The sequence below is a fragment of the Dasypus novemcinctus genome, chromosome Y, assembly GCF_030445035.2.
Source record: "Dasypus novemcinctus isolate mDasNov1 chromosome Y, mDasNov1.1.hap2, whole genome shotgun sequence".
NCBI classification, from domain to species: Eukaryota; Metazoa; Chordata; class Mammalia; order Cingulata; family Dasypodidae; genus Dasypus; species Dasypus novemcinctus.
Genome location: NC_092216.1, coordinates 7,949,253 through 8,093,431, shown reverse-complemented (window position 1 = coordinate 8,093,431; position 144,179 = coordinate 7,949,253). Strand labels below are relative to the sequence as shown.

The window sequence follows — 144,179 nt, the reverse complement described above, 5'->3', positions numbered from 1 at the left end:
AAGCCAGTGTTCGTTTCTTAGTTTTTAACTTACTTGGCTTGCTAGTAATATTTGAAGGTTTGCTACCCCCACTTCCTTGATAAACTTTGTGTGACTTTGTGGAGGGAACTTTCAGAAATAGAATAACTTATAAGAGAAAAGTAATTTACTGCCAAAGTAAAATTGCAGAGAAAACCAGACTTTAGGGGAAAAAATATGGCTTCCCCTACCAAGAAAAAACAATAAAGTCAAGGATTTTATTGTAGACAATAGAAGAGGAATAATGAAAAATAAATAGAAACAGGGTGATAAATAGGTAAATCTGGTCACCCGACATCTAACTAGTAATTTTAGAGCTAACATAGCAAATATATGGGAAGAAATAAATACCAGACAATTTCCTAGAATTGAAGGACACTAGTTTCCAGATTGAAAACATCTACTAAGGGCTCACTATAAATAATTTTAAGAATTCCTTCTATCAAGGCATATATATTATTATGAGAGAGAACCTTAATTTTTCCCTAAGACTATAACAATAAACATTTGCTCAAATTCAAAGAAATTAGATTCAGTATAGCATCTGACTTCTGAGTGACCAAATATGATGCTTAAAAATGTAGAGCAATGTGTTCAAATTTCTGGGATAATTATCTACCCAGAATTCTGTACCTCATTAAAACTGTAAGTGTGAAGACAGAAAAAGTGGATATTTCCATATATACAAGGGTACTGAAAATTTATCTCCCTTGTACCTTAACCTAGGAAATTCCTGGATGAAGTAATCTGGATAAAAAAGGAGTAGATAAGGAATAGGAAGACAAGTAGTCAAGTAAAAGGAATCCAACCCATGATGATGCAGAAGGATATTCCTGCATGTAGAAAGTGTGGGGTGGTGAGATTGCCACTCTGTGGCGAGCCCAGTGTGCAACCAGGATAGCTTGAAGTTGGGGGACAGAAATGTTCAGAAGGAAGATGTCCACGAAAACAAAATGAAGACTTACTAGAATTGGGGAGGTAGAAAGCAATGAACAATGCATGGAAAGCAGATCCAATGTAAAAGTTTAAAAAATTGAAGTATATATTATAGAAATCTGTAAAATGAAAAATGAAAACACTTAATGAAAGAGTGGAAAAAGTATTCATAGTGGATTAATCTTTAATGGCCACAATCCTTTATTAATTTGTTTATACTTGCTTTTGGTCATGTGAATTTGTAGCTCCTCCCATCAAGTGGTAGGGCATATTTTCTAGCATGTAGATTCTGAGTTTGACCCTGTTGCTTGTTTTGGCCAAAGCACTGTTAGCATTAAGAGATGCAAGGAAAGGCTTAAAAAAGCAATTGCATGTTTCACTTTGCTTTTGCCCTCTGCCTTTGTCATGAGAACATGCCCAAGCTAGCCTGCTGAATGAGGAAGGGCAGAGCCAAGCCACCCCAGTCATCTTGGCCAAAATCATCTTAGATCAACCATCAGCCAGCTGGCTCCCAGGTATGTCAGCAAACCCAGCCAAAACGAGCCAAGCCCTGCCCAGATGAGCTGAGCCCTCACCTAAAGTTTTTTGGTTGTTAGGTAATGTTATTGTGGCAGTAGATAACTGATACAATATTTAAGATAAATTTAATGATACTAGTTATGTAAAAATATTTCAAACATAATGTTAACTGTCAAGTCATTTAATTGGAGTATGAGTGCCAAGAATTGAAGTTCACTACCAGAATGATAAACCCTGTGCTATCCTATCCAAATTGATAGTTCAAATCTAAAATCGAATATTCATGAAATCATATTTTCAGAATATTCTTCAGAAATGTTAGGGGTGAGGGGGACAATTACCATTTCTCATCAAAAACTTTCCTGAATTATTTAATATAATTAATTATGGGCATTGGATTGCTTAGTTTTTAAAAGTTAGTAAAGAAGGAAAAATATGGGTGAAAAAAAAAAAAAAGATATAGGCCTCTTAACTAGTTGGACGATTAAGTACCTATATTCTAGACGTCTAAATATACTCACAGGTAAGACTGAGGGAATATAGCACCTACTTTGCTGTGTTGAGAAAATCAGGCGGCACCTGGAGTAGGATGATATCTTGGGGTGCCATGATGACAATATTTGTGAAATGTAAGTGACTTCTGGATAGGATCACAATGGAGACACAAAGGGAAGAAAGGACAAAAGTAGCTTATATAAAAAGTACCAGGAATTGGGGGGTTAAGAGACTGGAGGTGAGTCAGCAGACAAGGTTATAAAAAGGAAACAGTGAAGAGAAGAAAAAAAGACCGGTCTCCCACAGCAAGGCAGGGAGCCAAAGACCTCAGCAGGGAGAGCTGGGAGCACCCCGTGGAAGTGGCGAGTGCTCTGCTAGCCCTGCGGAAATGCCAAGGCTGCTCCACTCATCCTCATTAACCCCCGAGTATTTGGAAATGCCTGCCACGTAAAACAAACCCCTATGAGAGCTGATTTAGGGAGGGAAGGCAGAGGACTTGTGTCTTGTCTGGGATAAGCAAGGTCCTTAAAGGAGAGAGCAACAGCCAGTCCCTAGGGTCATGGCCTGGGTGACGTGAAAGAGAAAAGGTCGGACAGGGGATGGCAGAGGACACCATCGCTGCCTCCCGCCTCCCACCGCAGGCCAGGCATCTCTGGGGACGTTGGAGAAGGGACAGTGGATTTCACAATATGGAGAGTCAAGGCTCCAGTAACTGTCCAGAAGGAGGGGGAGGAAGAGAAGGCTTCTGACAGCCTCTTCATGTTGAAAAACTCCGAGACTTGGGAAAATCCTGTATCTTGAGGAAGATTCTAGTTAGTAGGTAGCAGTCAGCATTTGAACCTAGATCTTTCTGCCTCCAGATCCCATGCTCTTAACGTGTCCTAAAGTTTTTATGGCTATCAGTCCTCTCCATTTCGACCAGTGACATAGAACTCCATGCAAGTCAGATAACACGGTTCCATACAGGGCCTGAGCAGTGAAGGCCAATCGTGCAAAATCCAAGGTTGGAAAAACACCCAAATTTAATTTGCAATCTTCTTAACAGTGCATGGGTTGCACATCCTCCATGAATAATATTCACTTCCAGAAAACCTATTTTTTGCTCTCCTTTTGTTCCCAAGAACCGAGGAGAAGAATTTATGATCGTATTCTCTGTCATGAGGCCGGAAGGCAAATACACTTCATTCTTAATTATGGGTTATATTGCAATAGTCAACCTAATGAAAGCTAAAGTTCAGATTCTCTTATAAATACAGCAATAGCTGAGCTGAAATTATAAGTATGTAAAACTTACTTAACTCACATTTTAAATTATAATCACAAAACTAATTTTTTTTTACTGCAGTGGACCATTATAAATTCTTATAAATATGGAAATATCTTAATAGAAATGTTAATTGCTGGTTACAGTGAACTGCCATGATTATTACAAGATCATGTTAATTAATTTTAATTGGGGCTTTTGCCACGTGGGTAGGTTCGTCTGCTCTTTGCAATTTAACATCAGCCGCGGAAGGGGAGGAGAGCTGAGTTCTGGTGCCCCTGAGGAGGACTTTGCTGTGCACATTATTCAAATGTTATTCTGGTTTTAATGATCAACATTCAATTTATTAGGGTTACACATTCAAAACCCTGCTTGGCCTGAAGCTTTTTAATTGAGGCTAAAAATGTTATTTTACTTCTAAAAAACCAGCAAATTTAAAAATTACCCTTAAAGAGGAGTTTGAATTGTGTCTTCATTAACAAATGCAATTATAGAATATTCATTAATTATTTTTAGATTCACTTACAAGTTTTATGTATATATAGAATTTCCTTCAAGTTTCTGATTGCCAAACTTACAAAGGCACTTAATGAATTCCTGTGACTTTCATAAATGCAGCGTGTATATATAAATGTCTGTACCCACCCACTCGCTCCACACAAACACACATATAGATAGTTCTTGGTTTCCTTCCAGTTCTTTGAATAGGCTAAGGTGATTTTACCCATGTATTTCACTTTATTATTTAATTTTTACATTTGTTGTCAGATACACATACATCACGGAATGTGATTTGATTTAACCCATTTATAAGCTAACGACTTAGCCTGTTTCTGTTTCATGGATGTTGTCAGAAGACATGAGCCTCCAGGGCCAGAGACAAAGAATTTTTTTTTTCCCACTCTAATCCACATTTTATTCCTCTATCCTAAGGACCCTGGGATGGTGATGTCCACTCCACCTCTAAATCGAGAGGGGGCTTAGATCCCACAGGGCTGATGGGTGGGATTCTCCTGCTTGCACTTGTAGATGCTCTTGGCTCCCTGGGGTGGTGGTTGGCCATCCTCACCTCCCTGTTAGCTGACCTGGGTAAGTCCAACAAACCAGAGAGTAGGTGTCCAACAGCATATTAAAATAATTATACAGCATGATGAACTGGGAATTATCCCTGATGTGCAATGCTGGTTAAACGTAAGAAAATCTATTACTTTTTTTGTTTTGTTTTGTTTTTTACTTAAAGTCTATTTTTTATTTAGTTTTTTATCTTTTTTAAAAAAAGATACGTAGATCACAAACTGTTACATTAAAAAGTATGAAGTTCCCATATACCCCACTCCCACCCCACCCCCTCTCCTCCCACATCAATGAGGCACATTCATTGCATTTGATGAATACGTTTTGGAGCACTGCTACACTGCATGGATTATTTTAAGGCTCCCAGCACAGCAGGGCACATGGACATTATGCCTCACTGGGTTCTCGTCCCCAAGTCCCTCAGGGCAATGCAGGGGTTCCAGATGAACAGTGCACCTGTTGTAGGGGTGCTTTGCCACCAAAGGGCACTGGGATTGGGGAAGCCTGGCTTTTATAGCAGGCCTCCTTTTTTTCCCAATGGAGACATTACCAGATGCTCAACATGCAAACCCAGTCCTGAGTATTGGACCAGGTAAGGAATGGTCCGCAAAAGCCTGTGGAGAGGGAAGCGGACTTGGCCCAGTGGATAGGGTGTCTGCCTACCATATGGGAGGTCTGCGGTTCAAACCCTGGGCCTCCTTGACCCGTGTGGAGCTGGCCCATGTGCAGCACTGATGCACACAAGGAGTGCCGTACCATGCAGGGGTGTCCCCCGCGTAGGGGAGCCCCACACGCAAGGAGTGCACCCTGTAAGGGGAGTCACCCACCACAAAACAGTGTGCAGCCTGCCCAGGAATGGCGCCGCACACACAGAGAGCTGACAGAACAAGATGACGCAACAAAAAGAAACACAGATTCCCATGCCGCTGATAAGGATAGAAGCAGTCACAGAAGAACACACAGCTGGGCACAGAGAACAGACAACTGGGACGGGGTGGGGTGAGGTGGGTAAGAAATAAATAAAATAAATCTTTATAAAAATTTTTTTTAAAAAGCCTGTGGGGATACTTGGGACCCAGGCTGATGATGTCTCCCAACAATATATACTCAGAAAAACATGTAAAACAGTGTGAACTGTTTGACAAATGCCGTAAAGACCATGTTAAAGAGATAGAAAAATCTAGATATTACAGAAGCTCCCTGTGGGTCGTTTCCTGAGGTCACCCCTCTCTCCACCTTGCTCGTGGCTTGTGGTCTGACTTTATGCCAGTCATGTCCTTGCTTTGCTTTACAGCTTTAACCACCACGTGTGTCTCCTTTAGCAGCAGTGTTTGGCTTACCTGGCTTGGAACTCTATAGACATGTGCTGGAGCATATGTACACGTTCTTTTGTAACTCTCTTCTTTTGGTCATTGGTAGCTTGGTCAGGTTCGTCTATGCTGTGTATCCCTGTAATGTGTTCACTTACATTGATGTAATAATAACCCATTGTATGAATATATCAAATTTTATGTTTCTATTGAGAGAGATTTGGGTAGTTTCTGACTGGAGATTGGGACTATTTAAAATAGAAAATTATGCTCCCTGGGTGTGCTTATCCTATTGACTTAACAACAACATAAGCAAAGACTGGTTAGAGGATGGAAGGAGGATGGAAGAGCAGCCACCCACAAAATTAAAAATTAAAAATTAAAAAAAAACAGAATGTAGACACTGAGGAAGGAATGGAAGAGATTCACTTGCCACTGTACATACAGGGCAAGGATGGTACAGTGATGGGTCCTTGATACTGATGACTAGGCTTCTGAGCCTATGTGCATAAAATTTCAACTAGCCTAGAGCTGCAGGGCGCCTAAGAGTTACCTCCTGAGAGCCTCTACGTTGCTCAAATGTGGCCACTCTCTAAGCCAAACTGAGCATGTAAATGCATTACCTTCCTGCCAGTGTGGGACATAGACCCCTGGGGATGAGCCTCCCTGGCACCAAGGAATTAATACCAATCACCAGCTTTTTTTTGTTTTGTTTTGTTTTGTTGGTGAAACATAAAAGTTTTTAATTTCACACCTCACAGAGCACAGTTGAATGCTTCATAACAACATAAACAAAAGTTAGGCCAAGCACTACAGATAAATTAGGAGGGGGAAAAATTGCTTCCCCGGCTGCGTATCCTTCGGGTTTGCGAGGGAATATATAACTAACAAACTGGTTGGCTAAGGCCACAGAAATATGTTTTCCGGTGTTTGGGCTACTGATGCCAGTCTCTTTTGACAAAGGTGTGTTAACACTGGATGCAACAAGCCAAAACTCTTTGCTAATGCCAATAATCAGGAGAAAGCGCGTTTAATTTCTTCCTTGATTTCTTTTTGGTAGTGTCATAAGCATGGACTCTTTCTTCCTGAGAAACGGGTCCATGCTCTTCTTGAGAAAAGGCGTAGCCATGAGGGATACTCTCTTGGAGGGAACTGCCTCGGAAGAGAGTCGGGGGCGTTTTTCTGCTAAGTCTCTTTAACAAGTGATCACGCTCATTCATCCTTTAACAGGGCAAAGGAGAGATTCCGTAGTGATGGAATTGCTCTGTACTTGACAGCATCAGTGTCAAAGTCCTGGTCGTGACATCTTACTAAGCTTAGCAGCTGGTGATGCAACTATAAAAAGATCAAACACTTTAAAAGGAGAGCCCCATATAGCCATTGCCTCTGTTCTCAATTTGCATAAACAGCGATTGTGCAGGTCAAGTTCAAAATCTCCATGCAAGCAGTTATACTATTGATAAATCTATATGTAGCTTCATTATCTTCAGAAGACTTCCTAAAATATTCTTCCCATCTGTTATGACCACAAATTATATAGACATTTAAGATCAGAACCTGTCTCTCTAAAGATTGTCTCATGTTAAACATCGTAACTTCTAATGGTGTACTGTAGTAGCCACAAACAACACATATTCTACTGAATCTTACACTTTTTTTGGATTGATGAGAGTTAAGTACTCTCCTCTTAGTTTGCTAGTTTAAAAATTGTGCAGGCCAAGAGAGTCACCTTACCTCTAAGTCTAACATGAGGAGGTTCTAAAGAATAGTTAAGATATCCTAAATATTCTGATTATACTTCTGGACCTACTTGGAAGAATTATCTTGACACCTTTTTTTCAACAGAAGCGGAGAAGAAAAGTAATTTCAAAATTTGGGGTTTTTATAGTGGCCTAGATGTAAATTTCTTTTTAAGTGATTGGATTTTATCTTGTCTGAAGACTAAAATAACAGGAAATAAGAGATCAAGGAATGAACTGACAACAGGATAACTTAGAAAAGTTTTATATAAACAGCTTGAAGAGCACAGATATTCATGGTTTTTAAATATCTTAAATGATATCTGACGACCAAATAAATGTCATCATTTGGAAGCATCACACTAAGGCAAGTCAGTCTGGAACATTAAGTTCTCAAGCTCAATTTGTCTTCTTAGGGACACTGGCTATATCATACGTAGAAACTTCCAGAAAAAAAAAATCACTTCTGAGACAACAGACTACTTCCATTAACCCTTCCACTTCAGTTTTTATTTATTCATTGTATTTAGCCTACCTGTCTTCTGGATGCCACTGTGGAAATTCCTATATTCATTCACATTTCAGCAACTATTCAACAATTACATGGCATATGCCTAACTCTGAGCAAAGAAAAGTGTATATAATTGAGATGACAGAAGCAAATACAAAAGTTATTACATTGTATAAATGCCTGCTAGAGCTTAATTTCATCTCAGGTTTCAGACAAGAACATGCTTAAGGTACTTGGCTTTTCAAGACTTCCAAAGCTACCCTTTATGGCCAGCCATCGCATAGAAACCACTTTGTGCCTAATTGAAGGGCTTTATGGGAGATTTTAAGTCTGTGTCCTATTTTCTTTGTAACTGAAGGACATGGTGATCTTATCATTAATATAAATCTAGTTTTTAAAAAAATTATTTTCTTCTTTACAATCATTATTCTCAGTGTGGTTTTCAACTGACTAGTCTACAAAGGATTTGTTTTCCAAGCTTAAGTCTGAGTGGCCTCTTGAATTTTTTCAAATATAAGGCAAACTTCATAAACTGACTTTCTTGTCATAACCATTATGAATTTCAAATAAATTATTTTTAAAAAATATAACACATTTATTTTCTGTTATGCTTATGTCCAGAATTTTTTAGGCAAGTCAATATTTTTCAAATGCCAATTATTAATATCTTAGTATGCAGTTTTATCCTTAACCACTTTGAACTAGAATTTTCCAGGACTTTAAAGGTTCTCACTGCTAGAACTGTTCAAGATGGATGCCCATGTAACAAGGATATCAAAGGGAATTTCCAAAAACTGGCCTGAATTTAATTTAGAAAACTTTTCTCTTCAAATGAGCATATTCCAGAATTTTATGCATCCAAGATTCAGTATTTTTGCTTGATTTGCACTGTGAGACCTCCTTGGAGAATAAAAAATAAGATGCCTTCTTTCTAAGAATCTTATAAATATAGAACTGAGGCTTTAGGGATTGACCCAATATGCTGGGGACATTTTCCTGAGCTAGAACTATAATCTGGAAAGTTAGTTTTTATCTAGATGAGAGGATTTATTTAAAGGGCTGACAACTCCCAGCTATTTATTTCTGTTTGTTTCGTAAACGATGCTGCTTCTTAAGTGGAATTGCAGATCTTTTGCTTTTGAAAATGCAGAGGGGCCAGAGACAAGCAAATGATGCTTATGCAATAACTGGTAGCTGGTCAGGGCACAGGAAGAGACCAAATCAGCAGTGAGTACCCCGGCTGAGGAAAAAGGAAATAAGAAAATGTCTGCTTCCCATATTTTGGGCATCAGAAAGGTTTGGAGGAACAAGAGAATGTCAGTGGTAAAAAATATATAGGAATACACAGGCACAGGAAAATTTCAACGGAATCACAATGTGGACTCAAATTCCAGCACATTACTAATATGGTAGAAACAATTGCTTACTAATTTTTCTTTTTGTCCCCTTCTTATTGTCAGGGATACTGTGCTCCTTCAGCAACATCCCTGCACGTTGCTCATTGGGAGGGTCCAGGGAAATTAGAGTAAGAGAGAGACGGAGAAAGAAAGAGACATATACAGAGAAAGAGAGAGACATACAGAGAAGGAAGAAGACACAGAGAGACCCACAGAGAAAGAGACAAAGAGGAGACACACAGAAAGAGAGACACAGAGAAAGAGAGATACACAGAGAAAGAGAGGAGACAGAGAGAGACACAGAGAAAGAGACACAGAGAAAGACAGATTTTATCTGGGAATGAAAGTCATCAAGAGAATCATGGTTTTAGGTCACCCTGAATGTATAACATATATTTGATGGGATATGCCCCTGTGATATTAGCTTTGATTATCGAAATAAGCCAGGACATCCCCAAAGTTGACTTGTAATCATTTAATTTAATTTAAAATTTCAATATGTTTTCTTTCAAAGATGACTAAAAGGAATGTTAAGAACAACTGACTATAATAAGTTAAAATATAAAAGCTGTTTATAGACCTGAGTCAAGTTTCTTACATATCCCCCCTCTATCTGTGGATGGCTTAAATGTGTGGGAAGTATTATTTTAATGACTAAGTAGCATATAAGGAATGTATTTAGAATATGCTGCTTTAGACAATTCCACATGAAATCTCTGAACTATTCCGAAAACAAATAGTTCCTTTGATCAATACAGTTCATCAAGCACCTAAGAGGTGTTAAGCCATGGGGATTAAAAAAAAAAAAGAATATCAGACCTACAATCTGACCACTGCAATCTTGGTCAAAAATTCTATTACCTATCTAGTGATCATCTATTTATCTTTTAATCGATCAACCTACCTACCTGTCTATGACATACCTATCAAGAGCACTATAGGGAAGCGGACTTGGCCCAACAGATATGGCGTCCACCTACCACATGGAAGGTCCACGGTTCAAACCCCAGGCCTCCTTGACCCGTGTAGAGCTGGCCCATGCGCAGTGCTGATGCGCATGCAAGGAGTGCCTTGCCACGCAGGGGTGTCCCCTGTGTAGGGGAGCCCCTGCGCAAGAAGTGTGCCCCATAAGGTGAGTCGCCCAGCGAAGAAGTGCAGCCTGCCCAGGAATGGCGCCGCACACGTGGAGAGCTGACACAAGATAACTCAACAAAGGGAGATAGAGATTCCCATTGCTGCTGATAAGGATAGAAGTGGTCACAGAAGAGCTTTTTCCATCTAGACAATGAGGAAAGTATATCTTAGACCAAGGGAATAACATCTGTAGAACTACCTAGGAACAGATATTGTAATGCTTGAGGAGTAGTCATATGTACTTTGGTAGTGATTGCAGCTAAGGAAGGGTTTGCTTTTTTGGTGCTATGTTATAAACTACCTCACAATTGAATGTTGTATTAAAGCAACAATTTAATTATCTCTGAGGAGTCTGTGAATTAACTGAGCTCTATTGGGCAGTACTCCTTTGTGTGATGCTGGCTGAATCTCAAGTCATCTGGGAGTGCTATTGGATTGGAACATTCAAGATAGCTTAGTCGCATTTTTGACATCTTGGCAGGGATGCCTAAAGGACTGGGCTCACCTGGGATACATCAGCGCTCCCCCCACTTCCTTAGTCTCAAGGTGTCTCCAGGTGACCTCTTCAGTAGGGAAGCTGGATTTCTTAAATTATGGCTCAGGAATGACAAAATCTCAACGATGAAAGCTGCCATGCCTTCTTAAGTCTTGGCCTGGGACCAGCACAGCATCACTTCTACCCCATTCTTTTGGCTGAAGGGGATCCCAGAGAGAGCCCAAATTCAAGGAAGTGGGTAGTTTCATTAGGGCATGAACACAAGAAGAAGTGTTTCATTGGGGACATCTTCAGAATCTATATGTCTCTGGAATCTTACAAAGAGTTGATAGTTTTGTCTTTGTTTGAGATGGTAGAGATTGATTTCCCATAAACAGACTCGTGATTTTGGGGACTGGCAAGTTTAAAAACTGCAGGACAGGCTGGTAGGTGGGAAACTCTGAAAAGCATTGATGTCATCTTGAGTCAGAATTTCTTCTGCTTGAGGAAACCTCGGTTTTCACTGTTAAAATTTTAACTGATTGGATGAAGCCCACCCACATTATCGTGTTAATCTCCTTTCCTTAAAGTCGATGCCTGTAGGTGTTAACCGCATTTACAAAACACCTTCACAGCAACACTTAAGCGTGTGTACAAATAACTGGATCGTATAGCCTGGTCACATTGATGCATACAACTAACCATCACACCATCTGTTCACCTCTCTCTGCAGATCCCAAAGTCTCGTCCCATTCCACCTTCAGGCTCAGGCTTAAAGCCCAGGATATTGTCATCTAAATAACATACAGGTGTCGATGAGTTTCCTGGGGTATGGAGGGAGCATCTTGACCTGAAGATATGCAAACCAAAGAGATGAGTTACCACTTCCAAACATAACATGTTTCAGATGAGACAGGAGAACCGCAATAGACACCTTTTAAAAGGGGAGGGTTAAGAAAAGTCACTGGCCCATAGCAATTCTTAAATTCAGCTGGGCACATTTCACCAAATGCACTAGCTATAGGGTAGGGAATGTGCACTGGTTAGGAACCAGTTATGCTCCCTGAGAATGGTTGTGGGGGACTATCCTGGGCATTATAGGATGGTTAGTGCCTCTACCCAGTAGATCCCAGTAGCAACTGCCCAATTATGAGAATAAAAAAATTCCTCCAGACATTGCTAAGTGACCCCTGGGAGCAAAATTGCCCTGGTTGAGAGCCAGATAGACAGGAGGATCATCATAAGACAGAGATTTTGGCAGGAAACACCCCAAACTCTGGCCTTTGTTAGCTCTGTGTTTTGGAAACATAGGAAATGTTTTTATACTCTCCTGCATGTATCTGGTTCTTCCTATCCAATTTTCAGACTATTTTGCTTGATTAAAATTCAGAATTTTAATGGAATTAAATTAGAAAAAGAAGTTTTTTTCATTGAAAGAACTTTTACACATAATCATTAAGTATGGGTTTGTTTACTTGATGTAAACAAAAATCTTAAAGTTTAAAAATGACTAAAACATGCAGGTACCAATTATGTGGAATTACACTTCTAGAGTATTAAGCGAACAGGTTGATGGAAAAAGCCCAGGAGTTCAAAAATTATTTCTAAACTTTGATAATGAGTGTGTCAAAGTTTTATGATCTAGTACTGCACTTTCTTTAATCGTCCAGAGGAAATAGGGCTGCCTTTTATCCTCCCAGTCAAGTCGAGGCTCCCTTTGATTTTAATCTGAGTGAAGATAATCAAGGCGCATCGATTAGAAAGAAAGCATCAACACAAGCCAATAATTCTGGAAGCCCAAGCCAGCATGTGATGCTGCTGCATGGCTCATAGCAACTTCTGTGAAGCTGGCTTTTCAATAGTAAAGGGGATAAAAGGCCTTGATTGTGCTCCTTCAGCAACATCCCTGCATGGGATGGGTCCAGGCTCTTTCAATTTATGAAGCCAGGTAAACTTTTCCAAGCCAGCATGAAGTATCTTCATATGTCAGAAGCCAGTGACATTCTGTGGAGGATTTTAGCAGACTGCCAGTACCAAGAATAGGAGGGTAAGGATGAGACCAAATTAAAAGGGCTTTTGCTAACCCAGCTGATATCCCTGCCAAGAGAAGCTAAGGGAAGCAAACATCCTGACCTTTGCTTCATGGACAGAGGTTCATGCTTTAGAAGCAATGGAACAAAATCATCAATATGAAAACACAAGGCAATGCCAAAAATCATATCATGATGTGATGGATACTACAGCTCCTGAAAGAACCATGTATTGCATGGTAAATCACAGTGAAGGAGTCGTGATCCATCTATTTATCCTCTGTAAGGAATGGAAGATCACACGAATTATGTTGGTGTTACAAGCACAAGTTTTTTTTAACAAATCAATTTTATTGTTACATATTAATACAGCATAAATCCATCTAAAGAGTACAATCAGTGGTATTCAGAATAATCACATATTTGTGCATTCATCATCCCAGTCATTCCCAGAGCACTTTTGTTATTCCAGTAATAATTTTTAAAAAACAACCAAAAACTCATCACCTCTCAATCTCTCTGTGCATCCCTTGCCATACATACTTGCTATCCTTTTTCCTTCTCTATAGTATATTTGTATTTATAGTTGTAAAAACAGTCTTATATATGCAGTATCCCCCCATATTTGTGTTTTACATGAGGCTTTACTATCTTAGACAGCCCCGTGTCACAGTTTTTAGCTTTCCTTCTAGTAAGATACGTGACCTTAGATTTGCCTTTTCAACCACTGTCATATCCATACAATAGCACTGCTCGTTATGAACACCATGATATGACAAGCACAATTTTGTTACATTTTGTGTCTTTTAACTTTTGGATGGAATTCATTCCATCTGGGCATCAGAGTAGGCTTTCCTAATCTGCACATCTCCACCCAATTCTTTACCAACACAATCATTCTTTGTCTCGATTCTCCAAGAGTATGATCCTTGTGTTCTCACTGACAGCGTTGTTTAATAATGTCTTTCTTGTTGGTCTCCATCAGTGTGCCAGCTTCCCAACAGGCTTCCTTTAACACAGTCAGTATTCCCACCAGTGCAGGACAATATCTTCTCTACACAATTTACTGAAGCAAATACATGCATTTAACATGGAGAAAGCATGGATTTCTGACTTGGACCTTCCTCCTACACCAAGAGAAATTGCAGTATTTTATTTCATAAGTTGAGAGAGCCTTGACAACCAGGAAGTGAACCGCTGCTTTTGTTGGAGACGGTAAGTACCAATGCAGTAGGTGGATTTACCCTTATGTCCTCGGTTGTTTGGGCGCAGTGCTCTAAACAGTATTGGACACTGAGCTCTCTGCTAAGGAATTTGGCCTTAACTTTCCTTCTTTAGTTCATGTAACACAGGAAATGTGCATTGGGTAAGGAGCTCCACATGCGAATGAAAGAGTTGATTTCTCTTGTCCAGCACATAAAGATTTGGCTCATTTACAGAGAAGGATATTATTCACACTATAGACAATTGATGAGAAAAAAATTATGCCCAGGACTTTGGCATCATAACATTGCTTTCTGTGAGTATACTTGAATAATTCGATTGGTGCTGCTGGTAATAATAATAATGATGGGTAATGCTAATATTAAATTAGAAAGAGGAACAGGGAGCGAAGGCAATGGTGGCAAAGAAGTTTTCATACTTTCAGTGAGATATAAAGTCAAAAAGGTGCTGAGATCATGCAAATGGATTTCCATGTCTTTGGGAGGGGAAGGAGACATGGGGGTGGGAGGCGAAGGTAATGACACCGCCTCAGGGGCCTTACTGGGTCCATTCTGTGCTCTCATGGAAGGACCTTGGGTGGGCTAACCAGCCACCAGCCCTGGGGGGAGCAGGAAGGATCCCATGCGTGTGAACATGGCCTCGAGTTGAGCTAAGAATAGGGGTGAAGTACTTTGCTAGCCCAGCTCTCAGGTTCCAGCACACTTCTCCTGTCCACACCTCCCAGTGAGTAGGAGCTGAGGTCCTCCACCTGCAGGCAAGAAGGCGGCGATGCAGTGGCGAGGGGAGGAAGAGGAGGATACCGACGTGGTGTTCGTTCAGAGAAGACGAGGAAGGAGAGTAATAGTGGACCTTTCTGCATAAGTGTTTCTAGGGGCGATGAGTGTGTGCCTTCATTTCTAACAATCACAAGAATCCTCTGAAACCTTTTCACATGATGACAGTGAGGCAGAGGGAGAAGTTCCATCGTTTCTGATGGTTCTCAGGTGGTGAGTTGTGGGAGGACAGTAACAGGGAGGGGGAAATTCTGGAAATTGAGCAGCTGAGATGTAAGGGTTAATTACAAGTATGACGAGACTTGTATTCCTGAGCTGACTAGACCTGGACATAATTATGACATAATTAAGTGTACTCTATCTCAATGAATTTTCACTAAAAATTCCATTAGGTCAGTGTTATGATTCTTAGTTTAGAAGTGAAGAGACTGAGGGTCAGCGAGGTAAGGAAATAGAATTGGTGACAAGAGCACCCGAGTAGTTAACGAAAATCACCATTTGAACACAGCTCTAACTCCAAACCTGTTTTCCTAACATTTCTATTCTCTTGTGTCCTATCTCTTAAATGAGATGCAAGTATTTGAGGAGGTCCCTATTTTTAGGATAAAATTCACTTTTTACGCCATGGTAATGATGAAGAAATAATCCAAGGACGTAGTGGGATGAATTTGATCACTGGCGTCCTTTCAGATACTAAAAAATAACATTGAGTGCCAAGCACAGAGCGCATGGAACCGCCTGGAATTGTTTTCACTTAGGTTCATTTGTGTTTGCCTTCTAAACCAAGCTTTCTAAATGCAAAGTCCACGTTCTCTATAAATTCATTTTCTTTGTTCCATTCACTTCTGAATCTAGCTGACCGGATCCACTATGTGCACAGTAAGTGCCTTCTAGAGAGAAATGAGTGCCTAACTGATAGCTAATCAGAAACTATTATCAATGCTTTTACCTTTATATATTTAGATATTCAAATTATATCTCAAAGAAGTTGTCAAAAAATTGAGGGAGCGGCGGTGGACTTGACCCAGTGGATAGGGCGTCCGTCTACCACATGGGAGGTCCGCGATTCAAACCCCGGGCCTCCTTGACCCATGTGGAGCTGGCCCATGTGCAATGCTGACACGTACAAGGAGTGCCCTGCCACACAGGGGTATCCCCACATAGGGGAGCCCCATGCGCAAGGAGTGCACCCCGTAAGGAGAGCCGCCCAGCGCCAAAGAAAGTGCAGCCTGCCCAAGAATGGCACCGCCCACACAGAGAGCTGACACAACAAGATGACGCAACAAAAAGAAACAGATTTTTGTGCTGCTGACAACAGAAGCAGTCACAGAAGAAAACAGAGCGAATGGACACAAAGAGCAGACAACTGGGGTGGGGGGAAAGGGGAGAGAAATAAATCTTTAAAAAAAAATGCTCTTTCCATGGGTAAATTCTTAAAAAAAAAAAAGAGGGAAATATCTTCATATGTTTAAAAAACTAAAATTATCTTAATTGTAAGAAGTAAATGTTGAAGAAAGAAGAAAGTGTTGTGTTATTGAAATACGTATTCTTTTCAAAGGTGAAACTTACCAGTGAGGAAATGCAAGGAGGTAGATAAGTCAGAAATGTTTAAGGAGATAAGCAAGTATTTGCATTGGTTTAGGGGTGGTTTAATGGGTTCATTGGGGTTCAAGATTGTAAGATTAGATTGGGGCAGATCGTGGAGTTAAGAAAATTATACTTCATGAAAACGGTTCTTGACCAGGCCTCTTTTACCCCCAAGGGGACACTTGTCCATTTCTGGAGCCGCCTTTGGTTGTCACCGCTGGAGAGGGCATGCCCCAGCACCTGGTGTGTAGGGCTAGGAGGCTGCTCCACATGCTGCAGCGCCCGGTCCTGCCACACCCCAGCGAGATTATCTGGTCCATGTACGGGCTGAGGCTGAGGAGCCCTGCTCGGTAGCAGGGCACTCCGTGTTAGCAGCAGGGCACACAGCTCACCATTGAACATTGCTTTATTGTTCCTTAGTGTTTCCTTTGGCCATTAACTTGATCCCCCGAAAGAGTCAATGTGAAATGTAGACTCTGCCTGATGAACTAGATGTACAAAGTTGGTAACTCTCAAAATCAAGATTCAAATCCAAAATTCTCATTCCAAATTCCACAGTGCCCTGATAAAGGCCCGTGTTAGGGGGGTTGGCCCCTGTGTCCTGATGGAGTGCAGAGGCGCTGGAGGCCTGATTTATCAGGCTGTTAAGGGAGGAAGTTGGTGAGGAGCTGATTAAGAGACAAGGGCGTCAAAGTGAGCATCCTCTGAAGGTCAATGCCAGGTCACTAGTTTATACCGTCAGATTGGCGAAGAGAAGAGTAAGGCAGCTGGGGGAAGGCAAAAGTGACTGAGGTTTCAGGCTTGTTCATGACACGGAGCAGGTAGTACCCTTTACAGGGCGGATGTGAGGGGCGATAAACAGAAGCTAGGAGCATGCTGAATTTGACCTTGAGAAATGGTACCTTGCGGTAACCTCATCAATATCGTCATCACATAGCCAGAACCCTTATTTCATTGACTTAAGCAAATGTTCAAATTTAAGCTCAGATCCTTTATGAAAGCAGTGGCTTAATATGTTTATAATTAATGGATACCTTTACCACAGACAGATTACTTGTGAGTACCCATAATGGTAGCTCATACTGTTTGGCATCTCCTACAGCTGTCATGCTTTTGCTGAACCCTGTAAGGAAATCTGCCTGACCAGAGGATTTGCCTCTGAATTTCAAGAATGAATTTATTATGCTCAAAAGACAAGACCACCAGTAATTCCCACAACTCATTCATGTCATTTCAATGGCTACAGAGTATCTTGTGCACATATTCTGGAGGAAAAAAAAATCCAGTCTACCAGGTGTCAGTCCATCGGATCACGTCAAGTAGAATCGAGCGCTTTCAGGACCACCTACCAGACCCTCAGATCCGCCTTCGTGCTCCTTTGAGGGGACAGTGCCACTGGCCCCCCCTGTTCTTTGTCGTTAGGCAATGCTGGGAAACCAAATTCTGCCCAAATGTGAGCTGCGAGGTCAGGATTCCAGCACCCCTGTCACCCCTGCTTATCAGTGCCAGGCCCACCAGCACCTTCCTTTTTCTCTCCCTCTCTTAGTCTTGAGAAGAAGAGAAAAATCTTCATCACAATAGGGAGATGGCACCCTACAAAGATGGCATATTGATTTTGCTTCAGGTTTGAGCTTCTCTGAATAATATAACACTTGGCTAAGCAGGGCTCTTTTAAGAATTTTAAGTGACAACAAATATCAGACAACATGGGAGTAAGAGAAAGGAGAGTTTGTTCTTATGAGCAAGACATATCTTCAGGTATGGAGATGAGTCTTCGTGTGTGGAGCAGTATCTGCTTTACCTTCATGTGGAGATATATCTGCATGTGTCTTCATGGAGGGATTTATACCTTCATGTACGGTGACAGATGTGTCTGCACATGTCTTCTTTAGGAATCTATGTGTATATACATATGTGTGGATACATCTTCACATAGATAGATGTAGCTCTATGTATCATCATATACTTTATACTCTTTTGCCAGTTTCGCTGTGTCCAGATTATTTCCTGCATGGTTATATATGTATAAATATATGCATTTAGAAAAACGGGATCATAGTTACATTTGCTAACAGATAGACTTATTTTTCTTATGATATCAAAAACATAAACTCAAGACAATGAAACATGCTCCGATCATTTCAGTGGCTGCAGAGTATTTTGTGTATGTATTCTGAAAAAAAATCCAGTCTTCTATTTTGAGGCGAAAAAGGGTTTCATTTTTTTTTCTAAAATAAGCTATGTTGTAGCATATTATTTTCCTATAATTTGCATTCATGCCCGAAGTTTTTTTTGAACAGAAGATCCCAGAATTAGAATTTCTATTTCATTAGATATGCTGCTTAACAAAACATGGATTAATTTTTTTAATATATAGTACTGCAATACAGTAAACAGAAAATGATACACTATATCACCATCCAAATAACACCACAAATATCTAAAAAGTAGACCGTGTTTACAAAATCCAATAGCACTGGGAAACTCAAAAAGACAGGTAATAACTTCCTTCTTTCTCTTTTCATGTAAACATATAGGAGAGCTACCCACAGGAGCATATGCAAATGAACTCCTTATTCAAATGGCTGTAAATATGGCAAAGTCCTCCTCCAGGGGTGGGAAATATTCTAGATATATTCGGCTTCCCGGCCTTGACAACTCAGGCTATTGCTCTTCAAGACTTCTGGCTCTGCCTTCTGGGATGTTCTTCCTGTGAACATGCCCCTAGTCATCCGTGAAGAAGAAAGTAGGCCCTTCAAACAAACCTTTCAGCCTGCTTTCCATCCATACACAATTGGCAGCTCGGGCTTATATTGACATTTTGAGTAAAATCAGCTCCTTTGAGTCCAGGCAGGAAATGCTTTTGCCGAAGCAGCTCCCCAAAGTGTGGGAAGATCTCCTGTATTTTTTCAAGATAGCCTCTGTTACCGGATTTTATCTAGGTTCTTGGCTGTGCTGCAGAAATGAATTTCAAGAGCACGCCGGGTGAGTTAGGCCAGTAATTTATTCAGGCAGGGAGGGACGAGAAATGGGAGAAAATAAGAGAGCAGGGGTCGCAGGTAGAGAGGAAGGGGCTGAAAAGTGGTAAAGAGGGCTGATTTACAGGCTACAATTCCCCATTATAGGTTATAAATGCCCAGGTTTACTTGCAGGGCCACGTGGCAGAGGAGAAATGGCGAGAGTGCACAGAGGGCAGGAAGGGGTCCAGAGACGAGAGAGCGGAGAGTGAGAATGCACTTAGGCTCTGTGCCTGCCTTTTTAAACTGTTAATTATTCCACGCCTTTGCTAATGTCAGGGGAGGGGTTCCAGCTGTTTGCTGTGCTGATTGATTACCCCACCCATCAATCCCTCAGGAGGTCCCAGTGATTGTCCTTGGGGAATATCTGGGGCTTCTCCTGGCTTCCAGAAGAAGTCTTTGTTCTGGATGGCAGAATCTTGGGAGTGGGGTTCTCCAGCAGCCGTCTTGGGGTTGTTGATGTCCATGTGGGCTCTCTGCCAAGTTCCAGATCCGTCTATTGATTCCCTACCTTGCTAACCAGCTTCACCTCCATCATTTTCTCACTTAAGAGGCAGGAGATAAGACACAGGTTTTTTCCCCAGCCCTGTAATTCCAAACTTTCTGTATTTCCTCTAATTTTTAATACAGATCATCAAGCCATTCTTTCTGCATTCATCCCTTTTATTGTACTACCGTAGCGTATGCAGCACGTAAGCGGCATGATACTTAGAGCATTTGCAAGAAGATCTCTTTGCCTGAGTCCAATAATTTGTTAGGTACATTTGCTACTTTCCAGATTTCCAGAGGCAGGAATTCTAACAAATGTATTGTGACTGAATAATTTGGGTCACAATTTTTTTACAGCCTGTGGGGTCAGTATCATTGACACTTTTATAGTGTCTTACAGTTCCCTAGATTCTCTTCACTGTCCCATCATCTGGTCATTTTACTCGTACTCAAATAGCATGAATGCCTTTTTCTTGGCATGTGCCCTCCCTGTTTTTTGCTCTGGAATGTGATTCAAATATTAATATCTCTGAAGCATGAATATTTGAGGAACTTTGTGCTTTTCTTTTTCTTTTTTTTTTTTAAGATTTAAAAAAAAATTTCCCTCTCCCCCTGCCCCCACCGTTGTCTACTCTCTGTATCCATTCGTTGTGTGTTCTTCTGTGTCCACTTGTATTCTTGGTGGCACCAGGAATCTGTGTCTCTTTTTGTTGCATCATCTTGCTGCATCAGCTCTCTGTGTGTGCGGCACCACTCCTGGGCAGGCTGCACTTTTTTTGCATGGGGCGGCTCTCCTTGTGGGGCGTGCTCCTTGCATGTGGGGCTCCCCTATGCGGGGGGCACTCCTGCATGGCACAGCACTCCTTGCACATGGGTCAGCTCACCACACGGGCCAGGAGGCCCTGAGATTGAACCCTGGACCTCCTATATGGTAGGTGGACGTTCTATCAGTTGAGCCACATCCGCTTCCCTGTTTGTGCTTTTCTGGATCAAGCCCCTCTGTAGGTGCCAGAGCTCCCTCCAGGAAATGCTATTCTCAGGCATGAGATGGTCCTCTAAACTCAGATTAAAATCTTGGAGCTCTTACTTCCCTCAGAGAGTCAACTTGGTTCTTTTGACCACACTTAACCTCTTCATCTGAGCCCTCCCACACACTCCTAACAGAAAATTCAAAGAAAATGGTGGGTGAGAATCGATACCTGGTTCCAGCACTGAGTCTTCAAAGCTGGAGAGGTAAGCTGTACATGGGACATTCTGGGCGTCTCCCCTGCACTTAGAAGGTCTTGATGGATTTGATCCCTCCTTTGTCTTCCTTTTCACAAAATTCCTGCCATTTAGAAAAGGAAAAAATATATATATATATATAGTTAGAATCCTTACCAGTTTTTCTCCTCTTATTGTGTGTTCCAGTGATCTTTTCACATCTTTGCTGACACGTGTTCAGAAAGGGGCTTTACTCTTGAAAAATCTCCAAGAAGAACGTTTGAACTATAGTGTTTCCCACAGTATGAATTTTACTTACTGCATTTTTGTGTTGTAGTTAAGCAGATTATTCTATTCTCTGCATTTCTTAAACATTGACAGCTGGTTGGCAAGAACATATTTGGAGTTGAATTCGTTAAAGAATAGATACATTGGGAAGCTGACATGGCTCAACTGATAGAGCATCCGTCTACTATATGGAGGGTCCAGTGTTCAATCCCCAGGGCCTCCTGACCCATGTGGTGAGCTGGCCCATGCGCAGTACTACTGTGTGCAAGGAGTGCCATGCCATGCAGGGACACTCCCGCATAGGGGTGCCCCATGTGCAAGGAGTGCACCCCGCAAGGAGAGCTGCCCCGTGTGAAAAAAGCACAGTCTGCCCAGGAGTGGCGCCAGGAGAGAGCTGACACAGCAAGATGACACACACAAAAGAGCGAATGGACCTAGAGAGCAGACAACGGGGAGGGGGGAGAGAAATAAATAAAATAAATCTTTAAAAAAAAAAGAATAGATACATTTTCTGGTTTTCACTCCTTTTGGTGCATCAGACTTGATGCTCAATGGCTACGCTTATCAACTCAATGAGGTTTGCAAAGTGATAATATTCTATCATTTTATTTATTTTTTACCTATGATAACTTTCTTGGAGATGTCCTCTCATCAAATATGATGTTACTCATACAGAAGAAGCAAGATAAGTGCTGGGTTCTTAAGGTAAGGAGTTGCTTTCCTCTCTTCCTCACAATGTAACCCAAACTCATGGGTCTAAACACACTTCCTTACTGAAGATCAAATTAGCTCACCCTTAATTGACCAGAGCAAGCCCTTCAGATTCACGACTGAGTATTTGTCACCACCTTGGTAGCCCTTTGGTAGCTTTGTTGTTATCTGAATTGTTACCATGTAATAGTAACATTTCACAAATTCCTGGCCCAAATCAGGAATCTGTCATTTCTAAAAAAAAAAAAAAAAAGAAAGAAAAAACCCTGGTTTTATAACTAAGAAGTGGTATATCAAGAAGAAAATCTGGGTGCAGGAATGCCATTAGGTTGGTCATTGTTTTAGGACTTTTTTTTTTTTTTAAAGATTTATTTATTTAATCCCCCCCCAATTATCTGTTCTCCGTGTCTATCTGCTGCATCTTGTTTTTTTGTCCGCTTCTGTTGTCGTCAACGGCACGGGAAGTGTGGGCGGCGCCATTCCTGGGCAGGCTGCACTTTCCTTCGCTCTGGGCGGCTCTCCCCACGGGTGCGCTCCTTGCACGTGGGGCAACCCTACGCGGGGGACACCCCTGCATGGGGCGGCACTCCTTGCGCGCATCAGCACTGCGCATGGGCCAGCTCCACACGGGTCAAGGAGGCCCGGGGTTTGAACCGCGGACCTCCCATGTGGTAGGCGGATGCCCCAACCACTGGGCCAAGTCCGCCTCCCTGTTTTAGGACTTTTCAATGACATATATGAAAAAAAAAATTTCATATTAATATTACTACCCTTGCAAATTTAGGACTATGAGAGCACAGAGATTTATTTAACATTACATCTCTATTTCTTTGTTCAGCTTTGAGAATCTTCATTTTGAAGGAAATAGGAGATGATACAATCAGAATATTTCATAATTATGCCTATTTTTTATCCCATACAGTGTCAATATAGCATTACTAACAGCAATTATGATAGCCACAAACAAATTTTATTTTTCCTATGCTATGCCTTTCTCTCACATTTTTTTAAAAGATGTATTTATTTATTTCTCTCCCCTTCCCCCCCACCCCGGTTGTCTGTTCTCTGTGTCTGTTTACTGCGTCGTCGTCTTTGTCTGCTTCTGTTGTTGTCAGCGGCACAGGAATCTGTGGTTTTTTTGTTGTTTCATCTTGCTGTGTCAGCTCTCCGTGTGTGCGGCACCGTTCCTGGGTAGGCTGCGCTTTCTTTTGTGCTGGGCGGCTCTCCTTACAGGGCACACTCCTCGAGCATGTGGCTCCCCTACACAGGGGACACCCCTGCATGGCAGGGCACTCCTTGCGCGCATCAGCACTGCGCATGGGCCAGCTCCACACGGGTCAAGGAGGCTTGGGGTTTGAACCGCAGACCTCCCTTGTGGTAGACGGACGCCCTAACCACTGGACCAAGTCCACCGCCTCTCTCACATTTTTTAATAGTAGTACCATAGCTACATTGTTGGATCATACATGGCAGTTGCACTCTTCTCTCCCTTTTTAACTCATATGTTGTTTTAATTTTAGAAGTTAATCTGTAATTATTGATAACCACTTTTCTTAGGTTAATGTCTCTAGTGATTTCTGTTTTCTGAATGTTTTTCACTAATAAATTCCTTAGGAAGGACTCATGGTATCACTGTACCTTGAGATTTTAAATGTTGATAACAGTTTGTGCTATTGTAAATGGATTTTTTGAAATTCTGTTGTACATTCGGTATGATTCCAATATAGGAACGTTATTTTCATGTGTATATTGATACTGATTTTGTAACTGGATGCCTTAATTAGCAAACTCATGGTTTCTATTAGTTGTTGTTTTGTTTTAAAGATTACTTATTTTCTTTCTCTCCCCTCCCCCACCCCAGTTGTCTGTTCTGTGTGTCTATTTGCTGTGTGTTCCTCTTTGTCCACTTCTGTTGTTGTCAGCGGCACGGGAATCTGTGTTTCTTTTTGTTGTGTCATCTTGTATCAGCTCTCTGTGTGTGCGGTGCCATTCCTGGGCAGGCTGCACTTTCTTTCACGCTGGGCAGCTCTCCTTACGGGGCGCACTCCTTGCGCGTGGGGCTCCCCTATGCGAGGGACACCCCTGCGTGGCACGGCCCTCCTTGCGCACATCAGCACCACACATGGGCCAGCTCCACACGGGTCAAGAAGGCCCGGGGTTTGAACCGCGGACCTCCCGTGTGGTAGACGGATGCCCAAACCACTGGGTCAAGTCTGCTTTCTTCTACTAGTTGTATTAGCAGTTGTGGTAGTGGTACTAATTATTTTTGCTTTCTCATCTTCAAAAAATATAATTTTGCTTTCCCAAATTTGAATCTTTTCCTAAATTTTAAATTATTGTACTGGTTAGCACTTACACACTGATGTTAATAATAAAAATGATAGCAGGCATCATTTCTTCTTACTGACTTCAGTAGAATTTCCCTAGTGTTTTACCATCAAGAACAAATTTAGCCATTTGGTTAAAGTTATTTTTATTATGTTTATTTTCATTTTACTTAGAAATTTTAGCAGTGATAATGGTTGGCTTTTATCAAATACTTTTTGTGTCATTTATTGAAATAGTGAAATTATTTCTTTCATTTTACATAATAATGTCATGAATTACATTAATTCATTTCCTAATATATATATGTAAAACATGAATTATGCTGGTATTCCTGAACTAGATACTGTTTTATCATGGAGTATTACTTCTTAATATATTGCTGGATTAAATTTTTCCCTTAAAGAAAGAGTTTGCTTTAATATTTATGTAATTGAGATGGCACATATATATGCACATAATTTTCTTGCTTTCTGATCTTTGTCAAATTTTAGTATCAGAGTTAATCTACCTCTATAATATTTAATACACATATTCCTTCTTTTTTATATAGCCTTGGTCAGTTTTAGTATCATAGGAATTAACTGTCCCTTTAAAGTTCAATAGCATAGAAATTTCACTTTCTTGAATGTATGGTGAAAAATCATCCATGAAATAACCTTCACCAATCACCTTGTGGACTGACAGAGTGGAGGGTGTTTAACAAATTTTTATCAAGATTATGACCATCGGTCAGTTTATAGTTTCCGAAAATTTCACCAAAACAAATGTGCACCTAATACTTACATATGAACTTTCCAATGCTTTCCCTACCTATGCCAATTTCACATTTTTTAGTATATTTTACATCTCTTTCTCCCTCCCTTTCTTTCTTTCCTTCCTTCCTTTTTTCCTCACCTGGGCTAGTGTACACAGGATTTTCTCTGTAGGTTCTGCAGTGACCACCTTACCTTAGGCAGTGAAAGCCCAGGATAAAGTAATGCGTTTGTTTCTACATTAGAAGGTCAGTTCCAAGGCAGCAAATATAAATCTCGACCTCATATAAAATTGCTAATTCTGCTAATCCTTGGTTTATTACAATAAGGAATTTTTGCAAGCCCATTATTAAACCATGTCATTATTCAAAATTAAATTATGTAATGTATAACTAACATTTCTATTAAAGGAATGATAATAAGTACTCAAAATTCCCAATTCCCTTACATAATTACTACATATTATCTACTCTTGAGGTTATTTACCTTTGTTGTACCTATAAAGTAAAAATACTCTACAGTGGTAGCTAACTTCTGTCTCATCTCAGTTTTACGATGATTACGCACATTCATAGGTTATTTATGCTTGCTGGCAGTTTTTTCCTGTCATTTGCTAGTTTTGAATTTTATCCATATTTTTTATTCATTTTTATAATAGAAACTTCCCCCCACCCTGATGTAGCTTTGCCATTCTTTTTCAATAGAAACTTTTGGGTCAGTTTGTTTTAGGTGTATATTTGGTAAGCAACATATAGCTGGATTTTAAGCCAAGTGTCTTTTTATATTAATATATGTATTATCCCATTTACACTTACTGTCACAGAGAGCTAAATTCTATCATCATTTTATATGTGGTGCTTCACTGTTTTGTTTTATAGAGTTTGCTGTCACGTCTGTGCTGTTTCTGATTTTTGTGCTTTAGTAATAGGGAAAGCATGCAGTAAGTTTTGTTTTTTTATAATATTTTTTCTTAAAAAGATACTTAGATTACATAAATGTTATACCAAAAATATAGGGATTCCCATGTGCCCCACTCCCCACACCTCCCATCCTCCCACATAAACAACATCCTTCGTTAGCGTGGCACATTCATTGCAATCAATAAAGTCATCCTTGGGCACTGCCACTGAGCATGGGCCATAGTTCACATTGTCGTTTACACTCTCTCCCACACAATTCTGCATGTTATAGGAAGATATAAAATGGCCTATATCTGTCGTGGCAATGTCATTCAGGACGATTCCCAAGTCCCAAAAAGCCCCCACGTTACATGTGTTTTTCCCTCTCCCTGCCCCCAGAGCCTCCAGTGGCCACATCAGTGTCATAATTTCTTCCATTGCTAGAAGAATAATACGTCTGTAATAGAATACCAGTAAGTCCACTCTAGTCCATAGTTCATTCCCCAGTCCTGAGGATTCTGGGGATGGTGATGCCCACTCCACCTCTAATTGAGAGGGGCTTTGATCCCATACAGCTGATGGATGAGACTCTCTTGCTTGCAGTTTTAGGCTCTCTAATTTCCTTGGTATGGTGGTTGTCCATCCTCACCTCCTTATTGGTTGTTCCGGGTGAGTCCAAAGAACCAGAGAGTAGATGTTGCAACTCCACTGAGGCTCAGGGCCCAGCTGGCACATGGACAGTCCAGAGATTCGAGACTCTTGGACATACACCTACTAACTCCAGCACAAAGATTACTTGTTTTGGCTTCTTCATGTCTCTGACTCTCACTCTTCCCGGAGTTGGTAAGCACTGTCCTGGTTTGCAGGTCCCCATGGCAGCCTCTGGCTTTTTCTTTGTTGTTTTCTTTGTTAGCGAATGTTAAGCCTTATCTACCTAACTTGTCGGCCATGTTCCCACAATCCTAGTGTCTGGAGTAAGTTGTTGAGCAGTGTAAATTAAGGACGGTTCCTTAACGTTTTGGCGCTCTATTTTCTCACTTGTAAAATGGTATCATCATGTCTACCCATTAGCGCTGACGAGAGGCTCTCCTTTATAGGTCTCTATAGATCTGACTTCCACTTGTCCTCTCTACCAGGCTTTGAGTGTGGGCAGGTGGATAACATTAACTCCTTCTTTTCCTTGTCAAGTTGGCGTCCTTTCTTGTCTCATTGACTGTCGTGCCCATGTAAGATGAACCTGTCCCTGTGGTAGAATGAAGGTCAAGAAAAAGCTGGCCATGCTAGTGTTTCCATTGGGTTGAACTGTCCTCTCCCCAGCAGAGCCACCTCTGCTGCCAAGGCCCTACCAGAGCCTGCCATTGCTCATCTTACCTTCTGAGAAGTGCCTGATCACAGAGGGAATGGTAAAAGCAAGATGTCTCAGGAAGAGTAAACTATGATACAGCCCCAAGCTTTTCTTCTCCTCAGAATAAACTGTTGAATTTGAGGTCTCCTTATCACAATTTGATCCTCAGTATAGGATGACTTAAGCATCCAAGCCACAAACCAAGTTTCAGTGCACGTGACAAATTATTTTCAATTTGCTCTTTATCTCCATGGTCAGCATCTAGAGCAGTTAAAAATGTTTCCTTCAGAACTTAGGAACACTTTCTAAAATTTAGAATTAAATTCATTCCAACCTTTAAAGAACTAGAAAGAAATAATTGAAAAACTCAGAAGAAAGAATAGCAAATATATTTTTAAAAAAGCAAACAAGTAAACCACTTCCATTCAATTGGTTTATTCCAGTTTGTGTTACATTTCTACTTTATCATGTGCATGTGCATGCACACACGTTTGTTTGTGTAACATATACCCAGTCATCACCCTTGTCTCATTTTTTAGTTTATTTACTAATTTATTGCTGAGTGTTTGTATGTATAACACATACCCAATCATCACCTTTTTCTCTTTAAGTTTATTTACTAATTTATTGCTGAGCACTAAGTAAAAAGCAGAAAAGCACTTTACAAATTCCTGGGAATACAACCCACAAAGTTATCCTCAAGTTTCTCACAGTCAGGTTGCAAAAACAAACAAACCTACAAAGGAAAAACCCACAAGTGAGCAAATTATAGTGTGTGTAGTCAGAATAGGAGAGATTATGATCTGGTAATAAGCCCTCACATTTCAGTGACTCAACAAAGACGTCATAGTCAGGTAGTACTCCTCCAACTGCTGCTTAGGATTTCTAGAACATGTTGTCCTCCAGATAACCAACACAAGGGAAAGGAGAGCTAGAATATCCTGTTGGGTGTTGCTCTTGGGATAGACGTAGGCATGGCTAATGTCCCCCCTCTTTCTCTTTCATTTGTTGAACTTATTCATATGTTCCAATCTAACTGTGAAGGAAGCGCTGGGATTTGTGTGCTGAAAGCAGAACTGGTATGGTGAATACAGAGCATATTCCTGTTTCAGAGTGCAGTTGATACATGTCATAGTGGAGGTAAGAACGGGCTCCTTGGGTACTCTGTAGAATGAGGGAGTTAAGTTTGGTGAGCTGAATAATGACACCTGTATGGGGTTTTTAAAAATCAGATATTCATGGGAAAGGGATAGAGAGAAAGTTAGAGACACGGATAGAGATATAGATAAAGATATATAGATAGACTCCTCCAACACACTGGAAAAGATGAAACGCTCCCCAGTTCTTTTTACAAAATCAGGAGAACCATGGACATTACACATTAGTTGGGTTTTCCCTTCACTTCCAAGGATTTGACCCTGTCTGAGCCAGCACATTGTGCTCCATCACCACGGCCCTGTGGCCACACATTATGGTACAGGGGTAGAATATGAGCCAGTCATATTCTTTCTCATGAGAATGTAAGACTTGAATGGAAGGTCACCAAAAAAGGAAGACACTGGAGCTGTGTTAATGGCCATCTCTGGGTGCAACGACCCCACCTCCCAGGAAGATCTTCCTCCGTCCTTCCCTGGCTGCTGAGCGGCATGAGGATGCTGATCAAAGATTCCAGGAAGCCCCAGGAGTGCCTGAGAACCGACTCCGTCCTCTTCTGTCGACAGTTCCCGTGCCCTTGAGAACCATTCCTGGCTCATTATGGGTTCTGGTAGAGCCTTTGCAACAGACCATGAGAGAGCAAGTGATATGAGGTACAAGCTGCCCACCACGAAAGGGTATCATCTCACCCCCCGCACCCCAAATCCTTAGGTCAGGCGTGTACAGCAGCATTTGCCTGTGAAACGGGAATGGTGAGAGACAAAGCCGAAGGGCACCTTCCGAGGGGCCAGGTCTTTAGGCAGTAGGGCTAGTCGCCCACTTTGTTTTGGAGGAAAGATAGGCAAAGATGCAGACTTCATGGGACTCATGGCCCTGTCTGCCGGCCTGGCTGGCTGCTCAGCTTCTTGAAAGAAACAAGAGTGGAGCCGGTGTTCCGGATGTCTGGGAAAGAGATCTGTGAATGGGTATGTTGGAGTGGGCACCGAGAGTGAACATGCTCCTTGTAAATGCCCACCAGAGGGGACTTTGGCAGAGGATGTGCTCAGTGATCACGGGGATGTCAGCCAGACTCCTTCTCAGCCACATGGGGCTCAGGGGCCCATGCACAAAGGGGTCACTTCAGCAGCTGTGGAAGAGCTCCTTGGGCTCAGGTATGTAGATTTCCTCTCATGGGGTTCATCTCTCTCCCACCGCTGCCACAAATCTAACCTGCCTGGAGCATGTGTCCCCTGCCAGGGCACAGAGCAAGGAAGAGAAGAGCGGAGAGTGGATTTTGAGGATTACATAGGGAGAGGGAATACTGCACAGCTGGACTGGTCCACTGGGTTTTGAAGGCAAGAGTAAGTAAGATGGAGGGATAGGTTGATGTCATTCTAAAGTACATGTTCTGAGACACATTCACTTCTCCTTCAACTCACACCTATGGCTTCAGGAAAGTCAAGAGTATATAAATATATTTAAAAATGATTATATATTTTGTGAGCCATTTGTCATGCCATAAGCATCTGATATAACTATTTCTCCCCATTTCAGGTAAAATGTGTTTTTCCAAACCTTTTGGTACTTATACAATGGTACTTACTGAGAATTTTTTTTTTTTTTACCATTATTTCATCTAAGTCCTTCATAATAGATTTCTTAAAATATAAATCACAAATGGCACTGTAACTTTTCTATTATGTTGGTACAAAAGGAATTGTGGTTTCAGACCGTGAATTTTAAATCATTATAACTAGGATCAAACACATCTTTATTAATCGATATAGGAACCATTACAATCAACACATTTTTGCCAATGAGAAATAAGTTTGTTTATTCTTGTAGTGTAAAATCTGTACTTTGGGATTTGACGAACTCTTGGAAAGAATTTTCTGCATCCTGCTGGTTGTAGAAGTGTTTTCCCTGCAAAAAGTTGTTGAGATGCTTGAAGAAGTGGTAGTTGGTTGGTGAGAGGTCAGGTAAATATGGCAGCTGAGGCAAAATTTCGTAGCCCAAGTCGTTCAACTTTTGAAGCATTGGTTGTGGGATGTGCAGTTGGGCGTTATCGTGGAGAAGAATTGGACCCTTTCTGTTGGCAAGTGCAGTCTGCAGGCATTGCAGTTTTCGGTGCATCTCATCAATTTGCTGAGCATACTTCTCAGATGTAATGGCTTTGCCGGAATTCAGAAAGCTGTAGTGGATCAGACTGGGAGCAGAACACAAAACAGTCACCATGACCTTTTTTTGGTACAAGTTTGGCTTTGGGAAGCATTTTTTTTTTTAAGATTTATTTTTTAATTTATTTCTCTACCCTTCCCCTCTCCCCCCAGTTGTCAGCTCTCTGTGTCCATTCACTGTGTATTTTTCTGTGTCTGCTTACATTCTTGTTAGCAGCACCGGGAATCTGTGTCTCTTTTTTTGTTGCATCATCTTGCTATGTCAGCTATCTGTATGTGTGATGCCACTTCTGGGCAGGCTGCACTTTTTTCACGCTGGGTGGCTCTCCTTACAGGGCACACTCCTTGCACATGGGGCTCCCCTACATAGGGGACACCCCTGCGTGCCATGGCACTCCTTGTGCACATCAGCACTGCACGTGGGCCAGCTCCACACGGGTCAAGGAGGCCCGGGGTTTGAATCCTGGACTTCCCATGTGGTAGGAGGGCGTTCTATCCATTGAGCCAAATCCATTTGGGAAGCGTTTTAGAGCTGCTTCTCGGTCCAACCAATGAGCTGGTCATCACGTTGTCATAAAAAATCCACATTTCATCACGTGTCACAATCTGGTTGAGAAATGGTTTGTTGTTGATGCCTGGAATAAGACAAGACAACACTTCAAAACGATGATTTTTAAAATTTTCGGTCAGCTCACGAGGCCCCCACCTACTGAGCTTTTTCACCTTTCCAATTTGCTTCAAATGCCAAATGACAATAGAATGGTCAATGTTGTGTTCTTTGGCAACTTCTCATGTAGTTGGAAAGGGTCAGCTGTGATGACTGCTCTCAGTTGGTCATTTTCAACTTCCAATGGCCAGCCACTACGCTCCTCATCTTCAAGGCTCTCATTTCCTTTGCAAAACTTCTTGAACCATCACTGCACTGTACTTTCGTTAGCAGTTCCTGGGCCAAATGTGTTATTGATGTTTCACATTGTCTCCTCTGCTTAACGAACATTTTGAACTCTAATAAGAAAATCGCTCGAATTTGCTTTTTGTCTAACGTCATTTCATAGTCTAAAATTAATATAAAATAAACAGCAAGTAAAGTCGTTAGCAAAAAAACAGAGTGAGAAATGCACATTAAAATGATGTACAACATAGTCACATTTATTTAAGAATGTATGCCAATGTCAAAGAGCATATTTCAATAATGCAAAACTGCAGTTCCGTTTGCACCAACCTAATAGACTGCTCTTTATGTGTCTTTCTGCCATTTTGAGTTTGAGACATGATTTTTGTTATTTTATTAAGAAACAAATGAGTCTATTAATAATTGTTAAAAGCAGATTTTTTTTAAAAAAGCTACTTGTGATAACCAAATACACTTGAACCTGAAACTACTACTACAATCTCTTGATTTGGACTCCAAAATAGAAAAAATTAATAAAGTTTTATTAAAAGAAAGGGCTTAGCAAAATGTACATGACTTTTTAAAAAATCTTGAGAATTCAGAAAATAAAATGTCGAGGTTGATAGAAAAATTTATTTGAGGCTTTAATCTGTAATTTTCTGCAATTATTTTAAAATCACGACAGTATTTCACCGTGGGTAAAATAGATTTCCAAATTTAACAATCAGAAACTTCAAAAAAACACCAAAAACAAAACCCAGAATTTTCCAAAATCTGAGGACAGAGCTGGTGCTATACAAGGTTTGTATAAAATCTACCTGCAGTGCTTTTAAGGGGATTTGGAAGGGCTTCCTGCCCCCACTTGCTGCTCTTCAAGCTTTAATTCTTTTGAGTAAAGAGGACACCATTCTTAGAACCAACTCGATTTGCGAAGCCACAAGAATTGCAAATAAATTAGACCTCATAAATTTATTAGAGTGCTTTGTTCAATGACAGGGAGAAGAAAACGGAAAGTGGGTCAGTGTGACCCCAGTTTGAGTTCAGTACAAAGCACCAGCGGCACTACCCCCAGTTTACTCTTGAGGCGAATCCTTGCATTTTATAGGGGAGCCTTCGGGACAGTCTCTATGGAAATGCGTTTGCTTTTCTCCCGCGGCAGGCTGAGAACACTGCAGAGCTGGCGGCGCTGCCTGCCAGGCTGGAGAGCCAGCCCCCAGCATCCTAATTGCTGCTGCTGGCCGAGCAGCCCTGGACCCAGATCCCCTGCCTTTAAAACGAGCCCCAAATGCTCCTTCAAGCCCATTAACTCTGAATGTGGTCCCCACCAACAAGGCTTCCTATTGTTCACCACAGCTGAAGTCCGTGAAATGCTGGTTTTGAATGTTTTGAGTAAAAATTTTTCCCAAGCTGTGGAGAGTTGGCAAGCGCCTGATTAATGGGACTGGAGCTGAAACAATGCACCGTTTGGCTGAGAAGTCAAGGAGCCTGGAAAATGAAGAAGAGCTTGAAATACAGACATTAGCCAAGGCCAGTGAAACCAACCAAACCAAAGAAAATAATGTTTTCATCCAGGGAAAGAAATATACAGATTGGTTGCAGAGCACTCTGGGTTGATTTAAAGATAAAAGCTCTTAGCCATGTTCTCAAATAAGAACCCAAAACAAAAAAAAAAGATAGTAATCTTTCTCAGCTAGAGTCTAGTTTAGAATTTGAGCAGTGGTATCATTGGTTTTACCAAAATGGAAACAAGATTCCTGGCTGTCCTTAAATTAAGTCCCCAACTACTTGTTTATAGCTCTGTCCAACTCCCCCAAATAGGCCTATTTCCTAAAGATATTTCCTTGCTATCCCTTGGACTTTGCTTTCCAAAATTGTCCCAATCTCTTCTGTTCATCGTGTTCTATCCATCTCTGGGACTCTCGGAATGCTTTCAAATGATTTCTCTTGAGAGGTCCCCAAAGGCCATTCTCTACTGAAGACAACCCTCCCCTTACTTCTGTCGGAAAATGTGAAACCATCAGCCTCGGAAGCCCCCATGCTCGCACTGTAACAGTCTATATCCTTCATTTTGTAAATGATTTTTGAGCCTACCATATATCAGGTTGGAGATATGGCAATGAAAAAAAGATCAATTGTACTCATTAGGACAAATTCTAGAGTAGAGAGAGAGGAGATCGAAATGTACACAATAGGTCAGGGGATAATGATTTCTAAGGATAAACCAGATGAGGAGCTAGAGGTGAAAAGGTAGTGATCATGGATAGGACATTTGTAGGGTCACAGAAAAGAGGGGGTGGGGTGGAAAGAGAGGTTCAGGATGGGGTTTAGCTGTTGAGGGGTATTTACTTTTCCATATGTTCTTAGAATTCTTGATTTGACACATGCAGCATGTGTTATTCTTTTGATTAAAAATGATAACAAAATAGTGGTAGGAAGGAAATTAGCTCCTCACTACTACAAAATATATAATGTAAATGTCTCCCACTAATGGCCGTGCAAGGGTTGCTAAGCTATTCGTCTACCCCAGATTTCATGTGTCTCGGATTGTCCTTGTCTCCAGAGGGTCGATGACCAAATCTCTGGGATTATGACCTTTAATCTCCAAAGTGTTTCACAGTAATGATATGGCCATGGGCTAATACTAATGCAGCAGGACCGTGCTCTTTCCTCCTGAGCCCACAATGTCCCCTTTCCCTACATACCTCTTGGGACGTTAGGTGGAAGGCTGCTGTTGGCCAAATGGGAGATTGTTCTGGAAGCAGAATGGCAGAAGATTGAACCTCCAAACAAATTCAGAGATTCAGAGGCATGGGGCCTATGTGTTCATTTCTTGGGGCAGAGGGAGTGTCAAGAGTTTTTAGATCACCTGGATCATTCTGGCACGCTGTGGCATCAACAGAAAAGAAATGGCATGTGAAAGCGAACGAGCAGAAGCTTTCTACCACATCTTCCCTGGCCTCCCTGCATTTCTAAAGTGTAAGATGGTGGGATGTTAATCCAAGTCATAGAGAGGCCATATAGAAGGAGGGCAGTCAAAATTTCTCTGATTCTCAAGAGCAGCATGGAAGTTAGCTGAGAGAGTGAGAGAGCTGGCAGCTACTGTCTTAGGTTCCCAAGGAGCAGAAGATCCTATTGGATTTCAACGTGGGACCAGTTAATGACTGGAATTCAAGACGTGTAGGACAAGCTAATGACTGGAAGCGATGCCTTGCCCCATGGAATGCTTCTATAAATAGGATAAGATTTCAGAGGCCATCTCAGGGAAGAAGAGAGGAGAGGACCCAGTTTCTTTCCCATGAAATGAATGAGTGCCTAGAATTTTGCTACAGCTGACTTGTCTGTCATCTGGCAGAATGGGGGCTCAAAAATTGGTTAAATAGAGTTACAAAAACTAGAGACATGTATTCATGTAACTGAGTCTTTGGTCTAAAATAGAAGACCCACTATACATTTTTAAACCCTTGATAACATTACTATAATAACTTAAGTAATAAAAACACCACTGTTAAAAAGAATGGAAAAATGAAAAAAGCATTTGAATCCTAGTTTTGGTAAAAACGCTATGAGTATCTTGAGCAGGCCAAGCATTTATTTAATTGCTAGAAGAAGGCCAAAGAACCAAAAAAGCCTTTAAGGAAGGGAGGGGAAATTAGCAACATGCACAATCCTTGCCCTGAGGGTGATTTCATAGATGTCATCTTATAAAACATGCAGTTCTGTTCAGCTTCAGAGGCACCTGGTAGTAACAGCTAAATAGGAGGAAGGAGTTTCTGTGAAAGAGAACAGTTCAAAAGCCACAGTTCTTCCATTCTCTCATGATTTATTCTCCAACCACACACTACTTAGATGACATACATGGCAAAACAAGGATATTTAGGGTCAGATGCTATGAGACTCGAGGTTTCCTTAAGTTGTAGAGATGGAAAGAAACTCTTCTTTATAGGTGAGTAATTTTAATGTCTTGCCAAAAATAAGAGTTACTTCACGGCAGGACACAGGGTGGGGCTTTCTCTTCTGGGTTGGAAGTCCAGTCATCTCCCCAGGATTGTATCTGCTTGTCTGTAGCAGTGAATTAAAAGACACGGGACAACTTCCAATTACCAATTAAAATATGTGAATATTAAAATATTAAAAATGTTAACTCTCACCTAGTCCTGGACAAATGCTTATATGGATTCAAATGCTGTTAATGTCTATATTTTTAGAATTGTATCCTCTTAATGCATTTCTAAAGTGTAAGATGGTGGGATGGTAATCCAAGTCATATAGAAATATCACAGTCACAACCTGCCAAGGTCTCCTGTCCCTCGTGTTGACAAATTATCAGCTGTAATATGTCTTGCATGCTTTGTTAGTTTTTAATTTTTAAAAAATGGGTATCAAAAAAGACAACCATTTATTTTATTGACTAGGTAAAAGAAAAATGCTAAGTTGACAAATGAACCTTGCAATTTCAAACAGCATAACATCCCCACCCATCCCTACTCCATCTTTTATTAGGTGCTGACAAGTCTTAGCACGTACTGTAGAGAAGAGCCTGAGTGCTGACCTGCACTTGCAGCGTCATGGCTTACTTCTTATTTAGTGCATGTATTTTGTGTGGTCCTAACCCATATATGTGATCGGCTATTATTGTCATGAAAGGGGAAATTGAATTAATTTTGTAATGTCACATACAAGTCTAAGGAGACTTTAAAAGTTAAGGGAAAAGGGAAGCGGACTTGGCCCAGTGGTTAGGGCGTCCGTCTACCACATGGGAGATCCGCGGTTCAAACCCCGGGCCTCCTTGACCCGTGTGGAGCTGGCCCATGCACAGTGCTGATGCGTGCAAGGAGTGCCCTGCCACGCAGGGGTGTCCCCCGCGTAGGGGAGCCCCATGCGCAAGGAGTGTGCCCCTTAAGGAGAGACGCCCAGCGCGAAAGAAAGTGCAGCCTGTCCAGGAATGGCCCCACACACATGGAGAGGTGACACAGCAAGGTCATGCAAGAAAAAGAGACAGATTCTCGTGCCGTTGACAACAACAGAAGCAGACAAAGAAGACGCAGCAAATAGACACAGAACAGACAAACGGGGGGAGTGGGGTTGGGAAGGGGAGAGAAATAAATAAATAAATCTTTAAAAGAAAAAGTTAAGGGGAAAAAAAAGAAAAAAGAAATAAATTTTTAAAAAAGAAAAGAAAAAAAGGTTATGGGAAAAGCATGTTAGAGTAAATTTTGGAAGCCCTTGCTTTACTTACATAATTATGTATTTTTACTACATTTTAGCACAACAAATATCTAAAATGATGGGTAGAGCTTGTTTAATTTTAAAATAATTTTCAGAGTTCTGGGTGATTTGATCATATTCCCTGAGACCCAGTTGCTTTCTTTTTTTGTCTAGGAAAAGAGGAGAATGTGTTAGGTGACATTTTTTTTTTTTTTAAAGATTTATTTATTTATTTAATCCCCCCCCCCCTCCCCTGGTTGTCTGTTCTTGGTGTCTATTTGCTGTGTCTTGTTTCTTTGTCCACTTCTGTTGTCGTCAGCGGCACGGGAAGTGTGGGCGGCGCCATTCCTGGGCAGGCTGCTCTTTCTTTTCACGCTGGGCGGCTCTCCTTATGGGTGCACTCCTTGCGCGTGGGGCTCCCCCACGCGGGGGACACCGCTGTGTGGCACGGCACTCCTTGCGCGCATCAGCACTGCGCATGGCCAGCTCCACACGGGTCAAGGAGGCCCGGGGTTTGAACCGCGGACCTCCCATATGGTAGACGGACGCCCTAACCACTGGGCCAAAGTCCGTTTCCCTAGGTGACATATTAGGTACCTGCCAGCTCTGTTTCCATGGGAGTCGGCACACACCTTCAGATGAAAAGTTCCATGCTGGTTTCCCCTTAGATGATCTGACCTTTTCCAAGTTAAGCACAGGACCCTGAAGATTGATTCAAATTGGCTCATCCTAAACAAGAGGATCTGTCCCTGAGGTCAAATTCATTCAGTGTGCACATTTATCTCTCGAAAATTTCACTCCCTAAATAGTTCCAAGAAATGCCTAATGTGACAAAGGGAATTTGGGGTGAAGATCTTGTGATTAGAAGTAGAGATTAACTTTAGTAAGTGCCTGCATTAAATCAGTAGTATAAAATCCTAAGCAGGCCCTTTCTACCCTGAATCCCTTCTGTGAATGGTTGTATTGGGAGGAGGCTGAGGCTGGGGCAGGAAGCAGTTTCTCAGTATTTCCACCCACACCCACTGTGTTCTGGACCAGTGCTGTCAAATGCGGGGCCACCTGCCACATGTGAATGTTCAGCACTTAAAGCCTGGTGCCCCAAGTGTAAAATGCACCCCGTGTCTCAGGGACTTACTATGAATAAAAGGAACGTAAATGATCCCTATCAGTTTTATGTTGATTACCTGTTGAAATAATATTTTGTATATATTGGGTTAAATAAAATATAATATTAAATGAATTTCATTGGTTTCTTACTTTTTTAACGTGGTGCCTAGAACTTTAAAAATTTCATCAGTGCCTCAAATGTTGACTTGTATTGTATTTCCGTTAGACAAAGATGATTTAGAAGAACCACAGAAAATGTTCAAAAGTCTTGTTTCCAGATTTATAGAAAACCTTCAAGTATAATATAAGAGATTCCTATATAAATGTTAGGGTGATTCAAGTAAACTTTACATAATAGTGTAAGGATTCCAGTAGCTGCAGGTCAATGTAATAAACCAAGTAAGACTACTGCCCACCCACCCCCCCTTTTTTAAAAAAAAAAAAAATAGATGGTGACTAAAGCATTGTTTTAACTTCAGTTTTACTATGAGTGTCCATCTTTACACCTTGCTGTAGAAATAACTGTGTGTTCTGCCCCAAACCCCTGCCTGGTCTCCATCTTGTAATGAGCATCAGTCTGCCTTGCAGACTATGGACTTCCTTCAGCAATCACCCAAAACCCAAGGTACCCCTGAAGACATCCCTCAAAACCCCACCTGGGCCCGAGGCGCAGAGAGCCCACGTGGGCTGAAGGTCCAGCCCTGGGAGAAGTCTACGGAATTTCGGGGCAGTGTCTCAAACCCTCCATATTCCTGTACACAAAGTAGTGCAGGTGACACATGCTCCTACTGCCCCTTCAGCCTTACCTTCAGACACATGGCCTGCTTGCATCGGGGCCCCTGACCCTGGAAGTCTGCAGCTTCTCCTGCTTTAGGACCTTTGAACTCAGAAGTCCTGAGAGACTGAAAGAGGAAGCAAACACAGGGTTCTCACCTGAAAGAAGGCAGAGCTGTGTCAAGCCTGAGACATATTAGAAAATGGTGTGCACTTTGGCTTTCTTAGTAGGAGCCGCTGGCCATGTTATTTATGTTAAAGGTAGTCATTCCTGGCTCCAGTTTGTATTTACTGCAGCAAATAATGAGGAAAATGTTGCTATGATGTAGCGGCTGTCCATTGCAGAAGTTACAACGTGACTGTCTTCTATATGTTTTTACAACATGTTCTCACTTATATAACAGCTCCAATTATCTGGGAGGTGCCAAGGTCACCCTGAGTTCATCTCTTGGAAATACCTGTACAAATAAGTGCTATAAAATAACCCTTTTTCTTTGAGGGAAGGATGGGAATTTCGCGTAGCTAGGGGCTGTTTCATGGTCTTACTGCGCCATTTTATCAAATGAACTAGAGCATGAGCTCCAGTTGACTGCCCTCAAGCTCTGTCTGAGCATTGTAATTGCTAAGAGAGATGAACACCTGTTAAAAGATGGCTTCAAAGATTATTTTAAAGACACCAAAGAATTTGCAACACAATAAACCTAACGCTGATTGTGGTACAGATATCTTATTACAATATTCTCTAGACAAAAGGGCACTGATCATATATTTAATTCTTGTCCATTTAGATGTTGCTCTAATGTACTCCCTGTTCCAGAGAGCAGCTTCATAGAGCAAGGCCACATCATTACTTAGTGGGTCAAATGGTCAACCATGGGGAGACCCCGCATTTCTGAAATCACAACACCCTTTTTTATTCATTTAATTAAACAACACAGTCATCGGAAAATCTATTTCAAATATGTGTAAGGGGAATTAAATTTTGTGTCTTAATTATTCCCCTTGGGAACTTCTGGGAAGATGGTGGACTAAAAAGACAAGGAACTCTCTTCTCCTCCAGAAAAATAACTAGAGGACAGGCTGAAACATCCCAGAAAAAGATCTTCTAGGGTTTGAGACACCAGGCGAAGGCTGGGCACTGCCCAGAGGAGAGAGGGTCAAAGGAGGGAAATGGCAGCCACAGAACTGTGAACTGAAACCAGCGGCTGCTGCTGCCAGCGCCGTCCCTCATACCAAAGTCCCTTCAGAATTCTCAGGCCTCTGGACCTGCGACTACAGGCAGAGGGGCTCCAGGGATCCACCACCCCAGGAAAGGAGAGAGAGAGGGACACAGTCTAAGGCTGACTCAGCTTGTGACCCACAAATTTGGTCTGCTGTGTCCCACCAGCCCTTCCAGGCCAGGTGGGGCTGGGCCATTTTTGCCTTGGGAGCCAGCAAAGGGCTAAATATATACGACCCTCGCAATCTCCTTCCCTACTAACTGGGACTGATTGTTGAGGACTAAGAGGGAAGTGGAACTATTTCCTAGTCAGGAAAAGGGAGGGGGCTGCCAGAGAAAGCTGGAGAACAGTCTGTGAAAGTTTAAATTACAAGGCTTCTTGGCTCCAGACAGGAAGCTGTATCACATTAATCTGGTCTGTGTAGCAAGAAATACACTCTACCGAGCATTGAATTGAGTCCTGCCAAGGAGCGTCATCTGCTGGCAGACTAAGGAAGTGCATGCAAAAAAAATAAAAAATGAGAGGCATTTTCCAGCTTCTATAGCCTTCCTCCCAAGGCCCTAGGAAGTGTATCTACAACCAATTAATGGGTGCAGTGCCCAGTTTTAAGCAACCAGCAGGTGCAATCCTAACAATCCAGGTTGAGCCAAGAATCAGAAAGCACTGGTAACACACGGCCTCCTACCACTAAATCCCTATAAAAGAGATAGAAATTGAGCATCTGAGTAAACTACATCCTATCGGATGCCTAGACATCAGCAAAAAATTAAGAGCCATACTAAGAAAACAGAAGATATTGTCCAAGAAAAGTAATATATCAAAGCCCCAGAAGAGATGCAGAATTTGGGAGAACTAATTAGTGAGATGTGCACAAATTTCCAAAATCAAATTAATGTGTTGAAAGACAATATGGTTAAACAGATAAATGAAATCAAGAAGACATTGAGTGAGCACAAAGAAGAATTTGAAATCCTGAACAGAAAAGTAACAGAGTTCATAGAATGAAAGACACAAGAAGTGAGATTAAAAAAAACACATTAGAGGCCTACAGCAGCAGATTCAAAAGAATAGAAGAAAAAATAAGTGATATCAAAGACAGAAAAATTAAAATTGAGAGAGAAAAGAATGGAAAAAAAGTATTAGGGGCTCAGAGAGTTGAATGACAACACAAAACACAACATACTTGCCATAGGAGTTCAAGAAAGAGAAGAGAAGGGGGAAAGGGGGCAGAAAGAGTATTTGAGAAAATAATAGGTGAAAATTCCCTAACTCTTATGAAAGAAATGAACTTATATGTCCAAGAAGCGCACTGTACCCCAATCAGAATAAATCGAAATAGATCTACTCCAAGACACATACTACTCAGAATGTCAAATGCCAAAGATAAAGAGAAAATTCTCAGAGCAGCAAGGGAAAAGCAAACCATCATGTACAAGGGACATCCAGTAAGCTTAGCACAGATTTCTCTTTAGAAACCATGAAGGCAAGAAGACAGTGGTATGATACAATTAGGGAACTGAAAGAGAAAAAGCTGCCAGCTGAGAATTCTTTATCCAGCAAAATTGTCCTTCAAATATGAAGATGAATATAAAATATTAATAAACAGAAGTTAAGAGAGTTTGCAAAAAAAAAAAATCCACCTTTGCAGGAAATATTAAATGAAGCCTTAGAATCTGAAAGAAAAAGACAGGAAAGAGAAGCTTAGAGGAGAGTATAGAAGAAAAAATAGCATAAAGGCTAACTGAAAGAGTAAACAGACAGACAAAAATACGATATAACATAGGAAAACCAAAGAATAAAATGGTGGAAATAAATGGTGTACTTCCAATAATATCATTAAATGTGAATGAATTCAACTCCCCAATGAAAAGATACAGGCTGACAGAATGGGTGAAAAAAAACCATGAGCCATCCATGTGCTGCTTACAAGAAACTCACCTTAGACCCAGGGATACAAAATGGCTGAAAGTGAAAGGTTGGAAAAAGTACTCCATGCAAATTATAACCAAAAAAGAGCAGGCGTAGCTGTATTATCAGACAAAACAGCCTTTAAATGCAAAAAAGTTATAAGAGATACATAAGACCATTATATATTAATAAAAGAAACAATCCACCAGGAAGATATAACAGTCATAAATATCTAGGCACCTAACCAGGATGCCCCAAAATACATGAGACAAACTCTGGGAAAATTGAAGGGCAAGTAGACCTCTCTACAATAATCGTTGGAGATTTCAACACCACGCTCACATTGTTAGATAGAACAACCAGACAGAAGATCAACAAGGAAACAGAGAACTTTAACAATATGATAAACGAGTTAGACCTAACAGACATATACAGAACTCTGCATGCATACTCCGCAGGTTATATGTTCTTCTCAAGTGCCCATGGATCTTTCTCCAGAATAAACCACATGTTAGTGTACAATGCAGTTCTCAATAAATATGAGCAGATTGAAATTATACAAAGCACCTTCTCAGATCATAATGAAATGAAACTGGAAATCAAAAATAGACAGGATGAAAGGAAATCTGCAAATGTGTAGAGGCTAAACAACATACTCCTAAATAAATAATCAGTGGGTCAAAGAAGAAATTGCAAGTAAAATCAATAAATATACTGAGACAAATAAAAACAGGAACACAACTTATCAAAACTTATGGGATACAGCAAAGGCAGTCTTGAGAAGGAAATTTCTAGCCCTAAATGCTTATATTAAAAAAGATGAATGAGCTAAACTCAAAGATTTAGTCGAATAACTGGAGAAACTAGAAAAAGAACAACAAACCAATCCCAAAGCAGAAGGAAAGAAATAATAAAGATTAGAGCAGAAGTAAATGAAATTGAGAACAAAAAATAGAGAAAATCAACACAATCAAAAGCTGTTGTTTTCAGAAGATAAATAAAACTGACAACCCCCTAGCTAGACTAACAAAGAAAAAAAGAGAGAAGCTGTAAGTAAATACCATCAGAAATGAAAAGTTATGACTGACCCCGTTTGAAATAAAAAGAATCATAAGATAATATTATGAGAAACTGTATGCCAATAAACTAGACAACCTAGATGAAATGGACAGATTCCTAGAAATGCACAACCAACTACACTGACGCTATAAGAAGTACAAGAACTTAACAAACCAATCACATTTAAAGAGATTGAATCCATCATCAAAAATCTCCCAGCAAATTATTCCCCTCATGGCCCTTGAGTTGTTTAGAGACTCCAGAAAGAGATCATCTCCTCAAGAAAAGGCTATTCTGACATGGAAAGTGAACCAATATGCAGAAGGCTACAGAACATTCCACTATTCTAAGGACAAAAAGAGTGAGAAAACAAACATTCAAACCCTTGTTTTTTGTCTCTGTTTTTTAAGCAGTCCTCTCTTAGAGAAGAATCAGGATATAAAACCTCATTTGGTAAAATCCTAGTTTAACTGTGGAACCATTCATAGGAAAACATGGCATCCATTTCCTCTCCTCCAGTTTCTACCCCCAATTGCCATCATGAAATTCTTTCTGCCTGCCTTGGCCCCTTCAGTCCTCACCTCCCCTTTATGGACCAACTCTTCTTTTTCAGATCCCATGAAACCCTGGGGATGCCATTCCTGAGCCACCTCATTCTGAATCCCATGGCCTTGGTGGTACCACCCATTTGGCAAGTATCACACGTAAACTGGGTCTACGTTCAGTATGAACATCCTATCTCTTTTCCCACTTGCCTGTTCCTTAAGAGCAGAAAATGTGTTCTTGAGGTATTCATCAGCCCAGCCTGGTCCCTGCCCATGAATTTGTCCAGTTCAACCCAAGAGGAAAAATATCACATTGCATCTGTGACAGAATGCATTTTTAAAGGTTGTTGAGGGGAGCAGATGTGGCTCATGCTGTTGGGCACTCACCTCCCATGTAGGAGGTCCTGGGCTTGTTTTCTGGTGCCTTCTGGAGAAGGTGAGCAAACAATGAGCAGACAGATGAGAAAATCACCTGGGGGATGGTTAAAAAAAATTATAAAAGTAAATGAGGTAAATAAATCTTTAAAAACAAAATTAATCATGGCTATTTATTTATTTACTTATTTAATAATAAATAACCTTGAGAAGGTTTCAAGACAGCTGACTCCTGGGACCTCCCAGGATTGTGTAAATCCTTATTGGAGCTGCATTTGGGGTTTAAAGTGATGCATTACACTTCTTCTGTTTTCTAATACATGCCCCCATCTGTCACCTCTATGTCTCTTCTTCGCCATGCCTGCAATATATATTATAGTACAGACACCTGCTTGGCTGAACCTTAATATCCCATGATGTATAAAACATCAGAAGGTAGACGGTAGAAGTGGCCACCCCAACTCTAGCTATCTCTCTACCTATTCCTGCCTTTCTCGCTGCAGACCAGGGAAGTCCATTTCCTCTCAGGAGGTTAATCCCAGAAAAACTGTACAAGGAATTTTCAAAGAACATGAGGTTAGCATTAAAACTTTCTTTTGAGAGAACTAAATTTAAACAGAGTAGTCATGTGTTGAGAATGATTAGCAAATGCATCAAATGACATCTTACCTTTAAGTTCAAACTTTTAGAAAATTGTCTAAGAAGCTATAAGATTAAATCTAGAGCAAACAACTCTCTAAGCACATGAGTAGACAGTTTTACTTGATTTAAAGGGTTTGAAGTAAAGCAATTTTGGTATCAGGTTATTAGGGTAAGGGCAATGAAGTTCATCCCTGCCCTTTTTGTGTTTCTAGAAAATGATCTGTTTACAACATGTGCTGATATAATCCTGTATCCAGGTAATACAATTACGTTGTTATCTAACATCGCTTAAGAAAACATTTAGGATGTTTTAATACACATCTTAATAGCTATCTGACTTAAGAATGGCGGCGGTATTATATTTCTTTAAGAACTAAAAAGAATTCTCTAAGATTTAATGTGAAGATAGGTATCAGGCTCTCCGAAGAAGTAAAACATCTTAATTCCAAGATACTGTGGTCACCAAGCACTTTCATTATATGACAATGCATTTATGGAGTAGAAATCCTCAAACGTTTTCCAGTAATAAATGTTCCAAATTCTTTAAAAATTCCTATGTGATGGCAACTTGTGCACATTAAACATTTCGCTTTTTTTTTTAATTTTTGCCTTTTTTTAAAAGAACATAGATCACAAAAAATGTTACATTAAAAAATATAAGAGGTTCCCATATACCCCACACCCCACCACCCTACTCACCCCAAGAATGTCCTTAAATAAATATTTCATGCTTTAAGTACAGTGCTGTTGAAAGCTCATCAACTAAATTCCAGCGGTAGCAGCGTTTTCCCTGTGCGCCCTCATCCTCCTTTTCCTCTCGCACTGCCATCTAAGGGTGCTGCCTGCATCCCTGAGGAGCACAGTACAGTGGGTTCTCTCCGCCTACCCATCCTTCCCTGCCGTCTCCCCTCCCCAGTCCTTCTCCCACGCTCACCTCTGTCCACCCTTGCTTTGCTCTGCTCCCACCCCAGGGAAGGTGAACTCAAACCCAGCCCTGGGCTGAGGGGGCCTGATGTGAGGCCGCTCAGGCGTGTGCCTCACAGAGGGTGTAACTGGGAAGGGCAGTGGGTGCCCAGACGCTCCAGGCTGAAAAGAGTGCGCTACAGAATTTCACTTTCTGTGAAGGTAGAAAGTCTGAGAAGCAAGAGAAAAGGGTTGGTTGCTTCGCCTTTGAAAGCGATTGGTTCAGCAATGCCGTGTGATCCATTCAGGCCAGTGAGATGAAAGAGGGGATTTCCTGATGAAGGGCTGAGGTAAAAGAGGAGATTTCATGAGCAAAGTCTCTTCACTCTGAGAAGAGAATCCAAGGATGAGAGGGCCTTTCTCCTTTTTGACTGGGTGTAGATTACATCCTGAAATACTCTGCTTACTATCGCTGTACCAAGAGTTCAAAGGATGACAGTGTTCTTAGGATTTCATCTACAAAAGCCAACCTTATAAAACATTTTTCAAAGAAAAATTATCTTTTTCTAAGTAACATAATACATCAAGACTTAATGAATGGAAATTACAAAATTAGGTTTTCGTTTAGAGTATAGTCTTAATATCACAATGAAAATTTTCTTTCTTATACATTGTTGGAAGAAGGAGCTGCTTCATAACCAACTGAATCCCTGAAGTTAATATAAAACTCAGTCCATAATTTTCTCCCTCCAAGGGCCTTACATTAGTTTTGACACATTTACCCAATATAAACCCCACCGACCTGAGTTCCAGATCTAATCGGTTATGCTAAGAGAGTTAAATTAGAATTCAGATTGGGATGGCTTGCTCTTTGCTTCACTCTCTTTTCTTGAGATATTTAAATTTACAATGATATATTAAGATGATGTTGATAAAAATTCTCATTTTCCTTTAATCCAGAAGAGCTTAATTTCATTTCTTTTCACTTGGAAATGAAGTACATGTAAATAACCAACTGCTTTCCTATCAAATATCAGCCTAAAACATAAGCAGCTCAAATTGTGAATGGACACATTGGAATTTCATCCACAAATTGAGATTTTTGTTGTCACACCATTTTAAGATTGTCCTTGTGCTTTAGTTTGCCAAGGGACTGCTGATACAAAGTACCAGAAATGGGTTGGCTTTTATGAGGGGGAGTTAGTTGGGGTAAAAGCCTACGGTCCCAAGGCTGTGAAATGTCCAAATTAAGGCATCAGCAGAGATGCCTTCTCCCCAAAGTCAGCTGCCACGTGGTGGAGCAAGGTGGCTGCCCATCTCTGCTGAGGTCTCAGCCTTCCCCTCTGGTCTCCTCGTGGAGCTCAGCTGTGAGCAACCAGTCTCAGGGCTTGTCTCCTCTGGGCCTCCTCTGTCAGTGTTGGCTGTCCCACTTTCTTCCCAAGTTCAGCTGCAAGCTGTCAGGCGTAGGGCTCATCTCACCCTGGCCTCACCTCTGGGAGCCTCTCGGGGGCTTCTCGCCTTGGGCTCAGCTGTGAACAGAACTGGAGTCCTCCCTCTCACGTGGCAGGATCAGTATGGTGGCTCCCTTTTCCTCTGCGTCTCTCTCCGTGTGTCTCAGCAAGAGAGCGGAGACTCAGCCCGAGTCACGTCTCAGTGACGTAGTCCAATTGAAACAGTCTCACACCCACAGGAATGGGTTAGTTCAAAAACATAATCTTTCTCTTTTGGGGATTCGTAAAATAATTTCAAACCACCACACCTTGTTAGTTCCTTCTCTATTCTGGACAACCTATGTGAGAATAAGGATTGCTTTTTTCCTCCAACATAGTATTGAGGTCATTTCATCTGATTTAAGCAATTATTTTTTAGAACTCTGTTCCCTTTAGACATTGGGGTTCATGACAGTCTGTCAGGGCCCCTGCCAGGTGGGATTTGGGAACTCAGAGAGTCAAATGTGTGTCTCTGGGCCATTACTTATCACCCCCAAAAATGTGGAAACTAGATATTAGATATTATCAGTACTATTTTTTTCCGTTAGTATGGACATGATTTTGAAAGTCTTCTGTTTGTTGTTTGGAATCCCTTGGTTTCGCTAGGCTTTCCTTTAAAAAGTCCCTCCCTGTCATTTCTGTTCTTGCCTTCCATATAACAATAAACATTTTCCTCTCATTTGCAGTGATGACCTTTCTCTGTGTCTATGTTTTCTCACCTTATATTGCCAGACACTGAAATCAATTACAGCAGCATGAATCCCCAAGCATGAAATGACTTTTCAGAGCTGCACTTCTCTAGGCCACCAGAAGAAACCTACTTGCAGAAAGGAGCCTGCTACCAAGCAAAGCATTTTAAAAGGTTGAGGGCATTTGATAAACACTACACGAAAGCGTTCAATTAAAATTGGTCAAGTAACCGTAACAGACAGAAAAATAGAAACTGCAGATTTGCCCAATTAGATGGGGTCTGAGACTCTTAGTCCATTCCACGGTCAGGGATGCCCTTGACAATATTCTAAACATCCAGTTTCACCATCAGGCAGAAGTTTCTGACAATGAACCCGATGGGGAGTTGGAACTGGAAATGAAAGAAACTTACTGACCTCAAAGGGCTAAAATCTCTCTTAAGTTAACACTTAACATCTTTTCTAAGTTGAGTTTTTTCCCCACTCTACCTGTATAGCTCTGTTGGCCAAATAGGTAGTCACTGGCCGCTGGTGACTATTTAAATTAATTAATATTAAGTAAAATTAAAAGTGAAGTCTCTCGGTTGCACTGGCCACATGTCGAGTGACCAGTAGCCACATGCAGCCAGTGGCTTCCATATTGGGCAGTGCAGATATGGGCCCCCAAACCATCACAGAAAGTCTTATCCGGCAGCTCGATCGCAGAGGGTATACTGCTACCGGAGAACAGTTCTCAGCACCTGTGGCTCTGCTCTGCGGGAGGAGCCTTTGTGTCTTTTATGTAGTTACTCACCATCATGAATACTGCAATCTTGACTGCTTTCATTTTAAACCATCCAGTGTTTCCCATCACCCACTCAAGAGCTGCACTCCTCAAATAGCATTTCAAGCCATCTCTGGAAGTTTCCGAGCCCCACCTCACACATTAACTTTGGCCCCTCATCGTACACACACCCAGTGTCCTAGCCAAATAGGACACTCTTCCAGCCACGGTCATGGGGTTCTCCTGATTTGGAGTCCTTGCTCCCGCTCAGCTACTATAGAAACTGTGCTTCCTTTCCTCTTTATCTCGGCTTTCTCCTCCGGACAGAGCATTTACATGCTTCTCTCGATTCAGGTGTACTTCTCGGCTAGTTGGAATCCCTGAGTTCTTGAAGGCTTTTGTTTCAGAGCACATGGACTGTTCTCTTGCATTTAGTGATTGGTAGGCATGCCTGAAAGGACCAGCCCGATACCACTGTGTCTTGGCCACTCTCTCCAGGCCTGACACACACGCGGCATCCGGTCAGTGCCTCTGGACTGAAATTTAACCTGAACACCACAATGGCTCTTGAAAACTCATTTTGGTCTCCCTAGAATTAGCTTGAGTATTATAAAATGAGTGCTATATTTTACTGTTGAAAATGTTACTGTATGAAGCTCTTTCTATTTCTATAGGGACAGAACCATAGAAGAAGAAGGATGGTACATGTTCATATTTTCCTGTGTGTGTGTGAGTGCAGCTCCAGCCGTGTACCTCTGGCTGCGTGATTCACCCTCTTTCGCTCTTTCTCTCACTCTCTTTTTCTCTTGCTTTTCTATTCTTTTGCTCTTCTAGGCCTCACCGGATCCTTTATTTGCTTCTCAGTTTTCTGCTCAAGCTACCTGGCTGTCTTTGATCCCTTCTCTTCAAACTTCCCTGTCTTGAGGTTCTCCCATTTTCCTTTCCTCCTCCTTTCCATCCCCGAACGCCCGTCTGCAGCCTGCCCCTTCTCCCCTCCGTGCACTTACCCCTGCCTCCCCATGACCCTCCCAGCCAGGCCTTTCTGACCCTCCCAGGGTGGGGGCCCTTCCGGGGACACTGTTCCAGGCTGAGCCTCTCGGAGGAAATCGGCCCCTCCCCAGTCCTGGGCCCAAGGCGGGGATTTCGATGCTATGGGGAAGACAGATGATGTCCCCAGGTAGAGTTTGCGAGCAGCCACGGCAGGCCACGATAACATACTCATTGGGAAATGCACGTGGACAAGCGCCGGGGCCTGCTGCTCGGGCCACGCACAGCTGCCTCTCCCGTAGGGGACGTCGGAGCCTCAGGACCAAGGCGATTGCTCAGGTGTTCTCGCATGCCCGGGGCCCTCCATTACAGTGAGTGTGTGAGCGCTTTTAAAACTAGGAGATGATGGCCTACAGTTACAGCTGACACTGCCCACACTGACGATTCTGTAAATGCTGTCATGATGAAGCACCTTTTAGGCAGGTGCCTCCCATTGCTGATGTGTCACCTGGCCTGAAATGGTCTCAGGGTCATCTCTGCAGCTTGAAGACTCCGGTCTTCAGAGTGGTGTGTGGCACAGCTGGCCAGGCAGCCTCCTCCTGTCCTCAGAGTGTAGGTCTTCAACACACACCTCCTCTTGATGAGCGCCATTGTCCCGACGGTATCGAGGAGGTTTTAGTTCTCCACTGAGACACTTATTTTTTTTTTAAAGATTTATTTATTTTCTTATTTATTTCTCTCCCCCCGCCCCGTTGTCTGCTCTCTGTGTCCATTCATGTGTGCTCTTCTCTGTCCGCTTGTATTCTTTTCAGCGGCACCAGATTTCTGTAATCTGTATCTCTTTTTTGTTGCTTCATCGTGCTGCGTCAGCTCTCCATGTGTGTGGCGCCACTCCTGGGCTGGCTGCACTTTTTTCAAGAGGGGCAGCTCTCCTTGCAGGGCACACTCCTTGTGCATGGGGTTCCCCTACACGGGAGACACCCCTGTGTGGCATGGCACTCCTTGCACATATCAGCACTGCGCATGGGCCAGCTCCCCACACGGGTCAGGAGGCCCTGAATTTGAACCCTGGACCTCCCATGTGGTAGGCAGACACTCAAAAATATGGACCGCTTCATGAATTTGCATGTCATCCTTGCGCAGGGGCCATGCTAATCTTCTCTGCATCGTTCCAACTTTAGTATATGTGCTGCCGAAGCGAGCACTGAGACGCTCTTGTGAAGGAAGATGGCAGCTAAATTTGTCTGCGCTGTGACCCCTCCACAGACACTGAGGGAACTGGTGACTCCTCTCAGTACCTGATGATCCCTGTGTATGTCTAGATCTGTTCAGAGTCTCTGTGCAGCCTGAAGCACTGAGGAGTGAATTTTCTAAGAGGATATAAATGTAGTTTCTTTTTCCTCCATTAGGCAGATGTCGTCAAGCTACGATATCTTCAAGCCACGATGCAGTGGAATGCCCCAGCTAACTCCACTGCTTAGGAGACATTTTGTTTCGACTTTCTCCATTTATTTACCCCATATTTCCTGAGGACCAGTCTCCCTGTGCTGTAGGTTTCTGTTGCATTTTGCCTGGCTCTTATGGAGGAATATGTGTGCCCTGGCCTCAGCCGCAGTCATCAGGGGGAGGAGTATAATTCTGACATTTCTCCCTCATTCCAAGTATGATTCTCTTAGGATAAAAGTTACCAGCTGCTTCAACAAACTTCAAATTCAGTCATTTCCAGATTGCAAAATGTGAGTTCTGTTTTGAGTAGTTCTTCATTTTCTTCTGGTGGTTCTCTCAGAGTAGTCCTAATTAATCAGATGGGGGCTCCTCCCACCCCGCCCCCACCCCCACGCGATAGATGCAGAACTGATGGGAGAAAGGCGCTGGACACGTGCTCGCAGTCTGTCACGTGCAGGGTTCTGCTGGGGCTTTATCACCTCGCACCATTTCACTGGGAGCACGTTCCTTCTCACACCTCGAGTTTCACCCTCCCGTCTCCCACAACGGTCAAGCCCTGGTCTGCATCCAAGGTCATGTAATTGCTACTTGATTTTTCTGTTGTGGTTCCATCTCCAAAATAGCTTCTTAAAATACCTTCTTCTCGGACCCCATCTTCTCTCCTTGCTGACTGCTTGTTCATAAATAGACTATCAGTAAATCCACTCTAACCCATACTCTGTCCCTCCATCCTGTGGACTCTGGGATGGTGATGTCCTCTCCAACTCTATATATGAGAGGGGGCTTAGATCCCACATGGATGCTGGATGCAATCCCCCTGCTTGCAGTTGTAGGCACTCTTGGCTCCCTGGGGTGGTGACTGACCTTCTTCACCTCCATGTTAGCTGAGTGGGGTAAGTCCAATAAACCAGAGGGTAGGAGTTGCAAGTCTGTTGAGGCTCAGCGCCTGGCTATCACGTGGTCAGTCCAGAGATTCAGGTCCCCTGGGTATACATATCTTCAAGGCTCTCATCTTGAAAGAAAGAAAGAAAACATAAGGGGAAAAAGTAAAGAAAACAAAGAAAAAAGAAAATAAAATTATTCTTTGCTCTGACTTACCCTCTCCAGCCATCATTATATCAATTCCTGGAATAATTTCTCCAGTTGCATTTTTTCATTTCCTTACTTCCACTTTACTTCTCAAACTACTCCAATTGTTCTTCAACTCCTTAATCCACACGCTGGCTCTCACTCAGGTCGCCAGTATCTCCATCTTCCCAAATTCAGTGGGCGTTTTCCAGCCGTCCTCCTCTTGACCCCTCAACAGCATCCAGCACCCTCGGGGTGCTGTACCTCCTGTCCGTCCCTGAAGCCACGGAGCCCCTGGCTCTCTCCCTCCCGGTTGGAGCATGCCCTGTCATTTTGCTTTGCTGCTTTGGCCACTTCCATCAGGGTGAGCCATTATTTCACTTTCCAATGACAGAAGCCCCCTAACTTGAACCAATTCTATTGGGGGAGGGCACCGTAGGAGGGAAGGTGAAAATGATGGCTCAGGGACGGCTGAGGGCAGGGAAGGGGTGGAGTTCTACCAGGATTCAGGCTGTGCGTCTCTCTGATGGGCTCTTGCTTTCCACTGCCGAAGTGCAGGTGCCTCTGCTTTTTTCTGCGCCTTGGCTTTATTGTCTCTGATGAGCCCATCAGTAGGAAACATGGTTTCTGAGAGGCCGCATAGCTTCAAGTTTCCATCTCTCTTATCTCCAAGTCTACAAGGAGAATAAAAGCAAAAGTCTTCCCTCAGCTCCAGTTTGAAACGTGCCATGAAGATCATTAAATTATTTCTTTTGGTCATATTTGACCACTGAGCCAATTAACTGTGGCCAGAAGGGTGGAGTCAAGGAGAACACAAGGAAGCCACATGGGATGAAAAACATGTCCAAGAAGAAACGTATGTGGGAGTGATTTCCTGCACGAAGGGAGGGAAGTAGGAGTGCTGAGTTAACACACTAGCCCTTGGCTGCACCTCCTCTTACTTGTTGGGGTTTCGCAGGAGTCAGTCCTTGACCTTGCTTCTTCTTACTCTATGCTTTCTCCCTACTTCGGCTGTTGAATCACATCGTGACATCATTTACCACCCCCAGTTCATGCTTCTTTTTTGAGATTCCCACCAATAACCAATGGCCCCACTAAGGTCCCAAAGACAACTCTAGTTCGTCATTTCCAAATAGATTTCATAACCTTTCCCCTTAGGCCAGCCTTGTTCTAACAGCTGCTCTCTGTCCACCTAGCCGTGCAATCCTGAAACCTGAGGGATGTTATGGACGATTCCCTTCAGTAACTTCCTCCCACCACCAAATAACAAATCATACTGCATCTCGACAGTATAGTCTCTTAACCATCTCTCAGATGTGCCTGGTTTGCTCCATCTCAGCCAGTACCACCCTCATGCAAACTGTCATCACCTCTATATTACCTAACCTAACCCAAATCAGCTAAATTTACGTGACTAAATTACTGCATTAATTACTGTAACTACTATCATTAATGTCCCTGCCATTCCTTTTCCTCTTTCTCCTTTCTCTGTCTCCCTTGCTCTTAAGCAAAGGACATGATTCTTTGTGTCTTAAAAAGCAAGTATTATGTTATAGATACATTCACACAATAAAAAAGGAAAAGAGACCAAGATACTTGCTCCTTCCTTTACGCTCCAAATTCGTCATGTGCTGTGCCTTCCCCTCATCAGCCCCCAAACTGCACCCCCATGTGCTAAATCCTAACAGCGGGACCATGCTCTCAGTTCCTGAGCCATCCCTTGCACCTGCCTCTTCAGGAGTGCTAGCTAAACACCTGCTACCACCTTGCCCCAGTCAAGCCCCCTTTTCACTGGCCAAGTGTCAGGGAAACCATTTCTGAACAAGAAGGTAGAGCAGGTCTACTCACAGAATGAATTGCATTTTTAATGGCATATTTTGGACACTTCTTTGGCAGAATATGACTCTTCCACTGGGGGCGGCAGTTTCACTGGGGGTGGAATTTAAGTTTCAGTCAAAGAGCAAGCACTTTAAAAATGTGTAATGAGTGTTGTTTTACTGCCCTTGGTTTTTATTTTTAATTTTTTTATAACAAGTTGTGCCCCTAAGTAGCATATTTCGACTCTGACATTGTTCTTTGACTGTGTTTGCATAACCATATCAACAAACTAATGTGAACATGGATCTGAGACAATTGAGCCTTAGGTGCATTTTTATAATTAGAATAGGAAAATATTTGCATTCAAATGAATTCAGACCTTCCATTAAGCTGCACTTTTTGGTAACTCCTCCTGTTTTACTTTTCTCAGTAACTTTCGAGACTCTTGGCTCCATGGTCAACCCCTTATTTAAAAAGCAAGGAAGGGGAAACGGACTTTGGCCCAGTGGTTAGGGCGTCCGTCTACCATATGGGAGGTCCGCGGTTCAAACCCCGGGCCTCCTTGACCCGTGTGGAGCTGGCCATGCGCAGTGCTGATGCGCGCAAGGAGTGCCGTGCCACGCAAGGGTGTCCCCCACGTGGGGGAGCCCCACGCGCAAGGAGTGCGCCCGTGAGGAAAAGCCGCCCAGCGTGAAAAGAAAGAGCAGCCTGCCCAGGAATGGCGCCGCCCACACTTCCCGTGCCGCTGACGACAACAGAAGCGGACAAAGAAACAAGACACAGCAAACAGACACCAAGAACAGACAACCAAGGGAGAGGGGGAAATTAAATAAATAAATAAATCTTTTTTAAAAATAAATAAATAAAAAATAAAAATAAAAAAATAAAAAGCAAGGAAGGCCACATTACTAGCAAAAAGCAATTAACTAATTTTCCATAATAAGTGGGCTCTGCAAAAATGTCACTTATAGGTTCAGGCAATGGTAACTTGGATATTTTCCTGACTTTGTCTTAAACAAAGCAATGGCAACAGCAATGACAAAAAGAAATAAAATAGCCCCAGGTCCCCAAATTCACCTTTTCCAACTATTGCTCCACACATATCCCATCACAGTCTTCAGTGTTGGTTTCTAACTCATCTGTCGTGCCATCAGGTTTACCTTTCCTGCTAGGGCAACAACCAGACTTTAAGAGGAGAGAACGCGAGGACGTTTCCGAGTGCCTTGCTACGTCTTCTCTGGCACGTTCCATCCTTCCAGCTCTTTTCTGCAGGTCCAGTAGCAAGCCAATTATGGAACAAGCACAACTGTTTTTAATTGTCACATCAAGTCACTTCTGTCTGACTTGGCAAACTCACCCAACTCCAGAGAGAAGAAATGGAGTTGTCTGGGTGTAATTGATGGTGCGGTTCTACAGTACGTCTGCCAACACATATGTAGACTGAAGCAGAAGTCAAAACAATTAGGGAGCAAAATATGGTCGTTACATCTCAGGCCAAGCGTTGTTCTCCCAAAACGCTGCATAACAAAGGCTTCTTCAAAACGTGTACCAACACGCACACATATAAATGCACTGTGCAGACTCTTCAGGTTTGGGGTTGGTACAGTGAGACTCGACTACGACCAGAACGAGAACAACTGTGCACTTGTATGACATTTAGACATTTGGAGATTTAATACTTGTTGGCCAGTTTTCAGGGAGAAAGGGATACCAATAACGTATTTAGAAATAGCATAAGAACCTGAAAAAAAGGATTGTGGCATTGTCTAATAAAAGGTACATTTGAAAGTGCTAGCCCATGTAGTAGTGAAATACAGGATAGTTTCTGGTTGAAGGCTTAACCATTACAGGAGAAAACCATGACACCCAGTGGCCAAAGACATTTGATGCTGCATACATTTCTCTTTGTCCTCTGCTCTTTATTAGTCATAAATACATTTATCACTTACGGAATGAAACACATCCATGTGAAGTAGGTAAAGTGTGCATGAGTATTTTCATATTTTCCCAAACATGCATGAAAATCTGTTCTTTGAAATCATGAATGCTGATGCTGTACCACTTTTGCTCTGCTATCTGCCACCTGCCTCATCATATCTATATGGACATATCTTTTAAATACATGTACCCATTTACAGAAGAACCTCCTGATCTAAATCCATGAATGGAACTCATTCTGTGCCAGCCAACTTGTTTTCCTTTGAAAAATTCCTCAAAGAAAGTAAAATGAAGTGTATCACTTCATGAAACAATCATGAAGATGGGCCTTATTTATATGTTAAGCAGAATGATTCATTATGTTAAAAAAAAAAAAAGGGATCTTTATGATGGGTAATTTTATTCCGGACATTGTTTGCTTCTCTTTAGTTGGCCATTTTCACTTATTAGTTTTTTTCTTCCATGATTCTTTACTTGTGTAAACCAGGGAAAGGATATGGTCATGGTTAAGTTCAAGTGAGATTCAAGCCTTGTTACATAAGGATTTTGTAACTGTGAGCAAGTTCTTTAAGCTCCTGAAATTTTAGTGTCTTCATTTGCATTATAGAATATACTTTATTGCCTTCCTTTGAAATACGGGAAAAGTAATTACTGCTTCTCTCTCCTTTGTTGCAAATACATGAATATGTATCTGTATGTCTATAAGTAGTTGACACAGGGTTTGAAGTTTGGTTATTATGCAATGTTTGTAAAGTTATAACTGTTTTAATTAATATCTATCCGGTGAGTATAGTCTCTTGCTACTGAATAGAGCTAGGAAATTTTTTGAAAGAATTAACTCCTTAGTGAAATTTTTGTTTATTACCTTCCTTTTGATGTATTGTTCTCCGAAAGAGGTGTTACTGAAATGATGCAGGTTCACTTGACATATGTCTAATGACTTCCCTTTGAAAATGTCCACCAAGTGTGTTAACGCTGAAAATGAACAGCAGTTCCCAGAAAGACTCCATATGGCCTTCTAGGCCTGAAAAAGCTCTCTTCATGGCCTTAGGCTAACTTCAGTTTCAGAATTGTTCTCACAGACTCTTTCTGACCAAGGAGGGCATGACACAAATAAGGAAAGGACAAAAGATTTCCTGCCAGTGTGTCTTTCCTATGTTGAGGCCCCTTCCTTTTCTTCGTGGGCCTGCTGGAAACAGGTCGAGCCATGCTGCCCACTGTCCTGATTTCCTGGGCTTCCTGGCTGAGCTGTGTTATTGCAGCCCTCCCAAACAAACACCTGAAGGCCACAGCATGAAAGGTGTGGAGACTCCACATTGTCCAGGCCATTAAACTCCACCCCTCCATGGGGGTGTGGCAATTTGATATTATGGATGAATTCTAATAGTAGATACTGGATTATGCTTGTAATCTGATCTGTACCTGGGCATGATTGAGTTATGATGAGGGCACGCTTGGCCTTCAGGACCGTAAGGCCTGCTCAAGAGAGCGGCATGCTTGATAGCCGTCCACCCTGTCGTGCCCGTTTACGTAGGTCCAGGCCGCGGAGCTGGGCTCCTCAGGCTCCAGCCACCTTCTCCTGGCCACACACGCAAGCCCCTGGGTGCAGGAAGCAGCGGGCTCTGTGAGAGAGAAGTGAGGTAAGGGAGCACTGAATTAAACGGCCAGGGGCACGCCACCAAGAACGGGCGCCGAAGAGCGCCACGAGTCTGCTGGATCCTGCGGCCCTGTGAACGCCTGGACGTGGCCCACACCCGCTTTCACGATTGCCAGGTGTTTCCATCAGCATCAGCGTTCCAGCTGTGGGTCTTTCCTCATCAGGACCATCGGTCCCTTTACATGAAAAAAGTTTTGAGAGCACATTAACGTCACGAGTATATAAATACACGTTTAAATGGATAAAATGATTTTAGTATTGAACACAAAAGAGACGCTCTTCCCTTGCACCAGTTGCAGTCCAGCTTGATTCCTCTCTGGAGTGCATTTCACCTCCGCCCTTTCAGCTCCTCTCACCGTGTGCTAGTGCCTGGAAAACAGCTCAAGGCTTATCTGCTACACCACTCTCAGCGCCAGAGTCCTGCAGAAAAATTACCACTCGAGTCCACCTTTGGGGCATCTATTTTTGAAAAACTTTTAACAGGGACTTTTTACTTCGTAAGTGTATAAAGCTGACAGAAAATATCTGCTGTGAGTGAGTGCCAGAGGCTACACTGTCAGGTAATTTATAGGCGTTCTGCTAAATGGTTGACCTTGGCAAATAGACGTATGACCACATGCTGGTGCCAATTTTAATACAAATTCCGTCTCAGGAAGGAATTAATGAACTGCTTAAGACAGATGTGGCCAGTGGAGTTAAACCTATGGGCCTCGCCAAGACCTCTTGCTTATCCATTGTCCTGATTCTGGATCCTGCTTTGTGTCCTACAGAAGCTTCTCACAGCATTTCCATCTATAACTATTGCAGAGATTTCAGTGTCTCTCCATGTGAAGATTCTTTTAGTTATTGGGTTCTAGGTGCATTGTCTTCCATGTTTTTCGCAATTCCATTCTTGCTTTTATACAAATCTGCTTAATTCTGCTATTTGATGTGGTTGCATATTACAATTACATGCTCAGAACATGCCTATTTAATCTTGTCATTTTGGTGATCCATCTCTCTTCACGGCACTGCACTAGGCTGGAGAAATTTTAAAGTGGACGCTAGCTTTTTGGAAGGTAGGAAGCTAGTAAATTTGTGAAGAAGATGAGATACTACATTAAAAAGCCTATCCAAATGCAACAAAGACATTTACTGTACTCAATCATTGGGATATATTCTTTGGGCCATAAACTCCTTTGAACATGAAATCTGTTCACTCTTCATAAATAAGAATCCACACAGGTAAATCCTGAATCCATGCACGCACATGCACATGCACGCACAATTATTTGAAGTGGTGGTTTGAAGCTGTATGTCCCTCCAGAAAAACATGTCCTTAAATCTGATGCATCCCTGGGGGGTGTGAACGCATCGTAAGCGGGATCTCGTGATGAGGTCACGTCAGTTAAGCTGTGCCCCACCTCAGTGAGCATGGGTCTCAATCCTATCCCGGAGTCCTTTATAAATGGAGTGACTACAAGGAGAGGAAAAGAAGGCACAGGAGCAAGAAGCTGAAAGCAGTGGAACCCGGAAGAGAAGGGAGAGAGCAGCAGGTGGCTGTCACGTGCCTCACCGTGTGGCAGAGGAGTCCAGCCGAGTCCCGGCTCGCTGGCAGCTGGTCTTTGGGAAGGAAGCCTCACCTTGCTGAGGCCTGGATTTGGACCTTCTCCAACTGTAAGCAAATAAACTCCCTTGCTAAGCCAACCCATTTATGGTATCTGCATTCAGTGGCCTAGCACACAAGAACATGCACTTAGGCACCCACCACCCCGAAGTCCATCCTCAAGTGAGGAACCCAGCTGCATGTGCGGAGTCCGGGTCATGTCATCAAACGCAGCCCCTAAATTTCAGCCCCTCAACAGTGTTGTACCCGCTTCCTGTGGTCTTTGTAACACTCTAGAGAAGGGGAATGCTATTCATTCACTTTAAACTTGTAGGTGGTTCAATAAATACCTTTAACGTTAACATTTTTAGATTATCTACTAAAAGAATAAAATTAGACTTCTGTACTGCAAGAGAGAAGAAAATGGAATGGGAAAACTCAGTCAACCTAAAATAAATAACAATCACAAAGCAAAATGGGAAGAACTAAAAAGACAACACGTGATACAAGTAGAAAGCACAATAATAGAAGATGGTGGAAGTAAATTAGGCTATAACAGTAAACACAGTGTAAATGGATTAAACTCTACATTGAAAAGATAAACACACAAACAGTTTGGGGAAAATAGATGGAAAATCAAATGCCAAAAATTCCCCAAAGGAAAGAGGCACAACTATATCAACATCAGACAGATTAAACATAAAAACAAAAGCCAGTCCTATGAAACCATGAGTTGCCTATATTGGAAAATGTGTTAAATTCTCAGGAAGATATAGAAATTTAAAATTTGTATGCATCTAATTTTATGTCCACCGTATATGTAAAAGTAAAATTGCCAGAACAAAAGCAGAAATGAACAAACCCACTTCTGCACACTCTATGCAAGCTGCAAGAATGCTCTGGGATTGGCATCGAGACAAAAAAAATAATATTAACATAAAATGCTTTAATAATTCAGTTAATAATCTCAAGCTAGTGGGCTTACATATTCATTTTGAGCATTCCAGGAATATTTCTAAAACTTAATCAAAAGTGTTCCATAAAGTATGTCTCATCAAATTTCAAAAAATCTGAAATTTTCCAACTATAATACCTACAATTTACCAAAAACTCTGAAAAGGCATCATATATTTGGAAATTAAAACAGACACACACGCACTTTAAGCTCCCTAATGGGTTAAGCAAGAATTCATAATGAAAATAAAGAAGTACCTAGAAGAACATGATTTGTTTGAGTAAATAAGTACTTAAAAGGAAATTTATAGCCTTAATTGGTATGAATGGACCTTATTTGAACATTGATTCAAGCAAATGAATGTTTAAAAATAAAAAATATGAGTGATGTAGAACAATTTCAGCACAGCCTCGATATTTAATGATTTAAGGAATTATTTTTATTTTAGGTGTTTCAATGGTATTGCACTTATATTAAAAATGGTTATATGTAAAATTATAAGATGTCTGAGATTTGCTTCAAAAATAATCAACTCTGGGTTAGAAATGGCTAGAGGTAGTGATGAAAATCTTGGTTGATTATAAGAAGCTTGGAGTCAGTATATAGGCATTTAGCATTATCTCACATGTTCGAATTTTTCCATCATAAACGTGTTTTTTTAGTTATACAATAAAAATCTCCCTTGCACCCTTCACTTCAAAAATCCAGTTCCCAGAGTCCAAAAACCAATACCATCAACAAATGCCATTCTTAGCTTCTGATATGTACTTTCAGATAACTTCATGAATTTACGAGAGAAACAGATGTCTGTTTTAATTGTCCCTTTTTTACATGAGGTATAGCATACCAGACACACTGATCTACAAATTACTCTCTTCACTTAAGATCATATCTTGAAAGTTTTTTCTTTTCATTGCATTATAGTGGCATTTCCATCCCTTGGGTTTATGATGTTTTATTTAATTAGTCTTATTCTGGTGGAGGTTTAGGTTGTTTAAAATCCTTTGCTATTAAAAGAGAGGGCATGAATAAATTTGTACACATACACTCTTACACACAAAGAAGTATACCTCTAGTAAAAATTCTCAAGTAGAACTCTTCAATAATCAATACATTTTTAATATTGGTACCTATTGCCAACAGTTCTTCAGAGACTTTTGAATTTGCACTTGCAACAGAAATGTGTGAATTATTTGCAACATTTTAATAATGCAGCACTTTTGCAAGGCTGCCTCTGCCTGGAGTATGTTCCTTTCCCTAATCACATGCCAACCTCTAGGGATGGCTTCAGGTGTTGCTGCTAAAGGGATCCCTTCCCCGACAGTACCTCCTGGGCTGGGCTGAGATGGCACCCTTGTCAGTTTGCTCATTGTTTTTGCTTGTTGTTTGTGCTCATTGTCTGCTTGTTGTTGTTGTTGTTGTTTCTCGTTGTGTGCTCGTTGTCTATTTAATTTTTTTCCTTAGGAGGCACTGGGAGCCAAACTCAGGACTTCTCATGTGGGAGGCAGGTACTCAACTGTTTGAGCCACATCTGCTCCCTGCTTGTTTTTGCTTGTTGTTTTTGCTCAATGTCTGCTCATTGTTTGCTTGTAGTCTTGCTCATTGTTTTTGCTCAGTGTCTGCTCATTGTTTGTCTTCTTTAGGAGGCACTGGGAACCAAACCCAGGACTTCCCATGTGGGAGGCAGGCGCTCAACTGCTTGTGTCACATTTGCTTCCTGTCATCTGTACTTTGTGCCATGCCTAACCTGTGAGGCTATCAGAGTTTTGTTACATGAGTGGTGAAAGAAAAAGCTTGCTATCTCTAAGTTGTATACCATTTCAAAATCAATTTTAAAATGCAAAATCATTCAAGTAAGATGTAAAAGCTAATTTTAAAAGAGAAAAACATAGTCAAATTCAGGAACGATGAGCAATAACAAGAACGAAAAATTAGAAATGATCTAAAAATAACAACTTTTAAGTTTTCAATGCAATAGGAATGGAGCAAATTTCTTTTTGTGATTCTGTTGCTTATAGAAATTACATTATAAACATACAGGCTTTTACAGTAATTCTGTCAACAAAAAATAAAATGGATACATCAAACAAGGGAAAAGAGCTATAAAATAAATCAGTATATACAGACATAGGACAATTAATCCATCATTTTGGTGCAACTTTGTGAAACTATTTTGTTAAAGTATGTTTTTCATTAATGTTCCTAAAAAAACAAGTTCTTCTAAACTCAGCCACTCATTCATAGACTCATTTATCAATCCATTCATTCACTCAATATCTCACCAAATATTCACAGTGACTCTATTGTTAATAAAGCTGTGCTACTGTTATAAGATATCCAAAATTTATTTAATACAAATCACAAGCTCTGTACATTTAGAGAAGAGAAGGAAATTATTTTATCAATAAATTATATAATTGTACTAAAAATATGCCCTATTGACTTTCATATTAAAAAATGGAAGGCAATGAAAATTTGACATTTACAGTAAGTTACATATAGAGAGGCATAAATTTACAATATATTGTAAACTTTTACACATGTATCTTATTAAGTCATGCCAAAGGGTTTAGGAAAAAGGGGATTCCATTTAAGAAACTTCCTTGTCCTAAAAACTTTCTGGGAACCATAAATTTGAGCTTTTCTGGATGAGCATTTCTATGTTTGGCAAGCAGAATCACCGTCCAAAAGAGCCAAGTAAGCAAGCGCCAACTAGAGATGCATTTAGAAAAAAACCCCGATCAAAAGGAGGAAAATTAAATACAAATGAGTTTTTATGGCTAAGTGAGTCGGGAGGTGATTCCAGAGGTTATGGGTATGCACGTCTCAGCAGGATCTCATTGACTGCCAAACTAAACAGTGCCGCAAGCAGCGGGGCTCCTGAGGGCTCTAGAGACTTCTAGACACTATAGGCAGGGCAGACATCTCAGGAATTTGGCACCCTGTCAGTGGGCCTTACCTTGGAATATATGATAAAGTATCCCCCTAATGTATTAGAGTTGGACTCATGATTTCCCTACACATGTTTCTCATGCCCCTTTATTTGAACTTATAATTAGCCCTATACCCATTAAATATGGGTCCCAGAGACTTAGACCTAGTGGCTGTTCATATACCAGTGTAGCCCTGAATCTCAGCAGAGCTGCAGCTAATACCTACCCTCCAGTTCATCAGACTCACCTGGTTCAACTAACAAAAGGATGAGGAGGGACAGCACCCATCCCCCCAAAGCAAAGCGTTTGTACAACAGCAAGCAAGACAGTTCCACGCCTCTGCCGCATGGGATCTAAGGCCCCTCTCAAGAGGGAGCCCAGTGGTCATCACTATCTCCAAATCCTCAAGACTGAGGAATGAATGGACACAAGGGGGCATTGCAACTATGGACTAAGGCAAACTTATTAATAATATTCTAGTAATGGAAGAACTAGTGATGTTGACATAAAGGCAGTGGTCACCAGAGGTCCTGAGGGGAGGGAGAAGAAAGAAGAGGTATATCATGGGACAGTTTTAGGGCATTGGAATTGTTTTACATAACCTTGCAAGGACGGATACAGGCCATTATACATTTTGTCAAAACCAATAAAATTGTGCAGTGCAAAGTGTTAAATATAATGTAAACTATAGACCATGGTTAGTAGCAGTGCTTCAGTATATGTTCATCACATGTAACAAATGCATCACGCTAATGAAAAGTGTTCTTAATGGGGGCAAGTGTGGGGAAGGAAGTGAAGTTTATGGGAATCCCCTATATTTTCGATGTAACATTTATGTAATCTAAAGCTTCTTTAAAAATAATCACTGGAAGCAAATGTGGCTCAAGTGATTGGGCTTCCACCTACTATATGGGAGGACATGGGTTCGATCCCCAGAGCCTCCTGGTTAATAAGAAAAAAAAGACATACCAGTGTGGTGAGCCATGCTCATGTGGCAAGCCAGTGCCCACATGGCGATCCGCGAAATGAGCCAAGTGCCCACATGGCGAGCCGGTGCCTCCATGGCAACCTGCGTGGCAAGCCAGTGCCCACGCGGTGACCCACATGGCAAACCAGTGCCCATGAGGTGAGCCAAGTGCCCATGCAGCAAACTAGTGCCCACACAATGAGTCAGTGCCCACATGGCAACCCACATGGCCAGTGCCCATGTGGCTACCTGCAGGGCGAACCGGTGCCCACATGGCAAGCCATGTGCCCACACAGTGAGCCAGTGCCCATGTGGCAAGCCAAGTCCCTGGGTGGCAAGTCCCTGCCCATCAGAGTCAGTGCCCATGTGACAAGCCATGCAGCAAGATGATGACACAACAAAAAGAGAGATGAAAGGGAGAGTCAAGGCAAAACACAACAGAAACCAGGAACTGAACTGAGGTGGCTCAAGTGACAGGGAACCTCTTTCCACATTGGAAATCCCCAGGATCAAAGCCCGGTGACTCCTAGAGGAGAACGATGAGAAGAGAAGACAAAAAGAGAAATAGATACAGAAGATCACACACCGGATGGACACAGACAGCAAAAACAGCAGGGTGGGGGAGGAGGGTGGAGAAAAAATCAATCAATCAAAGAGCCAAGTAAGGGCAGTTGACTTAGCTGAATTGCCTTGGCTGGGAAAGCCAGAAGATTCCATCAAACTCCATTCCAAAAGCCTATGGGAGAATAACTTTAAATTATTTTGAGTCATCTAGATTTTGCTTCCTGGTCATTTGTGGCATCTGATAAGATTTAGAAATAAGCAAATCTATCTGGATGGAAGGGAGGAAAAGAAATCCATCTCTGGTGGCACCAATTCAAAACATTTGTGCTAAAAGAGCATTTGATTGAAGGGATTCACCAGAATAAATGTACCAGTAAATCAGAAATGGCATGTGTAGAAAAATAGAGCTGCGACGTGAAAATGTAAAATTTTCAGTCACCCGAGATAGTGTACCTCATGCGGTCTTTGCTTGGCGTGTCCTCTAAGTTCAAACTGCTGGCCACCAAGCATCCCTGTCCACAGGGGCAGCTACAGTGTTGACCACTCTGTGTTGAGGTGCCCTCTCAAGCCTGATTTCTCAAATGGTCAACATCATTCATTTATTAGATGAATGGCAAGGATGGTGACATGTACAACAGTCCCTGGGCTTAAAGATGTTAAAGCTCATTTATGGTAGCACAAGGATTATTCCATGAAATAAATTGTTCTAAAATCTCTAGTAAGTGCTGAGGTGATAGTTTGCTCGTTATGTTAGTGATCACGTCTGTTCCAACCCAGCTCCTGAGGGGCACAAGTTGGTGTGGCTGCGAGACCAAGAACACACCTGGCATTTAGTCAGGCATTAGCTTCATTGGGACTTAGGGACAAGAGAGAATCTTTGATGGCGGCTGGTCAAAGAATGAATGAAATTAGTGCTCCACAAAGAGACAGGAAGAATGAAAGATGATATAAGGGGTCTCAGAACAAGGACATTCCATAGGGTATGAGAACAAACTTCTCATACGTGATGTGTACACATGGGGTGTGGTGATGCTTTCACTGTGCTCTTAGGAAGGACATTTACCAAGGACCTTTACTGCTTTGAGAAGATCATAGTTTATGATAGCTATACATTCCCCTCTGGGAAGGGTTGTTAACCTTTAGCTTATGTCTAGGTCATGCAGGTGGCTATGTGCTAAGGCTCAGGACCCCCACAGTCCACCCCCACATAGCGACCTGCGTCAACTATAGGGCAAGCATTACATCCTCATCCTCAGCCACAGTGTAAAAGACAACAGAATAACAGGCAACCTCCACCAAAAGCTACTAGACCTATAAAAACATGTGCACCACATTGAACGTTAATGAGACGTTGGTACCACCTTGTGACACAGTAAGAATATCTAAAGCCATCCTATTTAGTGAAACTACCTTTTGCAGTTGGGTAGTTTCTTCGTTTACTAAGGAAGTTGCTACTTTGACGTCATTAAGGGCTTGAGCAGTGTGATTGGCCAAAGCTATTATGTGTTTTTCAGTGACAACTAGAGCATCACCTGGCACAAAAACAGCCAATGGGTAGAACCATGCTTTACTTGACAGTAAAATTACACAACTCGGGATAACCACCCCACATCACGGATTCCCTCTTGTCGTTCCATGCAGACAAAAGCAAATCGGTCTATGGTGACAGATTCAGCCGTTAACCATCCTAAACTACTATATCCCAAAGACTAGTTTAGGCAGAAAGAGAGTCTACGTAGACATACATGGGGCCCCAGCTATTATGGCTTTATTCTGACCAGCCACCTTCCCTGTCTCCTGTACTAATCTGCCTCAACTCCCTTCTCAGAGAGTTTACACCCTTATCTTCTGGAGCTGCTTCCTGCTGGACAGGGGCAGTAGTCCTTGCTGATGGGCTATTCTATTGAGGCTGAGGGAAGGCATGTCTGGCACCATGGTTGGAACTGGATGAAATCCCCATATGACTAATACCTTATTCTGGAAGGTATTGATTCTGGAAGAAAGGAACTTAGTTATAATTGAAGATACATGGTCCTATTAAAAGGATAAAGAAGATGGTGGTAAGCAGGCCCAAAACAAGAGTGAGAAAAACCGAGTGCCTTCAGAGGCTGCTTCCTCCCAAAGTTGATGGGAAACAGCATTTTTCCTTGACTTCTTTTATGCTGTTGGTTAGCTCTAGGGAGAGATTGTGTTAGACTTGCTGGGTTTGGGTATAAACTGCCAACTCCAGTTCCCACAGTGGTGGTTATGCTTAGGACAGCTAGGAGAGGTATAGAGAGGCACTGCCCTAGATATAAACTCACAAAGACAGTATGGGCATCTACGAGATAAGCATATGGCAAGAAAAATAAAAGACATTGCTTAAGAGAGCCACCACTTTATCTTATAGGCATGTTCATTAATTACTTAGAAAATGAATTAAGTTCAAGACTTTTAACATGTTCACTATCCTTCTGCATACGATCTAGAATAGAAGAAATAGTATCATACTCATTAGGTATATAGGTACAGCACTTAATACTCATCAGTGCACTCATCAGTGCACAAGTTCCCCTCTGAGCTGCAGTTAATAGATCTAAGCTCCAGATCTGCAATACCATACATGTTGTCTCTCCATGGGAGCAGGCCATAATGCCGATTGTGTCTGCTTAGGTTCTACTTACCTTACTTTGGTCACTATTGCTCCACTTGTATATCCTTCACACAGCCAGCATGCTGCAGCACCATTGATCCTTGGAGGGAGGCTCCAGGGTTTCACTGGCCTGGTACATAGCATCCTTCAACACTAAGAAGCAGAATCAGTTTGGAGGCCATGTCCATTGTAAATCTAGTGATATCGAGCCATCACCAGCTGCTGCCTTGAGTCTGAAATGGCAGTGTACTCTCCATCCACCTCAGGAACATAACAGAGATGTGGTAGATACCTTTATTGTTTTAGGGGTCAGCCAGTTACTCCAATGGAGAGGCATCATGCAGGGTACTGAAGTCCCAAGAGAGTTTGACAGTACTGAAGACTATCTCTTGTAATTCTCATATACTTTCTAAATACTTCCAATACAGTTTATAACATATCAAGTGAACTTGACAGTTTTAGTACTTTACTTTTATACATTTACCATGATTACATTTATTAACAGGCATTTTATTTTAGCAGTGCAGGAAAAACTACTTTCTCCATTATTTTATGTAAACCTAAGAGTCCTAATGGAATCAATTACCTACCCCCACCATCACTTTAATACGCAGATTGAGGTGGCCTCTGACAGGTTTTCCTGCTATGAAGTTACGTTTTGTTACCAATATCAGGTCAGGATTCTATTTAATAATGGCTTCCTGGAATTAGTCATTTAAATACTTCAATTTAGGCAGTGCTTTTACTAACTTCTTATAAAACCGTGTTACTTTTTGTTATTAGTTTTAACTCCTAGATTTCTACTTAATAATGATTTCTTAGAATCAGTCACTTACATTATAGTCTTTCTGTTTAGAAAATGCTTTTACAGACTTCACCTAACTATCCGTAACCACATAGACTATGGTTACTTCATCTCAAGACAAATTTCACCTTTATAAAAACACATTCCCTTACTTAATGCTACCTTCTACAAATTCCTCTATTCATTCAAGCCTGTCTTACATATTTCCACCCTCATTTTATGAAAACCAGTCATCTCGTCTTAGGACAAAGCACATTCCCTTAAATCAGGGGTTCTTATTAAGGGGTCTAGAATTGAGGGTGAGCTTGAATTGAAATTCAAAAAACCATCATTCTTGTGAAGATGTGTTGGGGCAGATGTGATATATTTATTAAATAATACACAGGACAGTATGGACCTAGTAAAGGGTCCATGGTTTTCACCTGACTGGCAAAAGGGTCCGTGGAACAAAAAAGATTAAGAACTCATGCCTTAAACTTATCAAATTTTAGTCACCGTTGACTGTGAATTCACTTCCACATACCTTTTACTTCTTTCTACACACATTTAAATCTCATATCCTTCTTTCTGTTCTATAAAGAAAAAAAACCCACCACTATTCATTTCAATTTAGGCAAGAACAATTTTTTTTAAAGAGGCTTTTAATAATTTCATTAGCCAAAAACTTACAATTTTCATCATCTTAAAGATTTAACACATACAATGCTAATTAATTTCATTAATATCCTATAATCCTGGAGAGATTATACCCAACCTATATAAAATTGCAACAATTATAGTTTATGCAAGAAATGTTCTTTTCCCTTTCTTCCTCCATAGGAGGCTAAAACCTTTTTTTCTTCAATTAAATTCTAAAATTTTGAATAACCTTAAAAGTGTACCGATTGCCAGGCTCTGGAATAATTATAATTATTTAATTTGTTTTAATTATAATTTAGAAAAGATCTTTCCATAGATTTCAAGGACTTTTTCTTTACTTTCTGAAATTTGGCCATTGGATTATTCCTGTCATCTCAAAAGCTGTTAACACTTGATTGGGGAATTACAGGATTGACTATGTAAAACAAGGTTTATTCTGTAATATCCCCTCTGTCCCTATCATTTTAATTTCCTGGTCTAGTAGACAGAATTCTAGGCTAAATTCACTTTTCCCCTCTGTTTCCACACGCAGCCCCTCCCGTTAGTTTGGTCAACTGGTTGGTTTTTTTTTTAAAGATTTATCTATTTATTTATGTCTCTCCCCTTCCCCCCCACCCCGGTTGTCTGTTCTCTGTGTCTATTTGCTGCATCTTCTTTGTCCACTTCTGTTGTTGTCAGCGGCACGGGAATCTGTGTTTCTTTTTGTTGCATCATCTTGCTGCGTCAGCTCTCCCTGTGTGCGGCACCATTCCTGGGCAGGCTACCCTTTCTTTCATGCTGGGCGGCTCTCCTTATGGGGCGCACTCCTTGCACATGGGGCCCCCCTACGTGGGGGACACCCCTGCATGGCAGGGCATGCATGGGCCAGCTCCACACGGGTCAAGGAGGCCCGGGGTTTGAACCGCAGACCTCCCATGTGGTAGACGGATGCCCTAACCACTGGGCCAAGTCCACCGCCTGGTCAACTGGTTTTACTGGATTTCAGCCAAGGTTAGGAAAAGACCCTGAGGATAGGATAGGCTATAGAAAGATGATGGAAGAATTCAGAATAAACTTTCTTTTCTTTCCTTTAAATAATTTTTTAATTCAGATTTTATGTGACTTTTTATCCTGTCTGGCTTCTCCAATTTGGGCTTCAGGAATACTCATTTACTAATATAAACACTTATTTAATATTTAGCAATTTGAGTAGAGCTCTTTTAAGGATTTTCCTTTGTTAATTTGATATTACCACCCAGAGGTATGAAAATATACACTGAACAAACAGACAAACAAAAAGAGTTAAGACACACCAACAGAAACATAAAACTCACTAATTTGACTCATAATTCTCAGTTCTTTGGTTTGACTGTCTCCAAGCTCTCCATCATTTCGCATCTCTTATTTTTACTGCTTTTAAGATCTGTGGAATCAGTGTTGCCTGTAATAGGCAAGCTTGTTCTTGGAAACACTTTTTAACCTTCCCGCCCGCTTGGAGCTTTTTGCTTGCTGTCTGCTTTCTGTGTCCATTCACTGTGCATTCTTCTGCGTTTTTGCTTGTCTCCCTTTTTTTGTTACATCACCTTGCTGAGTCAGATCTCCCTGGCACTTGCAGGCCAGGTGGCACTCCGCAGCGTGCGGGCGAGCCTGCCTTCACAAGGAGGCCCTGGGATGCAAACCCAGGGCCTCCCATATGGTAGGTGGGAGCCCAACTGATGGAGCCACAGCTGCTTCCCTGGAAACACTTTTTTAGTAACCAGCCAAACCAAAGGACTGAGAATTATGACTTAAATTAGTGAATTTTATGTTAGGATTATTTGAACAGTGTAAATGCAGTTAAACACTAATTTAGCAGTTTAGACAGATATTTAACACATATATTCTGGATTATTGCTCTTCAGGAGTACACTTAGACTTGAAGTTCAGGAGTAAGCTGTTGATTCAAAACTGAAAGTTTATTTTAATACCTTGATAAAAATTCTGATCAAAATAAAATGTGCAGAAAACTTAAAACATTGTCAAAATAACATCCCATTAAACTCTTCCACAGTTTACACAAGTATTATGAGCTTCCAGTTTTGTAACATATTTTTTAATTGCAGGCTTACAAAAGCTGCTAGCATTTTTTTTCTATTTTTTTTTTTTTAGAGCTGTCCAGTTCAAAGTTACTAAACTTAAACAGCACCAATTTTGTTAATGTGGCTATCCAAAGTTAATTAAAATTAACATGGAAATAAAACAGAGAATATTTATTTTGCTATGTTTTTCCACTTTTCTGGTAGTTAAACTAATTCTATTAGTTCCAATAGTCCACAAGCACACCAACCAGGTGGCAAGGGGTCCATGGAGTTGCTGTTGGAATGTTTTCCCTATCTTAGTTTACTGTTCTTGCAGCATGACCCTCAGAATTTTGAAAACATCTCCACACTCACACGGAGTTCCACAAATCAAGCAAGTGGGTGACGCCATATTCTCTCAGCGGTCCCCACTTGTCGAGGGGAGCAGCCACCCCTCCCCACATGGGCATTAGAGGCCAACCTGGAATTTCCCCAGGGCATTCTCCTTTCCCTGACCTCATGCCCACTACCGCCAGTGGTCCTTCAGTCTCCTGGCTGGCTCGCCAGTTGTTCCAGTCCCACTCCTGAAGGGCACGAGTTGGTGAGGCTGTGAGGCCAAAGAACACACCTGGCATTCAGTCAGGCATAAGCTTTATTGGGCCTTAAGGACATGAGAGAATATTTGATGGCAGCCAGTCAAAGAATGAATGAAGTCAGTTCTCTGCAAAGAGACAAGAAAAATGAGGGCTGATATCAGGGATCTCAGAACAAGGACATTCCATAGGGTATGAGGACAGTGTTCCTGCTAGGGTCCCGTGAAGCATGCACATGGGGTCTGGTAATAATTTCACTATGCTTGTAGGAAGGACGTTTACCTCTTTTAGAAGATCATTGTTTATGATAACATCTATACATTCTTTTCCCTGTGGGGAGGGTTGTTAACCTTTAACTTATGCCTGGGTCACACACGTGGCTATGTGCTGAAGATGGGGCCAGGGCTGGGTCCCCACAATGTCCAAATAGAACTTTTTCCTAAGTGCCTCCTCTTCTGTTTACACATCAATGCCTTACAAACGTAAACAATCAAAAACCATGCTTGCAGTTTGCACACAGAAATAGACATAAATTTTGTGTGACTGAAGAGAATCTTTGTTTGGAATATCGCGGGTGGACAAAGGCTTTCAAACCAACACTCAGAGAACAATCCATCTAAACTAGGTGAAGGGCAGTTTAGAGTAAGGGTTGGCCACTAGAGCCCATGGGCCAAATCTGGCATCCTGTTTTTGTAAATAAAGATCTACTGCAGCACAGCCATTCCCAAAAGTCGATGTGCTGTCTTGGGCTGCCTTTGGGCAAAAACACCAGCATGGATTTGTGTTGTATGAGGAGCGTGAGGTGATCCCAGCAGCGATGGAGTGACCTGGAACACAAAGCCCTTACGATTTACCACCTGGGCCTTGCAGAACCTGATTTAGAGCAGTCCATTTCAAACTTGAGCAGGTGTCCGAACCCTTGAAAGGCTGGTTACTGCACAGATCACTGACCACAACAGTAGGGGTCCTGGATTAGTAGGTCTGGGTGGGTCCTGAGAACTTGCCTTTCTAACATGAGATGCTGCTGCTGGTCCTGGGGCCACACTTTGAGCACTACTGATTACACTTAGGAGAGCTGAGGAAGTAAACTAAAACACTTTTCCCCTTTTCACAGCAATTTTTATTGCCTAAATGATGATTCTGTGAAATGGCTTGCTTGATGCTAAATTAGCAGCTTTCATTGCATCTTTAATCTGCTTAGCATTATCTGTCACAGATTGTTATCTACAGCCATGAAGTTCAGGGAATCATTACTCCCTGGCTTTACAGATAAGGAGCCTTCTTGCCTTGTGGCAGTGGCTAAAAGGCTTGTGCTGGGTGAGTCAGTGCAAGCAGCAAAGCTGGTTGAGATTTCTTCAGTGACGTCTGAGCTGAGCTGTCCACTTCACACAGGTTTTTTTAATAGAAATTCTAGAATCAGATGGTTGGAAAAGAACCCAAGTCAGCTCGTCAGTTTCTTTGCCTCTTGGCACCTGGCAAACGTGGAATGGGCACTTCCCAGCCTCCCTGGAGTCCACTGAAGTTCTCCATTCCATTCTGTGAACTTGACTTCAGAGAAGCAGAAAAAAGCAACTTCCCCAAATGGCCAGACAGACTTCCAAAAGTTGGAGGTCTCAGCAAAATCTAGGCACTGTTTGCTTACAATTTCAAGAGAATTCAATAAGGGTAAAATGACCTTGAAAAATAAACCAATTCTGTTTTCTGTGATTAGATTCTGCCTACTGTTTGGAAAAGGAATTTCAATGCCATTGTTATCAAGATTATCTCTTCCATTAGAAGTAAAGAGATAAGATTTTACAGACACAATCTTGAATCAATTATATCGTATAATAGCTTTGGAAATTCTAACAATATATAATATCTTTTCTTGACTGTCACATCCAGTCAAAATACATGTTCAACTTGAGTACTAGATGCATCCAGATTAATTCCTTCAGCGTCCTTCAGAACTCATGACATAAATGTCCCTTAAAAGTCAGGCACATTTGGTTGTTATCTTTAGAGGAAAAAAAGTAAAGAAAAGAAATAGTTGTTCTGAAATCAAGTTCACGGTTAGCAAAAAAGAGCGAAACAATTGAGAATACAATGGACGATTTAAAATGACATATAACATGCAAAAATCGAAGCCATCATTTAATAAAGGATTCAGATTTTATCAAATTTTAAACCTAAAATGCTACAACTCAAGTTACAAGAGCAAGTACCACAATTTAATTATAATCTTTTTGCTTTAGCAGCCACATCTTGTCCTCATAAAACATGCACTTATACTGGTGGGAAACTCAGTGCAGATGAGAAAGAACAGGCAGCTCCTCGGAGTCCAGTGGTGTCCAAAGGCACAGCCAAGCATTTGAGGGAAAATGAGTTGAACTTAAGAAACACAGATTTTTGTTCATATTACTTGTCAACCAAAATAGATTGACTACTACGTACAAGAGTTATACATTATTCCTTAACATATGTATATAGACACATTTTTACTTTTATGTCAATCTGAAACCAAACCAGATCAGATCAATTTACTTTGATACAGTGTTATATTGAGTATCTTTCATTTTTTTTGTCTTTATTCATTTTTTAAATATTACATTAAAAAAAATGAGGTCCCCATATACCCCCCACCCCCCTCACCCCACTACTCCCCCCATAGCAACATTCTCCTCCATCATCATGACACATCTATTGCACTTGGTGAATATATCTCTGAGCATCGCTGCACCTCATGGTCAATGGTCCACACCATAGCCCACACTCTCCCATGTTCCACCCAATGGGCCATGGGAGGACATACAATGTCCGGTAACTGTCCCTGCAGCACCACCCAGGACAACTCCAAGTCCCGAAAACGCCTCCTCATCTCATCTCTTCCTCCCATTCCCCACACCCAGCAGCCACCATGGCCACTTTCTCCACACCAGTGCCACATTTTCTTCAATTACTAATCACAATAGTTCATGAATAGAATATCAGTAAGTCCACTCTAATCCATACTCTATTCCTCCATCCTGTGGACCTTGGAATGGTTGCGTCCACTCCACAGCTATATCAAGAGGGGCTTAGATTCCACATGGATGCTGGATGCAATTCTCCTGCTTTCAGTTGTAAGCACTCTTTCATTGGTTTTTAACACTGGGAAAATAGGTTTGTTGAATTAAATATCTTGGAAAATATTCACCTTATTTTAACCTAATGAGAATTACACAACTTGATTTATTCTCTTGTTCGGGAAAAGAAATGGAGCAGGGCTTTGTTCTGTTACATAAGGAAAATTAATTCTTATTAAACTAATATCAAGATCCAGTTTCCTTTCGCTGTGCAGGGCAACATATTTAAATTCAAGCTGTGCCTTCTACTATGTGAGCACCAGACTGGCAGACTCAACTTAGTTTTAAGATCTTTAGAGGTATTAACAAAATGTAAGCTTGCTATCAATATACCTCCACTGCTTCTATTTAATTTACCTTCACATATATATATATATATGTATGGCATTCTTCTAATGAAATTCCAATAAAAGAGCCGTGCAAGTAAATGCCATTTGAGTATTGCAAAGTAGGTGGATTGCATTCCATAATTCTGGTTAATGAATTAACCACTCACTAAAACGAGTGAATGCCCATGAAGACATTGGAGGTACTTCCCTGGGAAAGTGACTTTTCATGGGGCTAAATGCAGGGCAAAGCATGGAGGAATAACTAGTCTGAACACTGGGTAAACAGCAAAGGATAGTAACATATGAGTGAACATGACTGATTTAAAGGATGGAGGGAAACACATTACCTAACATTCCTGCGTCTACCTGTGTCTCTTCCAAGTACGTGAGCCCACATTCTTCATCTGCCAGGAGCCGAGTTTCACTCACCTGAAACCAAATCTGTAGGCGGCCAACTCATCACCGCCATCTTTAACCCTTTATAGGAAGAGAACACAGCCTCCTTTCATGACTTCATTTTTGTTACTTTCAAGATTGAGTGATTACATGTAAAAATTAATGTTGGGGAGAAATTAAAACATATTTTTTCCTTTATGCATATAATTAAAGAAGAAACGATTAGAATGATTTGTTGTATGAATTTCATGTTGGCTACAATTAGGAAACTGACAGTATCCATACCTGATGATACAAAACACAAGAGAAGTTTTAATGACAACTCTTAAGATTTTTATGTCTTCCATACATAAACATCAAAGCAATAAACAGAATATGTAGTTTTCCTATTGAAAAATTCCCTAATATTTTAGAAACGTTAGGCTCCATAGGCTCATTTAACTTCTTGGTTTGCTTTATTTTTACAACAAATTAAAAATAATTGTTCCAGTGAGTGTCTGTATAGAACTTCTCTAGGAGACTTTAATTTAGAAATTGCTAGATATTCCCTTTTTAATGAAACTTTTCACTGTGGTTGAAACTCCTGCTCCAGGCTAGCAAGGGAAGTGGCAGGAATATTGGGGGATTTTCTCATTTACATCTAAATCAATGTCTGGGGGGCAGCAGGGCCCTTCCCAGCCTGTGTTGCACATTCAGCCTCATATCTAAGCCAGACCCCAGGGCACCTGTAGATGTTCCTTATTTGATACCTGATACATTAATACTTCTCTTTTCTCCACATCTTACCAAGTCAAATATTAGATACTTCTCCGTACATTTATTTTTCTTTCATTTTAATTATCCTGTCAGAGTCTGCGTTTTAAATTGCTCTGTGTTTAATAGGCTTGTAAACTGAAAGTCAAGCATTTTCTTTTTAAATCTTGCACTGTTATATACTTGCTCTCAGTCTCTGTGTGGAGATGGGATGAATTGCATTCATCCTTTGGCTTAAAGGGATAATTATCCTGGGCCTCGAGGTAAGGGGCTCACAAAATCCCCAGGGAGTTCAGGGTTGGGTTAAATGAAGAAATTTTGAAATGGGGTGTCTTGGACTATCCAGAAGGGCCCACTGGAATCACAGGAGTCCCTCCTGGTAGAAGAGGAGCGCAGGAGGGTCAGAGCGAGCGAGGTTTGAGGGTGATGTGCTGCTGGCTGGGGAGAAGGCCGGAAGGGCCCTGAGCCACGGCATGCAGTGGCCTCTGGGAGCTGGAAAAGGCCAGGAAACAGGTATTTCCCTAGGGTCTCCAGAGGAAGGCAGCCCTGCTGACATCTGACTTTAGCCCAGTGAGACTTCTTACCGCCAGAACTGTCAAATAATAAATTTACGTTGTTGTAAGCCACAGAATTGTGTAATTGGTTGCCCCAGCACTAGGAAAGCAATACACTGGGCATCCTATATTGCCTGGCAGTATAGCTCAACGTGTTCCCTTTCATAGAATGACCCTTGTAATTTTATTTAATTAATTGAGTATGGTTTAAGTTTTCACTAAAAGGTAAACTTCACTGAATGAGATCATAGGTAAATGTTGAGAAGAGATATGAGTTCCATTAATGTAAACATTGTAATACAGATTTCATTATAAAACCCAAAGGTTTTTGAACCCATTTTTCTGTTTTTACTTCTTTGAGTAATTACCTCCAAATCAACAAATGATGGATACATTCCTACTGATATTTTCTTATTCATCAGCTCTATATAATGATCTCCTGTTATGACATGTAAAATTTTATGTTACTATGTTGGCTTTCTCTATTGATTACCTTTCTGTCTTGAAATAATATATGTTAGTGAAAGGTTCTGCCTTGCAAAACCTATCTTCTTCCTTTGGTGGATCAGAGTTTAAAAGGACAAGGGAGTCGAGGAGGAGAAGAAGGACTCTGGACTTATTATTCTGTCTGTTATCATATCCATTAGGCTGGAGCATGGGGAGAACTTCATTTGACCAAATCAGACAGCCTGGTGGTCACTCACCCTCCCTGAAGGCCCTCAGCCATTTCATTCATTGGGAAGGAAAGATGGGAAAAAACATGCTAAGGGCAGGAAAGATCTCTCTAAGACTGACAGTATCAAAGCCTTTCTTCTCCCGCCCCATCCCGCTCCCTTCCCTGCCCAAAGCTTCTAGCAGGAGTTTCTCAACTGCTTTGACCCTCAGGGGACATGTGGCAACATCTGGAGACATGCTCCTGGGTGGAGTCCAGGGGTGCTGCTCAACATCCTACCGTCACAGGATGGTCTTCACCACAGAGAATGATCCAAAAATGTCAAGAAACCCTGCTTCAAAGAAGGCGGTGCAAATCCCAACTACTCCAAATCCCAGGAGAGGGAACCGTATCCTTCCCTGGCATCCATCCTTGTCAGCCTTTCTCCATCTTCAGGGACAGGGGAACTGGCAAAGAGGAGGGAAGAGTGTCTGTCCTGGGGCACCTCTTCAGAGGCCCACAAACAGTGACATCTGCCTAGAGTCTCATTCCCAATGTTTCCACACCCCTGACAATGCTCCCTAAGGGACCACACGTTCTTTACGTTTCAGTCTGTAGTTTCTAGCTCTTCCAGCCCAACTCCTGAAGGGCATGATTTGGTGCAGCTATGAGACCAAAAACGCACCTGGCACGTAGTCTGGCATAAGCTTTCTTGGGACTTACGGACAGAAGGGACTCTGCGATGGCAGCCAGGCAGAGAATGAAGATAGCGCTCCACAAAGAAACGGGAGAATGCGGCGTGATATAAGGGGTTCCAGAACAAGGGCATTCATTGGGCATGAGAACAGATTTCCTGCTAGGCTCACGTGACACGTACACATGGGGGCTGATGATGTTTTCACTGCGCTCATAGGAAGGATATTTACAAAGGACGTGTACTGCTTATGGGAAGATCATAGTTTATGATATCATCTATACATTCTCTTCTCTCGGGGAGGGTTGCTATCCTTTAACTTACGTCTAGGCCACAAGGTGGCAATGTGCTGAGGACTTAGGGGTGGGGGTGGGTCCCCACAACAGCATAGATCAAAGACCAAAGTATGCACTAACATTTCCTGCGTTAACAAAGAGGCTTTCCATTCCTAACACTGAGTTAGTAGAATAAATACTAGTAACTTTTTTTTTACTCCCCCCCCCATGGTTTTTTGCTTGCTATCTGCTCTCTGTGTCCATTTGCTGTGCATTCCTCCGTGTCTGTATTTTTTTTATTCCTCCCCTCCTTGCGACTTACTTGTTGTCTGCTCTCTGTGTCCATTCGCTGCACGTTCTTCTATGTTTTTACTTGTATCCCTTTATTTTTTTGTTGCGTCATCTTGCTGAGTCAGCTCTCCGCGGCGCTGGCGGGCCGGCGACACTCTGCAGTGCCCAGGCCAGTGGCTCTCTGCAGCGTGCAGGTGAGCCTGCCTTCACAAGGAGGCCCCAGGACATGAACCCAGGGCCTCCCATATGGTAGACGGGAGTCCAACTAATTGAGCCACAGCTGCTTCCCACTAGTGACCTTTTTTATGTTTTAAAAATAGAATTTATGGCAGTTTCATAAACTGGTTTTATAAGTTGGTTTAAAATAGTGGCACTTCTTTATCCCTTATTCCTTTATTTATATATTCCTTAGTCAATTTCAATGGATAAATAAAATAGGAGTCCTTGCAAATTCCATAGCCCCTTATTTATAATTTCTTATGCTGTTTCAAAAATCATTTTCGTTTGAATAATAATAGATCAAACATACCGCAGGGTTAGAATGAAAGAGCTACCATGCTAAATACTTCACATGCATGATTTATGAAGTCCAATAGTGAAACAACAGTTACTGTCCCCATCTTACATTCTCAGGCCACGTCTTCTTTTTTTTTTTTTAAGATTTATTTATTTATTTCTCTCCCCTCCCCCCCCCAGTTGTCTGTCTCTGTGTCTATTTGCTGCATCTTCTTTGTCCGCTTCTGTTGTTGTCCTTGGCATGGGAATCTGTGTCTCTTTTTGTTGTATCATCTTGTTGTGTCAGCTCTCCGTGTGGGCGGTGCCATTCCTGGGCAGGCTGCACTTTCTTTCGTGCTTGGCGGCTCTCCTTACGGGGCGCACTCCCTGCGCATGGGGCTCCCCTACGCAGGGACACCCTTGCATGGCACGGCACTCCTTGCGCGCATCAGCACTGCGCCTGGTCAGGCCACGTCTTCTTGAAGAAGTAGCCTGAGAATTCCCACCCATGCAGCCTGCTTCCAGACCCCATATTCAATCCATCACTCTTTATAATGGTTCTAACCCATGTAAATAAAAAAGTCATCTTATGAGGTCATTATTATCATCCTTATTTTACATTGAAGACACTGACATCCATCAAGGGTGAGCAAGTTAGCCCAGATCCCCCAAGCAGGAAGCGCAAGAACCGGGATTCAGAGTCTGACCTGTGTGACTACAGGGCCAGTGCCCTTCCTACATGAGGCTCAGCTCAGGCCCTTCCTCTCTCCTCCTCATCCTTGTGCAGCAGTTTCTAGGCTCTAAGCTCCTTGAGGGCCAGCACATGACTTCTCCACCTCCGCATTCCTCCCAGTGTGTCTCCCCACTCACCTTCCACTCTGGAGTTTTCCTGCTGGTGATCATCCTTCCAAAGCCTTCCCTGGGGTACTATCCCTAAGCCCGCAAGAGGCTTCAAAGTCATGGTTTCCTGTTTGCCCACCCACCTCTGCTTGTTCTTTTCTTGCCTCTTCTGCCTTGTTGCCCCTTGTTCTTTCCCCACTCAAAGGCTTGGACTGGAGAGATACAGCTAACATGGGAGAAGAAGGGCGAATGGGGCCAGCATCCAGAGGTTTACTTCAAGGGCATGAAGCTGCAAGAAGCTCAGCCAGAGCCAGCTGAGGTTCAAAGGCACGAGAGCTCTTTTCCAAGCCCTTTTTGAGGAGTTAGCTACCATGCCAAATGCACTGAATTACTCTGATGATCTTTATTGCTCTCTGATAACTGGGGGATTGTGCCAAGAGACACCTAGAAAAATCCTAGAAGACAGACCTGCTTATTAGGTCCTAACCCACTACCTTTTTAGTTACTGACATGATGTTTTAATGCAGGGCAAGGCTTCTTTGTAGAAATGGGTTGAATGTTGTCTAAAACATATTTTTTCACTCTTTCCCAACCACATTTCAGAAATATTTTCGTTTTCCAGATGGCAAAACAAATTCCATACAGTGGGTTGGCTTCACGACAGGACTGTCCTGGCTCTCAATTTTGGAAGCTAGAAGGTGGGCTTCCTCCCAGGACGGGACCTGCTGGCTGGCCGGCGACCCCTGGCTTTCTTTGCCTGTTCTGACACCTGCAGTGCCCACGGTGGCATCCTTGCCTTGCTCTTCCAGATTCCATTGACTCCCAGCTACTAACTAGCTCCCCAAGGCTTTTCTTCGTGTCTATTTCCTGTGCTACCAAAGATTTCAGCCACATTGGGTTAGGGCCCATTCCACTGTGGCCCACCTTACCTAGTCCCATCTTCATAGTTCCCCTTTGCAAATGGGTTCACAGCCCCAGGACCAGGGCCTGGGAGCTGAGCATGCCAGTACCCGACAAGAAAGGACCGAGTACCACCTTTGAAAATCAGACTTTGACACGTATCTGCTATAGCTATTTGCAAATGGGAGATGCATCAGAAGAAATAAGTGTTTTCATGTTTAACATCTAAGATGATCTCTAATATTTCTCAGAGAACTCTCCTAAGCGTTTAGTTTTGAACATATGATTTGCTTTGCCAGGCAAATTCCCTTTGATATTTTGCACTTATAAGTAAAGCACTTTAGGCCTCAGATGCACTCCACACTTCAAAATCGGTTGGCTTGACTCTGAAGACCTGTGCAGTCACTCTGCATGAGTCATGGCACCTGAAATAATTGGTTGGAATCTTTCTCAATCCTTTTCACTTAAGGAAAGCTTGCGCAGCAGCCCTCCTTATTAAGCACTTGAGCATTTCTGCTGAAGTTTTTAAAAATGTCCTTTGAAAATATCACATTCCATTTTCTGCTAAGAATCCCCTATTTTATGTTAAGAAATAATTATTTTCTTAGCCTATTCATAGTTGAGCCAAACTTTAAAAAAATACTCTAAGTAATATAACACTCTTACTTAACTCAAATAGAGACATGGTCTATATTTTTAGAAGAAAACTACAATGATTGACATCGACTGCACTCCAGGATTCAGCCTTGATGTTCTAAATATAGTAGAAATCTTTAGGAACTGATATTTTGATTGAGATTTAAAAACCTATCCATCAACGTCTGACTTTCAAGGACAAATATTGGAAGCACCAAACTTTCTATGAGACTATAAGTATTTGTGAGTGAAAATGCCATGATACATGAGAAGCCTATTATAGAGGTAGGGTTCATTAAATTTTGCATTCTGAGAGTCACTGTTTAGTTAGTAGCTAATACCCTGGCTTCACTGCCAGGTTTAATTAGTTCAAGTGGATTGAAAAGGATTAGGAATAAAGTACTGTTCTTCTTGGAGAAACCTAGATCTCCTTTGATCACAATATTAGCTCATATGAAAAGTAATTAAAAAATAAACAAACAGGCAAAGACACCACAATCCCCTTTCTGCATCTTTCAGTCAACCAGAAAACCAAAATTATTAAGGTCTTTATGTTTCATAAATGCAAAACAAATTTCATTTTTTAAAGCAAGTTACTATCACTGAAAAGATCATCTGCAACACCAGGTCTGCAATATTTCGTTCTTTTTTAATTATATGACGAAAGAGCTACATGATAGAATTCTACATGTATAAGTTTGCAGCAACTTTAAGATAGAACTGAAAAATATGAAAAATGCTCTAATGTAAAATATTTTCTTACAGGCCATGGAAATAGTCTGTATTTATCAATGGCTGTGTTCTTATTCTTGTTTACAACTTTACAAAAATCTGTGAAATAGAAGACTTTCAAATACCAAATACTACCTAGAAAATCTCCAGTGTGGCTTTTCTGTTTCTTACCACCCTCTATTTGTACCCCCCTGCTTTTTTTAAAGATTTATTTACGCCCCCCCAACTCCCCTGCCCCGCCCTGCTGTTTTAGCTGTCTGTGTGCATTCGCTGTGTGATCTTCTGTATCTATTTCTCTTTATTGTCTTCTCTTCTCATCTTTCTCCTCTAGGTTTCAGAGGGATTCGATCTTGGGGACATCTGATGTTGAGAGAGGTTCCCTATCAATTGTGCCATCTCAGTTCCTGGTCTCTGTTGCGCTTTGCCTTGACCCTCCCCTTCGTCTCTCTTTTGTTGCATCGTCATCTTGCTGTGTGACTCACTTGTGCAGGCACTGGCTCACCACACGGGCACTCACATGGACACTTGGCTCACCATGTGGCCACTCGCTCAGGCATTTGGCTCACCACATGGCCATTGGCTCACCACACAGGCACGCTTTCTCTTCTTCTTTTTCACCAGGAGGTCCCAGGGATTGAACCTACGTCCTTCCATATGGTAGGCAGAGGCCTTTTCACTTGAGCCACAGCCACTTCCCTGTTTTTCCCTTTGGACCATAAATAATTTGAGAAAATATCCAGTTGTTCTTTAGAGTAATCAAAAAAGAAGAAAAACGCATAAAAGTTTTCACTTCATAGGCTCAAATAGGAGAACTGAAAATGTTATCCTGTGACCCATGTTATGAAACTGTGACCTTGTGTAGTCATGTTAGGAGAGCGAGGTCAGAGGCCTTGAGTTAGCTCAGCTTCCCTGGCATTCAGTTGGAAAGATCAGGGTCTTCTGGATGAGAGAAAATGTTATCTGATAGTTCTCTAAATGTGACCACAGCAGCTGTGGTCCTTCACCTTAGAGAACAAAGTCCTGGCAACAAGGGTAGAGGAACAAAGCTGTCCCTCTCAGGAGAGGCTCCTATGGTATACAAGGGTTGGAATCAAAAGTGTTGCATGTTCATTTAGACTTGGAAAATGGAGAATCTGTCAAGGAAGAAGATCTTCCTGGGACTGTGTGGTAGATTGAATCATGTCCCCCAACAAACGGCATGCTCTTAACCTTAACCCATTGTATTAGACAGCCAAAGGAGTGCTGATGCAAAATACCAGAAATTGCTTGGTTTTTATAAAGGGCATTTATTTGGGGTAGGAACTTACAGATACCAGGCCATAAAGCATAAGTTACTTCCCTCAACAAAGTCCATTTCCACGTGTTGGAGCAAGATGGCTGCTGACGTCTGTGAGGGTTCAGGCTTCCTGGGTTCCTCTGGGCTCAGCTCCTCTGTTTTCCTCACAAGGTCAGCTGTAGACTATGAGGTTCTCTAGGCTTTGCCTCTCTTCACAAGGTTAGCTGTAGACTATGAGGCGAATGGCTCTGTCTCTCTCCCTGGGGCTCCAGCTTTAGTATCAAACTCCAGCATCAAAACTCCAACATTAAAAGCCCTCAACTCTGTCCTTTGCCATGTCTTTTATCTGTGAGTCCCCACCCACCAAAGGGTGGCGACTCAACGCCCTACTGGCACTAGAGGTTTCCACAATTACTTAGTCAAATAAACCTATGAATCCAATGTAATCTAATATGCCCAAAGGAAAAGCTCAGTTTGCAAACATAATGCAGTATTTCTTTTTGGAATTCATCAATAATATTAAACTGCTCCACCCATGTTTCTGTGGGTTTACACCCACCTGTAAATAGAGCCCTCTGAAGATGTGTCTTCAGCTGAGGTGTGGGCTCAGTCATGAATAGCATCTTCAATGATCCTATTTAGGTGGGCCCAACTGAATGAGGGCAGGCCTGCGTCACCAGAACAGCCAGCAACAGAACGCTGGACTCTCAGAGAAAGCGGGGCCTTGCCAAGGCTTTGATTTGGGCCCCTCAAACTGCGAGCCAATGAGTTCTTGTGCTTACGCCAAAGCACTGTGTGGTGTTTGGCAGAGCAGCTCTCACAAATTAAGATAGGCTATAACAAATTTATTGGTATAAAATAAAAAGTGAAAAAGAGACCCCAGTTGGGTGATGGTCAAAAAGAAAGACAGATGCATCTCACCCTGCAGCACGCCTGCACCTATGTCCTCAGTGCGTGCTATTTCTTTTCTTGTTTTTTAATCAACTTTTGTTAGTGGCCTTATTAAATGCTCTGAATTCTTTCTTGTGAAGAAGCCAAGAACCTAGAAACCCAGAACCCAGAGCATTCCACTAAAATATTTGGCGAGCCAGCCAGGAGACGAAAAGGTGAGTAACACTCCCCAAAATCCGATGAAGACTGGTGAGTCTAGGCTTTTAACCAGATTCTGTCTGTGCCCTTTTCTGTTTTATTAGCAAGGCCCTGGGGACTCCCCCCCTGGGCTGTGCCTTGTGGTTTGTTTCTTCCTCAGTCCCCGGGAAGCCCTGAGACTGCCATTACCTCCAGGGCCCCTGAGGCTGTTTGCTTACAAATTGCAGAATAATCAGACCTTAGCTTCTTAACAGGCTTAATGGCTGGATTAACTGCAAACCTCGGTCCCTGGCAGCGGCCATAAAATGAGCTCTACAGCCAAGAGTGGCCTCTGTGTGGGACCCTGAATTCCACTTAGACCTCCCATGTGAGAGGGAAGGAGGGGACAGGCAGATCTGAGGGCCAGAGACCATATGGTCACATATCTATGCAAAGGGTTGAGGAAGTGCACTACCAAACCGGTCAGATATAATCAGCGAGGGACATTACTCAGAGGCAGAGCCTAGAAACCCAGCCTGATTTCAAGGAAAGCTGGTAGAGACAATAAATACACCCTCTGGTAGATCCTGACTCTAGAGTTCGTTGTCCTACGAACTCACCTCATTAGCCAGTCTGCCAGATATCCACAGGACGCTTAGAAACCTTTCCCTGGGCCCCTAAACTTCCATTAACTCACTTTTAGCAACAGCCTTCATAGTTTTCAACGGTTGAGACCATGCCACCGAGGAGAACCAGGTAAGGAAAAGCAGGCAGAGGGCCTGGGGGTAGCTCACCTTCTAGTTGCCGTGGCTAAAGTCACCCTGTCACCTAGGAGCCACCTGAATTCAGGCTGCGCGTCAGCAGGAACCCGCTTCAAGTGTGGAGAGGCAGGCCCCGGGCCCCAAGCTGCCTTACCGCTGGGACCCGCCAGGGCCTTGCCCCAGGGCAGGACAGAAGGGGCTGGAGTCAGGCGTGGCTCCCTGGTCGACACTGTGAACCATCAACCAGAAGGAGCCTCAGGGGACCTTGATGTGGCAGGTAAGATTGTTCGTCTCTTAATTAACATGGGAGCCACTCAGTTGGTCCTGCCTGACCTGCCACCCTGGACCACTCTAATCTCAATCATGCCCATAAGGGGAGTGAGTGGGGAATCAAGATCTAGGCCATTTACTAACCTCTCCCCCCTAGAATAAGAAACCTCTGCACAAGCCATCAGTTAAGCAGTATCCCCTCCAGAAGGAAGCTGGTACAGAGCTCCTGTCTATGATTAAAAAGGTCCTGGAAAATGGCCTCCTAGTTCCTCACCCAGTCCCCTTATAACACTCCAATCCTTCCAGTGAAAAAGCCAGCAGGACCTTACCCCTAGCAAAAGGTAGCTAATGGGGATGAGCCCCAGAGCAGCCCTGATTGGTGTCTCATCGGCCACAGGGCTACCCTGGATCTCTCAGCTCTGTGCCTAGTGGCTGCCCAGGGATCTCCCCAAAGAAGTAAAGCTGGAGGACCAGACAAGGTTTCTGCAGTGAGAGGACACCAGACACTCTGCATGACGGTGATTCTACCGTTGGGACTTTCCCTATGCGAAGTAAGTGTGTAAAATTCTTCTCATCTGTGCTTGCTTTAATTTTGTCAGTCTGCTCATGTCTAGGAGCTCATAAATCAGATGTGGAGTTCATCTGTTACAAACTGGATAATGGTGAAAGGTAACTTAAAATGAGTCTTTAAATTTCAATATTATCTTGCAGTTGGATTTGACGTATAAAAGAAATCACAAATGGAATTAGTCTGACTGCTAGAGAAGTGGGAAAAACTTAGCAACATTAATGTTATTAATAAAATAGTTTTAGTTGCTTTTTCAATAAACAAAAGTACCCAATTTGTTTTTTTGTTTGTTTTTTTTAAAGATTTATTTTTATTGATTTCTCTCCACTTACCCCCCATTGTCTGCTCTCTGTGTCCCTTTGCTGTGTGTTCTTCTGTGTCCACTTGCATTCTTGTAAGGTAGCATCAGGAAACTGTGTCTTTTTTTTGTTGCATCAGCTCTGTGTGTGTGCGGCACCACTCCTGGGTGGGCTGCACTTTTTTTTTTGCATGTGGTAGCTCTCCTTGCGGAGCACATTCCTTGCGTCTGGGGCACCCCTACACAGGGGACACCCCTGTGTGGCACGGCACTCCTTGCGCGCATCAGCTCTGTGCATGGGCCAGCTCACCACACAGGTCAGGAGGCCCTGGGTTTGAACCCTGGACCTCCCATGTGGTAGGCAGACATTCTATCAGTTGAGCCACAGCTGCTTCCCTGCAAATTGTTTTGAAATGAGAATTAACTAGAAATTGTAACTGAGTTAAGACAAAATCTTTATATAGATGCCTTTATACTATAAAACAGCAAAAGACTATCTGTAATTGCTGAAACTGGCTGGATTTAGCCTAGACTACTACTATTGTGTTGGTAATTCTAAACTGAACTTACCTTTGTTTATGGATACTTCTAGTCTAGCCTCACCCTTGTCCATGCACACCATCGCAATGGTAGCTACTCTTTTCCCCCCTGATTGAGTCCATGGGAACTTCTCACTGTGGCACAGGGGAAGGCAAATTTGAGACATTTCTGTCTCTGGTCCTTCCCCTGGCGTTAATAGCTTTCCTTCATGACTCTCCAGGTGTGGACTCCAATTTACCTACTCTGAGCAAGATCTCCACAACCTTTGGGGAGATCTCTGCCTGCTGGAATCCTTGATCCTCAGGGTTCGATGTCCACTCTTCCAGTCCAGCAGCTGCCAGAGTCCTGTTACCTCCAAGGATTGGGGAGCGGGAACTCTCCCACCAAGCATCAAGGATCCTGAAAGCAGGGGGTCCTGAGAGAAACCAGCTGTCCTTGAGACTTCAGTGACGTCAGTGAGTATATACTAGAATTAGTGTTGCTCATCTGAGGTCACAGATCTGAAGTAAAGGAAACTGTGGTAGATTGCATTTTTAAAGCATTGAGAAAAATTTGGTTACAAGCCAATAAATAAAAAGAACGAAATTCTTATGCAATACTGCATGGTCACAGTAATAGCCTTCAAAGAGATATTTTGAATATGTTACTGTACTGTTAAACTTACTTCATAAGAGAATGAAAATTATAAGTACCATTAGTGAGTTGTGTTTTTGTATCTCTCTCAATTTCTTTTTTTTTTAAAGATTTATTTATTTATTTATCTCCCTTTCCCCCCGCCCTGGTTGTCTGTTCTCTGTGTCTGTTTGCTGAGTCTTCTTCTTTGTCCGCTTCTGTTGTTGTCAGCGGCACGGGAATCTGTGTTTCTTTTTGTTGCATCATCTTGTGTCAGCTCTCTGTGTGGGTGGCACCATTCCTGGGCAGGCTGCACTTTCTTTCGCACTGGCAGCTCTCCTTACGGGGCGCACTCCTTGTGTGTGGGGCTCCCCTACATGGGGGACACCCCTGCGTGGCATGGCACTCCTTGCGTGCATCAGCACTGCGTGTGGGCCAGCTCCACACAGGTCAAGGAGACCCGGGGTTTGAACTGCGGACCTCCCATGTGGTAGACGGACGCCCTAATCACTGGGCCAAGTCCGCTTCCCCTCTCTCAATTTCTGTCTGCCTATTTGTTCAGTGTATATTTTCATACCTCAAGATGGTAATATCAAATTAACAAATGAAAATTCTTAAAAGAGTTCTACTCAAACTGTTAAAAATTAAATGAGCGCTTACATATGTAAATGAATATTCCTGGAGCCCAAATTAAGAGAGGCTAAGTAGGATGGAAGGGTCATATAGAAATCTGAATATAAAAACTATTGGGGGAGGAAAAAAGCTTTTCCCAAGTTCCTTGACCTAACCAGTTCCCAAGGGCCTACTTCTCTTTATGAGAACCAGGTATGACAAGATAGGGAAATGTTTAGCTTAAAATTTATCTTCCAGGCCTGGGGAATTGAGAATTATTGTTTGTCCAGTAATTCCCCAATTCAAACCTTTTAACAGCCTTAAAATGAGGGTCATTAATAATCCAATTACCAAATTACAGTAAGTAAAGAAAAAGTCCTTGAAAGCAAGATCTTTTCTAAATTATAATTAAAACAAATTAAACAATTATAATATATTCCAGAACCTTTCAGTCAGTATGCTTTCAAGGTTATTCACAGTTTTAAAATTCTATTAAAGAAAAAAAGAGGTTTTAGCCTCCTGTGGAGGAAGAAAGGAAAAAAGAACATTACTTGAATAAACTATAATTGTTCCAATTTTATTTAGCTTGTGTGCAATCTCCCCAGCTTTATAGGATACTCATAAAATCAATTAGCATTATATGTATTAAATCTTTAAGATGATGAAAATTGTAAGTTTGTGTTTAATGGAATTAAGGTAAAGAAGAAAATATCGACCTGTCTTAAAGTGAAATGACTAGTTTTCACAGAACAGAATGAGGAATGTAAGACAAAGCTTAAATAGATAAAGTAAGTTTCATTGGTTGCTACCTGTAATTTAATGAGCTTATTTAAAGTTAAAAATAACTAGTCTTATGTATTTAAAGGTAAAAGTAACTAGTCTGGGTGGTTATGGTTGTTATATAGGAAGTTTGCAACACCATTTTCTAAACTGAAATATTTAAATGGCTAATTCCAGGAAGCCCTTATTAAGTAGAAACCTGAATCAATATTGATAATGAGAAGTGTATTAGTCAGCCAAAGGGGTGCTGATGCAAAATACCAGAAGTTGGTTGGTTTTTGTAAAGGGTATTTACTTGGGGTAGAAGCTTACAGATACCAGGCCATAAAGCATAAGTTACTTCCCTCACCTAAGTCTATCTATTTCCACGTGTTGGAGCAAGATGGCTGCTGATGTCTGCGAGGGTTCAGGCTTCTTGGGTTCCTCTGGGCTCAGCGCCTCTGTTTTCTCCTCAAGGTCAGCTGTAGCCTGTGAACCTCCTTAGCCTTTGCCTCTCTCCACAAGGTCAGCTGTAGACTATCAGGTGAACGGCTCTGTCTCTCTCCCTGGGGTTTCTGCCGTGTCTAAGGAGCCTTCTCTCTTCCTCTGTGTTCTTTTCCTGTCTCAGTTCCTCTCTTCCCGGGGCTTGCTTCTTTTTCCTCTGTGTGCTGACTTCCTGGGGCTCCAGCTTAAGACTTCAGCATCAGACTCCAACATCAAAACTCCAACATTAGAAACCCTGAACTCTGTCCTCTGCCATGCCTTTTATCTGTGAGTCCCCACCACCAAGGGGCGGGGACTCAACACCCTAACGACATGGCCCAATCAAAGCCCTAATCATAACTCAATCACACCCAGATTCAGACCAGTTTACAAGCATAATCCAATGTCTATTTCTGGAACTCATAGCTATGTCAAACTGCCACAAGAAGTAACTTCATAACATAGGAACCTGTCAGAGGCCACCTCCATCTGCACGCCAAGGTGGTGGTAGGGGAAGATAATCTTGATTCCATTGGAGGAAGTAGTTTCCCCTATACTACTAAAGTAAAATACCTGTTAATTAGTGTAATCATGATAAAGGCGTAAAAGTGAAAAATGAAGTGCTAAAAACAGTTCAGTTCACTTGATATGTTATAAACTGCTTTGGAAGTATTTAGGAAGTGTATAACAATTAAAAAGATAGACTGCAGTATTGTCAAACTCCCTCGTGCATTCAAACCAGGCCCCTAGTTCCATCTGTGGTGCCTCTTCATTTGAATTATTGGCTAAATCAGTCTCTGTGACCCCTAAAACAATAAAAGTATCTGTCACCTCTCTGCACATGCTCCTGAAGTAGATGAAAAGTACATTGCTGCTTTGGATTTCTGCAGCAGCCAGTGATGGCGCAATATCACTAGATTTACAACAGACATTGCCTCCAGACTGGCTCTGTTTCATAGTGGTAAGGGTGCTGTGCACGGGATTGGTGAAACACTGGAAACTCTAGGACCAGTGGTGCTGCAGCCTGCGGGCTGTGTGAAGGATGTCCCAAGTGGAGCAATAATTACCAGAGTAATGTGGGTAGAACTCAGAGACGCTATCAGCATTATGCCCTGCTCCCATGAAGAAACAATATGTATGGCTTTGCAGACCTGGAGCTTGGACCTATTAACTGTAGCTGAAAAAAGGAACTTGTGCATTAACTAGTATTAGTACTGTACCTATCTATCTGATTATGATCATGTCTCTTCTAGATTGTATGCAGAGGGTATATTGAACACGTTAAAAATCTTAGCAGACTTAATTCATTTTCTAAGTAGTTAATGAACATGCCTGTAAGATAAAAGAACGGCTCTCTTAGGTACTGTCTTTATTTTGCTTGCCGTATGCTTGTCTTGTTATTGCCTGTCTTGTCTCTGAGTTTACGTCTAGGGCAGTGCCTCTCCTCATCCCTCTCCTACTTGTCCTAGCCATAAGCACCGCCATGGGAACTGGGGTTGGCAGTTTATTACCAAGCCCAGCAGGTCCACCACAGTCTCCCCCTAGAGCTAGCCAACAGCACAGGAGAAACCAGCTGTGCCTTAGAAGCCCTTAGGCAGTGATCAGACTCCTTTGCAGCTGTGGTGCTGCAAAATCGCAGAGCCCTCAACGTGCTAACAGTGGCACAGGAGGAGGCTGCCTGTTCCTCAAGGAGAAGCGCAGCTGCCAGGTACCGTGCTCTGAACGGCATTCGAAACCTTCCAGATGAAGCCCACCAGCTCTGGGAGGATGCCCTCTGAAGGCCCCTGGCCCTTCTCACTGCTATGGTCCAGTGTATCATAGCTGGCCCCCTCTTTGGGCCCACTACCACCATCTCCTTATCCTCTTAGTCAGGTCATGTATCTTCAAAATTCTAACTCTGTTGACTTCTCCCAGAATCAGTGCCTTCCAGAACAAGATATTAGTTACACAGGGATTTCATCCAGTTCCAACCAAGGTGCCAGACCCATCTTCCCTCCACCTCAACAGGACAGCCCGAGAGTTCCACACCCCATCAGGCAGGGACCACTGCCCCTGAGCAGCAGGAAGCAGCTCCAGAACAACGACCATTGCTTCAGCTCCCCCTGAGCAATAAGGGTATACACTCTCTGAGGGGCGGGGGGAGATGAGGCAGTTGGTATAGGAAACAGGACGGCGGCTGTCAGAATAAAGCCGTAACAGCTGGGACCCCCCTGGTCAGAACACAGCCATGAGACCGCTCCCAGAAACCCCAGGGGGAGGCAGCTCCTTGAGAACAAAGCTATAACCTTTCGAGGGGAAAAGCCCACCAAGGCCCTGGTCACAAGGGCCCCTCTGGAGCTTCTGGGCTCAAAGGAAGCCCCGGATGACTCCAAACAAAAAGGCCTGCCCGTCGGTCCCCTGAAACGAGCAGGTGAAGGTAGAAAGGCACCCAGTCAGGGCAGCAAATAGCTGAGCTCCCTCCCTAATAGGCAAAGGGGAGGAAAGGCCTTAAAAAGACCGACCCCGGGGCCCCAGGCACATCTTCCCTGCAGCGTGCCCACACCCACGCCTCGAGTGTGTCCTGTGTCTTTTCTTGTTTCTTGTTTCTTTTTATTTATTTCTCTCCCCTCCCCCCCCCCAGTTGTCTGCTTTCTGTGTCCATTTGCTATGTGTTCTTCTGTGACCACTTCTATCCTTATTAGCGGCACCAGGAATCTGTGTTTCTTTTTGTTGCGTCATCTTGCTGTGTCAGCTCTCCGTGTGGGTGGCGCCATTCTTAGGCAGGCTGCACTTTCTTTCGTGCTGGGTGGCTCTCCTTATGGGGCACACTCCTTGCGCGTGGGGCTCCCCTACGCGGGGACACCCCTGTGTGGACAGGGCACTCCTTGCGCGCATCAGCACTGCGCGTGGGCCAGCTCCACACGGGTCAAGGAGGCCCGGGGCTTGAACCGCGGACCTCCCATGTGGTAGGCGGACGCCCTAACCACTGGGCCAAGTCCGCTCCCCATCTTGTTTCTTAATAAACTCTAGTTAGTGGCCTTACTGAAAAACAAAAAAAGACAAAGACAAAGAGGACGCAGAGAGAAACGTTCAGGAGTAACTCTCCAGCATGAGAGACATGGAAGAAAAAGTAGCAGTTTGGGGAAAAAGCAAGATGAAAGGAAGTAGCAGGAATGAAAAAAGGCAGTGGCGAAGAGGCACGGACTAGCAGGAAATCTGCGGCATGTGGCTTCAAAAATGCAGACTGAAAAACTGAATGGTTCCATGAGAAAAAGGGAACAGAGGAGCAAGTCAGAGGGCGGATGTCAGGCTGGTGGGAGGAAGGGGCATTGGGTGGGAAGGTGGGCTGAGAGGCTTTAGTTGCTGAGAAAATGGACTGTGTATTTCCAGACGGGTGTTCAAGGAGTCAGTGCCAGATTTAAACATTTGGGAAATCATTTAAATCACCAATAATATCAGCCCGTGGAGATCACGGGTTTCCTCAAGTCCAAAGAATGAGCAGGTGTCACCTTCGTGTATTTACCAACGTTCATTTTTAAAGAAGTTTTCAGCTGAATAAAAAATTGCACAAACATTGCCAAGTTTGTAACAAAATCTGACTGAACTCATTGTCATGTTCAAGGCCTTTTATTCCTCATTTGCTTGTCTTTCTCCTTGACTGCCTCCTCTTCTGGTTTAAGAAGCACTACAAGCTCATTATTTGCAGCACCTCTCAAGAGCACCTTGGATTCTTTAAGGAAAAGGAGCTAAGTGAAACTAATGAATACCAACAAACGTGGCTCTCAGATCTGAAACAAACAAAAGCTTCACCCAGGCCCACCGTCTGCACCATTAAAAATCACTTTAATGTCTTTCTACACCTAGGAAATGTACGCCCATTAGAATAGAGGAATTCTATCAAGGTGGAAAACGAGGTGGCTGTTCTATGGTTTGAACAGTAACACACTGATTTGGCAGAGCAATGTGCAGTGCAGTTTCTGAAGCATTTTCAAAAACATTTGCTTGTCTGTCAGCTGGTATACCGCCCGATATTTCCTTTTCCCTCTAAGACTTAGGTGGAGTTTTAAAAAAATTTTTCTTATGCATGATCCTTGCTGTTTTCAGTGTCTCACTCTTTTAATAACTTGAAAAAGAGGGAAATAATTTCAAAAGCTTTCCAATTCGAGCTTTACTGACGTTCACCCCAGTCGAATGGCAAGTTCACCTTTACACGCAACTGCGGAGCTCTGTGCCAGTCTAGCAGTGCCATCTTCAGAGGAACACGTGAACACTGGCGGTCTCACGTAGCACGGAGTCCCCTCTTACCAGACTCGGAACTGTCCTCTAGCAGCGCCACCAATCAAAGGGGACCGGGCACGAGAAAGGAATCTGGCCTTTCATTTCAGAAAGAACTATTCCATGAAGACCAGCCTTTCCCCATTCCTTAAGATTTAAAAAAATCTTCACCTTGATTCCTTTAGCTATAGCGAGTCAGCTGAGTATTTATCAGCTTTTAGGGAAGAATAAGAAACTTGAGGTTTTGCTTCAGATCCTTTTTAAAATCCTCGAGCCCTTACAGGGTTAACAGGGAGGACTTCTTCCAGAGACCACTTGTCCTGTGTCCACCCTGGCGAGAGAGCGGGCGTCCTGGATCTGGTTCGTTCTTAAAGGCAGCGCACCTCTGAGAGCCTGCCGGCGGCCTGCTGGAGGGGCCGGTCCCCTGAAGTAGTTGGTGACGTTTACTCTCAAGTCACTGAAGCGCACGGGGTCCTAACAACGCACACCCTTGTGATGCTTCTTCACGGCCCTGGGAAAGTGTTGACCGTGGCCGTGCCCCTCCCCGCGTGTGACCGCCTGGCTCTTCACTACCTTCAAACACGAAACACTTGTGCAAAAGGTAAGCAGGTGCAACGCAGCCAGAGGACCTGGAAACCGGAAGGTTGGGGGAAGACATCTCCTCTTTGCAGCTTTATTTAAGTTGTAATTTTCAGAAACCTTACGAGATGAATGCATTGTTTTCCTTCGTCAATCCCAATACTATAATAACAAAGAGATTATTTTTTGAAAATAGGGAAAAAGAAATAGAAAGTGGCTCACAGTGATTTTTTCTCTGGGGTGGGTTCAGAAGGGTTTTCGACCATAGACAGATTTTACCTTAAATTTTGTAAGGACGGCTATAGAGAAGGATGTGGAGACTTCTAGATCATACGTTCAGAATGTTTTCGAGAGCCCACATCTGCGTATGAGGATTACTTCCGTGATGAGATCAGATACGCCACCCCCATCCCCGTGCTTTAGTAGATCTGCCTTTTGAAAAGAAATTTCTGAGCATGTTTGTTTTGTCAGGCTCCCAATCCCAAACATTCTCTGCTCTCCCACTTCATAGAGACTACAGGCTGACTTTCTTATCATTACACTCAACCTTGTTCACGTCAGACATTCGTTTTTTCCCCCGCCTCGTTGCTCACCTCCTGCACTGAACTCCTGTTCTTTCCAGGCTCCCTTCTCTGCCTTCCAGATCTCTCTCCCAAAATGCCCTGTACTCTTCTCTCCTGTCAACATCCCACTCCTCTACAGTATTTGCTCTTCCATTTAGCCTTCCTCAAATCCCTCCCCACACCCACAAGTAACTGGTGCTGCCTCTTTGTTCCACGGGAATCATAATTCTGCTCTCCTACAGTGCATAGCGCCTAACTTTATCCGATGTCCCTGCGGGTGCACTGGCGACCTCCAAGCCAGCAATGGCTCATTTATCTCCATGTTGCTCTCCTGGAGCCAGCACCCAGGGGAGCTGGCACTGTTAGCGCAGGTGGGCAGGCACAGACCCCTGGAGGTGAGGCCGCGAACGGCCTAGCCACTGTCCACACACCAGCCCATCTCTCGTAAACACTTAGCTGCTTCTCCTGGCTGGGAGGCTTCAAAATATTCATATTTTATCTCTTGCTTTAAAATCGTCTTTAGGCCCTAGGCAGGGAGCCGTGTCTAGGACGACACATGTGCACTCTGTTTAGTACAAGTTTTACTGACTTGAACTAGATAAAGGGACACCTCTGAGAAGCCCATCACAACGGTGTGTGCTATAGTCTTGTGGTGCTGGTTCTGTTTTTCAGCGTTGATGATTTGGAAGTAAGTCCTTCTTACTTCTACCCTAAAACTATCATTCTTTCAACAGGTACTTTTGTATGCTAGGAACTTAGAGAAACACGTAAGTAAAGGAAAAATATGTGTCTCTGTGTACTGTTGAAGCTTGCAAATCAAGTAGGAAAGGTAGCATAGGGACAGAAATAACTCCTGAAAATTAGCTCTAGGAGATGGGAAAGAAAAGACAAGCCAGGATCAGAAGTTACTGAGTCTGCGAAGCAAGAACTAGGCAGCTCAGGCACAGATTCTGAGTGTGACCTTGTGCTCCAGGCACAGGTTGTCCCGTTCAATTGTATTAAGCAATTCAGGCTCTTCAGAGACTAGGTGTGATTTACCAACAAAACTCAGGTGTTTGGTAAGCGGATGTGGCTCAAGCAGTTGGGCTCCTGTCTACCATATAGGAGGTCCAGGGTTTGATGCCCAAGGCCTCCTGGTGAAGGCAAGCTGGTCCATGCGGTGAGCTGACCCACATGGAGTGCTGGCCTACGCTGGAATGCCGCCCCATGCAGGAACGCTGCCCTGTGCAGGAGTGCCAGCTGATGTGGAGAGCTGCCACAGCAAGATGATGCAACAAGAGACAAAGAGGAGAGAAAATAAGATGTATCAGAACAGGGAGCTGAGGTGGCACAAGAGAATGATCACCTCTCTCCACTCCAGAAGGTCCCAGGATTGGTTCCTGGAGCCATCTAATGAGAATACAAGCAGACACAGAAAAACACACAGCCAATGGACACAAAGTCAGGTGTTTCTTACCCAGCATTCAGTGTCATTATGTGGGATCAATACTGAAAATAGTCTCCTATGATGGTTTCCCCTGTGTCAGTAATCTATGCTGTGTAACAAATGACCCCAATCTTAGCAGCTTAAAACAAATGCAAAAATGCTTTTTTTAGTTCACTAGTTCTCTATGTTGGAAGTCCACACTTGGTGAGCTGAGTCTCTGCTCAGGGACGGACTTACGAGGCTGAAATTAAGACACCAGCTTGCTGCCTTCTTACCTTGTGCTTGACTAGGAAAGCATCCATTTCCCAGCTCATTCAGGCTTTTTGGCAGAATTTAGTTCCTTGCAACCATAGGGCTGAAGGCCCCGTTTTCTTGCCGGCTGTCGGGTGGGGGCTGGTTTCAGCTCCTGAGGCCACCCTCAGGCCAAGGCCTGGCCATGTGGCCCTCCAGAGGTTCCTAGGGTGCCAGTGTGCTTCCTTGAGGCCAGAAGGAGAGATTTTCTCACTTCCCCTCTCTCCCTCAAGGGAAGTCCTGAACCCTCTTTTAAGGGGCTTGCCTGATAATGTCAGGACCTCCCAGCATCACCTCCCTTCCATGAACTCAAAGTCAACTCATTAGGAACTGTAATTGCACCCGCAAAAACCCTTCCCCTCAGCCACACGGCAAACCTGATCCTGTTCACATGCATGTGGAGAGGATCGTGCAGGATTACACCAGGGAGTGGGGACCTCAGGGCCCACCTCGGAACTCTGCCCGCTGCCACCTTCCTTTTTTTACACTGGGGTCTGTTGGCAGAATGACAGACACACTCAAAGTTCTGAGGCCAATATTGGAGACAAAAAGATCTCTTGAATCCTCCCATCTCTAAAAACAAGAGCTCAGCACAAATTCCCAGTTTTCTTCAAACGCTGTCACCTCTAACACTCATGGAACACTGTAACGTGAAAGGGCAGGTAGACTTTTTTCTTTTCTCGGCACCTCCAAAATTGAAAGCCTTCGTCTACCAATCTCTAGTCAGTTCTGTTAGTTGGTACCCAGTGATGGGCACCCTGCCAGCTGGTTATAAAAACACTCCCCAGTGCCAGCCGAAGCAGGGACATCATGGTGTGCTTCCTCCTTCCACTGAGCGCTAAGGGCTGGCGCTGCACCTTGATGGAGGCTTCGAAATGCCGAGGGAAAACCGAGAATCAACAGCAATAACCAAACCATAAAGGAATGTGCTGTTATCTAAGGACACACATCAGATCTCAGGCAGCACTGGGTTTCTGAATGCGTAAATGTGGTTAAAGGCTGTAGTGAGAAAACTACTCCTGGCATTTTAGCTTGACTATGAGAAAACATCCTGACATTGGTGATGAAAGATCGTATTTGCAGTGATGGTCAAAATGGTGGGAGAGCATCAGAGCTGGGCAGGCAGAGGTCAAAGACCCAATAAAGATAGAGCCTTGTGGTTTCAGAACTCCTCTCTATGAGTTGTTTTTTAAAATATTTATTTTATTTAATCCCACACACATTCCCCCCCTTCGCCTGTTCTCTGTGTCCATTCACTGTGTGTTTTTCTGTATCTGCTTGTACAGAGCCTGGGAGCTTCCAGAGTGGGAGAGAGGTGATGACTCTCTCGCGCCACCTCAGCTCCCTGTTCTGCTGCGTCTTCTTGTCTCTCCTCTGTGTCTCTTGTTGCGTCATCCTGCTGCACCAGTTCTCCACGTTGGCCGGCACTCCTGTGCGGGGCGGCTTTCCCACACAGGGCAGCATTCCCGCGAGGGCAGCATTCCCGCGAGGGCAGCACTCCTGCGTGGGGCCACATTCCTGCACGGGCCAGCTTGCCCTCACCAGGAGGCCCTGGGCATCAAACCCTGGACCTCCTATATGGTAGATGGGAGCCCAGGTGGTTGAGCCACATCCATTTCCCTATATGAGTCTTTCTCCTCCCTCCTTCCCTCCCTCTAGTCCTCCCTCCTTCCCTCCTTCCCTCTTCCTTCTTTCTACCTCCTTTCCTTCTTCCCTTTCTTCATTTTAGAATTAACCTTTACTCAATTAATGTTTGCCTATATAGAGGTAAAATTGGGTGACTCTGTGATGTATGGTATAAACAAAATTTTCCAAATGTGAAAAGGAGTCCTAGAAAGAATTGGCATGTGTTTATTAATCTACCAAAGGCGTAAACCAGAGCGTTCCCCTGCAAACTAGAATACAAGGTATCCCATCTGAAATGCACGCAGCGATCCCATCGGCATCGACCATGGCTTACCATAAGCCAGAGGGCACCAAACCATTGATCCGGCTGGTTCTAGAGCAGCCCTCCCCACAGCAGAGTTACAAAGGGAAATAATCTACATGATGATTGAAAAAGTCGATGCTCTAAAATGAATTTTACATTCACTCATTCATCATTCAATGGATAATTACTGTAATCTGGGATTCTTGAGACCAAAACCACTTAGCATCACTGTAGTAGAAATAGGCTGGAATAGGATTAGGCTTGATATGTCTCTAAGCTCAACACTTCTACTTTATAAATCCTGGAACCTTTCACGAGAAGAATAGTATGTATCTTGCAGGATGGTCAAAAGGGTTAGAAATCACATATATAAAACCCTTGGTAGCGCTGGCATATGACAGGAGCTTCATAGTTGATACTGACACACTTTCCGTGATCTTAAAGAAAGTTTAGGGTAGCTATCGCTGAATAAAGAAGACGGAAGGCCACCCGAGCTGAGCAGCAAGGCCCTCTCCCAGGGAATTTACTACCAGGGGCGCTGACACAGGCGTTCGTGAAGGAAGAGCAGTGTGGGGCACGTAGCGTGAGGGCCTCAGGAATGTGCTCCATGTAACCTCAGGAGGGAAGAGTCTCTTCTGCTCGTGAGTCAGGTGATGCCTCATGGAGGAGGCAGCACTTGAGCAGATCCATGAGAAAGGGTTCCAACTGGCAGAGGTGGTGGGGACGGGTCTGGCAGGAGCAGCCTGTACCAAGACTTGGAGGTGGGAAGTGCTAAGTACTTGGAAGGAGCAATTCGTAGCCTCAGTTGGCTCAGGGTTCCAGGTGATCTAAGGCTGTACAACCTTCACTGAGCAATATCCTTGTCCCACAGATTCCCTGAAAGCCGGAACTTATTGGGGAGGTAATGAAGATATGCTGATGCCTCACAGGACACAGTTGGCATGACTGAAGAGTAAGTGCCCAAAAACGTTTTGTGTTCCAGGATCGATTTTTATTGGCATTTCACACTCCTTTAACAGGGAGACTTGCATATTTTAGAATTCCATGGATATCATTTCCTGCAGACATTTGGAGATAAGACCTCTTACTGAAGGTTGATTCATTCACAGACAACATAATGGGAAAATGAAAATTCTGATTGTTTGCAGAAAAGGCATAGTCACCATTTGGTGAAAAGTCCTAAGGGTTTTGTGGCTTAATTGAGTTTAATTATGTATGTCTTTTTTCTCAGTTGTTATCTTTCCACAGAATGAAAGTTGTTAGTGAATGAAAGTAAACAGACCCGTAATTGTGGGGAAACTAGGGAGGCAACAGTGGCTTCTGAGCTGAGTGGGCAGAAATCTGAGAGGCTTGGCTCCAGACCAGATCTGAAGTTTTGGGCAGGTGACCCTCAGCTCTGCTGCCTGTACTTTCCTTACCCATGGAATGGGAACAATGATACCTGCTTTGCTACCAGGTGGAATATCTACCACAAAACATGTGTCCAATTATCAAGCCTAATGCCTATTTACGTTAAAATTGCTACTCTCCCAAATGTCGGCATCTTATTGTCTTATGGATAATTTTTCTTAATCTTTCTTTTTGCCCATTAGGAATCGATATTGGATAAGGTTATATAAAACATGCTTGTCACATCCCAAATCACTTAAAAAACACTTTAGGGAGGGAAGCAGATATGGCTTAACAGATAGAGCTTCCGCCATATCCGCTTCCCATATAGGAGGTCCAGTGTTCGATACCCAGGGCCTCCTGACCCATGTGGCGAGCTGGCCCACGTGGAGTGTTGCCATGTGCAAGGAGTGCCGTGCCACGCAGGGGTGCCCCCTGTGCAAGGAGTGGCCACTGTGCAAAGAGTGCAGCCCCCGTGTAGGCAGGCAGCCCACCCAAGAGTGGTACCACTCACACAGAGAGTTGATGCAGCAACATGACACAACAAAAAAGGGACACAGAGAAGAGACAATATGAGATGCAGTGAACTAGGGAGCTGAGGTGGCACAAGAGAATAATCACCTTTCTCCCACTCTGGAAGGTCCTAGGATGGGTTTCCTGGAGCCACCAATGAGAATACAACAGACACAGAAGAACACACAGCGAATGTGAGTGGACGCAGAGAGCAGACAACGGGGGTGGGGGTGGGGGTGGAGGCGGGGAGAGAAATAAGGAAAAAAAATACATTAGGGAATGTCTTTCCTATCATTTTATTGATTCAGTCTTCTCTGTGTCAACAATTCTTTATAGAGATGAACAATTCTTCATAGACATGTAGGCATGTCCTATCACCTACAGTTATATAATCCACACAAAATGATTCTAATAGGATCACCCCAACATCGTTGCATGTGGGAATATTAAATTATCGTTGCCTTTTAAGCTTGACCTGTGCATTTCTAACTGCACAAAAGTCAAGCGTACCCTCAGAGTAAATGATACTTCTATGTAATCCGAGGAATAATCAATACCTTATGCTGATTACCTTTCTCATACATTTGTGACCAGCTGCTGAGTGGCTACTGATTCTATCTGAACCTGCAGTTTAAAGCAGTAAGTCAAATCCCACAATAGCATCGCTCTCCTAAGCATTCGAGTTCCAAGGCCTGGTGAAGAAACACCCAGTCTCTAGTCAAGGTTGAGTTTCATCTCTGCTCATAAATCAGTTAAGCCTGTCGTCTCCATTCGACACAGGTCTTGTCCTGACCCAGGGCGAGCCCTCTTTGAGGACCTTGGGGCTCCTCCCGCTCCCCTTCAGATGCAGGTGCACGTCAGGAGGGGGGCTGGCTTGACAAGAAGGCTCACCAAACGTCTGGGCGTTCGGAAACGCAGCAACGTCTTCTGCGGCGATTCCCAGGGATCCCTCCAGCCTCTAAGCTGAAGCTGCTTCCTGCTCATGCCCATTCCCTGTTCAGGGACGTTTTTTAAGAAAGTAACGTTTCGGATTTCGTTAAATGGTCGTAAAAGGACTTGGAAGCGGCTGACTCCCTAGAGCGCCCAGCCATGAGCTTGCTTCGGGTCTTCCCGGGCCTTGCCCCGGGTCTCGGGGCTGGGTGGAGGGCAGGAGCCCAGCACAGCTCGCAGGGCCGCCAGTGGCGGGAGGAACGTCAGCTTTAGCTTACGCTCGCCGCCAGGTCGGTGGAAGGTCATCACCCCTCCCGGCATCCCAAAGACAGGGCAGTTAATTAAGAGGAATGGATGCCACAGAGGGTGGAGGCCCAGAAGGAGATGCAAGTGGAAGGTGAGGCTGCCCAGAGGCCCTAAGTGCAGGAGGCTCCCGGCCCCTCTGTGCTGAACAAGGAAGGGGGACACGGAATTACCGCGAGCCCGCGAGCCCCCGTGAGGCTGGGGGAGAATCCCGAGCCCCCGTGAGGCTGGGGGAGAGTCCCGAGCCCCTGAAACACGCCTGCCGCCTTGGAGGAGGCCGGGAACCCCTGGCCCTGAAGGCCTCAGCCTCCCTCCAGGCAGTGCCGGGGTGCAGGAAGGCTGTGGTGCAGCCTGGGCTGTCCCGTCCCCTGGAGCCTGTGGAGCTGGAGCCGGCGCGCGCCCGCTGCCGCCGCCAGCAGAACCCTTCAGAAGCAGCAAGAAGACTTCCCACCTCCCGCCTGGGCTTCCCGCTGGTAGGGCCCCAGCTTCCAAGTCGCAGGCAAGTTCTAGAAAATGCATTCGTCGGGTCTCAGCCCCAGCAATGCAGAGGAGTACGTGGGGCAGGGGGAATAAAGCCGAAATGGTGAAGCTGAACGACTGACGGAGCAAAAAGGCCCCATGCTCCAGCGGCAAGGTTGCTAGACAGGATGCAGGAGACCCGTTAAATTTAAGTTCAAATTTAGAAGGAGTTTTAGTGTGAGTGTATCCCACGCAATACGTGGGGCATACTTATCCTAAAAAATCATTCATTGTTTACCTGAAATTCACACCTAACTGAGCAGGATGTGTCCTATCTGACAGCCCTGTTCTGGGGCCAGACTTCTTCACCACAGCATTACTGGATTAAGTGTGACCAAGCTTGACCAGCTAGCTCTCTCTGGTCCCTTAGACAATGGGAAGAAATGTAAACGAACCCATGAAGTCATACCATTGAAGGTGAGAATGATGATCGAAAATATGAGAATGAATGATGCTCTCTAAGAGGCATTTTGCTCTTCTGTCTTCTTCTCTGAACGAGGTGGGCCATGGGTTCTGAGCACATACTCGAGCCTATGAAACACAAAGGGGAACCAAGCTACAAGTGACTGATCACCCCCTTGTCTTTTATTACAGCAACCCACAAATAAAAGAATCTTATCGTCATAGCTTGCCATAGCACTTTCTTGAATTAAATTGTACTGTTATTTAGATGACTCACGGCACAGTTGACATCTCTGAACTTTTGGAAGAGGGAAGCGTTTCGTGAGGACTCTGAGGCCCTTAGGAACTTTCAAGTGAGACCCAAGCAGAAGCCAGATAGGACCCTGGCATGGTAAGGGGATGGCTCTGAATGGAAGTGGCCACGAGGGCAGTGGAATGCCTCCCAGCTGAGAGTGTCTGAGGTATGCATGAGAAATGCATTAATGAAAACCTCTTGAGTCTTAGGTTCAACTTTTAGCCACGGACGGCAGGTGAACACTATTTCCTGGGACATTTGGAATTCACATCAGTTACACTGAGTGGACCAGACAGTGGGAAAGAGCTCTGGTTCTCAACCGGTCTGGTACCCTAAGCAGTTAGAGTGCAGTCCACGTGATGAGCAAACAGCTCCACATGTGGAAATCTCATGGACTCTAAAACCAAACCAAAAATTTTGACCTGTCTGCTTGAATCACTGTTGGTTGTACATATTCAAATGAAGGCTATATTTGAAAATGTATGATTTTTATAATACTTTTTTTCCTTCTAGTATAAGATATTGACTCTTACTTTTCACCCTGAACTTAAAACAAATCAAATTCAAATCAAAGCCAAATAAAGTGCATATCAAAGGCCTTAATTATACACACATGCACACACACTACAAAAGGATGTATGATAAAATAGTTATGTTTCTTAAGAATAGGGATAGGATATATAAATGATTTATTGGATTTACCAAAAAAAAAAGCCAATCAAATTTCAATGTAAAATACACTTACATTTAGAAAAAATTTAAGAATAGTGTTTTCTTGGCTAAATGATTCATATTTTCTACACCCTATCCAAGCGAATGAAAATGAGGCCAATCAAACAACAAAAAACAAAAATGGGCTCATTTATTAAGCAAAGAGTTATCCATCACCCACCATTGAGGATTAAGTGGCATTCTAAATGAACACCAGCTTTTCCTTAGCTGAATTTAAAGACAAATGAGAGCTAGGAAAAAGAGGTCAGGCAGTTGGAAATCAAAACATCCAATTTGTGTCTGATACAATTTGGATGGAAAGACATAGTTTAGAAATGCAGTAAAATGGACTCCTTCTGATCAACCTCCAAATCTGACCTCAGCCTTTGGCTTCCCGAGGTGGGGTGAGCCGCTGCGTTGCTCACGTGCAAGAGAGCAAAGCAGAGTGCGTGTGCACTCAGACGGAGGCTGCTTCCATGAACGGCCGGGGAGTGGAGGCAGGCAAAAGCCAAGTAGAGCCACTTCCTTACCGCAAACCCGGCACGCACACGAGTCGCCCCACTTCTCTTGCGTGCTGGCAGATCCGTGCTGGCTCACTGGGTATCGCAGGAGAGACGATGAGGTTTCAGAGAGCAGGAAGGAGATGGACACATCCCCCCGCCAGGTCCACAAGCCATGATCAGCCTCCCCCAATCCAGCCGGGAGGGGCAGCCATCCAGACTAATTTGGGTGCTAAGGACTCGCCCTGTGTGAGGTGGGTGTGTGCGAGTTGACCGAGCGGAGGTGGAGAGCCACATGTTCGTACAACAGAACCACTTCTCGTCTTTAACATAGTGATAGAAAAATAGGAGAACCTTTAAACACTACGCAGAATCTTGATATTGTAGCGTTCTCCCAAGGCGCAGCTTTTGAGAAACCTGTCTTCTAATATTTCTAATTGACGGGTGAGAAGCAAGTCGCCAGCCTTCCCTGTGAACCCACTTGCCCTGTGAGCCCCCGGCTTCTGGAACGCCAGGGCTACTCCAGGACGGGCTGTCCAGAGACCAGACCCCACCTTTGTGGCCAGGCGGCCTCTTGGATCTTCTGTCCCAGGAGCTGTTGCCACTGCCTCTTGCTGCGGAAATGCTTGGGCCTAGAAACCTGTCTGTTACAGAGGAATCCCTTCTGTTTCCACATTTCTTTCACTAGGGTAGAGGCAGATTTATGGTGAAGCTAATCAATCTTCCTGATGGCACTTCCTGGTTTATACCCAATTGACCTCCTAAAATAGTTCCTTTAAGTCATTTCATCATCTCCTTCATTATCATTTGCCGATCTTCTTTTCATTTTCCACTGCTCCTTTTTTTTTAATTTTAAAAAATATATTTTAATGTAGAGGTTGTAAACTGACAAAACAATCATGCATGTGTAGAATCGCCATACACCGCCCCTTCACCAACACACCACACTGTGGTGGAACATTGGTTACAGTTTAGAAGACAAAATCCTCAGACTTGTACCACCCGCCACGGTCCATAGCATCCATCTGGCACACTCTTTCCATACCCCTGCTCTTACACAGGACACCTTCGGCTCGATGCAAGAATGTTACAGGATTGCTGATAACTAAGTCCGCAGGTGCTGGTATTTTTTCCCTTTCATGTCTGAAGTTCTTAAGAATTGTCTCTAATATTTATGTCAAACGTCGTTACGGCTGATGTTCAGCCAGCTTGACCAGTCTTCTTCCTTGTACATCCCCACTGGACTGATGGGAATTGAAGAGCTATTTCGTTTGTTTTGGAAGTAGGTTTATAGCAATGGGTGCTCCAGCTTATTTTTAACCGTGCTTTTTTGATTCGGGAAAATGTTCATCCAATCCTGACGTTTGGAGACGGATTTTAATAATTTGCATGTGCAAACAGTGCAGAGCAGCCCTCATCTGTGACCAGCTGGAAGAACCGCAGACACGAAGCAGGTCTTGAGGGAAGAACGAGTGTCCTTTCCACGCTCTGCGTTTCCACAAGGAACAGCGTCCTTCCCTCAGTAGCCTTGGTCTCTCTGCCACCCGCTCCTTCCTGGACTGACCTGCGGACAAGGCCCTGAGGTAACAGCTCTGCTTCTTCCCTTCTCCTTCCTGGGAGGCGGCTGGCCCAGGGAGGGCATGAGGGCGTGCGAGCTGGCGGGGCCGGGGCTGGACGTTCGGCCTCCCATCCCCACGCGAGGCGCCGGGCTCCTGCAGCACCGCCCTCAATTGGTGGGAAAGTGAATCTAGGTACTGGGTTCAGTCCGAGCCCACTGTTGATGGGCATCGTCTAACTATCTTCTAACCCAACCTTTAGCAGGAATAAGGTGACTCGTAGCCATCTGTCTACTTTGCTGAGAAAAAGGGGTGTGAATTTTTTTTTTAAGATTTATTTTTTATTTATTTCTCTCCCCTTCGCCCCCACCTCGTCCCAGTTGTCTGTTCTCTGTGTCCATTCGCTGTGTGTTCTTCTGTGTCCGCTTGTATTCTTGTCGGCAGCACCTGGAATCTGTGTCTCTTTCCATTATGTCATTTTGTTGTGTCAGCTCTCCGTGTGTGCGGCACCATTCCTAGGCAGGCTGCACTTTCACACTGGGTGGCTCTCCTTATGGGGTACACTCTTTGCGTGTGGGGTCCTCTATGCAGGGACACCCCTGTGTGACAGGGCACTCCTTGCGCGTATCAGCACTGCGCATGGGCCAGCTCCACACGGGTCAAGGAGGCCCGGGGTTTGAACCGCCGACCTCCCATGTGGTAGACGGACGCTCTATCCATTGAGCCAAATCCACTTCCCAAGGGGCGTGAATTGACAAAGGCCAAAAACCAAAATCCGGCACTGTGCCTTGAGAAACAGACATGAAGTGGAATCTGGGAACTAAATCAACAGGAAGTTCCCCAGGCTTTGAGAAGGGATTGGGCTCCTGGCTTCTGGCTGTGGGATTATCAGGTGGCTCTGTGAGAGGTGAAATTTTCCCTTGGGTGAGTCACGACAGTTCGGGCCTGGAACAAGTAAACGTTTTCACAGTGACGGCTTACCTCAGGAAACACGCTGGCCTGCTCACGCAGGTGTGCGTCTTAGGGCGCAGGGGAGGCTGCTTGCCCTTGAACCACCCAGGTCCTGAGCACAAAGGCCTGCAAAGCCAATGGCTGGGGGAGTCAGAGGCAGCAGAGCTGAGGGAAGGTCTTTATTGCAGGGGAGGAAGAGGGAAAAAAAAAAAAATATATATATATATATATATATATATAAATTCCCATACTCAGATGTTCAGATATTCTAGGGCAGGGAATTGTCAATCATTTGCCTGCTTTTCTTTTAATAAGGTGTTTTCTAGCCAGGTCTTAATGCCAGGATGTTAACTTGTACCTAAGTCCCACGTATGTGGGGGAGCCCAAGAGTGTGAGCGTCAAGCTTTAAAGAAAACTATTTAAGATACCAAGCCTATGGGAAGCAGATTTGGCTCAATGGATAGTGTGTCCACCTACCATATAGGAGTTCCAGCGTTCAAACCCAGGGCCTCCTGACCCATGTGATGAGCCGGCCCATGCGCAGTGCTGATGCGCACAAGGAGTGCCCTGCTATGCAGGGGTGTCCTCCGCGTAGGGGAGCCCCACGCGCAAGGAGTGCGCCCTGTATGGAGAGCCGCCCAGCGCGAAAGAAAGTGCAGCCTGCCCAGGAATGGCGCCGCCCACACAGAGAGCTGACACAGCAAGATGACGCAACCAAAAGAGACACAGATTCCTGGTGCCAGTGGTGCAAGTGGACACAGAAGAACACAGCAAATGGACACAGAGCAGACAATGGGGGAAAGGGAGAGAAAGAAATAAAAAATAGATCTTTGAAGAAAAAAAATACCAAGCCTAGTAGAAAAAAGTAGGCTGCAACCAATCCTGTGGCTTTTAAAGTTGTGTTGTACTTCAGGCATACCGCCCGGAGGAGAGTGTGGAGGTGAAACCTTTTGGATTCCTATCTTCATGCTATTAAGACTCTGTCAGCCCCATGTGGACTAACTTGGCTTTAGACTTGAAAACTATTTAAGCTCTTAAAATGGCTTTAGGTGTTGGAGACTCAATTGTAGCATCACCAGTAGAAGGGTGGTAGATTTGACTTTGATAGAGATACATAGACAGATATTAGATACACCGTCCTTGCTTATAATATAAATAAACTACTTCCTTTTGGAAAAAACAGATGTATTTTTCCATTTGGAAAATCTTTTCCTGTTTTTGAATAATGCTGGTTATCACAACGTAATCCGATGACAATAACTCCATTTCGTGATTCGCCTTTGAAATTATCTGAATTTCACGTTGGAAATCACATACCCACAATTCTCTTCTATTTCAACCCCAGAAGTGAAGGAATCTCCTACAGCACTTCAACGAAGAAAGACTGAACCAATCTGAAGCTTAGGCGAGGGTCTTCTGTGCACACCGGTTTTTATAGGCAGAATTTTGGAGGGACAATGCACTCTCCCCAAAGGAACCCAAGGATTTCAGGAAATTTGGTGGGTACAGTTCCCTTTGACCTAGAAATTTTATAGCTGTGTGGCCCAAACCTGAACAAACCGTGCCTCTACCTTTTATACCTCAGTTAAGTAATTCCTCAGAGCATGAACAGTCGTCTCTGGCTATCATTTTACAGCTTCTGTAAATCAGGGCATCACTGTCGTTAGCCATTTGGATGTAACTCTTACTTTCCTCTCCATTTCTGCTCTACTAGAGATTTCTAAGTCTTTGGCCAACAGCATTGCCTTGTTTCAACAAACTCCAGCTACACTGGCAACTTATTTCAAATATAAACTGATCCAGCTTCTTGCTAAAGGTCAACAAGTATTTGGTAAAATCAGCCAGATTTTCCCAACACATGATATGTCTAGATTCTATGTCTAGGATAACTTTCATAAAAATATTTAGATTTTATCATGTTTATTGAATGTGTATCATGTTACTCTGTGAGAGGTAAGTAAAACCAAAAGAAAATACCATTATCATCAAAATATAAATATTGGTTACCTTTATGGCCCTACTAGGTGCTTATACTAAAATATTCTCTTCTTTTTTTTAAGGTTTTTATTTAATTTAATGTATTTATTTTCACTCCACCCCTTCATTGTTTGCACTTGCTGTGTGTCTTTAGGAAGCACCAGGAACTGAACCCAAGACCTCCAATGTGTGAGGGAGGCGCCTAATTGCTTGAGCCACTTCCGTACCCTCATTTTGTTTCATCTTTCATTATGTTTTTTCTTCTTGTGTCTCTTGTTGCATCAGCTTGCTGCACCAGCTTGCCATGCCTGTCAGGTCAGCTTGCTGTCTTGCCTGCTTTCTTTAGGAGGCACCAGGAACCTCTGCTCCCTGCTTTGCTGTGTCTCTTGTTATGTTTTTTCCCCCTTGTATCCCTTGTTGCGGCATCTTGTGTCAGCTTGCTGTGCCTGCCTGTCGCACCAACTCGCTCTCTTCTTTAGGAGGCACCGGGAACCAAACCAGCGACCTCCTGTGTGGTAGGCGGGAGCTCAGTCACCTGAGCCACGTCTGCTTCCTGATATCCAGAGGTCGTGACACCTGCCTACCCATGGCCCCCGCCAGGCGCCTCTGCCATGAGCACAGCTGTGCTGGGCTCTCGAGGTAACAGGTGTACCTTGTCCTCTGCACTGTGCACGCATTCTGTGCGTTAGTGGAGTGAGGCTCCGTATTCCTTCAGCATTGCCCTGATTGAAGGGTTCCGCAGCAGCACTGCCTGGTAGGGCTGCTCAGCAGACACAGCTCCTTCCTTTCCTTTCTTTTCCTTATACTTGGACCCCTCCTCTTTCATCAAAATGAGTCCCAGTAGACCCGACTGGAGAACGGACTTGAGGTGCAATAATTCCTTTACTTGGGAATAGCTTCTCTGGAAACTCTGTGACTTTGGACAGGGCCAAACCGGTCTTTCTGACTTCCCTTCCCCTCAGGTTCCTTTAGACCTTCATGCAAGCCTGTTCCCAGGAGAGCTTCCCCACTTCCAGACAGATCTGTCCAGAAGCCAGTGGGATTAGCCTAGGGTTCAGTTGCATCTCCTACCCCATATGGCGAACCTGCAAATGCCACACATGCAAAATAAAACGTGGCAGCCCAAAATGCAACAGGTCTTTCCAGCCTAGGCAGTAATTTAATGACCCTCTCTATTCATGTCAAAGTACAAGAACCATATACCCATCCTACTGGAAATGCAAACCCAGCCGTAGTCAAAAATGTAGGACGCATTCAAGTTGAATGACTGATGCAACCTTTGGACTGGAGTGGCCTGAGACCGAGGCTTCCCATCATCCTGGGGCTTTAATTGTGGCTGCTGATAAGTGTCCATAATGGGGTGCATTGACTTAGCATACGAGATTAGGGACGTAATAAACTACATGGAAGGAAGACTGAAGCACGGAAGTCAGAAATACGGGCGAGGTCAAAAGTGGAGGATGGATCTTGAAAGTTAAAAGAGATACGAGAAAACAAGTCCCAGCAATGCCAGTGCCATTTGTGTGTGAACAAAGAGAACTCTGAGTCCCAAGAGCCCTGAACGTGGGACTGTAATTTTATGTCTGTCTGCCCAGCTATGCAAAGACAAAATTACTGCAGAAAGCAACCACTGAAATTCACCACGTTGTCAAGCAAATGGCTCCATAGTGATGAGTATGCTCTGATCGAAGGGCTGTTGAAAAACCTCCCACGGCACCAGTGTAACAGTCTGTTTGCGTAATCACATATTCATTTCAGCAGTGAGAGGTGCACTGGTATTTAAATTACCTGGAGAATTCAGTTGTGTGGTATTGCCTCTCTCCTTGATGAATCAATCATATTGCCTGATTAAATAATGACTCATAATTCAATTTACCATGAAACACTGGAATATAAAACATGAACCCTGGAAGTTTCCTAAGTGGCACACTGGGATTTGCCATCCATTGCTAAAGCCATCTCCCAGGCCAGTATGGTATCCACAAAACACACATGGGTTCGGAGATTTTGCAAAGATCTGTAAGAATGCTGCTGGATGTGTAATTAACTAGATGTGTAATTTTTTAAAAATATGCTGATAGGGTTTTATTGGGGTATAATTTGAAGACAGTAAAAAACACTAGTCTTAAAGAAAAGACTTAATCGATTCTTGCAAAGGTTTGCACTTTGACAGCTGACACTCAAGTCAAAATGTTGGAGATTTGGAGCGGATGTGGCTCAAGCAGTTGGGCACCCGCTTCCCACATGGGAGGTCCCGGGACCTTCTCAAGAAGATAAATGGACACAGCCAGCAGACAACGAGCTGACATAATGAGCAGACGACAACCAGACACAACAAACAGACGAGGGGGCCATCTCCGGTGGGGATGGGAATGTTGGACATTCATTACCAGGGAAATTCCCTCATGCCCCTTTCTGGTCAAACGCCCCGTCCAGAGGCTAACAATAATCTCAATTCTATCACAAGTTACATGAGTTCTCTAAGTCACAATTTCTCCATTTGTCTTTCAGATCTGGTACAGATTAAGTGAGAGGCCACAGCTAATTTCTCTGGTGTGTGAGTGATACTCTTTCTTTCAACACATATAAAAATAAAATTTAAGAAGTATTTGGTAGGACGTAGTTTAAACTTGGCTCGTTTCTGTTTAACTTAAGCCGTTGTCGTCGACTCTCTGCCCCCAGGCTTACATCTCCCTTTCTGACAGAGAAGAAAGGCCCTCCACTTTATTCCTACTGCCCTTGCCTGATTCCCAGAGCTCTGTGCCCATCTCTCCATGGAAGTCACCCCACCCCAAAGAACGAGGAAAAGGAGGAGCGGAAATGCAAGCCTTGCCTTGGGTAAAGCTGAAAAAAGTGTGTCACCTCAAAACACAAGGCATCGGAGGCAGTGAGGTCAACGGGGAGGGAGGAAGATGCCCAGAGAGGACGCGCAAGGCGCCGGGAGGCCTGGGGGCGCCACGTGGGGGCCACAAGCCCCTGTGCAGGGTGCTGGGGGGGGAGGCAGCAGGGGCGCTGAGCCGGGGAGCAGCCCCACCGCCTGCGGGAGGGACGCTGGCCCGGGCCAGCCGCCCACATGTCCCCACGCAGCCGGGACGCGGGCGCTCTGCGGCAGAGCCTGAGGACCCTTCCCGGGACCAAATGGGCACGAGCGCCTCTGCCTAGGAACAAGGTGTGTTAGGCAGCTGTTTCCTCCTGACGGGGCTCTCTCGTTTCCAAGGACGCAATTTCCAAAGTGTCACTGCAGAGTCCATACATTTTCACAATACTTAATATTTTGTGATGGAATATTTATCTGTGTATGTGTTTGTTTATTGTCTATTCATCTGTCTGTCTCCTTCTAGAATATAAGCTCACTAAGGCAGGTGATTGTTTTGTTCACTAAGAAAGCACCAATAGTTTATCCAATGCCTAGCACAAATTACTTTGGGTTCAACAAGTAAACATTAAATGAGTAATACTTTTTGATAAGAACTTAAGAATGCAAATATTTACCAACTGTCTACACTCTCTGTATTAGTCAGGGTTCTCTAGGGAAACTGACTCAACAAGAGGGATCTGTCAATAGTATGTGAGTCTACAGAGCCTCTCTCACAGCCGTGGGGATGCACAAGTCCAGGTTCCGCAGGCTGCAACCAGGGGCTGCCGTGAAAGTCCAGCGAAGGTTCTTGACGAGTTCTGGGAGATGCTGGCTGTCCAAGGACAAGCTGGGAAATTCTCTCCCAATGCTGGAATCACTTCCCCTTTTAAGGCATTCAGCCGATTGGGTTAAGTGTCCCTCACTGCTGATGGCAGTCTCCGTGATTGATGTAATTATAACCAGCTAGCTATGATTTACCGCTGCAGTAAAGTCCATAAATGCCCTTGTGTTACAGTTAGCCCAGTGCTTGCTTGTCCAAACAACTGAGCACAATTACCTGGCCGAGTTGACACAACAGCCTAACCATCACACCATCCATCTTTTCCTTTAAGGTTTCTGCCTTTGAATTCATGCTAAATCCATTCTACCTTAAAATTAATAGAAATATGTATCCTTCTCTTTGGGGGATTATTCTTATAGCTGGAAGGGTAACCACGTATTTTTACTGTTCCAGCCATAAGAATCCAAACCTGGCTCTTTCTGGATCAAAGAAGAAACTGATGGACACACCTGGAGAAGAAATTGAGGTTAGTCTCTTCTGGATGAATCATCTAAAGTTCAGGCACACCAGTGTGCATACACGTGGTAAACTCCTCAGGAGCTCTGGGCTCCTGGCCCGTAGCCTGGGTGAGAGTGTAGAGTTTCATGTCACAATACCTGGGTTTCAATCCTGTGTCTGGCTTGAATTTGGGCCTGATAATTTACCTTGCTTCAGTTTTCTCAAATGAAAAGTGAGGATAACAGCACTTATATGCTTAAATAAAGTATGTAATAAAATAAATTAGAGCAATGCTTGTCCATAATAAATGCAAAAACATTTCTAATTATTATTATTACTGCTACTACTATAAACTGGCTTTTCTTTTCCAGACAATTTACATGATTCACAGAGAGGTTACTAATTTTAATCCTGGTAACTTGTGTTAAGAAAATATCACTGTGTGTTAGAGGAGATGATTAAAGACCACACACACACCATACACACACACACACACACACACCTGAAAAACATGGTACCACCTTTACAAACGGAAGCAAATTATATTGCAAACATTTATGTTTTACCAAATTAGACAACACTGAATTGTCAGTTGTTTATTACAAAATGAGGTGGCTCCATATATGTAGACAGTAGAATTCTGTAATATTTTATTATTTTTCCCAACCTTGACCAAATATTGTGTCTCAGCAGGAGCTACTCTGGTCCTATTCTCCTTGGGCCCTGTCGCATCAGCCGGTCCTCTTCACCCTTGGATGCTGATGGCAGGGGCCACCTTCCCTCAATACTGTTCAGTCTTCTTTATAGGGAAGCGGACGTGGCTCAACCGATAGAGCGTCCGCCTTCCTTAAGGGAGGGGCCAGGGTTCAATCCCCAGGGCCTCATAACCCGTGTGGAGCTGGCCCACGCGCAGTGCTGCTGTACACAAGGAGTGCCATGCCACTCAGGGGTGTCCCCACATAGGGGAGCCCTATGTGCAAGGAGTGCGCCCTGCAAGGAGAGCCGCCCTGCATGAAAAAAGCGCAGCCTGCCCAGCAGTGGCGCTGCACACATGGAGAGCTGACACAGCAAGATGATGCAACAAAAAGGAGACGTAGTTTCCCAGTGCCGCTGACAATGCAAGTGGACACAGAAGAACACGCAGTGAATGGACACAGAGAGCAGACAACAGGGGAGAGGAGGAGGGAGAGAAATCAATAAAAATAAACCTTTAAAAAAATACTGTTCAGTCTTCTTTATGAACCCTTGTTCTTCCTTCCACTGCTTATAAACAGTCTACCTCACAGCTAGAACTTTGCTGCTGTTCTCTTCCCCCCTTTTCACACTATCCCTCCATGATCTTGAGCTTGGTACTAGCTCTAGCTTCCTCCTTTACCATTTCCCAAAGTTGCATCTGCAGTTCAAATGCCGCTCCTGAACTGGAAGTTGCTGTTCAGGGTATCCTAAGCACAGTTATCTGCTTCCTTTCTAAGAACACCATCCTCTGTATTTTCCCTTTCACTGAATGACTCTACTACCTCCCTCCCTGCCCAAGGTAGAAAAAATGGGAATCATCCTCAACAGCTTTCTTTTCCTGAATTGAGCATCTCCAGTCCAGCATCCCCCACAGGTCATGGTGTACCAGCCCCTGGCATGGGTCAGACTAAATGGTCAAGTAGTCCTGAATTAACGACTTAAAATTCTGTCACAGCTTATGGTGGGAAACCAAATAATTTGCAGATTCAGTCCTTAAGTTGCTGCGTTCAGTGTAGTTTGTTAGAGCTTAGAAGCAGAGACCTGATGATAGTGTATATGGCGGCCTTCAGTGTCGCTGGGAAACTGTCTAAGTGATGCTAACTTCGTCCTGCCCTGTTCTGACCAACCTGGCCTTCTCTATAATTCTCAAGCCTTCAGGCCCTTTCACATAGTCGGCACATGCACATGGCCTTAGCTCTATCTGGAGTAACATTTCATAGTTCTTTGTGGTGTTAAGTGTTTCTCTGACTTAGGTCTTATATTCAGATTGCGTTTTTCTGATCACCCTTTCAAAGGCTGATCTCTCTGGGAGGCTCTATTCTGTCATCCCGCTTTTAATTTTCTTCCCCTCTTGGTATTTATCGCAGCCCACCGTTGATATTTTTACTCATGTGTTCACTTCCTTGGTCTAACATCCATTAAAATGAAAGCTCTTTAAGGGCAGCCCGTGGTTTATCTTGTTCTCTCGCTTCCCTAACACGCAGCAGGTGTTCAGTCTGTTTGCCAAGTGAATTCATAAAAAAACTTCCCATGCTTTGAAAAGCAAATTCTGTCTTCTGTTGACCACATTGAGCTCTACATCTTCCTGCACCCTCCAAGAACATAAGGATTCACACTGTGCTTGGGAACTCCATAAATACTTGACACAGGAAGAAAGGTCACCTGCCCTCTGAGACAGTGGTTCCTGCATGCCTGGCCACTCTCTTTAAATTTGCCACCGTTAGCACTGAAATAGAGAATGACACCGAATTTTAATATAACCGTATCAAAACAGTATTCTGTTACAAAATGTACTAAGAAGGAAGAATCTTTGAGATGGGGAATAACTGGTTAACAGAGCTCAAGGAAAAGAAAGGTCAAAGTCATTCTAAAATTTTCTATCTGGAGCATTTGGAAATAAGTGGTGACTTCATAGCACACAGAAGGAAATTGGCCTTAGGCGGAAAAAAATCATACCAAAAACCACTTTTTATTCTCCATTCTTAATTAAGATTTATAGAAGTAATAACAATTTAAGCAAGACCCGTTATGAAGATTCAGTACCTGGTTTCTGCAGTGTTTACAGCGGTCTCGGCATCAAGTAGTGCCTTTAGGTTGTCTCTAGATGAGGAAAAAATAGGAGAGATGCACCAGGCGCATAAATGACGGGTGAATTCCCACCCAACGACCTCATCACTTGTTTGAATCACCTTTAATAATCCAAGAGAGAAAAGTGTGCCTCTGTATGGGGGCAAGGAACTCAGGCGTCCTTTCTTCTGGAAAGCATCCTCACTATCGCCGACCTGCCTGCCGTGATGACCATTTGCGATCAGGGTAGCGGAACCTCCCCTCAAGGACGCCCGCTGGGAGCATCGCGGCTTTCTCTGAGCTCTCGCCCTCCTCCTGAGCAGGAGACGACTGCAGCGTCCAACAAGCCCAGGCTGCGGCAGCGGAGCATCCGCCCCTCCTTGGCAGCCAGAGCAGAAAGCCAGCCAGCAAGAGAGCCAGAAGGCAAACCAGTCGACGCCTAGACAGCCAAGGGCTGCCACGCCGCACCTGAGGGGGGACCCTGACCTTCAGCTAGCCCGCCGGTGTGGTGAGGCTTCCCTGCCCCTCGTGCTAAGTTCAGAACAGCAGGGGAGAGCTACCTCCCTCTTGCCTCCCCTCAGGCAAATAAAACGCACCTCTCTCCTGAGTGCGAGTCTCAGGCCATTACACAGTGCTGTGAACCTCTGCCCACAGGCTTTAGAGACTGCAGCAGACCTCGCAAAAGTGGGTCTGCCCACGGCCCTTCAAAGGAAGCCTCCTTGACCTCCAGCACCGACCTAAGTCGTTTCCCTCACACTGTGTAATATATGCAAACATAAACTGATGGCAAAGTCCCTGATAAAACACTATCTTAAAGAACCAAAGGGAGGGAAGCGGACTTGGCCCAGTGGTTAGGGCGTCCGACTACCACATGGGAGGTCCGCGGTTCAAACCCCAGGCCTCCTTGACCTGTGTGGAGCTGGCCCATGTGCAGTGCTGATGCGCGCAAGGAGTGCCTGCCATGCAGGGGTGTCCCCCGCGTAGGGGAGCCCCACGTGCAGGGAGTGTGCCCCGTAAGGAGAGCTGCCCAGCATGAAAGAAAGTTCAGCCTGCCCAGGAGTGGCACAGCACACACGGAGAGCTGACACAAGATGACACAGCCAAAAGAAACACAGATTCCCGTGCCACTGACAACAACAGAAGTGGACAAAGAAGACGCAGCAAACAGACACAGAAAACAGACAACTGGAGTGGGGAGGGGAGAAGGGGAGAGAAATAAATAAATCTTAAAAAAAAAAAGTTACTAGAGATTTATTTTAAAAAAAAGAACCATTGGGAAATTAGGAAATACCTTGCAGAGAATGAAAATGAAAACAACATAGAAAACTTATGAAATGCAGCAAAGGCAGGGCTGAAATACACTAAAAGAGAAGAAAGTTCTTAAATTGGAGAACTAACCCCACACCTGGAAAAAGAACAGCAAACTGAATCCAAAGCAAGCTGAAGGAAGGAAATAACAGAGATTAAAGGAGACATGAATGTTAAAGAGAATAAAACAAAAACAATAGAATTAACAAAACCAAAAGTGAAATCTTAAAAAAAAAAAAGAAATCTACAAACCATTAGCTAGAACAACAAAGAAAAAGAGAGCAAGGATGCAAATAACAAAAATCAGCAATGAAAGGGAGGACATAATTACTCCACAGAAATAAAAGGGATAACATGAGGATAATATGAAAAACTATGTGCCAAGAAATTACAAACCCTAGAAAAAAAAATGAATAAATTCCTAGAAATAGACAAAGTACCTACACTGACTGAAGAGGAAATAAAATATCTCTAATATTAATAACAAATATGTATTATAATAACAAATAAGGAGATCAAATTGGTCATCAAAAGCCTCCCAACCAGGTAAAACCCCGAACCTAGCATTCCAAGAAGAATTAACACCAATCCTTCTCAAATACTTCCCAAAAACTGAAGAGGAGGAAAGCCTCCTAACTCATTCTGTGAGGCCCACATCACCTGCATACCAAAGCCTGCTGAAGAAACCACAAGAAAAAAAAGTACAGACCAATGTTCTTTATGAATATAGATGCAAAAATCCTCAACAAAATGTTACCAGGCCAAATCCAAAAACACATTTAAAAAAGTATACAACATGACCAGGTGAAATTTATCCCAGGTATCAAAGCGTGGTTCAACATAAGAAAATGAATGTAATACACCACATTAATAGAACAAAAGGGGAAAAGAAAAAATACATGATCATCTACACTGACTCCAGAAAGATATTTAACAAAACCCAGAATATCTTTTTGATAAAAACACTTAAAAAACTAAGAGTAGAAAGAAACTTCCTCAACATGATAAAAAACATGTATGAGAAACCAACAGCTAACATCATTCTTAATGGCAAAAGACTGAATGCTTTCCCTCTTTAATCAAGAACAAGACAAGGACTTCCAGGAAGGTGGTGGACTATAAAGATATAGGACTCTCTTCTCTCCCAGAAAAATAGCTAGAGGACAGGCAGCAATGGCCTGGAAAAGATCTTCTAGGGTTTAGGACACCAGGGGAAGGCTGGACACCACCCAGAAGAGAGAAGGGAAAAATAAAAGAATTGCAATGGCGAAACTGTGAGTTCAAAGTGGCAGCTACGACCAGTGCCCTCCACGCAAAAGACACTTTTGAATACTCGAGCCTCTGGGCCAGCAGCTACAGACAAAGGGGACCCCAGGGATCCGCCTTCCAGGAAAGGGAAGAGAGGGACACAGCCAGAGTCGGACTCAGCTTCTGACCCGCAGATTTGGTCTGCTGTGTCCCAGGAGCCCTTCCAGGCCAGGTGGGGCTGGGCTGTCATTTGGGAGACAACTCAGGACTAAAGTGATCCGACCCGCTCAGTATTCCTCTCCACTAACCGGGACTGATTGCCGAGGACACGGGAGTGAAATTATTTCCTGCCTTGGAAAAGGGAGGGGGCAAAGGTTGGAGAACTGCCTCTGAGAAAGTTTGAATTACGATGCTTTTAGCCCCCAGGCAGGAACCGCTATCATGTGGATCCAGTCCCTGTTGCAGCAAATACACTCCCACCAGGCACTGTTCTGAGAGGGCTGTCAAAGATCACCATCTGCTGGCAGACCAAGGAAGTGCACACAAGGAAATTGAAAGTAAATAAGAAGGGTTTTTATAGCCTCCTTCCCCAAGAACCTAGGACGTGAGTCTGCATCCCATTACTGGGTCCAGAGCAACTAATAGGGACAACTTTAAAGACCCAGGTTGAACCAAGAATCAAAGAAGAGCAATAACACACAGCCTCCCACCACTAAATGCCCATGAAAGAGCAAGAAATTGAGCATCTTTAGTAAACACACCACCCTAATCAGTTGCCTAGACATCAGCAAAAAAAAAAAAAAAAAAAACAACAACAAAAAACAAACCACTACTAGCCATACTAAGAAACTGGAAGATGTGGCCCAAGAAAAGGAATATATCAAAGCCCCAGAAGAGATGCAGGATTTGAGACCACTAATTAATGAGATGTACACGAATTTCCCAAATCAAATTAATGAGTTGAAAGACAATGTGGCTAAAGAGATAAACAATATCAAGAAGACATTCAGCAGGAAGTGGATATGGCTCAACTGATAAAGCATCCACCTACCATATGGAAGGCCCAGGGTTCAAACCCAGGGCCTCCTGACCCCTGTGGTGAGCTGACCCATGCGCAGTGCTGCTGCACACAAGGAGTGCTGTGCCATGCAGGGGCTCCCCCCATGTAGGGGTGCCCCATGCATAAGGAGTGTACCGCACAAGGAGAGCCATCCTGCATGAAAAAAATTAGCGCAGCCCGCGCACATGGCACCACACATATGGAGAGCTGATGCAGCAAGATGACACAACAAAAAGAGACACAGATTCCCGATGCCACTTTACAGGAATGCAAGCAGACATAGAAGAACACACAGTGTATGGACACAGAGAGCAGAAAACGGGGGGGGGGGGGGGGGAGAAAGAAAATTAAAAAGATATATGTTTTTTTTTTAAAAGAAGACATTCAGCAACCACAAAGAAGAATTTGAAAACCTGAATAGAAAAACAACAGAACTCATGGGGTGAAAGACATGATAGTTGAGATTTAAAAAAACATATTAGAGGCATACAACAGCAGGCTCGAAATATAGAAGGAAAAGTAAGTGATACTGAAGAAAGAACAGCTGAAATTGAAGAGAGAAAAGAATGGAAAAATTTGAGCAGGGGCTCAGGGAATTGAATGACAAAATGAAACACAACAACATATATGTCATGGGAGTTCCAGAAGGAGACGAGAAGGGAAAAGGGCCAAAAGGAGTACTTGAGGAAATAATAAGTGAAAATTTGCCAACTATCATGAAAGAAATGAACTTACATGTCCAAGAAGCACAGCATACCAATAAATCTGAATAGACCCACTGCAAGACACTACTCAGAATGTTAAACATCAAAGATAAAGGGAAAATTCTGAGAGCAGCAAGGGAGAAGCAAACCATCACATACAAGGGATGCCCAGTAAGAATCAGTGTGGATTTCTCATCAGAAATCATGGAGGCAAGAAGATAGTGGTATGATACAATTAGGATAATGAAAGAGAGAAACTGCCAGCTGAGAATTCTTTATCCAGTAAAATTTTCCTTCAAATATGAAGGTGAATATAAACTAGTCACAAACAGAAAGTAAGAGAGTTCATAAAAAATAATCACCTTTGCAGGAAATATTAAAGGAAGCCTTAGATCCTGAAAGAAGAAGATAGGAGAGAGAGGCTTGGAGGAGAGAAAAGAAGAAAGAATAGCAGAAAGGATAGTGAAAAGATTAAATAGAAAGATGAAAATAAGATATGACATATGAAAACCAAAGAATAAAATGGTGGAAGTAAATAATGCATTTACAGTAATATCATTGAATGTGAATGGATTAAACTCCCCAGTCAAAAGATGTAGGCTAACAGAATGAATAAATGGGTTATCCATATGCTGCTTACAAGAGACTCGTGTTAGACCCAGGGACACAAAGAGGCTGAAAGTGAAAGGTTGGAAAGGGAACTCCAAAAAAGAGCAGGGGTAGCTATACCAAAATTAGACAAAACAGACTTTAAATGCAAAAAAGTTATAAAAGAAACAGAAGGCCATTATATATTCACAAAAGGGATAATATCAAAAATTGAAGAGGAGGGAAAATTACCCAACACATTTTATGAAGCCCAGATCACCATAATACCAAAGCCAGATAAAAACACTACAAGAAAACAAAATTATGGACCAATCTCTCTAATGAACATAGATGCAAAATTTCTCAACAAAATACTTGCAAATCAAATCCAACTGCATTGTGTATTCACACGATGGAATATTATGCAGCTGTAAGAAGAAAGGAAGGCATATGACAACAAGGATGAACCTGGGGGATACTATGTTGAGTGAAGCAAGCCAGACACAAAAGGACAACTACTGTATGATTGTGCTACTATGAACTAAATATTGGGACTTTGATTTGTCTTAAATGATATTACAGGGTCAGATGCTGAACTCTATACATCCTGCCATAACCCACTGAATGTACTGGGGGAGATTGTGAACTACGGGGTAAACTATTATCCATGTGGTGCAGCAGTGCTCCAAAATGTGTTCGCCGAGTGCAATGAGTGTGCCACAATGATAGGGGAGGTTGTTGGTGTGGGAGGAGTGGGGTGGAGGGTGGGGGATATATGGAACGTCTTATATTTTTTAATGTAACTTTTTTTATGATTATATATCTTCAAAAAAATACAATTTACATAAATGATGGGATGGGGAGTGGGTTATATAGGAACCTCATGTTTTTTATGTTATTTTAATGTAACGTTCTTTGTGATTTATTAACTTTAATAAAGAAGTGTAAAAAATATATTGTGTAACATATTGTATGATTCCATTTATATAACATGTAAATATAAATCAATTTATAAAGATGAAATTAGATTAGCAGTTATGTACGGCTAGGAAAGGATGCTTAGTGGTGTGGAGTTTTCTTTTTGGAAAGAAATGGTTCTAAAATTTTTTATGGTGATAAATACACAACACTGTGACTGTACTAAAAGCCATTGATTATACACTTTAGATAGATTGTATGATATGTGAACATATCTCAATAAAACTGCTTAGTAAATAAATAATTGTGCAAGAATAGCCAGAAATAGCAGAATTGTTCAGTAGGGGAAACAGAGAGATTGACAGGTGAAAAATCTCCTTGTTTATTTGTTTGTCTTTTACTTGTTTAGTATTATTATTGAAATGATGAAAATGTCTGAATAATGATTGATGTGATGAATGCACAACTATGTGATTATACTAAATACCGTTGATGGTACACTTTGAATAAATTGTATGCTTTATTAATATGTACCAATAAAACTGATTTGTTTTTTTTTCTAAAGAACAAGACAAGCATGCCCACTGTTACCACTGTTATTCAACAATGTACTAGAGTACCAGCAAGGGCAATTAGGCAAGAAAAGGAAATAAAGCTCATCAAAATTGGAAAGGAATAATTAAAACTTCTCCTATTCACAGATGACATGATCCTATGTAAAGAAATTTATTTAAAAATCCACAGCTAAGCTACTAGAGCCAATAAATGCATTCAGCAAAGTGGTGGGGTACAGGATCAATATGCAAAACTCTTCAAAGTTTCTATGCATCTAGTAATGAACAATCTGAAGAGGAAATCTAGAAAAAAAAACTCCACTTACAATAGCAACTAAAAGAATAAAATATATAGTGATAAATGTAGTTGAGGATGTAATAGACTGGTGCACAAAGAAAATTACAAAACAATGCTCAAAGAAATCAAAGAAGTCCTAAGTAAATGGAAGGACATTCCATGTTCATTTATTGGAAGACTAAATATTGCTAAGAAGTCAGATTTACCCAAAGTGATTTACAGATTTCATGCAATCCCAATCATTCCTTGAAGAAATGGAAATGCCAATCATCAAATTTACACGGAAGGATACAGGGCCCCAAATAGCTAAAATGGTCTTGAAAAGTAAAAGCAAAGTTGGAGAACTCACACTTCCTGACTTTAAAACTTATTACCAAGCTACGTTGGTCAAAACAGTATGATAACAGCCCAAGGATGAACATATTGACCAATGGAATCAAACCAGGAAATCAGAAGTAGACCCTCCTATCTATGACAAATTGATTTTGACATGAGTGTCAAGATCACTCAGTGGGGAAAGAATAGTCACTTCAACAAATGGTTTTAGGAAAACTGGATATCATCATGGAAAAGAATGAAGGTGGGCCCCTACTTAGCACCGTATAAAAAAAAACTCAAAATGTATTAAAGACCTAAATATAAGAGCCAGAACTATAAAACTCCTAGAAGATATAGTAGGGAAGCATCTTCGGGCCCTTGTGTTATGCAATGGTTTCTTGACTTTACCCCAAAAGCAGAAGCAACAAACCAAATATAGTTAATGAAACTCCATCAAAATTAAACACTTTGGTGCATCGAAGCACTTTATCATGAAAGTGAAAAGACAATCCACAGAAAGGGAAAAAATATTTGGAAACTACATATCTGATAAGGATTTAATATCTAGAATATATAAAGAAATCCTACAAGTCAAGAACAAAAAGTCAAACAACCCTATTAAAAATGGGCAAAAGACTTGAGTAGACATCTCTCCAAAGAAAATATAGAAATGGCCAATAAGCACATGAAAAGAAGATCAACGTCATTAGCCATTAGGGAAATGCAAATAGAAACCTCAGTGAGATACCATTTCACACCCACTGGAATGGCTACTATAAAAAGAAGACAGAAAAAAACAAATGTTGGAGGTGATATGGAGAAATAGGAATACTCAATTCATTGTTTGTGGGAATATAAAATAGTACAGACACTGTGGGGCTTCAGTAGGTTAAGTACGGAATTGCCATATGACCAGCAATCCCACTTCTAGGTATATACCAAAAAGTTTGTAAGCAAAGACTTGAAAAGATATTTGCACACCAATGTTTATAGTGCATTATTCACAATAGCCAAAAGATGGAAGCAATCCATGTAGCCATCAGCCTATGAATGGATAAGCAAAACATGGTATAAACACACAATATCATACTATTCAGCCATAAAAAGGAATGAAGTTCTGATACACGTAACATCATGGATGAACCTTGAAGACATCATGTTGAGTGAAAGAAGCCAGACACACAGGGTGGGTACTATATGATCTCGTTGATATACAGATCAGAATAGGAAACTAGAATACAGGATGCAGGGGTTGTGGTGAAGGTAGGGAGTGGGGAGTTAATGCTTAATTGGTGCAGAGTTTCTTTGCTGTGATGGACATTTTTGGTAGTAGATGATGGTAGCACAATACTGTGAATGTGTTGGCAACACTGAATTGTGTGTTTGAATGCCACTGAAAGGGGGAATTTGGGGTCCATACATGTTACTAGAATGAAAATTTTAAAAAAAACACACATAAGACTGTTGAGCAAAAACAGTGAAACCTCATGTAAGCTGTGCACATGATTAACGGTATAATTATAGTGACACTGTTTTGTCACTTGTAACAGGGTGCTACACAGCTGCCTCATGCTGGTGGAGGGAAGGACTGTTGTGCGAGGGGGTTATTTGAAAACTCTATTTCTGCATGAATTTTCTGTAAATCTGCAACTTTACAAATAAACTAAAGGGAAGATGCATAAATTTGTAAAAACAAAAAGCTCTATTTTTATTAGAAAATCTCTTAGGGATGGCCTATCTATAAATTAAGCCTCAAGTTTTAATTGAAACAAAATTATGAAAGAAGAAAAAGCTTTAGCATCATACCTTAGAACTGTTACTGCCTAAAATTAAATTACTGTGTAATGGAAATTATTATATATTGTATAAAAATATTTTCCTTTAAGTTACAGCCCTCTTCCAAGCCAAACATGAACACACTTTGTACTTTGCTTAGCAGATCTCAAAACAAAGCTATAGCACCCCAGTCATGTCAGTCCTGAAGTAAGAAATCAGCCATACCATCCATCTCTTATGCAGTTCCTGCTTGTGCTGAAGGTCCTATGAAAAGGAAGTAAATCCACACACACCGGGCATCAAAAACTTTTTCTGTAGAGAGCCGGATAGTAAAGAGTGTTCTTTTAGCAATATATTACTGAATTTGACCAGAGCTGGGTCCTTGCCCAAGAATGCTTCTGAAGCATTTTCTATGTTGCTGAATCTAGTTCAGTACATGCAAAAAGATGCTCATGTTTAAAACAAGAAAGAAGGCTGATAGCTGAGGAAATAATGAATTTGGCTCTTCAACAGGGTGCCAGTTGCTTAACTGTGTTCATAGTGGCTGCGAGTTAATTTTTGTGGGAAAGACCCTCCCTCAAGGAACTGTGTAATGCAAAGATGGGACAGGAAATAAACTTTAAATCATTTGAATACTCACCTGTGTCAATCTCATTGAAATGCCAACTTGAATAGTCTAATGGCAATGCACTTGAATTGTTCTTAAAAGTAACAAGCTTTCTTGGCCATTAATTTAGCAAACGCATGAAAACTCTCTATTTGCATTTTAATATCTCTGGAAATCAGGATACAATGAAATCATTCTGAAAGCTGGTCCAAATTTTTATTGCAGTATATCACAGAGATGAGTCAACCAAGTCACCATATGGCTACGGCTAGACTACACATTACAGTAGAACAGCCCTTGGTCACCCATGTTTTTAGCTACCAGTTTGAAAAAGGAGGAAGTATGGGTTGACTTAACAATAATAATTTATTGGCTCCCAGGTTCAGAGGTCAGGTCAAGATGTCCCCACAGCTCTGCTTTCTCCCATGTCAGCGGGCTTGGGCGCTGGCTGACTGCCAGCCTTGGACATCCTTGGCTCACATCCTGCCCCTCCTTCCAGGGCCACATCTTCTCTTTTCTGTCTTCTGTGACTTTGGATTCTCTTTCCAAGGCCTCGGTGGATGAAGGCCCACCCTCCTTGAGTTTCGCCCCTGCTAACTAGGGTCCTATCCACAAGGGAGCACACACCAGGACTTGCTTTAACATACCCAAAGATCCTGCTACAATGGCTCCACCCAGAGGACCCTGGGAGAAGGTAAAGAACATGCTTTCCTGGGGACACAGTTCAGCCTAACCCAGATGCTCTAAACACCACACTCTCATCTTCAAGCAGACTTCTAGGAAGAACTGTTCATCCACCTCAACTTCAAGGCAGTGGTACTTTGAAGCAAGTCTTAGGGGAAGGGGCAGGCTCAGGAGGAGAAAATAATAACCCACGCTGAATGAAGAAAAGGCCAGGTGGCATCTCACAGACATTTCTACATTTGTACATAGAGACTGGAAGTATATCACATGCACGGAGACATTTTAGATAGACACAGATTTTATGTTTGAAATTCAATTCTCCTCCAAGTCTAAGGGCTGTGCTTTAGTCTAGTGAACACAGAACACAGTGTAAAATTACCTCTGTGCAAAAATTTATTTACGTTGGCATATTTTAGGATGTATCTGTGCTAGATGGCACAGACTGATATCAGAGGGCCTGTTTTCAAATCCCGTTTACCCCATTTACTAGCTTTGTGCAGTTCAGCATGTTACTCACCCTCTCTGTGCCCAATTATTTCTCTGTAAATTGAAGACATTATTGATATCTAAATCATGGAGTCATTATGGGATGAAGGTGATTCATATTTTAATTAATATGCTTTATATTTCAAAACAGCTTTACGTTTACAGAAAAATTGAGTGGAAAATACAGAGTTCCCATATGTCCCTCTACCTTTCTAAAAGTTTTCCTTTTGATTAACCTCTTTCATCAGTGGGGTACATTTTGTTACAGTTAGTGAACCAATATTAGGAACCAATATTAGGATTCACTCTTTGTGTTGGAGCGTTGTATGTATCTTGACAAATGCATGATGTCATGCATCCACCATCACGGCGTAATACAGAATAGCTTCGCCATTCTGAAAACCTCCTGAGCTCCACTTTTTCATCTCTCCCTCTTGCCTCCAAACTCCTGGAAACTACTCATCTTTTTAGTTCAGCCTTTTCTAGAATATTATATAGTTGAAATCCTACAGTATGTAGCCTTTTTAGACTGGCTTCTTGCACTGAGCAATATGCATTTAATGTTCTCCTTTATCTTTTTGGGGCTTCACATCTCTATTCTTTTTATCACTGAATAATATTCCATTACACAAATGTATCATGGTTTATTCACCCATTTGTCTATTGAGGGACATTGGGCTGTTCAGTCTTGGGTGATTATGAATAAAGATGCTATAAACATTTGCGTTCAGGTTTTTGAGGGGACATAAGTTTTCAGCTCAGACAGGTAAGAATCTAGGAAAATGATTGCTGGATCATATGGTAAGACAATGTTTAGCTTTACAAGAAACTGCCCATGTGTCTTCCAAAGAGGTTATACCATTCCCAGCAGCAAAGAATGAGAGTTTCTGTTGCTCCACGTCCTCAGCAAAATTTAATATTGTGAGGTTTTTGTGGGGTTTTTTTGGTGGGGAGTAAGGCAGGGGGGTTTTAGCCATTCTAATAAGTATGTAGTAGTATCTCACTGGTATTTTTAATTTGTAATCACCTGACATATTATGTTGAGTATTTTTTCATAAGCTTATTTGCCAGCAGTGTATCCTTTTTTTTTTTTTTGTCTGTTTCTGTTTACATCCTTTGCCCACATTTTAATTTGGTTTGTTTTCTTATTGTTGAATTATAGGTGTTCTTTGTATATTTTGAAAACATGCAGATGATCACACATACATATGATCACATATGCAGTCATGCACACATGCATGTGACCACACAAGGCACATGCATATGCTCGTGCAAACATGCCTGTGCACACATGACTGCATACATGCCTGTGATTGTGCATGTATGGCTGTGCATACATGCCTGTGATTGAGCACATATGACTGTGTATACATGCCTGTGATTGAGCACATATGACTGTGTATACATGCCTGTGATTGTGCACATATGGCTGTGCATGCATGTAAGTGACTGTGCACACATGCATACCTAATTATACCAGTAATCATATACCAGCAGGGAAGTTAATTCAGTCTTCCATAAACTTGGTATGGAGAAGGGTTTCTAAACATCATTTAAGGTTCAAATGCAATCAAAGATTAATATATTTAACTGTATAAAATTGTAAATACTTTTGCAGGGTAAAAATATTCCCCCCCAAAAAAATCAAGAGGGAAAAGGGAAAGTGAGTCCATCCAGATAAGACAGCGGAGGACAGAGCAGTCCACCGTGATCTCATCCATGGAAGTGCACTATCCGAAGTCAGAGCGGGCCCCATGATCGCCTCCAGCCCGCACGCCAGCTGATGACAGCTGATGGCCATGATGGCCTCCACAGGCACACTAGTCAATGACCGAGTGGGCTGCCGTGATTGCCTCCATCCAGGCGCACTAGCCAGTAACCGAGTGGGCTGCCGTGATTGCCTCCACAGGCACACTAGCCAATGACCGAGTGGGCTGCCGTGATTGCCTCCATCCAGGCGCACTAGCCAGCGACCGAGTGGGCTGCCATGATTGCCTCCATCCAGGCGCACTAGCCAATGACCGAGTGGGCTGCCGTGATTGCCTCCATCCAGGCACACTAGCCAGCGACCGAGTGGGCTGCCGTGATTGCCTCCATCCAGGCACACTAGCCAATGACCGAGTGGGCTGCCGTGATTGCCTCCACAGGCGCACAAGCCCAATGACCAAGTGGGCTGCCGTGATTGCCTCCATCCAGGCACACTAGCCAATGACCGAGTGGGCTGCCGTGATTGCCTCCATCCAGGCGCACTAGGCAGTAACCGAGTGGGCTGCCGTGATTGCCTCCACAGGCACACTAGCCAATGACCGAGTGGGCTGCCGTGATTGCCTCCACAGGCACACTAGTCAATGACTGAGTGGGCTGCCGTGATGGCCTCCATCCAGGCGCACGAGCCAGTAACCGAGTGGGCTGCCGTGATTGCCTCCACAGGCACACTAGCCAATGACCGAGTGGGCAGCCGTGATTGCCTCCACAGGCACACTAGCCAGCGACCGAGTAGGCTGCCGTGATTGCCTCCATCCAGGCATACTAGCCAGTGACCGAGTAGGCTGCCGTGATTGCCTCCACAGGCGCACTAGCCCAATGACCGAGTGGGCTGCCGTGATTGCCTCCATCCAGGCACACTAGCCAATGACCGAGTGGGCTGCCGTGATTGCCTCCATCCAGGCACACTAGCCAGTGACCGAGTGGGCTGCCGTGATTGCCTCCATCCAGGCGCACTAGCCAATGACCGAGTGGGCTGCCGTGATTGCCTCCATCCAGGCACACTAGCCAATGACCGAGTGGGCTGCCGTGATTGCCTCCATCCAGGCATACTAGCCAATGACCGAGTGGGCTGCCGTGATTGCCTCCACAGGCACACTAGCCAATGACCGAGTGGACTGCTGTGATTGCCTCCATCCAGGCATACTAGCCAGCGACCGAGTAGGCTGCCGTGATTGCCTCCACAGGCACACTAGCCAATGACCGAGTGGGCTGCAGTGATTGCCTCCACAGGCACACTAGCCAATGACCGAGTGGGCCGCCGTGATTGCCTCCATCCAGGTGCACTAGCCAGTAACCGATGGGCTGCCGTGATTGCCTCTACAGGCACACTAGCCAATGACCGAGTGGGCTGCCGTGATTGCCTCCATCCATGCGCACTAGCAGCGACCGAGTGGGCTGCCGTGATTGCCTCCACAGGCGCACTAGCCCAATGACCGAGTGGGCTGCCGTGATTGCCTCCACAGGCACACTAGCCAATGACCGAGTGGGCTGCTGTGATTGCCTCCATCCAGGCATACTAGCCAGCGACCGAGTAGGCTGCCGTGATTGCCTCCACAGGCACACTAGCCAATGACCGAGTGGGCTGCAGTGATTGCCTCCACAGGCACACTAGCCAATGACCGAGTGGGCCGCCGTGATTGCCTCCATCCAGGTGCACTAGCCAGTAACCGAGTGGGCTGCCGTGATTGCCTCCACAGGCACACTAGCCAATGACCGAGTGGGCTGCCGTGATTGCCTCCATCCATGCGCACTAGCAGCGACCGAGTGGGCTGCCGTGATTGCCTCCACAGGGGCACTAGCCCAATGACCGAGTGGGCTGCCGTGATTGCCTCCATCCAGGCGCACTAGCCAATGACCGAGTGGGCTGCCGTGATTGCCTCCATCCAGGCACACTAGCCAGTGACCGAGTAGGCTGCGTGATTGCCTCCACAGGCGCACTAGCCCAATGACCGAGTGGGCTGCCGTGATTGCCTCCATCCAGGCACACTAGCCAATGACCGAGTGGGCTGCCGTGATTGCCTCCATCCAGGCACACTAGCCAGTGACCGAGTAGGCTGCCGTGATTGCCTCCATCCAGGCGCACTAGCCAGTGACCGAGTGGGCTGCCGTGATTGCCTCCATCCAGGCACACTAGCCAATGACCGAGTGGGCTGCCGTGATTGCCTCCATCCAGGCATACTAGCCAATGACCGAGTGGGCTGACGTGATTGCCTCCACAGGCACACTAGCCAATGACCGAGTGGGCTGCTGTGATTGCCTCCATCCAGGCATACTAGCCAGCGACCGAGTAGGCTGCCGTGATTGCCTCCACAGGCACACTAGCCAATGACCGAGTGGGCTGCAGTGATTGCCTCCACAGGCACACTAGCCAATGACCGAGTGGGCCGCCGTGATTGCCTCCATCCAGGTGCACTAGCCAGTAACCGATGGGCTGCCGTGATTGCCTCTACAGGCACACTAGCCAATGACCGAGTGGGCTGCCGTGATTGCCTCCATCCATGCGCACTAGCAGCGACCGAGTGGGCTGCCGTGATTGCCTCCACAGGCGCACTAGGCCAATGACCGAGTGGGCTGCCGTGATTGCCTCCACAGGCACACTAGCCAATGACCGAGTGGGCTGCCGTGATTGCCTCCATCCAGGCATACTAGCCAATGACCGAGTAGGCTGCCGTGATTGCCTCCACAGGCACACTAGCCAATGACCGAGTGGGCTGCAGTGATTGCCTCCACAGGCACACTAGCCAATGACCGAGTGGGCCGCCGTGATTGCCTCCATCCAGGTGCACTAGCCAGTAACCGAGTGGGCTGCCGTGATTGCCTCCACAGGCACACTAGCCAATGACCGAGTGGGCTGCCGTGATTGCCTCCATCCATGCGCACTAGCAGCGACCGAGTGGGCTGCCGTGATTGCCTCCACAGGCGCACTAGCCCAATGACCGAGTGGGCTGCCGTGATTGCCTCCATCCAGGCACACTAGCCAATGACCGAGTGGGCTGCCGTGATTGCCTCCATCCAGGCACACTAGCCAGTGACCGAGTAGGCTGCGTGATTGCCTCCATCCAGGCATACTAGCCAATGACCGAGTGGGCTGCCGTGATTGCCTCCATCCAGGCGCACTAGCCAATGACCGAGTAAGCTGCCGTGATTGCCTCCATCCAGGCATACTAGCCAGCGACCGGGTAGGCTGCCGTGATTGCCTCCACAGGCACACTAGCCAATGACCGAGTGGGCTGCAGTGATTGCCTCCACAGGCACACTAGCCAATGACCGAGTGGGCCGCCGTGATTGCCTCCACAGGCACACTAGCCAATGACCGAGTGGGCTGCCGTGATTGCCTCCATCCATGCGCACTAGCAGCGACCGAGTGGGCTGCCGTGATTGCCTCCACAGGCGCACTAGCCCAATGACCGAGTGGGCTGCCGTGATTGCCTCCATCCAGGCACACTAGCCAATGACCGAGTGGGCTGCCGTGATTGCCTCCATCCAGGCACACTAGCCAGTGACCGAGTAGGCTGCCGTGATTGCCTCCATCCAGGCACACTAGCCAGTGACCGAGTAGGCTGCCGTGATTGCCTCCATCCAGGCATACTAGCCAATGACCGAGTGGGCTGCCGTGATTGCCTCCACAGGCACACTAGCCAATGACCGAGTGGGCTGCCGTGATTGCCTCCATCCAGGCATACTAGCCAGCGACCGAGTAGGCTGCCGTGATTGCCTCCACAGGCACACTAGCCAATGACCGAGTGGGCTGCCGTGATTGCCTCCACAGGCACACTAGCCAATGACCGAGTGGGCTGCCGTGATTGCCTCCATCCATGCGCACTAGCAGCGACCGAGTGGGCTGCCGTGATTGCCTCCACAGGCGCACTAGCCCAATGACCGAGTGGGCTGCCGTGATTGCCTCCATCCAGGCACACTAGCCAATGACCGAGTGGGCTGCCGTGATTGCCTCCATCCAGGAGCACTAGCCAGCGACCGAGTAGGCTGCCGTGATTGCCTCCACAGGCACACTAGCCAATGACCGAGTGGGCTGCAGTGATTGCCTCCACAGGCACACTAGCCAATGACCGAGTGGGCCGCCGTGATTGCCTCCACAGGCACACTAGCCAATGACCGAGTGGGCTGCTGTGATTGCCTCCAACCAGGCATACTAGCCAGCGACCGAGTAGGCTGCCGTGATTGCCTCCACAGGCACACTAGCCAATGACCGAGTGGGCTGCAGTGATTGCCTCCACAGGCACACTAGCCAATGACCGAGTGGGCCGCCGTGATTGCCTCCATCCAGGTGCACTAGCCAGTAACCGAGTGGGCTGCCGTGATTGCCTCCACAGGCACACTAGCCAATGACCGAGTGGGCTGCCGTGATTGCCTCCGTCCATGCGCACTAGCAGCGACCGAGTGGGCTGCCGTGATTGCCTCCACAGGCGCACTAGCCCAATGACCGAGTGGGCTGCCGTGATTGCCTCCATCCAGGCACACTAGCCAGTGACCGAGTAGGCTGCCGTGATTGCCTCCATCCAGGCACACTAGCCAATGACCGAGTGGGCTGCCGTGATTGCCTCCACAGGCACACTAGCCAATGACCGAGTGGGCTGCTGTGATTGCCTCCATCCAGGCATACTAGCCAGCGACCGAGTAGGCTGCCGTGATTGCCTCCAGCCCGCACGCCAGCTGATGACAGCGGATGGCCATGATGGCCTCCACAGGCACACTAGCCAATGACCGAGTGGGCTGCCGTGATTGCCTCCATCCAGGCGCACTAGCCAGTGACCGAGTAGGCTGCCGTGATTGCCTCCACAGGCACACTAGCCAATGACCGAGTGGGCTGCAGTGATTGCCTCCACAGGCACACTAGCCAATGACCGAGTGGGCCGCCGTGATTGCCTCCACAGGCACACTAGCCAATGACCGAGTGGGCTGCTGTGATTGCCTCCAACCAGGCATACTAGCCAGCGACCGAGTAGGCTGCCGTGATTGCCTCCACAGGCACACTAGCCAATGACCGAGTGGGCTGCAGTGATTGCCTCCACAGGCACACTAGCCAATGACCGAGTGGGCCGCCGTGATTGCCTCCATCCAGGTGCACTAGCCAGTAACCGAGTGGGCTGCCGTGATTGCCTCCACAGGCACACTAGCCAATGACCGAGTGGGCTGCCGTGATTGCCTCCGTCCATGCGCACTAGCAGCGACCGAGTGGGCTGCCGTGATTGCCTCCACAGGCGCACTAGCCCAATGACCGAGTGGGCTGCCGTGATTGCCTCCATCCAGGCACACTAGCCAGTGACCGAGTAGGCTGCCGTGATTGCCTCCATCCAGGCACACTAGCCAATGACCGAGTGGGCTGCCGTGATTGCCTCCACAGGCACACTAGCCAATGACCGAGTGGGCTGCTGTGATTGCCTCCATCCAGGCATACTAGCCAGCGACCGAGTAGGCTGCCGTGATTGCCTCCAGCCCGCACGCCAGCTGATGACAGCGGATGGCCATGATGGCCTCCACAGGCACACTAGCCAATGACCGAGTGGGCTGCCGTGATTGCCTCCATCCAGGCGCACTAGCCAGTAACCGAGTGGGCTGCCGTGATTGCCTCCACAGGCACACTAGCCAATGACTGAGTGGGCTGCCGTGATTGCCTCCATCCAGGCACACTAGCCAATGACTGAGTGGGCTGCCGTGATTGCCTCCATCCAGGCGCACTAGCCAGTGACCGAGTGGGCTGCCGTGATTGCCTCCATCCAGGCATACTAGCCAGTAACCGAGTAGGCTGCCATGATTGCCTCCATCCAGGCATACTAGCCAGTGACCGAGTAGGCTGCCGTGATTGCCTCCATCCAGGCGCACTAGCCAATGACCGAGTGGGCTGCCGTGATTGCCTCCATCCAGGCGCACTAGCCAATGACCGAGTAAGCTGCCGTGATTGCCTCCATCCAGGCATACTAGCCAGCGACCGAGTAGGCTGCCGTGATTGCCTCCACAGGCACACTAGCCAATGACCGAGTGGGCTGCAGTGATTGCCTCCACAGGCACACTAGCCAATGACCGAGTGGGCCGCCGTGATTGCCTCCACAGGCACACTAGCCAATGACCGAGTGGGCTGCTGTGATTGCCTCCATCCAGGCATACTAGCCAGCGACCGAGTAGGCTGCCGTGATTGCCTCCACAGGCACACTAGCCAATGACCGAGTGGGCTGCAGTGATTGCCTCCACAGGCACACTAGCCAATGACCGAGTGGGCCGCCGTGATTGCCTCCATCCAGGTGCACTAGCCAGTAACCGAGTGGGCTGCCGTGATTGCCTCCACAGGAACACTAGCCAATGACCGAGTGGGCTGCCGTGATTGCCTCCATCCAGGCGCACTAGCCAGCGACCGAGTAGGCTGCCGTGATTGCCTCCACAGGCACACTAGCCAATGACCGAGTGGGCTGCAGTGATTGCCTCCACAGGCACACTAGCCAATGACCGAGTGGGCTGCCGTGATTGCCTCCATCCATGCGCACTAGCAGCGACCGAGTGGGCTGCCGTGATTGCCTCCACAGGCGCACTAGCCCAATGACCGAGTGGGCTGCCGTGATTGCCTCCATCCAGGCACACTAGCCAATGACCGAGTGGGCTGCCGTGATTGCCTCCATCCAGGCACACTAGCCAGTGACCGAGTAGGCTGCCGTGATTGCCTCCACAGGCACACTAGCCAATGACCGAGTGGGCTGCCGTGATTGCCTCCACAGGCACACTAGCCAATGACCGAGTGGGCTGCTGTGATTGCCTCCATCCAGGCATACTAGCCAGCGACCGAGTAGGCTGCCGTGATTGCCTCCAGCCCGCACGCCAGCTGATGACAGCGGATGGCCATGATGGCCTCCACAGGCACACTAGCCAATGACCGAGTGGGCTGCCGTGATTGCCTCCATCCAGGCGCACTAGCCAGTAACCGAGTGGGCTGCCGTGATTGCCTCCACAGGCACACTAGCCAATGACTGAGTGGGCTGCCGTGATTGCCTCCATCCAGGCGCACTAGCCAGTGACCGAGTGGGCTGCCGTGATTGCCTCCATCCAGGCATACTAGCCAGCGACCGAGTAGGCTGCCGTGATTGCCTCCATCCAGGCACACTAGCCAATGACCGAGTGGGCTGCCGTGATTGCCTCCATCCAGGCACACTAACCAGCGACCGAGTAGGCTGCCATGATTGCCTCCATCCAGGCATACTAGCCAGCGACCGAGTAGGCTGCCGTGATTGCCTCCATCCAGGCATACTAGCCAATGACCGAGTGGGCTGCCGTGATTGCCTCCATCCAGGCGCACTAGCCAGCGACCGAGTGGGCTGCCGTGATTGCCTCCATCCAGGCGCACTAGCCAATGACCGAGTGGGCTGCCGTGATTGCCTCCATCCAGGCACACTAGCCAGCGACCGAGTGGGCTGCCGTGATTGCCTCCATCCAGGCACACTAGCCAATGACCGAGTGGGCTGCCGTGATTGCCTCCATCCAGGCACACTAGCCAGTGACCGAGTAGGCTGCCGTGATTGCCTCCACAGGCACACTAGCCAATGACCGAGTGGGCTGCCGTGATTGCCTCCACAGGCACACTAGCCAATGACCGAGTGGGCTGCTGTGATTGCCTCCATCCAGGCATACTAGCCAGCGACCGAATAGGCTGCCGTGATTGCCTCCAGCCCGCACGCCAGCTGATGACAGCGGATGGCCATGATGGCCTCCACAGGCACACTAGCCAATGACCGAGTGGGCTGCCGTGATTGCCTCCATCCAGGCGCACTAGCCAGTAACCGAGTGGGCTGCCGTGATTGCCTCCACAGGCACACTAGCCAATGACTGAGTGGGCTGCCGTGATTGCCTCCATCCAGGCGCACTAGCCAGTGACCGAGTGGGCTGCCGTGATTGCCTCCATCCAGGCATACTAGCCAGTAACCGAGTAGGCTGCCATGATTGCCTCCATCCAGGCATACTAGCCAATGACCGAGTAGGCTGCCGTGATTGCCTCCATCCAGGCATACTAGCCAGCGACCCAGTAGGCTGCCGTGATTGCCTCCACAGGCACACTAGCCAATGACCGAGTGGGCTGCCGTGATTGCCTCCACAGGCACACTAGCCAATGACCGAGTAGGCTGCCGTGATTGCCTCCACAGGCGCACTAGCCAGCGACCAAGTGGGCTGCCGTGATTGCCTCCACAGGCATACTAGCCAATGACCGAGTGGGCTGCCGTGATTGCCTCCATCCAGGCACACTAGCCAGTAACCGAGTGGGCTGCCGTGATTGCCTCCACAGGCACACTAGCCAGCGTACGAGTGGGCTGCCGTGATTGCCTCCACAGGCACACTAGCCAAAGACCGAGGGGGCTGCCGTGATTGCCTCCACAGGCACACTAGCCAATGACCGAGTAGGCTGCCGTGATTGCCTCCATCCAGGCATACTAGCCAATGACCGAGTAGGCTGCCGTGATTGCCTCCATCCAGGCATACTAGCCAATGACCGAGTGGGCTGCAGTGATTGCCTCCATCCAGGCGCACTAGCCAATGACCGAGTGGGCTGCCGTGATTGCCTCCATCCAGGCACACTAGCCAGCGACCGAGTAGGCTGCCATGATTGCCTCCACAGGCACACTAGCCAATGACCGAGTGGGCTGCCGTGATTGCCTCCATCCAGGCGCACTAGCCAGTAACCGAGTGGGCTGCCGTGATTGCCTCCACAGGCACACTAGCCAATGACCGAGTGGGCTGCCGTGATTGCCTCCATCCAGGCGCACTAGCCAGCAACCGAGTAGGCTGCCGTGATTGCCTCCATCCAGGCATACTAGCCAGCAACCGAGTAGGTTGCCCTGATTGCCTCCACAGGCACACTAGCCAATGACCGAGTGGGCTGCTGTGATTGCCTCCATCCAGGCATACTAGCCAGCGACCGAGTGGGCTGCCGTGATTGCCTCCACAGGCGCACTAGCCCAAAGACCGAGTGGGCTGCCGTGATTGCCTCCATCCAGGCACACTAGCCAATGACTGAGTGGGCTGCCGTGATTGCCTCCATCCAGGCGCACTAGCCAATGACCGAGTAAGCTGCCGTGATTGCCTCCACAGGCACACTAGCCAATGACCGAGTGGGCTGCTGTGATTGCCTCCATCCAGGCATACTAGCCAATGACCGAGTGGGCTGCCGTGATTGCCTCCATCCAGGCACACTAGCCAGCGACCGAGTAGGCTGCCATGATTGCCTCCATCCAGGCATACTAGCCAATGACCGAGTGGGCTGCCGTGATTGCCTCCATCCAGGCACACTAGCCAATGACCGAGTAGGCTGCCGTGATTGCCTCCATCCAGGCACACTAGCCAATGACCGAGTGGGCTGCCGTGATTGCCTCCATCCAGGCATACTAGCCAGCGACCGAGTAGGCTGCCGTGATTGCCTCCATCCAGGCGCACTAGCCAATGACCGAGTGGGCTGCCGTGATTGCCTCCATCCAGGCACACTAGCCAGCGACCGAGTAGGCTGCCATGATTGCCTCCACAGGCACACTAGCCAATGACCGAGTGGGCTGCCGTGATTGCCTCCATCCAGGCGCACTAGCCAGTAACCGAGTGGGCTGCCGTGATTGCCTCCACAGGCACACTAGCCAATGACCGAGTGGGCTGCCGTGATTGCCTCCATCCAGGCGCACTAGCCAGCGACCGAGTAGGCTGCCGTGATTGCCTCCACAGGCATACTAGCCAATGACCGAGTGGGCTGCCGTGATTGCCTCCATCCAGGCACACTAGCCAATGACCGAGTGGGCTGCCGTGATTGCCTCCATCCAGGCGCACTAGCCAATGACCGAGTAAGCTGCCGTGATTGCCTCCACAGGCACACTAGCCAATGACCGAGTGGGCTGCTGTGATTGCCTCCATCCAGGCATACTAGCCAATGACCGAGTGGGCTGCCGTGATTGCCTCCATCCAGGCACACTAGCCAATGACCGAGTGGGCTGCCGTGATTGCCTCCACAGGCACACTAGCCAATGACCGAGTGGGCTGCTGTGATTGCCTCCATCCAGGCATACTAGCCAGCGACCGAGTAGGCTGCCGTGATTGCCTCCACAGGCACACTAGCCAATGACCGAGTGGGCTGCTGTGATTGCCTCCATCCAGGCATACTAGCCAATGACCGAGTGGGCTGCCGTGATTGCCTCCACAGGCACACTAGCCAATGACCGAGTGGGCTGCTGTGATTGCCTCCATCCAGGCATACTAGCCAATGACCGAGTGGGCTGCTGTGATTGCCTCCATCCAGGCATACTAGCCAGCGACCGAGTAGGCTGCCGTGATTGCCTCCAGCCCGCACGCAAGCTGATGACAGCGGATGGCCATGATGGCCTCCACAGGCACACTAGCCAATGACCGAGTGGGCTGCCGTGATTGCCTCCATCCAGGCGCACTAGCCAGTAACCGAGTGGGCTGCCGTGATTGCCTCCACAGGCACACTAGCCAATGACCGAGTGGGCTGCCGTGATTGCCTCCATCCAGGCGCACTAGCCAGTAACCGAGTGGGCTGCCGTGATTGCCTCCATCCAGGCATACTAGACAGCGACCGAGTAGGCTGCCGTGATTGCCTCCATCCAGGCACACTAGCCAATGACCGAGTGGGCTGCCGTGATTGCCTCCACAGGCACACTAGCCAATGACCGAGTGGGCTGCCGTGATTGCCTCCATCCAGGCACACTAGCCAATGACCGAGTGGGCTGCTGTGATTGCCTCCATCCAGGCGCACTAGCCAGCGACCGAGTAGGCTGCCGTGATTGCCTCCATCCAGGCATACTAGCCAGCAACCGAGTAGGTTGCCGTGATTGCCTCCACAGGCACACTAGCCAATGACCGAGTGGGCTGCCGTGATTGCCTCCATCCAGGCATACTAGCCAGTAACCGAGTGGGCTGCCGTGATTGCCTCCACAGGCACACTAGCCAATGACCGAGTAGGCTGCCGTGATTGCCTCCATCCAGGCACACTAGCCAGCGACCGAGTAGGCTGCCGTGATTGCCTCCATCCAGGCATACTAGTCAATGACCGAGTAGGCTGCCACGATTGCCTCCATACAGGCACACTAGCCAGCGACCGAGTGGGCTGCCGTGATTGCCTCCATACAGGCATACTAGCCAATGACCGAGTAGGCTGCCACGATTGCCTCCATACAGGCACACTAGCTGATGACCCACCAAGGTGCCCGGACCCTGTCTGTCCATAAAAACAGTATATGAGTAAGATACTGTGTGTAACCACCTCATCTGTAAACTAGTCAAGGATGAGTGAGCTGGCAATAAATTCTTATGGTGGCCGCTAGGGTGCATCTATCCAGGCACACTAGCTGATGACGAGCAGGCCACCATATTGTCCCATCCAGGCATACCAGCCGATTACAGAGTAGGCTGCCGTGATTGCCTCGACAGGCATTACTAGCCAATGTCCTGATTGCCTCCACAAGCTTACTAGCCAATGACCGAGCAAACTGCCTTGACCCTATCTGTCTGTTGAAACAGTATATGAGTAAGTTAGTGTGTGTAACCACCTCATCTGTAAAGGAGTCAAGGATGAGTGAACTGGCAATACATTCTTATGGCCTGAAAGGACTGTTACCAAGGTGGCCGCTAGGGTGTCTTGATCCAGGCACACTAGCTGATGACTGAGCAGGCCACCATGACTGCCCCCATCAGGCATACTAGCTGATGACGGAGCAAGGTGCCTGGACCCTATCTGTCCACAAAAACAGTATATGAGTAAGATACTGTGTGTAACCACCTCATCGTTAGACTAGTCAAGGATGAGTGAGCTACCAATATATTCTTATGGCCAGAGAGGACTGTTACCAAGGTGGCCGCTAGGGTGCATCTATCCAGGCACACTAGCTGATGACTGAGCAGGCCACCATGATTGTCCCATCCAGGCATACCAGCCGATTACAGAGTAGGCTGCCATGATTGCCTCCACAGGCATACTAGCCAATGTCCAAGCAAGCTAACCAGATTGCCTCCATCCAGGCACACTAGCCAATGACCGAGTGGGCTGCCGTGATGGCCTCCATCCAGGCATACTAGCCAGCGACCGAGTGGGCTGCCGTGATTGCCTCCATCCAGGCATACTAGCCAGTGACCGAGTGGGCTGCCGTGATTGCCTCCACAGGCACACTAGCCAGTGACCAAGTAGGCTGCCGTGATTGCCTCCATCCAGGCATACTAGCCAATGACCGAGCAAACTGCCTTGACCCTCCCTATCTCTTCGCTGAAACAGTGTGTGAATAAGATAGTGTGTGTAACCACCTCCTCTGTACACTAGTCAAGGATGAGTGAGCTAGCAATAAATTCTTATGGCCAGAGAAGACTGTTACCAAAGTGGCCGCTAGGGTGCATCTATCCAGGCACACTAGCTGATGACCGAGCAGGCCACCATGATTGTCCCATCCAGGCATATCAGCCAATTACAGAGTAGGCTGCCATGATTGCCTCGACAGACATTACTAGCCAATGTCTGAGTAGGCTGCCGTGATTGCCTCCATCCAGGCATACTAGCCAATGACCGAGTAGGCTGCCGTGATTGCCTCCATCCAGGCATACTAGCTGATGACCGAGCAAGGGGCCTGGCCCCTATCTGTCCACAAAAACAGTATATGAGTAAGATAATGTGTGTAACCATCTCATCTGTAAACCAGTCAAGGATGAGTGAGCTGGCAATAAATTCTTATGGCCAGAGAAGACTGTTACCGAGGTGGCCACTAGGGTGCGTCTATCCAGGCACACTAGCTGATGACTGAGCAGGCCACCATGATTGTCCCATCCAGGCATACCAGCCGATTACAGAGTAGGCTGCCATGATTGCCTCGACAGGCATACTAGCCAATGACCGAGTGGGCTGCTGTGATTGCCTCCATCCAGGCATGCTAGCCAATGACTGAGCAAACTGCCTTGACCCTACCTGTCTGCTGAAACAGTATATGAGTAAGATAGTGTGTGTAACCACCTCATCTGCAAAACCATCAAGGATGAGCAAGCTAGCAGTTAAGACTGTTACCAAGGTGACCCGTAGGGTGTCTGATTAGCAGATGACTGATCAGGCCACCATGATTGCCTCATCCAGGCACACCAGCCGATTACCAAGTAGGCTGCCATGATTGCCTCCATCCAGGAATACCAGCTGATGGCCGAGCATACTGCAATGATTGTCTCCATCGAGGCATACTAGCTGATGACCGAGCAAGCTTCCTTGACCCTATCTGTATACAAAAACAGTGTGTAAGATATTGTGTGTAACCACCTCATCGTAAACTAGTCAAGGATGAGTGAGCCAGCAAATTCTTCTGACCAGAGAAGTCTGTCCATTTCCAAGGTGGCCTCTCGAGTGCCTCCATCCAGGCACTCTAGCTGATGACGGAGCAGGCCACCATGATTGCCCCCACCCAGGCACACCAGTCGATTACCGAGTAGGCTGCCACGATTGCCTCCACCCAGAGAAAACAGATGATAGGAGATGGCTTCCAGGATTGCCTCTGTCCAGGGAAAATAGCTATTGTCAAAACATCATGTTTTGCTCACCTTCATATGAAAAACGGTCATGGTTGGATTGCTGGCAGTATTTGCCCCCATCCATGGATGATTGAGCAAGGCACCATGATTGCCTTGTCCAGGCAATAAGAAGATGACAGAGGTCACAGCTATGACCACCTTCCTCCAAGTACAGCAGTCAATGACTGAGCAAGCCTCCAGGATATCTTCCAAACAGCGAAAGCAGAGAATGACTCAGCGAGCATATCCATAGGAGAACCAATCAAGAAGCAGCGGGTGGCAGCAATACCCTCCATCCAGGGAACACAGCCAATGTCCGGGCAGGCGGCCATAATCACCTCCCTCCACAGAAACAGGTCAATGACTGAGATGCTGGGCATGAGCTTAGTCCTGGTAAATGTTTGACCAAAGTCTTTCAACCTCATGTAGGCATTATGGGTTGAAATTGGATAATGCATTTTAAAAACTCTAGAACGGTGTATTGGTTTTAGTCTTTTTTTTTTTTTTTAGATTATTTTATTTCTTTCTCTCCCCTTCTCCCCCTCCCCCCCCCCTTGTGCTCTCTGTGTCCATTCACTGTGTGTTCTTCTGCGTCCACTTGCATTGTCAGGTGGCACTGGGAAACTGCATCTTTTTTTGTTGCATCACCTTGCTGTTTAGCTCTCCATATGTGTGGCACCACTCCTGAGCAGGCTGTGCTTTTTTTTCACACGGGGTGGCTCTCCTTATGGGGCGCACTTCTTGTGTGTGGGGCACCCCTACACAGGGGCGCCTCTGTGTGGCACAGCACTCCTTGCATGTGGCAGCACTGCACGTGGGCCAGCTTACCAAACGGGTCAGGAGGCCCTGGGGATTGAACCCTGGACCCTTCATATGGCAGATGGACGCTCTATCAGTTGGGCCATGTCTGCTTCCCTGGTTTTAGTCTTTTGTGAACCTTAGAATATTAGGTTCTTAAACTGAACATATTGTGAACCTCTGGATTGGATCAATTAAGGCCCACTTAATTAGATTGCTCCAGGAGGGTGTGACCTCCTCTTACCAGATGCCTTTATAAATAGAGGAGTAAAAGCCACAGACACAGGGGGAAAGTTGCAGTGACAGAGAGAAGCCTCTAGAAGTTGAAGTCAATGGGCCTAGGGAAGGAAAAAAGCCACAGAAGGAGCAGCCTGAAGCAGAACTAGCAACATTGCCTGGAAGAGAAGGGAGAGACAAACCAAGACCACATTATACCCTGCCATGTGCCTGATCACCCACAGCTGAGCTCAGGGAGAAAGTGAGTGAGGAGGAGAGGGCAGAGCCCAGCAGACCACCATTGTGCCTTGCCACTTAGCAGGAGTCCAGGATCACCAGCTGCGAAAATGTGGGGAGGGAGCTTTGCCTGATGCGTCAGTTGATATATTTTTCTCAGCCTCAAAAATGTAAGCTTTTAAGTTAACAAATCCCATCGTAAAAGCCAACACATTTCTGCTATATTTCAATGGCAGCCTTTAGCAAACTAAAACAAGCAGCAACTACATTGCACATATATTAGCATTAATAATTTACTAAAAATACAAGAAGTGAGAAATGAGACATGAGAGAGTCTAAGCTACAGAGGATAGACAAGAGACCTGGTCCTATGAGCCTTGCAGATTCCCAGATCCACGAGCACTTCCATTTCTGGAAGCAGAATGGGATTCCTACTCACTCTAGTTCTGCTCACCACTGTCTGCATGACTCCTGTCTACTGTTGTCCCTCAATGTACTTGGTTGAAACTGCCAGTCTTGGGTAACTTCTTTATCAAGGGTCTGGTTTCAGTTCTGAGTGATTTCTGAACTGCTCCACACCCTCTCCACACAGGCACTAACCCTGTGAGCTTCTTAAAGAAAACTTTGAACAGGTAAAGCCATGGTTTCAAATATAAACTCATGAAAATTCATGAGGACAGGTATCCCACCTGTTGGCTTTACACTTCACACAAATTTGTCTCTTAGTTTGATGCTTAAGAGAATGGCTTCAGGCATTGCATATTAACAAGATTCAGTGAAATTAACAAAGGTGGGACAGTTTGAAGCTGGGTAGATCCCAGAATATCTTAGTTTTAGAGCTAATCCATTCCTGTGCATATAAACCTATTATAAGTGGAACTTTTTATCAAATTAGTTACATTGTGTGACCTGGGGTGGGTCTTAATCCTCTCACTGGCGTTCTTTGTAAGTAAAGGAATAAAAAGTCGCAGACTCAGAAAAACAGCAAAGACAGAGAGAAGCCCGCAGAAGTTGAAGAACCCAAGAGAGAGAAAGGCCACAGATGGAGCAGCCTAAAGCTGAAGCAACAAGTCCCAGAAGAGAGGGGAGAGATGAGCAGGCACCACCCTGTCCTGGCCATCCACAGCTGAACTCAGGGAGAAAGTGAACCTGGAGGAGAAAGCGGAGACTGCAGAGCCACCACTGTGCCCTGCCATGTGACCAACCAGAGTCCAGGATCACCAGCAGGGGACCTTTGGGGAGTGAGCTTCACCCAATGCCTTGATTTAGACACTTAGCCTCAGAACTGTAAGTTTTTACCTAATAAATCCCATTGTAAAAGCCAACTCGTTTCTGGTATAAATGCTGTGGCAGCATTTAGCAAACCAAAACTGGTAAGGCCACTAAGCCCTAAATACATTCAAAAGAGTGATAAAGATGGGATGGAAGAATTTAACATATTTTAGTGGAGAACATCATATTTTATTGTATTAAAATAATATGAAATTTTATTTCATATTATTTTTCATTTAAAGGGTAGGTATCAGTCTTAGTTGTCCCAGCTGCTAAAAGAAATACCAAACAATGGGTTGGCTTAAACACAGGAATTTGTTGGTTCATGGTTTTGAAGCTAAGAGAAGTACAATATTGGGGTGTCATCAAAACAAGGCCTTCTCCATGAAACTGTGCCATTCTGGGGCTGACTTCCTGATACCCTTGGTTCTTGGCTTTTCTGTCACATGGGAAGGCACATGGTAATGTCTTCTCTGTTCTCTTAAGGGATCCATTGACGTTGAGCTTCTAGCTGCTTTCCCAGGATTCTTTCTCCATCTGAATCTCACTCTGCTTTTTTTATAAAGACTTCAGTAATCTAGAGTAAAGCCCAGTCTGATTCAGTTGGGCCACTCCTTGCATGAAGAGATCCCATTTATAATGGATCCACTCCAAAGGACCAGCTTTTGGAACCAGAACATTCTGTGAGGGACATGATTCAATCCCCCACAGTATCATTTACGTGAAAAATGTTCATGTTTTGAACACATGGTTTATCTAATAGAACTGGATGAAACCAACTCTACATATACCATTAGCAAAGCTACTTGTGACTTTAGGTTTTGTTTTATTGTTATTTTTTAATGTGCCATCCTGAAATGTTTC

General features: G+C 44.4%; 2 long non-coding RNA genes and 1 other non-coding gene across 3 annotated transcripts; 1 reads left to right on the top strand and 2 right to left on the bottom strand.

Annotated features, from left to right (window-relative positions):
• Positions 1 to 35,645: 35,645 nt before the first annotated feature.
• Positions 35,646 to 140,956, bottom strand: LOC105746872 (uncharacterized). Its single transcript, XR_009184489.2, has 4 exons — positions 140,823 to 140,956; positions 43,927 to 44,011; positions 38,840 to 38,935; positions 35,646 to 35,780 (listed from the first exon to the last, which is right to left on the bottom strand). It is a non-coding gene; the product is annotated as an uncharacterized lncRNA (long non-coding RNA).
• Positions 50,487 to 50,593, bottom strand: LOC139438418 (U6 spliceosomal RNA). The gene has a single exon (XR_011648094.1). It is a non-coding gene; the product is annotated as a U6 spliceosomal RNA (small nuclear RNA).
• LOC101445974 (uncharacterized) lies at positions 104,555 to 113,366 on the top strand. The gene is made up of 5 exons (XR_009184488.2): positions 104,555 to 105,110; positions 107,380 to 110,564; positions 110,694 to 110,849; positions 112,103 to 112,175; positions 112,841 to 113,366. It is a non-coding gene; the product is annotated as an uncharacterized lncRNA (long non-coding RNA).
• Positions 140,957 to 144,179: the final 3,223 nt, after the last annotated feature.